General features: G+C 36.7%; 3 protein-coding genes and 2 long non-coding RNA genes across 7 annotated transcripts; 4 read left to right on the top strand and 1 right to left on the bottom strand.

The window, feature by feature from the left end:
- Positions 1–7488: 7488 nt before the first annotated feature.
- Positions 7489–11212, top strand: LOC129445949 (uncharacterized). Its single transcript, XR_012360146.1, has 3 exons — positions 7489–8170; positions 8509–8877; positions 9318–11212. It is a non-coding gene; the product is annotated as an uncharacterized lncRNA (long non-coding RNA).
- Positions 11213–16633: 5421 nt separating this feature from the next.
- Positions 16634–26654, top strand: LOC129453647 (uncharacterized). Its single transcript, XM_055217987.2, has 10 exons — positions 16634–17723; positions 17815–17858; positions 19579–19608; positions 20012–20282; positions 20361–20491; positions 20622–20901; positions 20992–21131; positions 22792–22874; positions 23874–23973; positions 25140–26654. Exons 2-10 carry the CDS (start codon positions 17825–17827, stop codon positions 25163–25165), a joined length of 1095 nt encoding a protein of 364 aa, XP_055073962.2. The 5' UTR covers positions 16634–17723; positions 17815–17824; the 3' UTR covers positions 25166–26654.
- Positions 26655–74807: 48153 nt separating this feature from the next.
- On the top strand, positions 74808–91042 carry LOC129453633 (uncharacterized). Its single transcript, XM_073858758.1, has 13 exons — positions 74808–74933; positions 76576–76617; positions 78747–78936; positions 84180–84319; positions 84431–84695; positions 84782–84918; positions 85169–85210; positions 86275–86536; positions 88512–88651; positions 89034–89298; positions 89586–89992; positions 90560–90656; positions 90764–91042. Exons 1-11 carry the CDS (start codon positions 74900–74902, stop codon positions 89758–89760), a joined length of 1692 nt encoding a protein of 563 aa, XP_073714859.1. The 5' UTR covers positions 74808–74899; the 3' UTR covers positions 89761–89992; positions 90560–90656; positions 90764–91042.
- Positions 91043–93744: 2702 nt separating this feature from the next.
- On the bottom strand, positions 93745–121406 carry LOC129433523 (uncharacterized). Of its 3 annotated transcripts, XM_073859614.1 has the most exons (15): positions 120903–121406; positions 120219–120306; positions 115101–115129; positions 110276–110353; positions 110011–110121; positions 108791–108919; positions 107117–107170; positions 106973–107041; positions 106831–106872; positions 106586–106690; positions 104413–104460; positions 103730–103938; positions 101585–101744; positions 97563–97657; positions 93745–93943 (listed from the first exon to the last, which is right to left on the bottom strand). In XM_073859614.1, exons 9-15 carry the CDS (start codon positions 106838–106840, stop codon positions 93917–93919), a joined length of 654 nt encoding a protein of 217 aa, XP_073715715.1. In that variant the 5' UTR covers positions 106841–106872; positions 106973–107041; positions 107117–107170; positions 108791–108919; positions 110011–110121; positions 110276–110353; positions 115101–115129; positions 120219–120306; positions 120903–121406; the 3' UTR covers positions 93745–93916. The 3 variants fall into 3 exon arrangements, with proteins under 3 accessions (XP_073715715.1, XP_073715714.1, XP_073715716.1); XM_073859613.1 differs by lacking the exon at positions 120903–121406 and having other exon boundaries at positions 120219–120870; XM_073859615.1 differs by lacking the exons at positions 115101–115129; positions 120219–120306; positions 120903–121406 and having other exon boundaries at positions 110276–111844.
- An 8794-nt stretch (positions 121407–130200) lies between these two features.
- LOC129453641 (uncharacterized) lies at positions 130201–132251 on the top strand. The gene is made up of 3 exons (XR_008647506.2): positions 130201–130569; positions 131512–131576; positions 131656–132251. It is a non-coding gene; the product is annotated as an uncharacterized lncRNA (long non-coding RNA).
- Positions 132252–144179: the final 11928 nt, after the last annotated feature.

Below are 144179 nucleotides of genomic sequence, written 5' to 3'. Positions count from 1 at the left end.
TTCTAAAGGAATAACAAAAATATAATAAATATAGTTGCTGATACAAATACAACACAATTAAACACTGTTAATTATCTGAACATATATTCACGAAAGGTTTAAACTTACAGCAGTAACAATATATCCAATATAAACTGCAAGCAACAGGTTGAATACGGCAGTATTTAAGAGTAGTCTGCTGCTGCCACTACTGCAGCTTGTTAGCGGTGTCAGGTTACAAATGAGCGTCTGGCTGAGCACCGCGATGCGCCATTATAAGATTTGCAAAAATGCAGTTAAATATACATTTGAACAAATATGGCATAAACCTTTACTTAAGAGATCGACATACATATTAAATTGGAAATAAACTTTGAATTATCAAGTTGTGGATTACAGCTGCCTTTCCAACGTTATTATGAAAACTTTAATGAGGTAACTTACCCAAATAAACTAACATTCTCTCAAACATATTTACAATACTGACAGATGTCACTTACTTGAATATACATACACGCACAGCAACACCACAAAGAAAGAAACTTTACGTTTGAAATTATAGCAGGAGGAGATTCCGTGTATCTTCGTTGATGAAACTGCTGAACTGAAACCTTTGCGCATGCGCCAGACACGATCAACAGGTTGAACTTGCGCATGCGCGCGGGCATTTTGTACAGCCGCCCCACAAATTTACACTAGAAATTTGTAAGTTTGAAAATGTCCTAACTGTGCAACAGATGCTATGACTTAATCTTTAGGCATCTCAGGTAGAACAATGAGTTTGGCAACTGGACGGACATATGTATTGCCCTTAATGGATACCTCAGCCGTTCTTATTGTGCCATCGTCACTTGGCAGAACTCTGGTTATTTTACCCAAAGGCCACTTGGCTCTGGGAAGTTGAGTGTCCATAATCAATACAACCTGACCAACAGTTAGGTTTTGTGTGACATTCTGCCACTTCTGTCGAAGCTGAAGGCTGGGTAGGTAGTTCCTGAGAAATTGAGTCCAGAAATGATCGGCGATCACCTGGCTGTGTCTGTAGCGTCGACGTCCAAGTAAGTTACTGGGTCCATACACAGCTTGAGGTAGGGAAGCATCCCGCCGCCCCATAAGCAGTAAATTGGGAGTAACTGGATCCGGATCTGCTACATCAGATGACACGTAACCCAGAGGCTTTGAATTTAGTATACCTTCCACTTCAGTTAACACTGTGATAAGAACCACTTCTGATAGAATATGATCCTTTATAACAGCCTGTAGGGAAGCCTTGACAGATTTTATTTCCCTCTCCCATGCTCCACCGAAGTGAGGTGCATGTGGTGGATTGAATTTGAAGGAAATTTTTTGTTTTGCCAGTTGCTCTTGAAGGGATGGCTGCATTTCAGTAAAGGATTCGGACAGCTCACGTTCTCCACCCCTCGAAGGGTTTTCCTCTCCTAGCTATGAAGCGTCTGAGGGCCAACAAAAAGGAATCTGTATCCATGTTGCACAGCAAATCAAGATGCACACATCTTGTAGTGAGGCATTTGAATATTATTCCCCATCTCTTTTCTTGACGCCTGCCAATTTTTACCATGTAGGGGCCGAAACAATCAACCCCAGTTGACCAGAATGGAGGTTGGTTAATTCGTAGACGGGAAATAGGCAGATCTGCCATTTTGGGTATAGCAGGTTTGCCTCGCCATTTCTTACATTCAACACATTGTCTCTGATGCTTCTTAACTGCTTGGCGCCCCCTGAGAACCCAATAGGTGCGTCTTAATTCTGCAAAGACTCTCTCTGATCCTGCATGCATCAGACGGTTATCGAAATCTTGAATTAAGAGTTTTGTAATGGGGTTTTCTGGTGCCAACACAATGGGGTGAATGGTGTCCTCTGGTATTGTTAGGGCTTTGCGTAATCTACCACCAACTCTAATCAGATCAAGGTCTGGATCCCAATTTGGAGCAAGGGAACTTAATCGACTGTTTGAATGCACAGGTTTATTCACTTTGAGGGCATGCACTTCATCAGGAAAACTTTCTATTTGTGCGCGTTTGAGGACATCTATTTCAGCTTTTATTCTTTCTGCTGCAGACATAGAGTCCATTGCCGCCCCGTGCAAAGACTGGAAGGTGGCCATGACCAGATCATCCCATGTTTTGCAGTCATCGACATTAGGTGAAGATGTGTTACTGACTGAGACATTACCACAGAATGCAGATTTACGGAGTTCCTCTGCAACTTCAACTGACACTGAAGGGTGAATTGGCCAATGATCTGGAGTCTGATGCAGAAAGGCAGGGCCTAGATTCCATCTGCTTGTGTGGGACAGATCTGCGAGGGTCTTACCTCGAGTGATATCGTCAGCAGGATTTTTATCTGAATCCACATATTTCCAGTTATCATATCCAACCAGGTCTTGAATCTCAGCTACTCGCATACCTACAAACACCTTGTAGGTACATGACTCAGACTGGATCCAGTGTAATACAGTTGTTGAGTCTGACCACATGATTGTCTGTCTAATATCAAAGGTAATCTCTGTGTTCAGGGCTTTGGCAAGCTGAGCTCCAGATAGTGCGGCACAAAGTTCAAGGCGTGGTATAGATAGCTGCTTTTTTGGCGCCACCCTAGACCTAGCCATGATGAATGCAACTTGGACTTCATTACCATTCTCCACTCGCAGATAAGCTACAGAGCCGTACGCCTTTTCCGAGGCATCACAGAAAACATGCAAATCAAATATGGAGGATGGGTCATGGCACATTGGAGTGTAACATCGAGGTAGTGCTACTGTTTGTAAGTCAGGCAGTTCTCTCTCCCAGGCCAACCATTCTGTGTTGAGGTCATCTGGTATTGGCTCGTCCCAACCTTTAACCCTTTTCCATAACATTTGCACCATAATTTTGGCCCTTGTTGTGAAAGGAATGACATATCCAAGCGGATCATACTGGCTTGCCAGAATCCGATAAACATTCCTCATTGTAGTTTCACCTTCCGTTGACATTAGTCTGTGTTTATAGCCCAAAGTGTCCTTTGAACAATGCCACATTAAGCCAAGTGTTGACTCTTGTGGATCGGTTTTATTTGCTGACAGCCACAGTTCACAGCTCTCTGATTTTGCTTCTGCAGGTAGATGAGAAATCACATCTGGGACGTTGCTGGCCCACTGCCTTATTTCAAAGCCACCAGTTGCTAATAATGCTCTCATTTTGTCTATGAGCTCCTTAGCTTGTTGCTTAGACTGAAGAGACTGTACGCAATTGTCCACATAAAAGGAGTGCTGGATGGACTCAGCTACATCTTCATTGCCCTCAGTGTTGTCTCTAATGTGTCTTTGGAGGGCATATGTAGCGCAGCATGGACTACAGGTGGTCCCGAATGGTAACACTCGCCATTCATAGACATCAGGTGTGCATTCCCTTTTCATGTCTCTCCAAAGAAAGCGGAGCAGTGGTTGGTCTTCAGGCAGCAATCTGATCTGGTGAAACATGGCTCGTATGTCTCCACTTATGGCAACTGCATGCTCTCTGAATCTCAGTAAGACTCCAAGAAGTGGTGGACTTAGATTTGGGCCAGGTAGCAAATTGTCATTCAGGTTCATTTGATTGTAACTAAATGAGCAATTAAACACTACTCGAGCTTTGCCATTGTGATGCACAATGTGGTGGGGAACATACCATGACTCACAGGAACTGGCTGCTTCCTCACTGGTTAGTCTTACTGCATAACCTGCATCCTCAAGTTTGTGTATCTCCTTGTTATACACATTTGCCAGATCTGGTTTATTGATCAGGCAACGTTCTGTGGCTCTTAATAGAGACATGACAGCGTTGGGTGATGCTTGGAATTTAGATGCTCCCTTGCGTAGTAATGGGGTAGCATAGCGATTTACACCATCAACTGTAATCCGTACTGTTTTCTCTTCCAAGATTGCAAGTGCAGCCTTATCTTGTTTGGAGCGGATGACTTCTTTCTTATTTCTTTGTGGCAGTATGTCAAGCTGCCACAATCGTTCAACATGCTGATGTAACTGTTGTGTAGGAGAAAGGAAGCTGGTGTGGAGACATGTGCTTACATTTGAAGGTTGCTGAAGAAATGTTGTAGGTCCTTGAACAGTCCAGCCCAATTTTGTGTGTAAAGCTATAGGGCTGCCAAGAGGGCCTATGCGGATAGGAGAGTTTGGTGTGATAAGCTGTGGGTAATCTGATCCAATGAGTAGTAACGGCTGCATTTTGGAAAACCCTTCTAATGGAATGTCTCTTAAATGTCCAAATTTCCTTTTCAGTAGGTCCACAGGGCTAGACTGCTCAGCAAGATTGAGCTCTTCAGCCGTGAATGCATTTTGTATTTGGTGTTTGACATTTGGGTGTAACCGAGCTGATACTTCAAAGGAGACTGTGGTTCCTTTCAGCTGAACAAGATCATGCCTTATTGTTCTAAGAGTCAGTGTTTCCTCAGGTCCTTTCAAACCCAATTTTTGACTGCTGCAGGCAGTATGATTGTTCTTTCAGAACCATCATCTAGTACGGCATGTGTGTCCATGAACTTTTTACCACTGCGAAGCTTTACTGGGACAACTTTTAGCATCACTCTGCCTGAATGACTGGTCTGGTCTAAATAAACCTGAGAAGTGGTTGTGCTTACTGCGAGTATGCTTTGGTTTTCCATGGAGACAACAACTTCATGCAGAACAGGCAGGTGGAGTCCTCCACATGTAGAGCAAGTTCTCTTGAGTGTGCAGTTGTCCTGTTTGTGACCACGACCACATCTCCAGCATTTATTGTGCTCCGTAATCCAGTTTCTCTTTTGAGTGAGGCTCATATTGCAGAAGGCTGTACAAGCATTAAGATAATGTTCATGGTTGTTGCAGAATGGACAAAAGGGCTTAAAGCGGCTACGTCCTTTATCTGTGGGTGCCATTTTAGCATCAGCCGATGAGCTAGAATGTAGAGTGGTGGCTTTAGGCTGTTCACTGCTTGTGAGTATTGTGGCTGCATTGGCTTTAAAATGGAAAAGAGGTTTCTGCTCTTTTCGAGGAAACTCTGCTTGTACTGCCCCTGTTACACATCTAGATATTTGAATTGCCTGAGATTTCCTCTCCAACCATTCAGCAAACTCTGGCAATGTGTACGTTCTGGAACTGCCACTTACAATGATGTGTTGGTTGAGACAATGCTCAATGAATGAGTCTCTTAAACTGACAGGCAATTTGGTAAGTAATGTGTCAACATGAGAACCACATTGCAATTCATATCTAGAAGGCCCATCCATAGTGTTCAACATGCCTACAAGTGTGTTAACAGCTGCAGCAAAGTCCTCAAATCCTTGAGCATCGCCTGGTCGAATGACTGGTGCATTCAGAATAGCTCTCAGCTCGCTTTGAATTAACTGTCTTGGTTGACCATATCTCTGCTCCAGAGCCAGCATTGCTCGGGTGTATGGAGATGGGCTGTTGACATACCTCTTAGCAACCTGATAAGCAGCAGGTAACTGTAAATGATCCAAAAGCACCTGGTACTTATAATCCTCAGTTAAATGTCTGTGAGGGCCAAGCATGCTATCGAGTCCTTTCTTAAGCATAAGAAAATCACTTTCCTTTCCTGAGGAAAAGACTGCCAGCTTTGGTTTGGGTATACCATAGGATGAAGCAATGGCCATTTCCATTAATCCAGATACCATAGGATTAGTAGGATAATACTGTGGCTTAGGAGGTGGATACAGAGGTTGTGGCTGATAAGGACGTTGAGGTTGCAGCGGTGGTAATGGCTGATAAGGACGTTGAGGTTGCAGCGGTGGTAATGGCTGATAAGGACGTTGAGGTTGCAGCACTGGCTGAGCTGGTACAGGTTGAATGGGAGCTGGTATGGGTGGTTGATACGGTGGCTGCAATGGGAGAGGTGCAGGCTGCAGCGGAATAGGCTGAAGTTGTGGTTGCGCCTGATGGCGGGTCGAGTCGACAGCGACTGGTCGAAACTGTGGCCATGAGCCTGATCTTGGGAGTTCAGCAGACTGTCTTTGAGGCTGCGCCCTAGGAACAGAAGCTGGACGTGCTACATAAGATGAATGCAGTGTTGGCAACACACTTGGTTGTGACTGCTGTGGAATAGAAGGCTCATGTTCAAATGTCTCTTCATAATGTGAAGACGATGCTACAGTCCCGGGGGGCTCTACTTCAGGATTACCGACTGTATTATGGGAAAGTCTCTGGTCGTAATGCCTGTAAATAGGAGACCTAGTTTGAGGGGTCTGTCTAACACTGTCCATTCTAATTTGAAGCTCTCTCATCTCACTGCTTAAATCTCTCCATCGCGCCTCCAAATGATGTAGCTCATCCCCTGGTACAGGAGAGCTATACCCCCTATAAGGTTCCTGGCTCATGTGGGTTCCTACAGCGACATCTGCTGGTAAAGAATGGAATTGATGTGGAGGTGGATATTCAAGCACATAATCCTCCAAGTAGGTGGGCACCCGCCGGGTGCGACTTGGACGAGGATCTGCCCTTTGTTCTCCCTCATAGAAATCTCTGGATGTAGCCATAGCGCAGATGATGCTCCTATCCGGCTCGAAGGACCAATTTGTTAAATGTTCTGTGCGTTATTGGGATGGTGGAACATCAACTGGCCTATTTCTTCTATTAGAAAGAACTGAAGCTAGTCCAGAGAGAAATTGAATTCCAATCTTTATTTTGATGCACTGTATTACGCTGTGTTATGCTGTGGTTTCTAAAGGAATAACAAAAATATAATAAATATAGTTGCTGATACAAATACAACACAATTAAACACTGTTAGTTATCTGAACATATATTCACGAAAGGTTTAAACTTACAGCAGTAACAATATATCAAATATAAACTGCAAGCAACAGGTTGAATACGGCAGTATTTAAGAGTAGTCTGCTGCTGCCACTACTGCAGCTTGTTAGCGGTGTCAGGTTACAAATGAGCGTCTGGCTGAGCACCGCGATGCGCCATTATAAGATTTGCAAAAATGCAGTTAAATATACATTTGAACAAATATGGCATAAACATTTACTTAAGAGATCGACATACATATTAAATTGGAAATAAACCTTTGAATTATCAAGTTGTGGATTACAGCTGCCTTTCCAACGTTATTATGAAAACTTTAATGAGGTAACTTACCCAAATAAACTAACATTCTCTCAAACATATTTACAATACTGACAGATGTCACTTACTTGAATATACATACACGCACAGCAACACCACAAAGAAAGAAACTTTACGTTTGAACTTATAGCAGGATGAGATTCCGTGTATCTTCGTTGATGAAACTGCTGAACTGAAACCTTTGCGCATGCGCCAGACAAGATCAACAGGTTGAACTTGCGCATGCGCGCGGGCATTTTGTACAGTTATAAAAGTTATAAAATAACTCTTAGAGTGTCACTGAACCACTTCCTTGACCAGGCCAGCAGAAAAACCCTTTGCATTGAGCCCTGTCCCACAAAGATTTAATATTAGAGTTAGATCTAGGAGAAATCACAATGACATATGGGGTCAGATTTGTTTCGTATTTCTGAATAAATATACTATGATCCACAAATAAATATAGAGAGTTTCATAAATATTTTTTAAATCCACAAATGCACAATAAGCGAACCATAAATATATGTTAGACATTTCATAAAAATGAAGGAAATTCACAAATAAATAAAATGGGATTTGCAAATGAAAAAATATTTATAAATATATATATTTATTTTATTTATATGTGAATGGCTTCCTGCGCATTTGTGGATCGCTTTCTGTGCATTTGTGAATCGCTGAACACATTTGTGGATCGCTTTCTGTGCATTTGTGAATTGCTGCACTCATTTGTGGATCGCGTTCTGTGCATTTGTGGATTTGAAACATTTCTAACGTCAAGACGTGCACAAGAATCCACAAATAGGTGGACTCCGCCCACCGTCTACTCCAGCCAATCAGACAACAAGCACACTGTGCTGACCAATCGTGGCACGATCTCCCTTCAACCAATCACAGAGTCTTTTCTTGAAACATTGTGCAAAAGACCCAGACGGAGGAGGACTTTTATTATGACAGCGAGTATCGCTCACTCAAAGCAATGGCGGAAGAGCGCTAGTTTTGTAAGTGTCTCGCTGTGTGAGGCATGAATCGTGTTGTTGTGGAGACAATAGCACCAGATTGTTACGCGGTGTGTTCATGTACGTCATTAGAGTGAGTACAGTTAGATTTGCATGTTTTGTTTTTGTTAAAATTTTCGTTATTAATAGTGCTAACATGTTATTAGCTAAACTGTGAATCTACTACGCTGTAACGCTATATAAATCACTTTCTTTTGCTGTTCATCAATGTGTTTATCCTGTAATAATGTCAGTTATATTACATACGTTGTGTAAACACTGCTAATGGTGTAAAATGTGTCATTTGAGACACGTCTCTGTTTATGTTATTTTGATGATGTATGAGGGGAGAAGCTGTAGCTAATTTGTCAATGTTATGTATGTTTAGTAGCAATAGTGTTACTTTGGGAATCCTGTTGTTATCTGTTGCAGGGAAACCACATCTCCACCTGCCTATGATCTGGCTAAGCTCTCAAATATAGCCAGGCACTCATGCATATCCATTCACATGCTATGCAACCAAGCTCATAAATACAGCTCTGGCCTATCTCTCTTAAAGGAGCATACCCTCATCCTGTGCAGAGCTTCATTAAAGGACTACTACCAATATTCACCATTACCTTCATCAACGACGGCTCTGCTATCCAAGTTGTGCCTCTCATTCAGAGTTCTGTGCGGTGTGTGCTACCTCATAAATACTGAATGCTGGCTCTCTCCCATCTAATGTATGTTCTCTTGTGTGCCTAATAAACAGCTCAAGTTGGTTCAACGCTCTCTATTGTGACACCCAAGACACCCTTGGTACACTGCTATATTCATTCGTAACTAGCCCCCTACACTTCAGAGTAGTCTTCGCTACCATTATAGTTATGTAGTGACATTTGCTTACAGATAGTTTGTATCTAACCTGGTACATTTTATTATGACATGACAAAACAAATGTGTTTTACCTCGTCTCCTACTACAGAACTGATCATTTAATTACACATTATGCATTATGGTATCTTTTAAATGAACAAGAAATTCCTGTGGTGTCTACATCTTAATGTCAAGCAGGTTTAATATGTCAAAGCTGTTAGATAGTCTTACAGTGTTGTTTTTATTTTCCCTTCATGCTCTGAACAAGCTTATGCTCTTACTGTCATTAACAGTAAACTTCATAGACGTAAGATGGATTTTTACACTAGTATGCAATCAAACAACTGGTATGTTATTTGTTTTTTATTGTGTGTGTTTTTTAGGAGTGGGGGTGCATTCAGCTGATGTAGATGTTTGCCTAAAAGGGATATGACAGAGGCTACATATCATTTCATGTGATTTTTATATGTTTTACGACTTGCATCTTTACTTGACCAGGTGTTACAGATGATCAACAAAATGCCCTCTGGAAGGTCCTGAGTGGGGAATTCTCTGAAGTAAAGGATGAATTTGTGTTCATATTTCAAGTTCAAGAGGATATTGAATTTTTTTGTCATACTGTGTTAATGAACAAGGCCTGAAGGTCAATGCCATGTTTCTCAATCAGCAATTGCAGTAGACAGGAGTGAATGAATGAAATGTGTAATGAACTCATTTATTTATGAATCAATAATTTGAAGGAATAAATAAATAAGCTAATTCTTTGTGTAAGCTTAGATGCAGACATTTGTTAGAGTGTGCTGAAATAAGTAGTACAGATTTATATAGAACACAATATCTTAAGTAAATTAAATATTATATGTAAACAAACAAACACACACACACACACACACACACATCTGTAATTTCTAAATGGGGTGTAAATTAAATTTTAAGTTAAGCCAAGCCAGATTTATTTATATAGTGTTTTTTTTTACAAAGTTGCATTGCTTCAAAACAGCTTTACAAGAAAGAAGAAAAACCAGGGAAATTACTAAATTAATAGTAAATATAATGGGTTATATAGTATTATTCCAAACTATAGATTATAATCTAATAAAACAGTATTTTGTTCTTCAACTATTGATAATTTAGTCAAATAATATAAATAATCAGGAACAGACCAAACTATACAAGCCTTTCCAATTTCCACCTCACATTGAAATGGAACCTTAAAAGGATTAAAATTACCTGAGAACAGGAGTTTGATATTACATAAGGGATTAGCAAAATTGAAACCAAGACGTCTTTAAGATTGTAGCCGGATTATTTCAAGAAAGGCTATATGCTATATTAACAGAATTTACAAAATGCTAAACTTAGTTACTGTGAGCCAGGAAACAAACCAACACGGCAACAGAAGGAATCAAAAAGCCACGTGTGGAGTAAACTACTGCTAAAAACCGGTTTTAATCAATTTAATTTGACAAATATTAACCTTGACATACCTTACCACAAAGTGTATTAAGAGAATCCCTAGTAAAGAATTATTGACAACTGTCAACAGTGCCCGTTCCTCGATCGGAAGGCTGCAGCCTGCATAAGTCATCACGTCTGGTTAATTTAAGTTAACTGAGCATTACATCCGCAAATCATAAGCATTTTACAACAATTAACGACTAACTGAGAATAATAGTCAACTTTATAATAGTTAATTTTCTAAAATAAGACAGTCTTGATGATGTATGCAGCCTACAAAAGATTGCCTGATGAAATTCAACTGTGTTCCCGACCTAACAGTAAAACAAAATGTGATTGGTTGGAGGGAAATCTTGTCACGATTGGTCAGCACAGTGTGCTTGTTGTCTGATTGGCTGGAGTAGACGGTGGGCGGAGTCCACCTATTTGTGGATTCTTGTGCACGTCTTGACGTTAGAAATGTTTCAAATCCACAAATGCACAGAACGCGATCCACAAATGAGTGCAGCAATTCACAAATGCACAGAAAGCAATCCACAAATGTGTGCAGCGATTCACAAATGCACAGAAAGCAATCCACAAATGCGCAGGAAGCCATTCACATATAAATAAAATAAAAATATATATTTATAAATATTTTTTCATTTGCAAATCCCATTTTATTTATTTGTGAATTTCCTTCCTTTTTATGAAATGTCTAACATATATTTATGGTTCGCTTATTGTGCATTTGTGGATTTAAAAAATATTTATGAAACTCTCTATATTTATTTGTGGATCATAGTATATTTATTCAGAAATACGAAACAAATCTGACCCCATAATGACAATTCACTGAAAATAATAAATACAGAATTGCAGTGCTACCACTGGGGCCCCATGGGCTGGCCCTGGCTGCATGTTAAGTTATTTTCAGAGGACAGTAAATCTATACTTCTATACAAGCAGCAAACCAATTTACACATTTCACAGAATAGATCCATCATAGCATTGTGATTTGGTTGCATTCCTTTTGAGAGAGAAACAAATGCAAAGTTTGAGCATACTCGTGACTCGAAGCATTACTCACAGAGACAGTGAATCATCATGCAGCCCCGATGCTTTGACAGAGTATTAGAATCATTTGCACTGCGCATGTGTCGAACTCTGCTATCCGCTTGTATGCACGGTTAAGTTTGAAAGCTGTATTATCGATATAATAATATTACAGATCCTTTCACATGCTCTGCACACCAGAGGAGCGCTCCCTTTCTGTTCTGCTGTGCAGACAGTCAAGCAGTGCTGTTATCCATTTAAAGGCAGGGTCCATGATCTCTGAAAGCCAATGTTGATATTTGAAATCACCTAAACAGACACGCCCCTACCCCTACAGAATCGGGACCTTCTTTAGATAGACCCGCCCCACACATACGCAACTCAGACAACGATGTAGGTTAGTAGAATTGCCCCTTACTGCTGATTGGCTACCAGTGTGTTTTGGTAGTCGGCCAAACTCTCTTTACCAAAGCGTTTTTCAGATATTGTGCACTGTGCCTTTAAGTTGCAGCTTATGTAAATAGTCTCTTGTGTTATTTGCTGTAACACTTTGAAAGGTGTTTCTACATTCCTTAATAATGCAATGGCCTCTTGGCCTGTTGATTTTTAGTTTTCTTTTTTCATCTGTCCTCTTGCTGTCTGTTTTTTCCGTCTCTTTACCATATCTGTCAATGGCAGTGCCCTATATATATATAAATTACTGTGCAAAAGGCCACCATGCTACCATTAGATTTGTTGTTTTTGCAATTGTATAGTGATCATATATAATTCATTCTCTTTATTCTCTTTATCTCTTTAGTATTAAAAACAGTATTAAAGTATGAGCTGAAGTGTCAAGTATTTAGGGTAAGCTCCCCTTCCACTTGAGCAAAATCTAAATTAAATCCTAATTTCTAATTCTAATCAAATGACTTCAGGACTTCAGTCTCCTCAAAAAAGCTCAAGATATGTTTCGTGCCAAGAGAGTTCACTTTAAATACTGACTGAGCCCTGAAGAAAACATTTAGTTAAATTGGTTTGTTTTTAATTTTGTGTACATATTTCCTGTATTTTCTGTTTGTATCTTAAAAAAGAGTAAAAAAATATGGATGGACATTAAAACTTTTATATATTATTATTATTATTATTATTATTATTATTATTATTATTATTATTATTATTATTATTGTTATTATTATTAGAGTGTAAGTTCATTTACTAAAAATATTTTCTTTTCTGACTGCTTAATTTTCTCTTTAAGGTCAATTGGACACACCTGTAGTAAAATATAAAGTAAAAGTTCTTACAAAACCTGTGAGACGTGACAGCAGTTTGTCTTTTCCACACAATTTGCATGTCTTTAATTTGAATTGCTTACCTCACTTACAGCATCAAGGGCAAAAGTACAATTTCTACATTGTCTTAACAAAGAATAAGTATTATTGTCCTAATAAATTGACATGCTGCCAACTTTTGTCTTATTTACATGCTAAATGTTTACTTACTAACGTAAGCGCACAAACCAGGGATGCCAGTTTAAAGACTTTTTAGAAAAAAACAATAGCAACACCTCTAATGACACTTTGAATAAATTTTCCTTCAGGATTTTGATAGCACTGCCTTGCCAGAGCACAAGTGACGAAGTTCAAAACAGCATTTCCAGCCTCAGTATATCGTTTTTCTTCTCATTTGTTTGAAATGTTAACAATTTATTTGACTGTGTGGATATATAACCCGAAGCAGAGTACATGAATTTTACATGTATTTTCATATCAATATGTAGACCAGAAAAGTTCAACTACAATATAATCCAAGTACTGCCTACAGTAGTACCCTAGTTTTCCAAAGATCATACAATATTTTTTATGTTAAAATAAATACTGTGAAATATTATTACAATTTAAAGGTCCCATTCTTTGTGTGTTTGTGTTTACCTACTGAACTCAGTAGGTATTCAAGATGGCGGCAGGCAACTGGAATGCCGTAAAAGGTCACATGACTGATTTTAATGAAAAGCTGGTATACTTGTGAAATTAATAGGGATGTAACGGTATTATAAATTTCGTGGTATTGCGGTAGAAAATTTTCCCGGTACCACCGTGGTCACATGATCGGTAAAACGTTAGGTCTTCCGGGCAACACGTGTAGTTTTTTTCTGGCCAAGTGGAGCAAGTGGAGGGACGCGGGAACTACAATTCCCATAATCCCATGCGTGCTACTCTGACGCCTCTCTACAAGTGGAGCGGCAATGGCGGAAGCAAAAGAAACGCGAGTTTTAAATCTGATGTGTCGAAAAAGTTCTCGTTCGCTGTGAGTGACAAGAAACGAGAAAGGACAAAATGTGATGGACATTCAAAAAACGAGTGAGTAAACCCGTGAATGAGGAGAGTGTGTATGCCGTTTCTCAATTAGAAGGTTGCAGCCTCCTTAGGTCGCTTATGCAGGCTGCATCCGTCTTTACACGCCTGGTGTATTTAAGTTAACTTAGTATTACATTCGCAAGCGTGTTACAATAATATACGATTAAATAAGAATAATAGTCAACTTGAAAAATTTTAATATTTTGAAATAAGACGGTCTTCATTACGTATGCAGCCTACAAATGCGACCCATAGAGGCTGCAGACTTCCGATTGGGAAACGCGCCCCTGTATTAAGTGAGCTGACCTCAGCTCTTTGTCCAGCTACAATAAGTAAGCTATTTTCATTTTCTACTGGGTTGTTTTTGTTTTCAGGAATTGACCCATCTTAAAACCCATCATCTTTTCTTGATTCTACAATCACAATTGTTGCTTTCATAGGAGTACCAAGCATTAGCATTATTATTAATAATATTAATAATAAAAACTAGGTCAATTGAGGGAGTCACTCAATTCTTAAAACCTGACTGATTGGGAGTTGTTTAAAGTTGACAAACTAAACTGAAACTTAATATTTTTGTCCTTTTTATGAAAATTGTAAACACTTCACTACACTTTGTACATTGTAATGTTCAGTCTTGTTTAATAAACACTTATGGCAGTTTTTCCAAGTCTTCATTTGTTTTTTCCTTCCTGCAAATGGTTCAATAATTAGCGTACCGTGGGCATCATACCGAAATACTACCGTACCGTGAATTTTTGATACCGTTACATCCCTAGAAATTAAAAAAAGAATAGTTCAATAGAAATATAAATATTTCTATTTTCGCGTCTAGAGATACCAGCACACATACGCAAGTAAATAAGGATTTAGGGGCCAGTCACACCAAAAGCGCTTTAAACGCTTGCAAACGCAAGGCGTGACGCACTGCCTTTTTTAAAAAAAAGAGCAGTGCGGCAAAGCTTTTCATATCGCTAAGCAACTACCGAGTCAGCTGTCTTGTCAATCAAATATTGAAGCGTGAGCGCTCTTTTGCTGTTAACTGTCATATTAGCAGAAACTTTAAAAAGAGGGCGCTTGCTCCGACCTTGTTTGAGGGTGAGAGGTGCACAAACACACAGGAGAGAGTGAGCGAGTGGAGTCCGGTTCTTCAAAGCAACTGTAAACTTCCCTCATATTTATTGTACAAGTTCTCAAATTCACATCTTCGTGCCCTCGAGTTTTGCTAATCTTTTACCTTCATATCTCCCTCACATATAACCAGGATGACCACTCCAACCGCCAATCAGACCTCTGGAAAATGGTTAGGCATATTTGTTGACTTGTCTCTAAAGTCCAATGTGTTCAAGGTCCAAAAAACTAATTGTGCCGCATGAATCTGCATTTATAGTTTGCTATTCAAATACAACCATAATACAATGATGTGAGATTGTTTCTTCTTGTGCAATATAAGTGTTTTATGAGCTACTTAAATAAAGAAAACCTTCACAGAATCCACCTCAGAAACAGGACAAAGCCAAAAACATAAACAAGATATTGACTACTATGTCAGCATTTATACTATATTCTTTGACATTTATATAGGTCTTATAATGGCATCATGTGTTTCATCTGTGCAACCCAGGATTTTTTTCACGTGAACAGTTATTTATGTTTTTTACAAAGTTTATTATACAACAATATATAATATATATATGCACACACACACACACACACACACACACACACACACACACACACACACACACACACACACACACACCTACACACACAAGAAATACACACACACACACACACACACACACACACACACACACACACACACACACACACACACCTACTTATTTACCAAGTGAGGACGTATGAGTTTTCAATAAAAGCCTTCTTTCCAGACCTGACATTTTGCCTTCACTTTGAGGACAGTATTTTTTATGTCCAATTTGTGGACAAACACAAACTCTGATGTAGTCAAATTTTGAGGTATATAGGGTAGATCAATCAGGTTTTATTATGTAAGCAAATATACAGGGAGACCTCAGTGTGATGTATGTGTGTGAAATCTGTATCTATCTGTAAAAATACAATTAAAGTAAGGTGGAAACTGTGTGTTAGGCCATAGGTTAGGCCCATAGAGTGTAAAAAAATGGACAACGCCCGTTCACTCCCTTCCATTGGTGAAATGTGAAGCCGTCAGTGTCCCGATATGGCGCTGACATCTTGGGTCTTGAGTAGCGATTTCGGGACCAGTCCTGCACAGAAGTGAGCAGGAAGTAAAACCGCGAAAGCAAGGCCCCTCCCTCGCTCTCGCAGACTGCGCATATATCAGCTGTCAATCATGACGTGACACCACCGTTTTTATAGCATTTCTTTCCAGACCTGCATTTTTATAGCATTAATCCATAAGCTTTCCATTCTCAATTTGTCTCTAAGAGACCAGTGTGAATCTGATTTCAAGCCATGAATTAGTAAATGTTGCACCAAGTGTCTACGTTTATCCACTTTGTGGATAATATTGTGTATGTGCTGATAAACTCTAGTGTTCATTTGATTCTTTGTTTGTCCAACATACTGTTTGTGGCACTTGTGGGAGGACAGAGACTGTCGTAGCTCAAAAATTTGTTTAGTAGTCCTGTTACGTATCCAACATCTGCGAAACAAAGTATTTAGGTTCCTGCTCTGTTCTTTATGAGAGTTTCAGAAACTTTACTGTGTGCACATTTACTGTATCTAATAGGTTTTTATTTCTGCAGTAGGTCACAATAGGTTTGTGTTGGGGTCTAAGGGGAAGTTTTGACATGCACTGACATTTGTGCTTTTTTCAGTTGCTTAAAAACATATTAATGGCAAAAGTCTCATAACACTGCGTTCAGCACAAACTGGGCTACAATATTATATAATCAACATGTATTTACATGTTTGTATTTTTGAGGTAAAAATGTTTATGCATGGTTTTTGAAAAAGCTAAATAGATAAGTCACTGATAGAAGTCCACAAAACCCATACTAAACATGTTTTCCCAAGACTTTTCAAAACAAGATCTAGTAGTCTGTGAAAATCATTCAGCCTGCTCATTCACATAAAACAATATATTGATTTACAAATTCTACGACACTTTTGCCTGGGAAAGGCTGTATGCGTGGAGGCGGGAAAGCTCCTGAATATGTATAACACACACATGATCACTGAACTATGAGTTAACAATACATAAAATTTCCTGAGTTTAACCATTAAGTTTAAGAAAGAAAATAGGAAAAAGTGTCCTGAATACTAAACAAAGGATCTGATTCAGACACACCCAAATCCTTAAGAGAAACCAGACTCAGCTGGGCCAGAGCATCCTCCTTTAGCTTTACAATCAATATCACATGCCAAACATATTAGGGCGGTTTCCCGGACAGGGATTAGACTAGTCCTAGACTAAAATAAAGTAAGAGTTGTCCAAACTGAAAACAACTTGCACTCACAAATCTTTAAATACATCAGTGCCATTTGTTTTGCCTCAAAATGCACACAAGTAATGTTTTTAGTAAGGCATGTTTGTTAAAACTAGTTATATTTCCTAATTAAACTAAGGCCTAGTCCTGGTTTAATCTAATCCCTGTACGGAAAACCACCCCATTTTGATAACAGTAAAATGAAGTTGATGAGTTTTTAGTAAAATGAAACATACACAAAGCCAAACCTATGTCTGGTACTAACACAGGTAAAGAACTGATTTTCATTGGCAGATTTGCTTATAACCTCATTTGTTTTGTAAACTCAAGTAGACTCAACGTGACACCTGAAGGTGCTGGGGAAAGTTTTCTGGAGGTCAAATGATGTGAAATAAACTCATGAAATTATCAGTGAGGTTGTGAGGAGGGAGGAGACTGAAATCCAAGCAGACAGTGATGGACTGGATTCAATTCAGAGTAAAAAAGGAGTAAGGAGAAAGACTTCATATCTATCTCCACACAGGTATGTTATCATCATTATAACCCATACGATAAAGATCTCTCTCATATTTCTTCTGTTCAGTCATCTCTGTCATCTGTTTAATGATCTTTAGACAATCAGAGATGGAAAAACTCATTCATCTGATTTTACTTTTTGGTAAGTAAAGCTGACACACATGATGATGAAAACACACAAAGACGATAATTTTAAACACTACACTAAGAGTGGGTTGCACCAACAAGGATTAAACAAAGGATTAAGCAGAGTTTAGAGCTGATCTGTGGTTTGTTGATCTCAGTAAAATTTTAATTTGAGTTTTGTTGCACAAAACTTTAACCTACTTTAAACCCTTTATCTGCGATTTATTTTGTCTACCATGATGAATTTGCCAGGGTAATTAAACAGCAACAATGTTGACGTTGTGATTAAAAAAAGGAAATAAACAGTTTATGTAGGCAAAGGAAATGTAATTTTTGTATTATGTCACTACCTACATACATCGGTAATCTAAAGGTCTGATTCAAAATAAAAACATTTGGCGATCTTTTAAAACAATCTATTAAATTGATTAATGGAGCAATGTGGCAGGAAATATTGCGATATAATGAACAAGACGCATTTGTCATGAATCGCAGCCGTGTGTATGTTTATTCACGGCCCTCTTTAGTTCCTGACTGGAGCGCATGACAGAGAAAAAGCGCAGTATACGAAGACCGGTCCCTGGTGCTGTTAATATTCTTTTTAAGCGATCTTGAGTGATCTCTATCCATTGTATTTAAGAAATATTTCTTTGCATGTACTGTAGTATAGGGATGCTATCCCGGACTTCACACTTCAAAGCCAACAAAACATACTGAGTCGCCGGGGGCGGTTCTAGTATTTTATTCTTAGGGGGGCTTAGCCCTTTATGATGATGACAACAACCTCCACTGATTCCAAATATGACTGTTATAATTAAGTTCCTTTATTTCCTGATTGTAAAATTAAAAGCTGTTGTTTTAAAACAACATAAGGGTGAGTAAGTAATGGAATGATGTTTATTTTAGGGGCTAATATAACCTTTATCATGACTACGAAACTGCTACAATCACTTTATTGATCATGTCTTACATGTCTCTGACACCTTCAGAACTCTTTCTCCACCCGTTTGCTCTCCTTTCCAACATCTATAAAAGCAATGATGTTGTTTATAGTCTATCTGATTTGTGTGTTTCATATAAAATGTATTTGAAAATTTATAACATAAACACCAAAATCATATTTTGATTGTGCCTTTGCTGCGTCTGTGTTGGTTGGGAACTACGCTCTGTTTCAGTCACACTTGATTCTGAGGAACTACTTTGTTCGGCGGAAGAGTAATATTTGTACGAATATAATTACAACTTATTTGGGTTTTATTTTATAAAATCCCGCTAACGTTATGCATATGAAGTAACCGTTTTATAAACGCAATAAACCCCTCGAAGCGTTGGGTTACCAGTGCATTTTATAACAGCTAAGGGGTTTTTTACAAAAAAATGTAAAACTGTTTGTGAACCGTTTTGTTCATTCAGCCACACATTTAATTGTATATTTTTTATTTAAACCTTCTCAAATGCAAGTTTAAAATTAATACCTAACTGATTTTTTTTTTTTATTTAAGGTAATGGTTTGTTGTAAACTTTAAACCTGGATCAAAATGACAGTTTAAATGTTACCCTGATTATTTTTAAACAAGATTTAAAGTTTGGTGCAACAGAATTATTAAATAAGCTTTGATTTAAACCAGATTTAGGACTAATACTTGTTGGTGTAACCCACCCTAAATTAAGAGTGAAAGACCTTTGTAATTATTTTCAATTATCATTGTTAAAATGATTTATTTTTGTTTCAACAGTTCTTATTTCCATTCCGGGTAGTTTTGAAGGTAACCTTCTATTGATATTTGACACACAAATGATCTAAAATGAGGCGCATCTGAATTTAAACTGAACTTTGATATTAAGTTTTTAAATAATCATCCATTATTGAGTTCAGTCATTTAAGAAAACATTTAATGAATATATTCATATTTTTGTGAATACTGATATCTTTATTATTTGCCTTATTTTAAAAGATTGATTTCTTGAAACTTTATTGAATCTTTCAAAAACATTCATGATTTGAATCGTCATCCAAATTTGCTCTTCTGTATGTTAAAAACTTTATTCATATGTCATGAACTATTAGACTCCAAGAAGATCATGAGGGTTGATGAGATTCAGATTATTACAGATGTGTTTATATCTCCACACTGACTGTTCAATTATCTTTGATGATTTATTTTCTAGTGAATTTAGCACGTAAAGGAACAGCGACACAGTCATCCACAACATATGCGGCTCAAAACGCTATAGATGGTGTAAGATATGGGGCTACTGCATCATCCTGCTCCATTACTGGAAATGAATGGAGTCCATGGTGGAGGTTGGATCTCTTGGATTATTATGAGATTAGTACAGTAGTCATCACTACTAGATCCGATTGTTGTCTTTGGGAAACCAATGGAGCAGAGATTCGTATTGGAAACTCCACTGAAAACGATGGAAACGACAATCCCATGTAAAGTTATTCATGACATCAGTTTATAGATATCATTTTAAACACTTCTAGAGATTAACTGATTATCTCTCATTCTAGATGTGCTGTAACTTCAGGTGGTCAAACTATCAGTTACTCGTGTGGTGTAATGGTGGGACGTTATATAAATGTGGTCATGACTGGACGTACATCTACTCTCTCTCTCTGTGAGGTTGAGGTTTATGATACAGGTGAGATCTGACCCTTTATTCTGTACTATAGGATAACACTGTATAATTACATTTTTTAGACAAAATAGATTTTTGAATCTATTGAATTTAATGAAACTGACTGATCCGCTGTCTTTGATCACATTTGTAGAAAACGTGGCTTTCAGTGGAATAGCTACACTGTCATCCACATATTACATCTTTGTAGCTCAAAATGCCATAGATGGTGTAAAATATGGACCAGGTGAAGGTGCATTCTGCGCCTCTACAGAATATCAATATTACCCATGGTGGAGGTTGGATCTTCAGTATAAATATGAGATTAGTACAGTAGTCATCACTGCTAGATCAGACGGTTCTGCTTATCAAACCAATGGAGCAGAGATACGTATTGGAAACTCACTGGACAACAATGGAAACAACAATCCCAGGTAATGTAACTTATAAAATCAGTTTAACAAAGTTGATTTAAACACAATGATGTAGAGACGGATTGATTGATTGATTTTCTCTTTTTCTAGATGTGATGTAACTTCTGGATTTCAAGCTGGTCAAACTATCAGTTACTCGTGTAATGGGATGGAGGGACGCTATGTGAATCTGGTCATGACTGGATACTGGTCTTATCTCTCTTTTTGTGAAGTGGAGATCTATGGAAAACGTAATTTCTTAAATCAAATTTGATATATTTTGTTAGAGATGGGAAATTTCAGATTGTGTAAATTGCTGATTGAATACATGTGATGATGACTCCAAAGCTTTAAAATTAAGATTCATGTGCGGTTTATTATTATTAATTATTATTAATTATTAAAAGATTAGGTGGCTCAACAAAAAGTAAGTTACCTAATTGCCTCAAAATTTTAAGTTAATTCAACTTAACTCAAAAAAGTTGTGTAAAACTAACATTTCAACATGATCTCACAAAGTTCCGTGGCATAGTCACGGAATTTTGTGCTCATTTTTCCGTGGCATTCTCACGGATCTCCGCATTTTTCCGTGGCCCTGCTACGGACTGTCTTTTTCCGTGGCATTCTCACGGATTGGTTACTCAACTGCTTTTTCCTATTTTCAAACCATTTTCGCTTCGGTTTAGGGTTAGATTTGGTGTTTGCGTTAGTATGTCACTTTAAATATTGGTTTATACTATTTCTTCTGATTAATTCTTTTATATTTTCTAAACTTTAAATAATTGTTGCCTGGCGTTGGGGTTAGAGTTGGGTTTGGGTAGGGGTGTCATTTCATGTAAATCTAACCCTAAACCGAAGCGAAAATGGTAAGAAAATAGGACAAAACAGTTGAGTAACCAATCCGTGAGAATGCCACGAAAAAAGACAGTCCGTAGCAGGGCCACGGAAAAATGCGTAGATCCGTGAGAATGCCATGGAAAAATTAGCACAAAATTCCGTGACTATGCCACGGAAATTCATGAGATCAGGTTGAACATTTTTAATGCGGACGTTTTTCCTGTGTTTTATGAGCTTTGATTGTGTTTAAGGCATCTTAGCTTAGATTGTCAGAGCCGTTTGAGCTTAGATGGCGACTTCCGTATTCCTGTGGGCGGTGGTTACACTGCAAAAAATTATTTAAAAAAATATTTTTGTCTTGTTTTCAGTACAAATATCTAAAAATTCTTAAATTAAGATGTATTAAGATGTATGAGCAAAACGACCCAAGAAAACAAGTCCAGTTTTTAGACCAAAAATATCAAATTTAAGTGATTCTGTGCATAAAACAAGCAAAAAAATCTGCAATGGGGTTAAAAAATCTTGAACATTTTTTCTTAAACACTTAATTCATGAAGAATTCAAATTTGCTTGTTTTATGCACAAAATCACTCATTTTCTCGGGTCATTTTGCTCATCAAGAAAAAGCATCTTAATTTAAGAATATTTAGATTGTATTTTTGTCTTGTTTTCAGTAAAAATAAGACGTTTTTTCTCGAAAATCATTTTTTTGCAGCGTAGTCAGAAACTCTTCTTATATATCCAGGAAGTAGAGAGATGTAGTCCAAACCGGCCATTCTTTGTAGTAACTTATAAAGAAAAAATATCACTTGGCTTGAACTTTGAGTGTTATACTTTTGCAGCAACTATTTTTGCTTTAGCAGCAAAATTACACACTAATTAAAGTTTGAAAAATGTGATCATGAAAAACATCCGCTTACACATTATTAGTTTAGTCTTCAGGAATGCTCATTATTGGACTAAACTTTATTTCTGCTTTGATTTTTGTTGATTTTGACCACTTGTAATATTTTCCTCAAATATCAGTGTTTTTGTTTGTATATGATTGTTGAGTTTGTGTTTTCTGTGTTTCAGGACATATTAAAAAAAAACTTTTGAGACTGAAATTTCTCTCCAGTGTTGATGCAGCGGCTGTGAGTGATCAAATCCTCAACCAGGTTAGAAAAAGAAATAAATGTTATTTAAAGGGGTAATGAACTAAATAATTTTTTATTTTAAAATGTTCCCTAAAGTGTACTTATAATATTATCAATGTTTCCCACACATTGACTTTACTTGGGCGGGTCGCCCAGGTATTTTAACAATCACCCAAGTATGTCTGGCATTCAAATCAACAAACACACACACAAAACTCCTTCTATCGCAGATAAACAAACTATATCAATTGTTCCTATAATGTTGGGTTCTTTGTGCAGCTGTTTTAAATTGTAAAACTTGCAGGATGTATTCATGATATCAAGATTTTTTTTCCAAAGTGTTTTTCAAAAATCATGCACCCCGCCTTTAACTCTTTCACAGCCAGCATTTTTTAAAAAAGTTGCCAGCCAGCGCCAGCGTTTTTCATGATTTTCACAAAAGTTTAATGCCTTCCAAAAAATGTTCTTCTTCAAATATATAAACATACAATATACCAAATGAAAGAACAGACCATCTGCTTTCAAACAAAAAAAAAAACTTTTATCCTACCTTGAGTAGTTCTTTTGTAATCAGCTTTTGAATATGGGTAGGTTTCTGCAAAAACACCACATTTGGAGCAAAAAGCAGAGATAATAACATTTTTGTGACGGACTTTTCATAGAGATCCCATTCAGAGCGATCTTTAAAACAGACACGGACATGCAGCAGCTTGCCTTAGGGCAATACTTCTGGGTTTAAAAAGTTGGTGAATAATAGCGGTATTGCGGAGAGACGGAAATACTCGTCATTGGCGGGGAAGCGTTTTCTCTTGATTGACAAGATATCTCATCAATGGCGGGGAAAGAGTTAAAAGATCAAGGCAAATTTGATTCCTTAGTTCATGACCCCTTTAAGAAAGAAGCCATATATGGCAGTGTTTCATTTTGTGCATTTACATCTCTGTAAATAATTTATAAATCTGATGACATCAGTAATAAGAGAATGACTGTATGTTGTATTTGTGTATTGATGAATTTTAGCTGCAGTCTGCTCTGTCATCATTGCACATCTCTGATTTTACACTGTCCTGGACACGACGCCCTTATAAAGAGAAAGTGACACAGCATCAGAAAATTACAGGCAAGTACACAAAACTTTAAAACATGTTTTATTGTTTCACAGTTTTGAATTACAGTGAGAACAAACAAATATCCCACAGGAGTATTGACAGAACCACAGCTGTATTTTTATAAAAGTTTATTATTTGAGTATTTTTAAGTCTTGCCAATTTTCATATTCAAGCACAAGAAGGTGCAAAACTACTCAATGTGGTACTCACGTTCTGTTTGAGAAGTTTTACTTTACATTTGATTATTCAGTTTTTCCACCTGAAAGGCAGACCAACCAAAAGTCTTCTTTTGTATTAACTTGTGATTTTGCTTGTTAGGATTTATTACTGTTTACTTAAACACTTAAAATGTATGTATCTGATAAAGGCTAATAGTTTTTGGTGTCATTACTTTATTTATTGAGTTTACATGGTTCCGAGATAATATAAATAATAATTAGACATATTTTATATTATACATGTATTACTTTTTGCCTGGGTAAACAATACAGTATATGGCCAAATGGGCTAGTGGAAAAAATACACAAAATTGAGGATAAGCCTACACCGAAGAAAGTGAAAAGTTGGATCAACTTAAAAATACTTTTTAAAAATTATTCTGCCAACTACCGACAACATTTCTGCCAAATTCTTAATAAAATGAATGCTTTTATTTGCATCTATTTAAAATAAGGAAAAATAATAATAAAAAATCTGATCTTTTTCAGTTTTGCAGTACTGCAGAGAAAACAAGTTCAAAATAATTTCTCAACAACTAAGTACTAATGATTTTACATGTATTTTGGGGAAAAAAATATAATGTCAACAAGAAAGTATATATATAAAAAAAGTTAACATTAGTAAACTACATTAATTAACATGAACTAATAATGAACTGCACTTATACTGTACAGCATTTAATAATCTTTGTTAATATTAATTTCAACAATTACTAATACTTTATTAAAATCTTGTTAACGTTAGTTAATGCACTGTGAACTAACATGAACAAACAATTAACAGCTTTTTTTCTATTAACAAACAATAACAAAGATTCATTAATACTGTAACAAATGTATTGCTCATGGTTTGTTCATGTTAGTTAATACATTAACTAATGTTAACTAATGAACCTTATTGTAAAGGGTTACCAAAAATGCATACTATAATTGACTAAATCCTTATATTTCATCCCCAGGTTCTTGTGCTAAAATACCTACCTGAGAGATACAGAAGATAAAGAAGACATTATTGTTCTTGCTGTATGTTTCATTTAAAGTCTCGCTGAAATTTATTGTACAACATTTTTCAAATTTGACTGTAAATATGACTGTGTATAGGTGTATAGGTTTAAATCACATGCAACATGCACTTTATTTACTAGGATGGATTAAATTACACAATATATTATATCATAAAATTACTTTATATAATAGACACAATTAGTCTATTATCAGTTGTGAACAGTCAAACAGATCAACAGTCAAACCTACTCTGGTACTTTTATACATTTAGCAAACCAGCCGTCATCCTTACATTTTTCAGATATCATTTCAGCTGTTAAAGTACAGGACACATAACTAATAATCATTATAGATTTCATTTAGATGTATTTATTTTCTCTCTAATCTCCATGTCATTTAATTTTTCAATTTCTTCATTTTGTTGTCTTTTCTATTATATATCAATACAACACACGACTTAAAATCCTATAATTCAATGCTGTTCAGCTTTATGTGACAGATACTGGAGTGCCGTGAATGTCAGTGTATACTTTCTCAACTAATCATCAACCTCTGTGGTTTATTTGTAAATTGTCATTTAATACATTTTAAGCTACTTTGTGTTTAGTTCAACTTCTATATAAATAAAGCCAAATCACTGTATGGTTTGTATAAAACTAAAAAATAGTCTGACAGAAATTACATGATTTTACACTATCAGCTTCATACTGTCAGAAACAAATGGTCAAAACACCCCATCACTTTCCAAAAGCATAGATTTATTAATCCTATAAGAAATCATTCAAAGATTATAGTTTCATGTGTGACATCGCTTGAAATACTTTAAACACTTCATTCAAACTATAAAGAAACTTAAGGGCATAAAGTTTGTGTTGAGAATAAAAACTACAAAACAAGAAGTCAGACAGCAAGCGACTTCACCGCCTACTGTATCATTTCTGTCAATATACAGTAAACTCACTACAGTACTGTAAAGTAAAGCCTATATCAGGAATATCGAAAAAGACACTTGACAGTCATACATTACCTGCATCACTGAATCATTATTTTTATAATCATTATTAGATTACTAATATATTTTTGGAAAATGAATATGTTTCTAAATATGATGACTTGTATTGCACATTATGTAAATGAATCATTATTACAATCATTGTTTTTGGAATTGTGTTCCTACTGGATATGATTTGTTTCTGTCTCTCTTTTTTTGCTCTTCTTCTGTGTCACTTTCTTCCTCCAGTATATCATTTTTGCATGCCCCTGTCCCTCTATTGTATCATCATTTCTGTTAAAAACCTTTTCTACATCTCCCCCTGCTCTTTTATTATGTAAAGATAAAGATTAGTTAATGTTTAATGTTCATTTAACTTTAAACAAACTGTTGTCAGTAAATAACATCAATTTAAATCTACAGTAAGTTACTGCCAAACATCTGTCAGTAATACTGTCATTCCACAGACATTTTTAACAGTGTGTTCTCCTCTGCATACTTAATTTTTTTTAAAGAAATGACTCTCTATGTCTCTCTTCCTCTTTATATGAACTTTTTCACCACACAGCATAATAAACAGCAACATTCAAACGCATAGGCTTCAGTATGTACACATAAATGGTGTAAATTCTAAATTGCAGAGAATAAGTTGTGGAGTTCCGCAAGGCTCTGTGTTGGGACCTAAGTTATTTTTGCTTTATATTAATGACATATGTAAGGTGTCTGATGTACTCAGTTATGGTTTGTTGGCTGATGACACCAGTGTTTACTGTTCAGGTCAAAATTCGGAAGAGTTGGTAATGGTACTGGAGAGTGAAATATACAAATTAAAGAGCTGGTTTAACTCAAATAAATTATCTTTGAATTTATCTAAAACAAAATTCATGGTATTTAATAATAAATTGATAGAAACTATTAAAATTGAAATAATATGTTAGAAATAGTACATTATGGGGCAGTTTCCCGGACAGGGATTAGACTAGTCCTAGACTTAAACACTTTTAAGAGCTCTCCAAACTGAAAACAACTTGCACTTACATATCTTAAAATACATCAGGGCCCTTTGTTTTACCTCAAAATGCACACAGGTAATCTTTTTAGTAAGGCATGTTTGTTAAAACTAGTTATATTTCCTAATTAAACTAAGGCCTAGTCCTGGATTAAGCTAATCCTGGTCCGGGAAACCGCCCCAAAATTAAGTTTTTAGGAGTAATTATAGATCATAAAATGGCATGGACATGTCAAAATGTTCAAAAGAAAATATCAAAAACAACTGTAAATATAGCTGCAAGCAGCAATACCAGGGTCAAGCCGAAAAGGGCACAAAAGGATGTAAAATTGAGATCGGATAAGCAGATTGAAGAACCTAGGTAAACCTAATAATTTTAGATGAAAAAACAAAAAAGTTATCAAAAAAATAATCTAAGTTCTTGTTTACTGCAATCGTCCTTCTGTTATTGACAATCGTGGAACATTAGAGCACTGAAGGACATGTGAGTGGTGTTTGCAGTGGCAAAATATGGGTCACATCATGTTATAAAAAGTTTAATTAGTCAAAAGAGACCATCCCCGTGTCTCTACGATGTTCTGATGCAGAGATATAGCTCTTGCAAAAACGGTTAATAAGGTATTCTCAATGGTTGCTCGGGAGTGAATTGGCAACCACCAGTGATTATAGTCAAAGCCATCAAAGAAATAATCCATGATGACTCAGGGTTTTAGATGTGTTGTTGCAGTAGTTTTAGCCAAAAATACCATATTCTCTCTCAAAACCAGTAGGTGGTGCAATAAAAAAATTGTGCATGCAACATCAGGTCATGATTGTGTTACATCTAGCTGGTTTTATGTCTATACACTTTAGTTTATTGAAGAAACAGTTGTATGGCCATAAGGCTGGCTTGTTATCAAAGGTTTTGTTCAATTATAAGGCCCTCTAGTGATGCAAGCCTACATTTTTTTTGTGTAGCCTCAGACTGTGGTCATACATCAGCGTATCAAATCTGGTGAAAAAATATATTTTCGTTATGAAGTTACAACCATTTATGTGTAAAAAACACAAAATTTGAAGGTAATTTTTCATTTTTTGCAATTTTCGGCCATTTCTGATGAAAATTGTAATATAACGCCAATAGAACTTTTTGTTCAGAAGGTAAGTTTCTTTCTATGGTGTTTTCGAGTCGATCGGAAAAACACTCGTGGAGATATTCACGCATGTTTTTTAAGCGCTATTTTGCTGCACAGGGTTAACCGTAAGGCGAATTCTGGCATGTTTGGTATCGTTGGACTCGGCAACTATTCAGAACTCCAAAGAAACAAGTCCCGTGAAAAAACGTCAATCGCAGCCAAAGTTATAGGCGTGTAAATCATAAGTCTGACCACTAGGTGGCGCTGTGACGAAACTCTGCATGCACCGGTAGTTTCTGACTGGCATTACATGTACCAAGTATCGTGTCAATAGGCTTAAGTTTGCCGAAGATACAGCCTCAAATCCGTTTTTTTGCGCTCTACGTAAAATTCGTTGACACGGTTTACGGAAACGGATTGACGAATTCACATGTATTCCATAACTTTTTGCTGTGAGGGTCTGTAGATGCTACACAACGATCTTCGTTGAAATCGGGCATAAGCTCTGGGACGAGTTCGCAAAAGTAGGTTTTACGAATAATTCAAAATTTTGTTTCTAGGACTTACGATCAGAAATTATAACATAAGTGCAACTTTGGACTGTCGCTAGCGAGTTTGAGATAGAGACTCCAAATTTGCTGGGAAAATTCTTTGAACTGTCCTCTACCAGTGTGCCAAATTTCATAACTTTCCTACATACGATTCTATAACTTTCCTACGTACGGTTCTATGTGCTGCCATAGACCGCAATGGCGGAGGAATAATAATAATAATTAAAACGAGAACTAACAGATACAATAGGGCATTCTGGGCTTGGCCCCTAATTTTATATAGATTGCCATATATTTTGAATAAAAGTGCATTATATATTGTACAGTTCTCTCATCACTCCATATTTACTATATGGAATAGAAATTTGGGGAAATACATAAAAAGCTAGAACTACTCAAAAAGGTCATCAGAATTACACATTCTCCATAATACCCCAACGAACCCTTTGTTTATCCAGTTGAAAACATTTAAATTCTATGATTTGGTAGATCTGTATACAACTAAATGTGTGATTAAGGCAATACAATATAACCTCCCTCAGTCCTTGCAAGCTATGTTTAGCCTGAGAGACAGTAAATATGACCTTAGGAGGTATATATGTTTAATATACCATATTGTAGAACCAACTTAAAAAGAAACTATCCATCAAATAAAGGTGTTTAGCTTTGGAATAGCTTTCCTGATGAGTTAAAAAATCTCATTAACACAGTTTAAAAAACTTTATAAACAATTGGTAATGAAAAGATCTACAGAATAGTGATGATAAGTTAGTAGTAGTAGTAGTATTGATAATAAAAACAATAATAATAATAAATGCATGTTCTTCTTAATATATATTGAGAATATCCTATATTGTTATATTAAATTAATGTCAATTAGTGCTGCTTGTGTGGAGTAAATCGTAGGCATAATATGCTTTTGCTTCAGCCTACACCTATTTGGTCAATAACATTTTTTTTAAGATATTTTTTTTCTTTTGAATAATTTTGTTATTATTTTGTTTTGTAAGGTTATGTATGTGTATATGCATGTGCATAATTGTATGTTTGTACATGTAGGTTGCATGCTTTCATGTGCAAAATGGAATTTTGTTTGTTGACCAAAAAAATAACCAAATAAAATCAATGACTAGTAAATGTACTAGCATAAATGTACATTTATATATCTTAAAAATGTTTAGCATATTCAGCCAAACAATAATCCAGCAAAGTGTACTGTGACATTTCTCATTTAAATACTATTTTGGAACCGGTAATGACCCGTTCATCTGTGAGTTTTGAAACAGGAGTTTGATCATTATAGTGACTGGTGGCTAAAAATATTACAATACCTGACACTACTTTGCTTTCACAATGATGGTTGCTTTGAACACAACAAATATTAGATGAAGTAAGTCGTACTGTTTTTATCCTCTCCTCTTACACTCTGAGGCTATTTTGGGAATTTTCGTCTGGATTTGGCCTACCCAATTTCAAAAGCTTCTCATACCCACAAGCAGAGGTGCACATACAAAAGTTTGGGATCATTTTACAGGAAACCCTTTGAAATTACATAAAACACTGTTAAAAGTGCTTAACATGATTGTATGTGTTGTCAGTCCTCTAATAAACACAAAAATAAATAGGCGCTTTTTGATGTTTTTTTTCTAAAGTCTGTATTTAAAAGTGTATAACTCTGGCCCTGAGTGGTAACGAAGCCTGCAGACAGTTTTGTTTGATTCCAGCAATTGCCAGCTTACAGAGCAAAAAGGACTTTTTTCTCTATCATAATAAATGCAAAACTTATTTTACTCCAACTGATGGGAGGAATAATACGCTTTTGGTATACAATTTCTGCCAAAAAACATTTGAAGTGCTCTCATAACCACATACAGTGGAATAAATGCAATATCTTTATATCATTTTGCAGAAAACCCTTTGAAGTTACATAAAAAGCTGCTGTTTGTGACAAATATTGTTATTTAGGGTGTTTTTCATATGATAAAAGACCAAATTTTCTTTTTTTATGTTGTAAATACTGTCTTTTATAGGGGCGGTTTCCCGGACAGGGATTAGACTAGTCCTAGACTAAAATAAATGTAAGGGCTGTCCAAACTGAAAACAACTTGCGCTGACATATCTTATAATACATCAGCGCCCTTTGTTTGCCTCGAAATGGACACAGGTAATGTTTTTAGTAAGGCTTGTTTGTTAAAACTAGTTAATTTCCTAATTAAACTAAGGCCTAGTCCTGGTTTAAGATAATCCCTGTCCGGGAAACCACCCCATAGTGTATAACTCTGGTTCTGTGTGCTCTACCAGACTGCAAACAGTTCTGGTTGTTACCAGCAGCAGACAGTAAACACCCAAAAAAAGAATGAACTCTTTAGCATGTCGCATTCAAAAGTTATTCTCATTTTACTGAAGTGTGCGAAAATACATTTTTCATATAAATATTAATTTTTAGTTTTGCACATATAATAAATAGCAAGGGATTATTCATGCACACAACCAAAGAAAATGCTGTGAATGGACTCATTTTTTAGAGTAGGACCTAAGAGAAAAGATGGTGTATCATTTGTGGCTATCTGTGCTATCTGAGGCAGTCCACACTCAATTATCCCATATGTTTACAAAAGACGATTTTTTACATCATTATTCATTCAACTATTGTTGGATATGTGTTAATAATAGGACAAAAATAACGCTGCAGCCTTATTCCTGAGAGTGAGAGCTTTCATTTGATATAAGACTTGCCCATTTTTGTCATACTTGAAAAATATGAAATATGTGAATATTAAATGATATTAAAAAATATGGGGGGGGGGTGATAGTGTAAATTAAGTGTAACTAACTTTCTTACAGTAAAACATACCTCAAAGTGTATCATATGTGGTACTGGGTCCATGACAGACCATTCAAAATTAACGGAATATTTTATATTAAGTCAAAATAAGATAATTCTGGACCCGGTACAGGGTCCACAGAATTAACTTTAATATTTGGTTTGTCCAATTTTTGCATCAATAACAGCAGATCATCTCTCTGGTGCAGTGTCAATATATTTCCTCAAGACTTTATTAGTACTGTTATATCATGCCTTCTGCAACTCACGCCAAAGGTTTTCCTTTGAATGTACAAGTGCAGGTTATTTTACATTAAGAGATGGAGGTCTGAGGGGGCCAACAAGGAAAATGACGTAAATCTCCTTATGATGGCCACCACTGTATTTACAAAGTCATCATAATGCTCTATAATCCATAAAATAGAGCCATCATAGGGAGATATTTAGGTTGTTTTCCTTATTAGTCTTCTCAGACACCAGCCCTCATCCCCAAAAAAAGGTCAATATATTCAGATTTGTTAGGTGTTGTACTAATTTTGGCTACCACTGTATTCATACATGAGCACGTGTGTTAGAAACACACAGGTATTGTATTAATAATCTGTCACTGTTTAGATTGCAAACAATTCAAACCATTTTAGCAAAGGGATAAAAAAACATATTGTAAAAAGGTAATAAATCACCTAATTTTGTAAGTTGTTGGGCACCTAAAACTTCAGTAATCTTATAATCACACCTCATAGGTCAAATCCATCAGCTGTAGTGTCCACGTCCTCCAACAGAGGGCACTCCCTTCTTGCTCATTGACAATATCACAATCCTGAAATACACTTCCCATAACCCATGGATTCACTCATTGTAAAGTCTTGGTAGTTGTCACTGCATTCATGTGTCTGAGACCTACAGGTTAAGCTACACGGAAGCAAGCTCATTTTATTTTATTTATAAAGTGCTTTAAAGAAGGTTGTGTGTCAGATGACCCCTCCCTCCTCTACTTCAGGGCACCAGCTAAAGAATTTCACTATAGAAAAATCTAAATAGATCATTCAACAAAGATGAAAATGTGTAAATTATAGAGAGTTGGTCATCTAATTTACACTGTTACACTTAACTGTACCTGTACTGAGTAATGACAATAAAATTGAACCTTGAACCTTAACTGTAATTTCTACAGTTACTTACCACAAAATGTAAAAATACCACCATTTTCTTTTCCAGTTCATTACTGTAATATGCATTGCATTATGGTCCTAACATAAAATTTACAGTGATTTGCTGTATGTTTTGAATTTGCAGTAGACTGCTGTAAAACAAAAGCAGTAGTGCTACTGTAGTTGAATAAAATAGTGTTATAAAAGCATATAAAATGGAAAAATAAAATATATCTATGAAATGAAATACATTTTATTTGTTATGCTTTTAGCAGTGAAGCAAACAATAGGAGTAAAAAGCAGCACACAAGTCTGGTTCGCCCACAGAGCAAAAATCCATGGCAAGCCTTAATATTAGTTACTGGATCTGAAATGTTACGACCATTAGTATTCTTTAGATAGTACATCTGTTTCTGGTGTCCTCTTTTGTGCTCCAAGCTAAAGAAGTAAGATGTTGGGGTGTCCATGTCCTAGAAAACGACTTCTTATAGAGCTCCTTCAACTTTTTCTTTAAAACATTGCCTAGTTGGTTCATTGTATTAGTCCACACATCTTTGATGTGTTATTGATGTCGTTATTCACAGATTCTTTCAATGTTAATGATTTTTTTCCTAAATCCTCTAAAGTCTTTTTCAGAACCAAAGTATAATTTGTTACTCAAAAGCACCACATCTGAACAAGACATACAGAGAATATATAAAAAAGCATCAAGCTGACTTATCACAGGTTGAGTGCACCCATAGCTCACCATAATCCTGTGAGTGACTTTCACCTTTAGTTCAGAGATGTCTTGCCTTTAAAAATATGAGAGGAGGGCAAAAGAAAAGCGACAAAACTTGCTGTCAAGTCAGCAGACTAAACTCCAGAAATGTGTGCATGTCAGAGCCAGAGTACGGATTACAGAGTCACCATCTTTTAGAGGTCTGTTGATGCTTCAGCTAATCCACATTTTTGCTGAGTTATACTCCTCACACAATAGCAGCAGTGTTAATAACAGCTTTTGGAACATTCACCATGACATCTCTACATTTTGTACCCTACAAACAAAGAGAAATACAGGTCCACAAAATACTCGTACTTTATGTGATGTGAGAACAGGTAATCTTGAGTGAATCCTCTCTTATCCTCTTATGCCTGCCCTTTTACGAACATTAACCATGGTTTTATTACAGTTAAAACCAAAAAAACATGGTTATGGTAGTAAAGCCATGGTTTTGCTGATAGTAATTTTACCATTTTAACTATGCTTTTACACTTTCATTTTCCTAGGGGGCTTGTACATCTGCCCCTGTGGAGCACATGTTCTTGTTAATAAATGCTTCATGGATGGATGAAAAATCTGTATGCTGGCAAAAATTGGTTCCAATGAAAAAAAAATAATAACAACAGTGAATGATGCTTTTGCACAATCTTGTTCCCACTGATCTGCAATTTTATGTTAGACTACATTTTTTTTACATAGCTAACAATATTATCAAGTGTTAATGTTTTTGTGTGCAGTGAGAGTTAAAGTCTGTGGGTCCTGTGTCTGCCCCAAATTTTCACCAATGACTGTCGACATGAAAACCCAGGTTCGCTGCCCGACTGGACTCATCATGTACATTGCAGTCAGTGTTGGGTAAGTTACTCAAAAAAAGTAATTAATTACTAGTTACTAATTACATCTTCAATCATGTAATTAGATTACTTTACAAATTACTCTCTCCTAGTACATGATACAAGGATAGGCTTGAAATGGCTCGAATAAATAATATATAAAAGTACATCAATTATTCTGGTCGCACTTTAGGGTACAATTCTCTCTATTAACTAACTATTAACTACTTTTGCCTCAATATACTCCAACTACTAATACTAAAGAAGTTATAAATTTTAAGTATTGGTAGTAATGGGGAGGGTTAAGGATGTAGAATAAGGTTTTGCAGAATCAGGCATTAATATGTGCTATTAAGTATTAATAAACAGCCAGCATCTCATTAATATTAATGCTAATAATCACGAGTTAATAGTGAGAATTGTAAACTTAAACCATGTTAAATACACTATTGTATTATAGTATATATAATCGTTTAGAGTCCATACACAGTATTTAGTTACATCAGAAGTAACTGTAATTAGATTACAAGAAAAATAAGAGTAATCCCTTACTTTACTTTTTCAAAGGAAAAGTAATTTAATTACAGTAACTAGTAACACCCAACACTGATTGCAGTTAATTAATTGTATTTGTGTCTAAAGTTGTGTGAATGTTTTGTATGTCAAACCTGTGGTCTGAAAAATGCAAAAAGTATGTTAATAAAAGTAAAAGATTCTGTTCAAATTTAATTATTTTATGATATATGATATGGTATATGTATGCAACATATATTACACATATATGTGAAGTCATGTATGTAACATAAATAATGATATAGATCAGTGGTTCAAAACTCCAGTCCTCACCCCCCCAGAACATTTTAGATGTCTCCATATATAAAACACCTGATTCAGTTCATCAGCTAAGTGTGTTAATTAAGGAAAAGTTTCAAACATTCTGGAAGGAGCCTAATGAGTGGAATCAGGTCTTTCAGATTTCAGCAGCAACAACATAAACAAGCGGCTGTCGCGGTCCGCATGAACTTCTGGTAAACTCCACTAAGAATAAATAACAACAAAGTACTTTAAATGTAGTTTAATTATATAACAAGCAAAAAAACAACACATAGATTATCTAGGAAACCAAAACATTTGTTATTTTCGACGAGGCATTTGTTCAAGAGATCAGTTTAGCAACTAGTCAGACCATTAAAAAAAACGAAACCGGAAGTAAGGTTCGGATCCAGACGTGCGTCCGATGAAACCGTCTATATGGAGACATCTAAAAAAGATTCTGGGAGGGGGGGCGAGAACTGGAGTTGAGAACCACTGAAATAGATGATATACATGTCTATGTTTTTATACATACATAGACATATACTGTATATTTTGCATGGGATAGTCTGTTTGCGCTTACCGTTAATGCCTTCCCGTATCTCTTGCACTCGCCTATAAGACAGAGTAGTTTGATAAATTATTCTGATGCATGAATGCTGGTGGCATTCCCAAAGTGTCCTTTCATGATGTTGTATTGACATTACCTCGAAAGGGAACATGTGAACCGTGACAGCTGTATGTCTTTCCTACACATTTTGCATGTATTTTATTTGAATTGCACACCTCACTTACAGCATCAAGGGCAAAACTATTATTTCAACAATTTAAAAAAAAAATGGTCCTAATAAGTTGACCGGCTGCCAACTTTTGTTTTGTGAACTTGCTAAAGGTTTACTCATTTACGGGTGCGCACAAACCAGGGATTAAAAACTTTTCCAGAAAAACCCATAGCAACATCTCTAGTGACACTTTAACCTTAGCTTTTCCTTCAGGATTTTGTTGGCACTGCCCCACCAGACCTCAGGTCATTTCTGAAAACTTCAAACAGCGTTCCAGTCTCAGTATGTCGTTTTGCTCTTCATTTATGTTAAATGTTAACAATTTATTTTAATTTTTGGATATCAACATGAACACAGTAAATTTATTCTTGTATCAGTATGTAGACAAACAAGTTAAATTACAATATAATCCAAGTATTGCCTAGAACCCTAGATTTCCAAAGATCATACAGTGCCAGTTTTTCTACTCATCAATTTGCCTTTATTTGATCAAATACATACTTTGAAATATTATTACAATTTAAAATAATGATCTTTAATTTTAACATCATGTTAGGTGTCATTATTCCTGTTATTGTCACGACAGGGTTGGAGAGACAGGACGCAAATGCAAGGTTCTAAATAAATAACATTTAATAATAAAAACACGAGGGCAGACATGGTGAAGGCAGGAACACAGGAACATGAACACAGGAACATTAACACAGGAACAGACAGGGTATCAATGACAATGATCCAGCCGTGAGCAAACAGAAGACAGAGGTATATACACACAGACTAAATGACTAACAGGTGTGATGAGGCAGGTAATTAATCAATGAATGTCCAGGTGTTAACAATCGGAACAGAGACAAGACATGACACGGATTAACCGTGACAGTTATGGCAACGATGCTATTGCTCCAGTCCTCAGTAATCCTTCAGAAATCATTTAGCAGCAGAACTCTTTCCAGCCTTGATTAATATTGTATGTTTTGTATAAAGCAACTTTGTTGTTGAAACAAGATTTGAGTATCACATTTTTTTGAATGAGCCATGAAATTGCTTGACTGGGACTGGTGACAAAATACTTCAGACTTGACTTCCGATAAAAGACTTGATCTCATGAGCAAAACAACATGAGCGCTGACCGCCCGCTGCTTTTGAAACTCCCATCTCTGAATACATCTAAGCAAATAGGTGCTATTTTTACTAAAAGTTTATATATTCTTGCATAAACTAACCTTAAAATAACATGTTTTGACACAGAAACAGATATATTGAGAGGCTAATACGTCTCCCGAGTTTGCTCGCGTGATTTTGGTTTAAAAACATTGCTAAAATGTTGGTTGGAAGGTTTGAAAAGGTCATGTGAAGGGTAAGGGAACTAAGGGGCAGTGATGGGTTTTTTGGCATTATGAGATTTTTTTAGGTAATGAACATTCAGTGCATTCAAACAAATGCACATTTCAATAAATCAAAACCACATTGCAAAGTAAATGATTTGTTCTCATCATTCATTTAAGTGCGTTGTCAGGGATTCAGTAACCTTGCGCAGTGTCGCTAGTGTCAGCTGGATTCGCACTTGGCACTAAATTTCAAGTTCAGATAGTATTCTCTAATTAAATAAACTCACTCTGAAACTTATTTAAAATGAGTTTATGAATCACTATTATGCAAAGGCTTCGTTTTAATGAACAAAGTTAAAAATTAATAATAATAAAAAGAGCGAGTAGTAGGGGTTTACCGCCTGTTGTCCCAGGGTCACACAGTATGCACCAAAATATTTTTAACACTCTTAAATAGATTGCTAAAGCTTCAAACCTCATCTGTTACAAATCTGACCGTTGTCTCTACACAAAAATGTGTCATTGTCATTTCTTTTATTAAGCTCATTAAAGTTTAATTGGTCCATTCTTGTTGCCTAATTAACTTAATCATCCGGCTTGCGGTATTGATGATGTTGATTTCTTGTTCTCTTTGTCTTTTTCCTTTTGCAGACCTTGTTTAACCAGATCACTTAAATTAATTGTATTTTTTAATCTGTGGTTGACTAGAATAGTGCACTTTATTTTTGAGTCATACATTAAATCTGACACAACAAGCTTTACAATCAATATCACATGCCAAACATGTTATTTAAATAAAAATAAAATGACATATACAAAACCAAACCTATGTACAGGTAAAGAACTCATTTTCATTGCCAGATTTGCGTATGTACCTAATTTGATTTGTAAAACACTTCAAATGACATCTCAAGGTGCTGTGTAACGTTTTTCTGGAGGTCAAATTATGTACATTTAACTCAAGAAACTATCAGTGAGGGTGTGAGGAGGGAGGAGACTCAGATTTAACCAGACTGAGTGATAGATTGGATTGATTTCAGAGTAAAGAAGAGAGTAAAGAGAGAGAAAGACATCATATCATAACTCCACACAGGTATGTTATCATCATAATAACAACATAATAAGAAACTTATAGTCTATCAGAAGATCAATGCTAAATATCTCTTATATACTTTCATCTGTTTAATGATTTTTATAGAGTCAGAGATGGAGAAACTCATTCATCTGATTTTAGTTTGTGGTGAGTACAGCAGCTGACACACATCATGATGGTAACATACAAGATCTTAACATTATATATGATTATTTCAAACCAGAGGTGGGTAGTAACAAATTACATTTACTTCAGTAAATGTTTAGGGTAACTAGTACTTTTTTCCGGGGTTTCCCGGACAGGGGTTAGACTAGTCCTAGACTAAAATAGATTTTTAGAGGTGTCCAAACTTAAAACAACTTGCACTGACATATCTTAAAATACATCAGTGCCTTTGTTTTGATTCAAAATGCACACAAGTAATGCTTTTAGTAAGGCATGTTTGTTAAAACTAGTTATATTTGATAATTAAACTAAGGTCCTAGCTTAAGCTATTCCCTGTCCGTGAAACCATCCCTTAAAGTATATTTAAAAGAATAATCCACCCAAAATATCTTCCTTTGTGTTCACCGGAACAAAGAAATTTATTTTAACAACATGAGAGTGAGTAAATGATAACAAAATTAAAATTTTTGGGTGAACTATTCATTTAAGGATGGATACTTTTACTTTTACTCAAGTACATTTCTAGTGAAAAAAACTCGGTGACGTTACTCCACTACTGTCAAATGGTAATAATTAATATATATTTATGGGCCATTCTACCGAATTCGTGCAAATTGCTGTCCCGGAACCAAAAAACGAATTTAAAAAGCATTAATGTAGGAAAATGTTTGATAATAAAAAAATATAAGCAAATACCAATCAAAACCCAAAGTAATATTTGAGGTAGCGGCAGGCTTTATATATAAAATATCATAATTTATATGGTGCTTTCAATTGAGAGGTGGTTGTCCCAAACCCCAAGGTCTGAATTTCACCATAGGAAAAGAAATATGAAATAATTTTTGTAATTTTTTTTAACATTGTTTTAAGAAGTATCATTTTGAATACTTTTGTTAATTAAAACCAAAAATATATTTATTGGATATTTTCAGTAAAAATCATGTAAAACCATGTAAAAAAACACTGTCCCGCATTTTCACGTCACTACCGAAACATTGCATAGTTTGGTCAATAATATAATAATGCTTTAAGCCACTCCCCTCCATTTTGAACCAGAAACTTTGTCTGTGCCTCTCTCCCTTGTGGTGACATGGTGATTAGATCAGTCTCATGGTTTTGAAGTAAATGTGATCAAAAGTTTGGAAATATGTATGTGACATTTATGAATGTCACTACCGATCACACGTTTTCAATGATTAATTAAGTTTTTTTGATTTTTCTATTGGTCATTTAGGTTTTACTCATGTTTCAATGTTGAGAACTGTGCTAGCTAACTACGTACTGATTAGCATCTTAGCCGTAGGATCAAAGTTAGCTTAAATCGTCACTACCGAAACAGTCACAACCGAAACATTTGTTGACATTTCGGTTGTGACGTGATTGTTTCGGTAGTGACAAAATGACACTTATTTCTTTATTTTAATAAATAAATAGAAACTTTCAAGTGCACATATATTCTTTTTCAGTACAAATAATTTGTCATATTTCTGTAATGTTGTACGCAATTTGACTAGGACTACAAACTAAGATGAACTAGGCCAGATAAATTTAATTAATTCTTATAGTAGTAGCTTGACTCATTATTGATATAAATGAAGGCTATATGATTCTACCTCTGGTCTCTAGGAAAACTTTCTGCGCTAATTTAGCGGGACTTTGACTGATTGCTTTATATAAAAGACATCAGTGGCGTGTTTACCATTTTGGGGGCCCTAAGCAAAGTCCAAGAACCGGGCCCCCCATGCCCCAGCATTGCCCAAGGTTTTTCATTTGAATTGCACAACAATAATATTCAATATATAGAATTAAGTGATATATATATATATATATAAAGCGGATTTATTTAGTTTTACACTGCTTAAAATAACACTAAATTGTTACAGTTTGGTATGACAAAAATTCTTGGTTTAAAAAAATGTTTCACGCCCCTCTCAGATATATTTTTTGCTCGCAAATATCTTACAGGATGTATTTCAAACAATGTAATTAATACTGCAACTTCAGTGTCTGACCTCTTACTAAAAAAACTAAATGAGGAAAAAGACGAAGCTTTAGATTATGATTCAGACTGATCTAACAAGCTGAACTAACAAACACCAGCAAACAACATTGTAAGTTGGTTATTGCTTGAATTTAGGGATGGGAATCACATAACTCTCATGTTCATATTGTAAAACCAAACTTACTGTGAGATACAACAAGCATATAGACTAGACAAACATTAGAGATGAGATTTGATGACAATAATGAGATACAGAATATGATTTATCTATTTTCGACATGATTAAAACCCCTGCGTGGTGTCTTTATCATGTTTATACCTGTACGAGCGTGGAACAAAAAATGCGTGTCACCAATCACAGGTGTGAAGCCCAAAGTCTTTAAAGTAAACTTGACCATAGAGTGAATGTTGTGCAGTTACGAGAGCAGAGTGAGTCGAGGGAGCGCTCATTCCAGCACTTGTGTGGCTGCATTTGTGAGCGCTGAGCAGAGGTGAGTTTTCCCGTAGAGTTTCGCTCATGAAGTAGCCTCTATGTGCCCTCACAAGGATGCGCGCATATATTATTCTGCGTACAGACTCGCACATATCTTGCTCGTGCATGCTTTATCCGTACCTTAGATTTGGGTCTGAATAAACGTAACATACTTTCGCACACCTTGTGGCCAGTAGGGGGCCCCCCAAGCCCGTGGGGCCCCATGCAATTGCGTGGTTTGCGTGGTGGGTAAACACGCCACTGAAAGACATAACAGATAGCACTTATCAGTATCATTGTAAATTGACATGTCATTGTTAAGTGTAGACATGGCAGGGTCACACTAATAATGTAAATGTAAATGTAAATATATTTGGTTAATTTGTAGAGATAGCTACAGAGAGAGAGGAATCACCAACATGCATAGACGGAAAGATGAAAGTATAGCGGACAGACTGAGAGAGCCTATTTTCTTGAGCCGATACTTCTTTTGCTCACTCAGTTTACTTTTAAAATTTGGCATCATCGTGTCATTTTTTTAAGTCTCAATTTAAAAAAAGTAACATTAATTGAACTTAAAAAACTATATTTCTGTCTGTAAATAATGCCGGAAAAACTCGGTGAACACAGCAGCCACAAATCGGCCAATGCAATACACATAAAGCTCGCAAAAATCGGCCGATATATCGGTCTATCACTAGTTCTTTTATATGAAAATTGATTCAACCTACCTCAAATCAAATAAAAAATGAAGTTTACTTCAAACTCAAAAAAGTCAAACTCAGCAACAAGAGAATCAGTTAAGGAGGTTTAGAGAAGTTAGAATGTGTAATGGAAAAACAGGCACACATGTGTACACCAACATTACAGATGGACATGGGTGCACACACACCAAATTCTGTAGTTTATACTGTGGGCTTGAAGTTTTATATGGACATACATTGTCATCTTTTTTTCAAGAGATGTGAAAATCAAAACAGCATCTTGCATCCCTTCAAGAACTATCCGCCATCTCTTCAGCGTAATTTCAGTGCAAAGTGCTTTTATGTGGTATTGCGTTAGATATTCTTTGTGCTGTATGTTTTGACATAATGCCAACCATTTTGACTAACTAATTACTTTTTTTTACACAAAATATGGACAATCCAATATGGTCATCACTACCGAACATTTGATGTCACGACCGAAACAAATAATGTTCTGGAAAAATAAAATAGGTTTTGTTATCAGAAAAGATGACATAATTTTATTTAGTTAGATAAAAATTTTAACTAATGAAACCTTGAATTTGAAAACTGTATCAGTGCATGTATGGCAATTACAGAGAAATATTGCTTTCAAGTGCATTTAATTTGATGAACCACTCTTATAGTTTTGTTAAAATAATATTTCTAATCAATATAACCATGACACTGTCTTTAAAAAAATGTAAAAAATAAATTTAGAAGGTTAATGTAAAGAAAATCAGAATAGGCTATTAAAAACCAAATTTTTATATCAAATGTTGTTGTGTTTCGGTAGTGACAAATTTTCTGAGAGAGAAAACATTTCGAAACTGTATAAATACATGCTAGGAAACTAAAGTGTCCAATCAGTAGATTAGTGTTCCTTAGATGTTCTACTATGTTTAACCCTATAACTGTCACCGCCCCTTTTGAGTGGGGGGGTGAAAAGGTGATCTGCACGTTAAAATTACTATAACTCTGGCATTCTTTGGTTTAGAAGCAAAATCTTGGTCTCTTTTTTAAGAAGACAATTTATAGTTTTACACTGAGGTGTTTGAAGGTGTAAATATTAAAAGACAAAAAAGTTAAACCTGTTTAAATTTATTTTAAACAATAAAAATAATGCAATAAAGTATATACTCTCTAATCAAATGTATATAAAAATTAAAATGTTTTACTCTGAAAATAACAAAAAATGAAGTTTCTGTCACACTTTTAGTGGTTTTACCAACCAAGGCCACTAGGTGTCAACGGTTAGTTGCAATATCTTGTCACAAGTTAATAAATTACTGTCTCTGCATTGTGTTTAATGCAAAAAGGTTTTGAAATATGAAAACTACATTCTTAGAGCTTTCCAACGATATATAGTTTGTCAAGATTTTTGAAGATTCATATATTCATTTTGAAGAATATTAGAATTATGAATATATACGAATTCATATGGACTCCTACAGGGTCAGTGACAAATAACAAAATGACTGTCATACATATATACATACATATATACATACATACATATATATATATATATATATATATATATATATATATATATATATATATATATACATATATATATATATATATATATATATATATATATATATATATATACATATATATATATATATATATATATATATATATATATATATATATATATATATATATATATATATACATACATATATATATATATATATGTATGTATGTATATATGTATGTATATATGTATGACAGTCATTTTGTTATTTGTCACTGACCCTGTAGGAGTCCATATGAATTCGTATATATTCATAATTCTAATATTCTTAGAATTTATATATATATATATATACATACATATATATACATATATATACATATATATATATATATATATATATATATTTATTTATTTAAAAAAAGTTTATATGGCTTGTTTGAAAGTCTTTCGAGACATTGGCGAGGCTGCATTGCACGAGGTGGTTTCACAGCACCCTTTAGCACGCATAAATGAAAGGAGTTGGCCGAAGTAAGGCAGATAATGCAAGGCCGGAAGTTCGGTCTATGTTTTTACTTCAAGAGGTCAAAAAGACCAAATTTTAGAATGTGTATACTTATAAAATAAAGTATGGTAATAAATGAACATTTATTATATATTATAATAAATGTAGAGTTGATTTATTTTATTCAAAAATAAGCATTTTTATCAAGCTCCTATTTTTATAACCTACTCATATAAAAACATGATAACAAACAGACACACTTTAAACAAAAACTGATGTCAGAAGGGAATATTACCGCCCCTTAATCTGCACTATTCAACCAGGACACTGCCATTTAGTGCAAATATCAGCTCATTTTCATGTTAAAGGACACACCCAAAAACACCACATTTTGCACAAACCTACAAAGTGACAATTTTAACATGTTATTATAAATCATCTATATATTATTTTGAGCTAAAATGTACATATGTACTTTGGGGACACCAAAGATTTATTTGACATTTTGACAATTTATTTTGCATCTCAAGCAGAACAATTAAACTTTTTATGAAAGCCCTCCAAGTAGTCGTAGTCTGAAATTCAGTGTTTTTACGCTTCTTCTCTATCAGATTGGAAGAAACTAGACAACTTTTTTCATCTAATACTTTTTTACTCATGCTACTTTTTCAAGTTACTTTTACTTAAAGGAACAGTATGTAAGAAATGTATATCAATGAATCATAAAATGGCCCTGATATGTCGCTAGACATTAAGAAATCATTTTCATTTCAAACACTTATAACACTGACAACAGTGGTATGGCCAGGATATTGTCATTTAAAAAGTGGAGTTGCAGCCCTCAACTGATGTTTACGTTGTCATGTTGTGTATTGGCCACCAGTTGTGTGATTGCAGTACCAGTTTTAGCCACAAGTTTTGTGATTGCAATACCAGTTTTGGCCACAATCCTACATACTGTTCCTTTAAGTAAATTTTTGTAAGTCTTGAGTACAGATTTTGGGTACTCTTAGGGGCCAGTCACACCAAAAGCGCTTTAAACGCTTGCAAACACAAGGCGCGACGCACTGCCTTTTTTAAAAAAAGAGCAGTGCGACGCGCCTTTTCATATTGCTAAGCAACCACCGAGTCAGCTGTCTTGTCAATCAAATATTGAGGCTTGAGCGCTCTTTTGCTGTTAACTGTCATATTAGCAGAAACTTTAAAAAGAGGAGGCTTGCTCTGACCTTGTTTGAGGGTGAGAGGTGCACAAACACGCAGGAGAGAGTGAGCGAGTGGAGTCCGGTTCTTCAAAGCAACTGTAAACTTCCCTCACCACAACGTAAGACCCGCCTCTCCCCTCATTCGATTGGACAATGCAAAGAAGCGAATGACGTCGGGCGCTTCTCTGCTCTCAGCGCTCCTTCAAAAACGCGTGCGCGGTAGGCGGCAAAAAACCGCAAGGCGCTCGGCGCGCATAAACAGCGCGCAAACGCGCCCTGCCCATAGAATATCATTCAAAAAAGGCGCCTGCAACTGCCATAAACGCTTTTGGTGTGACTGGACCCTTACCCACCTCCAGGGTCCGAAATTAACACCCGCCAAGCGCCAAATGCGGGTAGATTTTTCGTTTGGCGACTAAATTCAAAAGGATACCCGCCACAATGGCGGGTGATTTTCATACCAAAATATTAATGCAATATAATGTGTTTGCCAGTAACTAATCTGGGAACGAGGTGAGCTAGCCACAGAACGTCTCTACGCTCAAAGTCTCGCACTAGAGACGGCCTGTTTCTAGCTAGTACTGCAGGCTTGCGGTCAGCAGTTATCTGCTGCATATTAGCTATCAAAATGCATCCCCGCCCTCCCCGTCGGGCTATCTTGACTGATATGGAGGACAAAATACATTTAAATGCTTATGCAGTCTTTCACAGATTTGGATGTGTAGTAATGGTGTATGAAATTCAGGCATTGGGTATTTAAATTACGTTTGAGCCCCCGCTCGAGTTTTACTTCCACTTTCGCGATCGCGCGAAAAGAAGCAGTACAGGAAGCAATCCGTAATGATTTTTTGGGCAAATCCTCCAACTTCGTCCTGTCAGTCATTACTATCCTCACGTAAGAAAATTAAATCTCTCGCAGCAAGGTTTAAAGTGATATAGATTGTACGGGCAGTGAAGAGAGTGACTCTGTGCACACTCGCTCTTAACGCGACAGTAGCCCCTGTTTTTCTCATCGAAAAAATGATCCAATCTGTAACTGGATGATCCAAACTGTAAGTTTTGTGACCCAATAAACCCCTTTTAAATGGTGAGTATATCTGGTGTGGGGATGAGCAGGAAAAGTTGGTTTACATGGAAATCCGTCTTTTTGTTTATTTAAAAACAACAGCATCAAAACAACAACAAGAATAGCAGATTAAACATTGTGGTTAGAGGCCTTATTGTATTGGCAAAATTTGGCCAGTGGTAAAACTAATTGAATAGGCCTGTGCTATGCCCACAAAGTCAAGTGGCATTTTCTTATCTGTGACTTCAGTTAATATTTCAGAATCTGATGTATAGATATTTCACTTTGGTTAGAAGAAAAATTTAACTGATGATTGATATGTACTGAAAATTTATATGTCTTATTTGTGTTTTGATAGATGTTTTGTCTTAATATTCTACATTAAAAGTAATGTATTTTTTTTTTCGGGCTACTTGCATTCATTTCGGGCTACCAAAAACTGAAGAGTGCCTGCCCGAAGGGCTACCAGGGATTTAGAAATTTTGCGAGCCCTGCCATGAATACAGCAAATAAAAACAATGTACATGTGACAAAAAAAGGCTGTTTATTATTCTGGCCGGTAAAAAATATGCTTGGCTGGTGGATTTTTTCATCTACCAGTCCCCGTGGCAGGTGAGCCAAAAAGTTAATTTCGGACCCTGCCCACCTCTGTTTCAAACACTACCAAGTTAAGAATTTTATTTACTTTTGTGTTAATGTAAATTTAAATTACTTTCAAATATCATTGTTGAAATGGTTTATTTTTGTTTCAACAGTTCTTGTTTCCATTCCTGGTAGTTTTGAAGGTAACCCCCTATTGATATTTGATACACAAATTACTTAAAATGAGTCACAACGTAATTTGAACTGAATTTTTCTTATTCTGTTTGTTTTACACTCTAAAAATACTGTGGATATTTTAACACATTGTTGGGTCAAATATAAAAAAAAATTGGGTTAACTATAGCCCAGCTGCTAGGCTCGTCCTTTTTTGACCCTTTTAGAGTGTGTGTTTTAAATAATCATCTATTATTGTGTTTACTCATTTAAGAAAACATTCACTGAGAGTTTAATGAATATATTTATATTTTCTGAACACTGATGTTTTTATTATTTTAAAATATTGATTTCTTAAAACTTTAATGAATAATTCAAAGGATTCATGATTTGAATCATCATTCAAAACTTCTGTGTTAAAAACTTGAAATATTTTTAGAAGAATTTCATACATTTTTTATGATAATTTCATATTAAACTTTTGCCATTATGATCATCATGTTTGACATGAAGTATCAGACTCAAACTAGATAATGAAGGTTGATGAGTTTCAGATGTTATTAGTAGTTTATCACAGATGTGTTTATATCTTCACACTGACTGATCAACTGTCTTGGATGATTTATTTTCTAGATAATTTAGCACTTGGAGGAAAAGTTACACAGTCATCCACATATTCCACCTTTGTAGCTCAAAATGCCATAGATGGTTTAAGATATGGACCAGGTGAAGCTGCATTCTGTGCCGCTACTGGAAATCAGTTAAGTCCATGGTGGAGGTTGGATCTCTTGGATTATTATGAGATTAGTACAGTCGTCATCACTGCTAGATCAGATTGTTGTTATTGGCAAACCAACGGAGCAGAGATTCGTATTGGAAACTCCACTGAAAACAATGGAAACAACAATACCATGTAAAGTTTTTCATGACATCAGTTTATAGATATCATTTTAAACACGTCTAGAGATTAACTGATTATCTCTCATTCTAGATGTGCTGTAACTTCAGGTTTTCAACTTGGTCAAACTATCAGTTACTCATGTGGTGGAATGGTGGGACGTTATATAAATCTGGTCACGAATGGACTTGTAGGTATTTTCGCTCTCTGTGAGGTTGAGGTCTATGAAACAGGTGAGATCTGATACTTTATTCTGTCCTGTTGGATAGCACTGGGGTATTACATTTGGTAACACTTGTTTGATGTTGTGACAACTTGACATAAACCAAGACTATATATATATATATATATATATATATATATATATATATATATATATATATATATATATATATTAGGGCCGGGACTCGATTAAAAAAATTAATCTAATTAATTAGAGGCTTTGTAATTAATTAATCTAAATGAATCGCATTTTAATCGCATATAAACATTTGACCTGAGAACATTAAGAAGTAATTTTTTACATGGATTTTTAGTATAGACTCTTAGAAAGGATATGTTAATTTTTTACACATCATTGTGCGTTAAGCTTTTAACACATTATGTGTCATTTTGTGTTCAAGTATAACACATGTTGTGTTAAAAGTAATACAAAATGTGTTGTTTCAATAATAACACAGAGATGGGTGGATTCCAGGACGACGCAGTTAGTGTGTTGTCCCAGAATCAACACTAATGTGTTGTTTTTAACACATGCGTTCTAAGAGTGTAACATGAATAATGACTGAATACATAAGCTTAAGCAACAAAATATTGTTTATTTTTGTTCAACCAAGTCGTTGTACTTGGAGTCGGGCTAATGTCCACGCTAGCTGCTGTATGTTTTGCATTGAGATGATACTTGTGGCTCGATGTGCTGCGGTGATATGTGAATTCCTTGTTGCATAGCTTACACACAACCATGCCCTTATCGACGCTTACATCCGTTCGTTTTTATTAAAAAAAATTCCCATCCACGGGGCCAACCAAAGCAATCTCATCAGCCTCTTCGTTCATGTTCACTGTGGTTTGTTGTGGTCTGAAGTCATGAAAGCTAGTTGGTGCTCCAGTATAATCGGTCCGCCGAAACTCATGAGAAATGTTCCGCGGTGCAAAAATAAAAAAATGTTTAACGCATTATTTTTGTGTAATTAATTAATCTTAATTAAAGGGTTAAAGTCCCAGCCCTAATATATATATATATATATATATATATATATATATATATATATATATATATATATATATATATATATAATATAAAACTGGTGTTTTCCTTTAACATGAAGTGTAACAAACAACAGTTCTCTTAAATATTGCATATCATGTCATAACACATGCAGCAAGGCATAATCTGATATAGATTTCACAAAGGAATAATAGTGTAAGTTGAACAACTGATTCTCAGAGGTTCTCATTGTTTGTGCAGAAGTCTATAGTGATATTGCCCTTCTTTTAGTCTCTCTTATTTTCCATCTTTTCTCTCTCATATATGTTTATATGTTTATTGTTTGTTTGTATGTGTAGTTAGTATAGTGTGTTTTTCGTAGTGTAATGTTAGTTTATTAAACAGGTTTTGCTTTTCACAATTGCATTGTTTCTGTGTTCATTGGTCATGAAATTAAAGTCAATGTATCTGCCTTCTGATCTTGCTATAAGCTTTGAGATAATATATAACAGTAAAAAGTCATTTTCTAAAGGCCACGGAATTACCTTCTTAATATACAGTTATGAGAATATTCGCTGGACCTTGGCAATAGTTAATTGGTATTATTAATTCTGCTAAATCAATCTTATAAATTTGTATAATTAATTACAGTTAATTGTACTTATATTCCCGTTGAGCTAAACTTGGGGACATTCCTTTAAATTAAAGTAGTGTTTCGGTCAGAGGTTCATAGTGTTTTAAATAACATTATTCCCTTCGTCCGTCTGAATCGCTATACACATTTTCAATCCGCTTGTCCCATGTAGGGTTACAGGGCCCCAGATCATGCGTCAAGAGCTCATTATTATTCGACTGAAGCGCGCAGCCGAATAACACTCGCTGCATAGACTTTGTAGCACGGCCAGAGTCGCAATGCTCGTTCCCGTTATTTCAGGGAACCGGGGTTACGTTAGTAACCTAAGCATTCCCTTTCAATACGGTTCACTTCGCATTGCGTCAGTTGCTGACACTATGCGGGAACGTAATCCCATCCCGCCGTGCATACACAACGGACCAACATGATCTCACAAAGTTCCGTGGGATAGTAACAGAGTTTTGTGCTCATTTTTCCATGGCTTTCTCACGGATCTCCGCATTTTTCCGTGGCCCTGCTACGGACTGTCTTTTTCCGTGGCATTCTAACGGATTGGTTACTCAACTGCTTTTTCCTACTTTCAAACCATTTTCGCTTCGGTTTAGAGTTAGATTTGGTGTTTGCATTAGTATGTCACTTTAAATATTGGTTAGTACTATTTTTTCAGATTTATTCTTTTATATTTTCTAAACTTTAACCTGTTAGCCCTCATTCCATTTTCCGAACCCCCCCACAAAAACTGTCATAGCCAAACTAAAATAGATACAGTTTATAAAGTCTTTGCACTAAAAGCATAAGTTTGGTCTCAATTGAAAGCAGACACTTGGAAGTTTATTAAGAGGTGAACATTAGTTACTTTCATAATGAAAAAAGTTGTTATAGAGACGTTAAATTTTACTTTTTTATAAACTCCACCAAACATGTATGAAATATTGTTATGAAAATCTAAATGAAATTGGCCTTGGAGCAATCTAGAAATGCTCTGCAGTTAAAGCCACAGGTCTGACCATGTTCTGTTTTAAATCTGAAGATGATACCTCTAAAACTCTGTATTTTATGAAATGTTTTTTAGACCCATGTCATGTAAATTTATTTAGAGAAAACAGCAAAAATGCTAAGCTAATGTTTGTTTATTTATATCTCACAACATCCTTTCAGTTTATTGTCCTATTGCTCCGTGTTTTAAACAGACTCATTAAATAAGCATCCGGATGAGTCATTAACAACTTTTAATCCGGGATATGGCTGTCTAAATGTTTATTTTATTATTATAAACAATATAATAATTGCTCATAATTTCTATTTAGTGTTTTATTTCCTCCTTTTGTCTCAATTCACTTTCTTTTTATTAAAGTCCTTTCTTACAAAAAGAAACTTACCTTAAAGAAGCTTTACCAGTCAAAATTATTCCTAGAAACACATATCTCATATCTCCAGACAGCAGATGTTTATAGAACAGCTAGTACGTTAGCTTAGCATACCATCAAAACACTACAAATAAAAGCATTTATAATAAAACTCACATTATAACATCAAAAGTCGAGTGCTTAAACAATCATGCGTGATCTGATGTGGCTTTGGATCATAAAATAAGACCGAAAATAAACAATTTTATGTTATTTATGCTGTTAGCTTAGCATAGCATTATAATATACAGTACTGTTATGAAAATAACAGACATAGCGTTAAAAATACAGACAAACCATATATAATCTTAATCGTGTTTATTGTCTCCATGGTTTTAAAACATCAAAACATCTTTATTTGCATGTTATTATAAAAACAGCGAATGCTCGTTGCAGGTCACTGTTCAAGTTCACGTCTGACTGACAGCTGAGCTGAGCTCTGACGTCTTATTCTTTCTATGAAAGTTTATGAAAGAGTTTCAGACTTTAGCGCCCTCCGGCTTCACGTATGAATGAAACAAACTGAGTGTGAATGACATGCAGACTCAAACTTGCTCATATCGCCATATTTGGAATAAATATGGGTGAAATATTACCCCCACTGCAGAAATTTGAAGTAAACATATAAAATTTAAGTAATATTTCTCCAAATATGCATACTTTGAATTAAAAGCCCCGATAGATGTTGTTTTATCGAGTGCTTTCATGACGATCACGGAGGAGTATTTTTATCAATGAGTGCGGCTGAGGGTTATATTTCAAATTAAAGGTATGTACCGTTTTTCATTTTCATAACGCCTGACAAAAATGAAGAAATTACTGTTACTAGGATTCTCAGATTAAAATAAAGGTCAAAAACTAAATCTTAAATCAAAACACTTTTTAATGATGTATAGTTGTTTAATGTAAGTACATTTAAACTAACAGTAATTTAAATTATGTAAATAAATAGCTCTTCAGTACATCCACGTCCTCGCGCAGGTTATCAGGTTTTAAACAATTGTTGCCTGGCGTTGGGGTTAGAGTTGGGTTTGGGTAGGGTTGTCATTTCATGTAAATCTTACCCTAAACCGAAGCGAAAATGGTAAGAAAATAGGACAAAACAGTTTTGGCGTGACGATTACCATTCAAAGACCAAACGTGTAGATTCCATAGCTCCGGCTGTGGATGCCATATCGTCCATCCCGCCTGAGAGAGGAGGTCCTTTCTCAGCGGTACTGGCCATGGTGCTGATGTTTTCAGCTGCCATAGGTCGGGGAGCCACGGTTGATTGTGCCAAAACGGGGCGATCAGAATTATCGAGCATTTCGTCTCTCTTATCCTCTGAAGGACCTGTGGTAACAGAGCCACCGGAGGAAAAGCGTATAGGAGACAAACCGGCCATGTTTGCGACAGGGCATCGTGGTGTCTCAAGAAGAAAATCGGGCAATGCGCGTTCTTGTCTGATGCAAACAGATCGATCTCCGCTTGGCCGAAGACGGTCCATATTTTCTCAACCGTCTGAGGATGCAGCCTTCATTCTCCAGGTGGCGGACCGTTGCGCGAGAGAATGTCTGCACTCTTATTGGCTACACCTGGTACGTGAGTCACTTTCAATGAACGTACGTTCACGTGAGCCCATAATAAAAGCCGTTTCGCCAGCCTGGATAGGGAGCGAGATTTCAGCCCTCCTTGGTGGTTTATGAATGAGACCACCGTCATACTGTCCGACCGCACTAGAACGTGTTGATGTTGGAGTTTCGGTCGAAAGTGTCATAGTGCTAGGATAACCGCCCATATCTTGAGGTGGTTGATATGTAGCTGAGACAATTGGTTGTTCCACATACCGAAGGCAGGTTCACCGTCACAGTGGGAGCAGTGCTTAAAATGAGGCACAACGTAATTTGAACTGAATTTTTCTTATTCTGTTTGTTTTACACTCAGATGTTTGATGCCTGAAGAAGATCGAAAGATCGAAACATTGCAATAAATTTTTTCTATTTTTGCAAGTGGATAGTGTGCGGGACCTCTCTTTTTCTGTTTGTTTTACACTCTAAAAATGCTGTGGATATTTTAACACATTGTTGGATCAAATGTAAAAAAATTGGGTTAACTATAGCCCAGCTGCTAGGCTCGTCCCTTTTCTACCCCTTTTAGAGTGTGTGTTTTAAATAATGATCTATTACATTCACTGAGAGTTTAATGAATATATTTATATTTTTGTGAACACTGATGTTTATATTATTTTAAAATATTGATTTCTTAAAACTTTAATGAATAATTCAAAGGATTCATGATTTGAATCATCATTCAAAACTTCTGTGTTAAAAACTTGAAATATTTTTAGAAGAATTTCATACATTATTTATGATAATTTCATATTAAACTTTTGCCATTAGGATCATCATGTTCGACATGAAGTATCAGACTCAAACTAGATAATGAAGGTTGATGAGTTTCAGATGTTATTAGTAGTTTATCACAGATGTGTTTATATCTTCACACTGACTGATCAACTGTCTTGGATGATTTATTTTCTAGATAATTTAGCACTTGGAGGAAAAGTTACACAGTCATCCACATATTCCACCTTTGTAGCTCAAAATGCTATAGATGGTGTAAGATATGGACCAGGTGAAGCTGCATACTGCTCTATTACTGGAATTGAATGGAGTCCATGGTGGAGATTGGATCTCTTGGATTATTATGGGATTAATACAGTTATCATCACTACTAGATCAGATTGTTGTTATTGGCAAACCAATGGAGTAGAGATTCGTATTGGAAACTCCACTGAAAACAACGGGAACAACAATACCATGTAAAGTTATTCATGACATCAGTTTATAGATATCATTTTAAACACTTCTAGAGATTAACTGATTATCTCTCATTCTAGATGTGCTGTAACTTCAGGTTTTTTAACTGGTCAAACTATCAGTTACTCATGTGGTGTAATGGTGGGACGTTATATAAATGTGGTCATGACTGGACGTACATATGCTCTCACTCTCTGTGAGGTTGAGGTCTATGAAACAGGTGAGATCTGACACTTTTTTCGGTCCTGTTGGATAGCACTGGGGTATTACATTTGGTAACACTTGTTTGATGTTGTGACAACTTGACATAAACCAAGACTATATATATAGTGTAAGTTGAACAACTGATTCTCAGAGGTTCTCATTGTTTGTGCAGAAGTCTATAGTGATATTGCCCTTCTTTTAGTCTCTCTTATTTTCCATCTTTTCTCTCTCATATATGTTTATATGTTTATTGTTTGTTTGTATGTGTAGTTAGTATTGTGTGTTTTTCATAGTGTAATGTTAGTTTATTAAACAGGTTTTGCGTTTCACAATTGAATTGTTTCTGTGTTGATTGGTCATGAAATCAAAGTCAATGTATCTGCCTTTGATCTTGCTATAAGCTTTAAGATAATATATAACAGTAAAAAGTCATTTTCTAAAGGCAACGGAATTACCTTCTTAATATACAGTTATGAGAATATTCGCTGGACCTAGGCAATAATTAATTGGTATTATTAATTCTGCTAAATCAGTCTTATAAATTTGTATAATTAATTACAGTTAAATGGACTTATATTCCCGTTGAGCTAAACTTGGGGACATTCCCTTAAATTAAAGTAGTGTTTCGGTCAGAGGTTCATGGTGTTGTAAATAAAGTTTTTCCCTTCCTCCCGCTGAATCGCTACACACATTTTCAATCCGCTTGTCCCATGTAGGGTTACAGGGCCCCAGATCATGCGTGAAGAGCTCATTATTGTTCGACTGAAGCGCGCAGCCAAATAACACTCGCTGCATAGACTTTGTAGCACGGCCAGAGTCGCAATGCTCGTTCCCGTTATTTCAGGGAACCAGGGTTACGTCAGTAACCTAAGCATTCCCTTTCAATACGGTTCACTTCGCATTGCGTCAGTTGCTGACAGTTGCTTTTTAAAGTCAAAATATGTCCCCTAGATGTCAGTGGGGGAGCACCCTTTAACAAAGGTAATTATATAGACCATTACAGATATGTAAACATTTAGTACCAATATGTACCTTTGAGATCCAAATATGTATTTTTGAGGTACTAATAAGCTCTCTTCGGTCCCAGTATGTACCTCTGATGTACTAAAATAAAATCCTTTGGTGCAAAGCTGTACGTATTGAAAGGGTGCAGCCCCAGTGACAGAAAAGATACAGTTTTGTACCTTTATTTCTGGCAGTGTATGCAGGGCTTGACATTAACTTTTTTGCTCACCAGCAAAGTGGCTAGTTGTTTTCCAAAGTTAATAGCCACTTAGCATTTTACTGGCCATAATTTTGTTGTAAGTAAAATACATTTTATGATTAAACTTGGCATCCTAAAATGACTTTAATTAAGAGTAGATGTACTTGATTTAGCTAGATTAGATTTTAAACCCTTAAAATGCAGATTGACCACCCAAATTAAGACAACATTTATTAGCTGGTATATCAGTATAGATCAAATCAAATGTATTTAGCTGAATATTTATGCATTTTACTGTCAACTTGTTTATGCAGATTGTATTTTATAAGCTTGATCATTGTTTCTATTAAAACAAAGTGATTAAAGGCTTCAAGGCTGTTAAGATTTTTAATGACAAATGTCGAGAGGTCATTATTGTTGCACAACGTATCCTACTGTAAATTAATTATGTGCAAACCTCTCTGCTCGCGGGTTTCCTCGGACAAAACTGGGACGTGTGCATTCAGGTATGCGCTATGAATTTCTCTCCACTCTTTCTCCAGAGAGTGTGCACACAATTTAAATCACTTCAGTCACACTTTCCCAAAGTGTGTATGCGCTCAGACTGCGTCCCGGGCATTAGCAAAATCTTCTTTATGATAAATGAAAGCAGCGCTGGCGCGTGCATGCATGAGATAAGCGCAGAAAAAACTCAACCCATACTGTAGGCCTGCCTACGTTGCGTTGGATGCAGGGAGTGCTCATTGTTGTAGTGTTGTAGTTTCCCAGTGTCGTATTACGCATTGTTTGGCATTTTGCATAACTTTTAAGAAAACTACAATAAAAAATTCAACCTGCCAAAGTGGCTAGTCGAAAAGCCATCCTGAAAAGGACGCTGATCTCCAGATATCCGAGAGAGTGTCTGTCTTTAACAAGACCAGTGGCGGATTTAGCAAATTGGGGGCCCAAGGCGAAGGTACGTATGGCCCCCCCATCCGATCTATAAAAGTATTTTTTTACTCCAAAATGAAGATGGAAAGCAGAGGTCACACAAATTGCAGCACTACACAAACCAATAGAGAAAAAGTCAATGGGGCAAAAACAGCCACGAACAGTAAATGAGGGAGAAATAATTCAAATCTGATGCTGCACAAAAACTTGTAATGCATCAAAGTCAATGTTGTTACTAATCTTTCACATGCCCAAGACTGTGATAAAAGGTAAACAAATCCAGTCTACAATCACTTACACATAAATAGTTTAGTCTTCAGTTATTCTTCTTGTGCTCACAATAGGCTTTATGCCCAGCTGCACTACTTCCTGAACTTCAGCCAGCTCCTTGTTTCCTGTCTGCCATTATTGGACAAACTGATTAATCCATAGGCAGGGAAAATACTCGCAAAATGCGACTATTTACTCGCAGTCTGGAGCCCTGTAGGGTTACATTAGTTTTTTTTCTGTAGTAACATTATTTACATCACCACAAAATAATTTTTATCAATGTAGGGCAATTACTAGCCGGTTGACTTACCAAAGCCCCATTTTCGCGTTTATATTTGTCTTTAAGTCTCTGTTCGTGTACTTTCCCAGTCCCCGTGTCACTCTGTGTTTATCTTTCGCGCCACAGCGCGCACCGTTATGGACTAGTCCATTTCATTGTGAAAGAAGGGGGTGTAAGTGTTTAGTGACAGAACATGAACTAGACATTTTAACTACTATTTCAAATTTTCAACGTATTTCTTAAGAATATTAATACAATTTACAATGCTTTTGAAGTGTTAGGGATGATAAGGGTTTTATTTATTTATGTAGGCTATTTATTATATTAGCTAATTTGACCGCTGGTGGGGGGCCCCCCAAGCGGCCGCCCACCTATACCTCTATGGTAAGACCGCCTCTGAACAAGACACAAAGCTCTCCGTATTAAGGGCAATTTATAGTCGTGCGTAGGTTCTACGCCGTAGCTACGTAGCGTAGGCTATCCGTAGCCTGTGCGTAGCTCTGCGTAGCCTGATGCACACCTCGCAAAATTTTAAATAGCGTGTCAGATCTACGCGGACCGCAAGCGCTGTGATTGGTCCATCAGAACCCCTCCCGTCATGTAAAAAAAATTGCGTCATAGGTATTTCCGTTTGTGACGGTGAAAACAAAGATGAGCCAAGTTGAGGAGTTATTTAACTCAAACTGCATCAAAAGTCACTGTTTATTTACTTCCATCATTGCTGGTCTTCTCAAATTATACACAACAAGTTGCTGTTTCTTCTTCGTTTGTGGGTTAACTTGCTAAGCTGCCTCTTCTCTGACGGTCGCGCTGCTACTGTGGTTACATGCGTGGTTACTGCCTCGTCCGCGTCGACATGCAAAAGTATAAATGAAAACAGACGCAGAACCTACGACCTCGGGAGCTAGGGAACGAATTGAGACACACGGAAAAAAAAAACTTTTTTCTCCAGACTGACTAATCTGCTGTCTTTGATCACATTCGTAGAGAACGTGGCTCTAAGTGCAACAGCTATACAGTCATCCACATATTCCACATTTGTGGCTCAAAACGCCATAGATGGTATAAAATATGGACCGGGTGAAGCTGCCGTTACTGCATATCAAAGTGACCCATGGTGGAGTTTGGATCTTCAGTATAAATATGAGATTAGTACAGTAATCATCACTGCTAGATCAGACTGGAATATTGATCAAACCAATGGAGCAGAGATTCGTATTGGAAACTCCCTGGAAAACAATGGAAACAACAATCCCATGTAAAGTTATTCATAACTTCAATTTATATATATAATTTTAAACACTTCTAGAGATTAACTGATTCTCTCTCATTCTAGATGTGCTGTAACTTCAGGTTTTCAACTTGGTCAAGCTATCAGTTACTCATGTAATGGGATGAAGGGACGCTATGTGAATGTGGTCATGACTGGAATTACATCTACTCTCGCTCTCTGTGAGGTTGAGGTCTATGGAAAACGTAAATTCTTAAACCAAATTTGATATATTGCGAAATTTGAGATTTTGTAAACTGCTGATTGAATATGTGTGATAGAAAAGGATTTGTGTGATGATGACTCCAAGGCTTTAAAATTAAGACTTGTGCAGTTTATTAGACTGTAAAAAAGATTTGTTACATTGTTTCGTCAAATTTGAGTTAATTCAACTTAAAAATATTAGTTAACTTAAAACAGTTGAATTAACTAATATTTTTACATTTTGTCTAACACAATATTGTGGTTACAATATTGACATGACTGATACGGTTAATGAGATTTGACTCTTCAAAGGGGTTATTGATTTATAAAACCTAAAGAATATGATCTATTTGCTTTCTCATTTCATTCTTGGCTGCACAAATTATCATCAATTATAAGATCACTTACACATAAATAGTTTAGTCTTTAGTTATTCTTCTTGTGCTCACAATAGGCTTTATGCCCAGCTGCACTACATCCTGAACTTCAGCCAGCTCCTTGTTTCCTGTCTGCCATTATTGGACAAACTGATTAATCCAGGTGTGTCTGATTATTGTTGTTGTGACTACTGAGGTCAGACACACCTGGATTAATCAGTTTGTCCAATAATGGCAGACAGGAAACAAGGAGCTGGCTGAAGTTCAGGAAGTAGTGCAGTTGGGCATAAAGCCTATTGGAATGAACTCTTTCTGCTTTGATTTTTGATCATTTTGACCATTTATAATATTTTCCTCAAACATCAGTGCTTTTGTTTGTATATGATTATTGAGTTCTTGTTTTCTGTGTTTCAGGTCCTATTAGGAAAAACCTTTTGAGACTGAAATTTCTCTCCAGTATTAATGCAACGGCTATGAGTGATCAAATTCTCAACCAGGTTAGAAAAAGATCCTTAAAAAAAATAAATTGTATTTAAAGGGGTAATGAACTCTGTGGTTTCATTTCATGTTATAATTTCCCTGAGGTGTACGTGTTTCCCACACATGGAATTTACCTTACAGGTATTATCAACTACCCAAGTATATATGACATCAGATGTTTTTTTTTTGTTCTTCCGTGATAATGACACTCTTTAATATTGACATTTTGCGAGCGAGCATGTTTTGTCTTTTTTACCTATGAGTTCGGTGTGTGTTTACGTGCTGCAATGTTTATCATTAATATACTATACATATTATTGTATTCAAAGTGTTTTGCGGTGCTTTGTTGATTCCTCATATAAAAAAGCTGTCGAGTGCAGTGACGTCCGTGACTTTCTTCTCGAAGGAAGCATAATAAGCGTTTTCGCTCCCACTCTGATTGACGTGTGGGCGTGCTTTTCTGGAGGAAGTGCCCATAAAAGAAATATGGGGTCACTGATTTGTGAGTGAGTGATACTCTGTCACACGCTCAACAGCTTTCTTTTGAAACTACTATGTTTTATGTTTAGCATGAGGATTACAACTCTTTAACTAATAAGTCAAATTGCATGAAATAGCTTTAACCCCCCCCACCCCCTTATTGATATCAAGATCTGTGATATGTCAAAAGATCAACGCAAGATTGATGCCCCAATTCATGACTCATTTAACACTATTACATGTCTGCAAATCATTTATAAATCTGATGACATCAATGATGAGAGAATGACAGTACGTTGTATTGATGAATTTAAGCTGGAGTCTGCTCTGTCTCTACACATCTCTGATTTTAAACTGTCTTGGAAACAACTCCCTTATAAACAGAAAATGAAACAGAAGAACACAGGTAAGTACATAAAACTTCGAAACATGTTTTGTTGTTTCACAGTTTTGAATTACATTGAGAACAAATGTTGTCCCACAGTTGACCACAGCTGCATTTACATTAAAGGTGCAAAACAGAATTCAATACAGAGTTGTTTTACTTTACATTTGAAAATTACTGGTAGACCAACCAAAAGACCATCTTCAATTGTATTTACTTTTGCTTGTAATTTGATTAGATTTTATTACCAACTGTTTACTTTTAAAGCATCATGAAATACTAACCAACACATTTTTTAGATATTAACAGAGTTAGTTTTGAAAATTTTAGTATCTGATCATTTGAAAATTAGGAGAAAACTAGTTAATTTTTAGCTTTTTTGTGATATTTTTGTCTTCCGGGTTTAAACTCCATATCGGGTAAACGTCACGGGCTGTGACATAGCAAAGCACTGTAGTACATTTTGACCGTCAGTGTCTCATTATTATTTATAAGATAGCGTGTTCTTATCCAATGCGAAGACGTTTTGCTTTTGTGTGTATAATCGCACATGGACACGGTTCTGTATAGTAAAGTAAATGTGACTGCGCCATGACGCACACTCTATAGATATGTTGGATGATTTTTCCCACAATGCTGTCAGGACTAGACTCGCCATCAACTGAATTTGCTTGGGAAAGCTATGGGAGGCAGGTGGACTTTGATCTGTTCTGATGTATCATGTCCTGAGGTCTTTTCCTTATCTTCAAACATGCTATTATTTCAACTATAATAATTAAATATAATATTCTGTTTATTTATTTCTGTAATCCTGCTATTCTTAGTAAATCTTAGCTTATATCAGTTGCCCCGCCCACTCATTGCCGTTCTTCTCACAGAAAAAAAGTTTTATTTGCATTTATTTACAAAAAATTTAAATGGAAAAAAAACATGATCAAAATAACAAAAAAGATGCATGCTATAATTTACTGAATCTTTATATTTCATCACCAGGTTCTTGTGTTAAAAAACCTATCTGAGAGATACAGAAGATGTCTTTTTTATTTACTTATTTACATCATTGTTCTTGCTGTATGTTTAATTTAAAGTAAGTATCTAATTGACATTTATTGTACAACATTTTAAAACTTTAATTTTCTGGATTTTACACAAACCAGTTGTTTGTCTAAAAATATGAGTGGATTGGTGGATAGGTTTTAATCACATACAATTACATAGAGATGAAGGCATTTTTGGACCGTAGAGGAAGCACACTTTATTTAATAGGATGAATTAAATGATAAAAATGATTTTATATAATAGACACAATCAGTATGTAATCAGATGTGAACTATATATTTGGTGGTGGGGGGAGCAGTTTATTTTTTTAGTTTGCTCAGATTATCTACACTGCAATTAAAAAAAATTAAAAAGGAAAGTTATTGTCCTAAGAAAAGTAGTGTGTAGAAGTAATGTGAACTAAAACAAAAGCACATTTAACTTAACATTTCCAGTAATTTCCAAATTAATTTAGCAAGCTCAATGAACTTAATTTTAAAGGTGACATAGAATGATTGACAGAGTATTTATCCTTGTTCTGTGATGTGACGTGTAGACAAAAAAACATTTGTTTGGGTCTGTAATGCCTTAGAAGCTTCCTAAAAACCTCTCTCAAATAGCTCTATTAGGGTGATGATTTTAAACAAGTGGTTTTGCATCTATTTGGCTCCCCCTACTGGCTTAACTTGCAATCTCATTACTGATTGGCTGACTTTGCTGCCACTCAAAAAATGTAGCCAATTATTTTAAAGTGGAGGGGAATTGAGATGCCTGTGATGTCATAAGCATCAGTTTTTCAGATTGGGCTGTTTTCTGGCTGACATTTCTAAAAGAGGAATTTCTATGAGACTGAGATGTTTAACATGTTTAGCACTTTTTGTATGTTTGTGAATGTGGGTAGACTACCATTATTCAACAAAGACAAGGTAAAATGTTTTTTCATTCTCTGTCCCCTTTAAGTTGATTTAACTTTAAATAATTGTAATATCAATTGCTTTGCCAACATCTTTCATAATTAATGAGTAAAATAAACTTGATTCTTCACATAAACACACACAAAACTGTGTTTTTGACACGCATTGTCAGTACTGTGGAGAGAAATACAATAAAATGTTCTGAGCAGGGTTCATGTAAGGAAACACTGATCACCTTAACAGTGACTTCACAAAATTATCACTTACAACAAAACAACATCAATGATATAAAAGCTTTTTATGAACAAATATGTAAAGTTCTTCTCAGTTCTTATTCTGTGAAAAAGAATGAATAATCCAAATATTCAGGCACAAAAGATTATGGGTAATACTTACAACATGTACTGCTGATAAGTTAATTTCACTTGAATGTTTTAGTTTAATGGATTGTACATGCATAAAAGTTAAACAAATTTAAGATTTTTCATATGTGGAAAATCCAAAATTTTGATGTTTACTTTATTGGTTAAGTAAATACAATATCTGGGAAAACCGTGTATGCAGACTGTCATGACTCTGTTCTGTGTTCCCCTGTCATGTGCTCTTAGTTTGAAGTTATGTTTCTGTTTGCCATGTTTGTAGTTCTGTGTAGTTCTTTTGTTCATTGGTCTGTGTGCTGATTGTTCCCCAGGTCTGTCTTGTTATCCCTTCAGTGTATATAAGCCCAGTTTTTCAGTTGTCCTGTATCAGTCGTTAAATGCATGTGGATTATCAGGTCTAGGTTTGTTTTTACTTATGTTTTATATTACAAATCTTATTGTTTTTGTTTCACTTTATGTTATCATTAAAAGTCACTCGCGTGTGGATCCTCTGCCTGCCTTTATACACAACTGTTACGCAGAGACGTGTTCATCAAATTTAATTTAATTGATCATAAAAAGTCACTAATCAAAAATGTAAAGATAAACATTAAACCATCATGTACATCCTGTAAAGTACACATAACTAATAATCATTAAATGTATTTATTTTCACTCTAATCTCCATGTCATTTAGTTTTTTTAACTACTTCATTTTGTTCTCTCTTCTATTATATATCAATACAACACAAGAACACAATCCTATAATCCCACAATCCTATAATTCAATGTTGTTCAGCTTTATATGACAGATATTGATGTGCCATGAATGTCAGTGTATACTTTCTCAACTAATCATTAACTTGTGTTTTATGGACAATAAAACAGCCTCTGTGTTGTTTATCTGTAAACCGTCATTTCGTTTACTTTAAATACATTTTAACTTCTATATAAATGTTTGTTAAATCTATTTATAATTCCTAATTAAACCACCCCAAATAGTTTATAATAGTACCACATGTCTACATATCCGTGAGAGAGAGAGAGAGAGAGAGAGAGAGAGAGAATTTGAATTTAAAAGGCCTATTTATTACTGCGACCTCATATTATTTAACCATTACTTCAAAACATAACGGATAACATTACATCACACATCACAAAAAGAAAAATAACAAAAACACAACCAAACCAAAATACTAAATTACATCACATTTGTAAAAACCAGCTTATCATCGATTACAGAACATAAAGCACCATTACTACACCATATCAACTCGAAAGTTAGAAGATCTTTTGTGGACTTATAATAACAGAAATCAATTAAAACTCTTGCCTTTACTAGATTAAAAAATGTTAACACCACATTATCACTTGCCAACTTTTCAATTCTGTTTTTTCTACTAATATAAATGGCCAGCTTTGCCTGACCAATGACAAAATTTAAAAGCTGACAAGTATACCTTCTGCTTCATGAAAACTTAAAACCAAAAATGAAAACTAACATTGAAAACACCTCTCTAAAGGAAGAAAAAACACCTTCCAGAATTACGAAAAGAGGTTTCAGTCTGTCACAATCCATAAAAGCATGAAATACGGTTTCTCTCTTTGAACAAAAAGGACATTTCTCAGTAACTTCCGGGTTAAGAACAGAAATAAAAGCATTGACTGCAATAGCACAGTGAAGCAATCTCCACTGCAAGTCTCCAGCCCTTTTAGATAACGGTGGCTTATACAAAGATCCCCACTCAGACTCTACATTTTCATTCACACCCAGGACTCTACGCCACGGTGTGTCAACTCTGTTGTTTAAAACCTTTTTGTTAAAAACTTTAACACACTTTTTATAAAACTCTTTACCAGTAGCTGTGTATAACTCAACACTCATGGGTTTATCATTATTTAAAATCGAAACACTGCAAATGTCTAGTTTAGGGACAATGGTAAGGTTTAGAAAGACATCCATTAAATTGGACTCATTAACATCCCCAATACTGTCCAAAAGTAACAACCTCTCCTCATTGCTGATCAGGGCCCTCCATTTTTTCAACATTTGTTCGACAGTTCGCAAAGATCTGATTTTCAAACAAGAGGCCACCTCTTCTGTTCTGTCAAAGTCCAATCCAGCCTTATGAATTAAACGTCCAAGTGTTACTGTGTGTGAATTTTGTAACAATGTGCCAAGTCCAAGAAAAGCGCAATTGTCCTTTGTTATATCAAGACGGGCTCCATTTATTATTGGCTCCTCCAGTAGCCAATAAAGAGAGGATACTGTACAATCTCTCTGCAAAGAAAAAAGACCCCAAACCTTAAAAAGGTTAATATAAAAAACAGGCAGTCCCTTCAAATTCAGTTTAATTGAGTCCATTAAGAACAGGGTTTTATCTAGCCCCAGTCCTTCAACTCTTTTCAAAATGGAACCGACTATAGCCCGCCATCCACTTACTGAAGAACCATAAAGGAAACGTTGTATCAACTGCAGTCGAAAAGCTGCTATCCTGCTTTTTAAATGTATAAAACCATGCCCACTTTCTTCCTTAGGTAAAACAACACACTTTGTGGGATCCAATGTAATTTATTCCAGAAAAAATCTACTAATATACCTTGAAGTTTTTCTATAAGTTTCACAGGGGGATCCAAACATGCTAGCTTATGCCAAAGGCAAGAAGCCACTAAATTGTTCACAATTAAAGTCCTCCCTTTGTATGAAAGCTTTGGTAATAGCCACCTCCACTTATCAAGTTTACTTTTCACTTTTTCCTCAACCCCATCCCAATTTTTCTGCATGAACATTTCATCACCCAAAAACACTCCTAAATACTTAAAACCTTCTGTCCCCCAATGTAAACCATCAGGAAGGTCTGGTTTGCCTCTCATCCAATTTCCAACTAAAATGGCCTCACTCTTATTCCAGTTCACCCTTGCTGACGATAAACATTTAAAATCTTCTAAAATTCTCATTAAAAACTGTACATCGTTTTGACCACTAATTAAAACCGCCACATCATCAGCATATGCAGATAATGAGATGTTGTTGTTACATACATGCAAATTCAATCCACAAATATGTTCCCTTAATTTCTGTAACAGGGGTTCTATTGCTAACGTGTATAACATCCCAGACAGGGAACAACCCTGTCTAACACCTCTACCAACTTTAAAAGGGGAACATAAGCCACCGTTTATCTTGAGTACACTCTCAGCGTCACCATAGAGCACTTTCACCTTTTTGATAAAGTCTACAGAGATACCAAAAGCTTCTAAAGTTGTCCACAAATATGAATGCTCAACTCTATCAAACGCTTTTTCTTGATCTAGGGATATAATGCCAATATCAATATTCAGCAACTTGGAGACTTCAAAAATATCTCGAATGAGAGTAATGTTGTCAAAAATTGATCTTTCAGGCACACAATATGTCTGATCTGGATGTACTACACAACCTATTACCTTCGCTAGTCTACTAGCTAAGACCTTCGAAAGTAATTTGTAGTCGGAGCAGAGAAGTGAAACAGGGCGCCAGTTCTTAATTTCTAATAAATCACCTTTTTTGGGGAGAAGAGTGATGACCGCTCTACAACTACTCACTGGTAGTCTACCAGAATCCAAACTATCATTGAGTACTCCCAAAAGGTCATCCCCTATCTCCACCCAAAAAAACTTGTAAAACTCGACTGGAAGGCCATCAATTCCAGGCACTTTTCCAGAGTCCATTTTTTGGAGAGCTTCATACAATTCCTCTAGGCTTAAACTGCCCGAGAGTTTTTTATTAGCATCCTTTGACATTTGTGGTAAGCCTTTAAAAAAAACACTTTCAGAATTACAATCAGTTACCAGCTCTGTTTTATATAGCTCTTCATAGAATCCACAAGCTCTGGTTCGTATATCAGCGTGATCACATAAAACTACTCCATCCTCAGAGCGTAAAGCGTGTATAAAACGCTTCTGTCAATTTTTCCTTTCTAAACTAAAAAAATATTTAGATGGTGCATCCATATGTTCCATACTTAAAAAACGGGAACGAACTAGAGCTCCTTGTGTCTTTAAACCTAATAAATCTTCTAACTGGGTTTTCTTAGCGGACACCAGCTCTGTGTAATTTTGATTGCCTGTTGAATCAACTAAATTTTGTAATTGTATTATCTCAGCCTCCAAGACTTTCATACATCTATTTGACTCACTGGTAACACTTCGAGTGTACTGTTGACATTATTGTTTAATTTGGGCTTTTCCAAAATCCCACCACTGCTGTAGATTTTGAAAAGTGTCTTTTGTATTTTTAAAATCCTTCCAAAAAAAAGTAAAAACATCTTTAAAATCCTTATTACACAATAAACTTGTATTGAAATGCCAGTATGCACTTTGAGGCTTAATTTGATTCAAAAAGAAAGATACTAAAACCATATGATGATCAGAAAAACAGACTGGTATGATGTCACAACTTTTAAAAATACTCAAATGGTGCTTAAAACCATAAAAACGATCTAGTCTGGCAAAAGACACAACATTATCACGAGCATGCGCCCCATGTATACTGTCTTTGTCCATCATGAAAATGTCTCCAAATGTCACTTAAATCATTCACATGTATTAACTTGGTGAGACGCACACGTGAAGGCATGTGCGGCTCAATGTGGTTTCTGTCAATAACATTTTCTGTGCAATTAAAGTCTCCCCCTACAAATAAATACTGTTCTGTACAACACTTTTGTAACATAGAATTAAGTGTGTCTAAAAAAACAATTCTTTCAATTGCCGATGTTGGAGCATACACACATACAAAACAAAGACATATTCTTAAAAATCGCCCTTATTTTTAAAAGTCTTCATTTAACAATCTCATCTACATTATATGAGATTGGACAAAAACTCCCAGAAAATAAAATACCAACACCACCACTCAGTGAGGTGTTATGGCTAAATACAGAAATGCCATCCCACTCCTGCATCCAGTCAGCAGCGTTTTTCGAATCACTGTGTGTCTCTTGTAAAAATATAACATCTATTCTTTTTTGACTAATTACTTCAAACAATTCAGCTCTTTTCTTAACATTTCTCGCACCATTCACATTTAGTGATGCAAAACACACTTCAGTCATAATAAAAAAATAAAAAAATAAAAACAAAATCTTACTATAACCCATATGCATTATATTAAGCTTTTTGACTGCCCTCATTCAAATCAAGATTGAGTTTTCGTACTATTTTCTTAAGACGGTACACTTCTTTATTTGAAAAACAACCATCAGCCATAAAGGCCTTAGTTTTTTCTACAAATTGTTCAATATCTGGAAAGTACTCGCCAACTAAAACTCCTCTCTTATTCTTCGTAGCCTTAAGGAACAGCTTGATATCATCTACACCATAATCACGACTGGATGTCTCAATTTGCGACAAACCAACACTCGTATCAGAAAGATCGCTATCACTCTCAGAATCTATCCGATCAGCAATGTCACAAAGCTCAAGTTTTTTAGGTTGTCTATGATCAACTTTATCAAACTTCTTCCTTTTCAAAGGCATTTTAAAAATGGTCTGCTCTGAACCACTTTCACTAGGCCCACTGTCCCTCTCCAGAATCGCCTCTATGCCCGTTTCTTTACTAGTTATACCGCTTGACTCACCTTTGTCTTCCTCGTTATCAGCATTTATAGTTTCCTCCTGCACTGAAACCAAAAACTCCTCCTCAGGTCCAGCGCTTTGAATTTCACCGTGTCCGTTCACCTGCACCGCTGTTGGATCCGCTCTGACTGAGGCTTCAGCAACCTCATCACCCGGCGGAGCGGCCGGTTGCACCGTACCATCAGCTGCGCCACCCGCAACAGCTTCACGGTTCTCCTCTTCCAGTCTGTTGGGGCAAGCCCGGACCAAATGTCCAACATTGCCACAGCCGAAACATTTAATCTTATCTGTGGTTACAAACACCACATACTCGTAGTCATCCACACGGAAATTCAGTGCGACGTTTAGATCATCGTCGTTGTTCACAACCATAAAGGCTGAACGTCTAAAAGAAACGACATGTTTCAGTAAAGGGGAAACCCGCCCAATTGGAATTTTTTTAATCGAGGAGACTAGTTTTCCGTAGCGAGACAATGCTTGTGCTAATACAGCATCACTAATAAACGGCGGTACATTCGAGAGAGTTACTCTCTTGGACGGTAGTGAAAGTGGAAGAACTGAGGTAAAAACCCCGTCAATAACAACCCCCTTCTGAACTACCTCATTAGCTTTGTCAATTGAACTCAAAAATATAACAATGGCACTATTCATTCTTGAGGCAGACAGTATGTTCTCGTGCCCCACGACATCTCCCACAGCTAAACAACAGCTTTCAACATTTACTGTGGACGCCACTTTTACTCCATGTCGACGCGTGAGTGAGCTCAAAACGTGAGCCCCGGGAGCCGCCATGCTCCACGCTCACGCTAAAATAAACCACCCTCCCCGAAACAAAAACAACAAAACAAACCCCCCCAAAAAAGACAAATCAAGCCAAATCATAAAGAAATCAAATCAAAAAGAACATTTACATAAAAAAGAAAAAAAATACAAGGAAAAACAGTAAACTCAAAAAACGAGCCACCCGCTCACACCACGCTCTAACCACTCCCGAGAGAGAGAGAGAGAGAGAGAGAGAGAGAGAGAGAGAGAGAGAGAGAGATAGATCACAGATTATAGTTTCATGTGTGACATCTGCTCAAATTATTTTGAATTGATTAAAGAGACCACTTCAAACACTACATTCAAACTATAAAGAACCTTAAGGGCAGAAAGTTTGTGTTGTGAATAAAAACTACAATACAAGAAGTCAGACAGCAAGCAACTTCGCCGCCTACTGTATCATTTCTATATAAATGTAAACTCACTGCAGTACTGTAAACTAAAGCCTATATCAGGAATATTGAAAAAGACACTTCTTATGATGGCCACCATTGAATTTACAAAGTCATTATTATGCTTTATAAACCACAGAATAGAGCCATCATTAGGAGATTTAGATCATATTCCTCAAAACCAGTCCTCATACCCATCAATAAAAAAGGGAAAAAGATCTTCCAACTTTACCTAGAGGATTGATTTGGAAAAGAGGAGGTTTAAAATATTCATATGTCTATCTGGGAAATAAAAGCTTTATTAGGAAAAATTGCGAAAGTCTGAGAAAAATAAAGGTCTATTAAAAAAACTGAAATGGTTACTCCATCAAATGTCTTATAGAGAATGTATTCTTGTTATTAATAATCTCGTGACATCTCCTTTATGGCATAAAATTGCTTGTTTGGACCTCGAAATGGACTTCTTGCAAATATTCAAAGATTTTCATGGAATTATCATTGGACTCCTCAAAGTATTCTGTTTTTACCCAAAGAGGAAGGAGGTCAAGGATTAGTAAATCTTGCAAACAGAAGAGCCACTTACCGTCTCCAATACATACAAAAACTTTTTATGGGACCGTACTCACTTTTGTGGAGGCCATTGGCATTAAACATTATGAGAAGAGTGAGTAATATGGAAATGGACTTGTTAAAAGTGTGGGGTCTTTTTAAACATTTGTGGATGGAACCAGCTACATCTCTTAATTTGGTTGTTAGAAGAATCAGGGGTTTGGGCTTTTTTTGGAGCTCGGTTTGATGTTTCTGGGAAAGACATGTAATAAAAAGATTTTTAAGTTAAAAAACATAACAGAATCAGGATATGATCTTCAGAGTTACTACTTTTTTGGGATTCAATCAATACGGTTTCCCAAAAAGTTTCTTGATAAATTGACTATGTTTTTAACTGATGATGAGAATGAACTTTTTGAAGAGTTTGGTGTAGGAATGTTAATTTCCCCTGTTATAGATGAGTTTTGTGTTACTAGGCCCCAGTTAAAATCAGGAATTAATAAACATATAGTAGAAGGAAAAGGGCTGTATAAATGCATTGTGAAAGTTATTCATCAGTATTAAAACAGATAACAGTATTGCATTTGTTTTTTAAACTAAATCAGTTTGAAGAGCAATTAACCAACCATCATTAATAATTTAAAAAAAAAAAGATTCACAATTGTGAATTTTACATGGAGCTATTGCTGTAAGTTCTTTTGTATTTATTTTAAATCCCACTGGGATTTTATGGAAACGAGAGACCATATTTAATTGTTTTAACCCTCTTTTTGATTTGTTAAACATTGCATTTTAATTTTTTATATTTGTTTTACAAAACAATATTTTAATCTTGTTTTTATAGTCAAGCAAAATATGCTGTTTATATTACGAGGAGAAATAAAATAGAAGAGAAGTCAGGACAAGATGTTGTTTTGGTTTTTCAAAACTATGGCAAAATCAAGAATACTTACTGATTTTCATTTTCATAAATTAATGGGTAAGATAAATGCTTTTGAAATTCAGAGATGTTGTAATGTTCTTTGTTCAGTTGTCAATGCAGAAAGTTGATGTAATTTCTTTTAATTATTATTATTATTATTATTATTGTGTGTGTAGTTATTTAAATAATTGCAGAATGAGTCATTGTAAAAATCAAATGTCTCTCAATTATTTAACACAATGATGTACATGATAGTTTTAAATGATGTTATTGTAGGTAGGTTCAAATGCAAGTCATCTTAAAGTTTACAGTAAGAAACTGTAAAGGGACTTTTCCATAACTCCATGTATGACTCTTTACATTTGTTCAAGTGAATAGCAATGTTACTTTCTGTAAGTTTTGACCAGTTCTTTACACTAAAGTGCTTTGTTACATTGTTCTCTTCATGTTCATAGTCATGTGTGGGCCGTAATGTTGATTTGTCCAGTTTTGCTGTCCATTTTACCACCTGTGGTTAACTCATTATAAGGTACAAAGTAGATTTATGCTAATGGTTATATGCCAAATTCTCTGACAGTTTTTACTGAAAAACAACAAATTTCCTTGTTTTCAGGGTAAGTGTAGTTAAAGACTACAATACAATCTATTTCTTTACATCATTGTTGTGCCCGACTCTTCCTTACTTTCGATTTGAATTCCAGAAGAGCTGGCGAGAGAGGGATAATAAGTTATGCAAAGTAGCGTTGAGGTACTTTGAGATGCAAACAAGCTCGATGAAAAACTTTGAATGAAATCAATCAAATCTGTCTCGTGATGCAGCCTGGAATCGTAAACCACACCATGTTTATTCATTTGGTCAGAGTCTGGTTTCTTCCATAGTTTTTTCTTCATTTCTGTCACCTAATGGAGTTTTATGTTCCTACACTGAAAAGTATTGAATTTGCTTAGTTGGAGTTTATTAACTAAACTCTATAGAAACTAAATTAGGTGTGCCCAAACTTTTCCCACCAAGGGCCAAAAATCAGACTTGACTGAGGTCCGTGGGCCAAAAGTAAATGTTCATGTGTTATATTAAAATTGAAGTTGTCCTGATTCTTCTTTTTTATAATTTTCCAATGTTTTAAAAATAAATATGCAAGCATTACTCTGTTTACACATAACTAATGCAGTTTTATTTTCAAAGGTAAATGTAGAATATTACTTAAGACCAATACAAAGAAAGAGTTTTTAGAAATCTTGGCCAACTGAAAAGTATGAACATGAAAGGTATGAACATGTACAGCACTCAATACTTAGTTGGGGCTCCTTTTGCATCAATGCGATACAGCATGAGGTCGATCAGCACTGCTCAGGTGTTTTGAGAGTCCAGGATGCTCTGATAGTGGCCTTCAGCTCTTCTGCGTTGGGTCTGGCATGTCACATCTTCCTCTTCACAATACCCCATAGATATGGGTTAAGGTCAAGTGAGTTTGCTGGCCAATTAAGAACAGTCCATGGTCCTTAAACCAGGTACTGGTAGCTTTATCACTGTGTGCAGGTGCCAAGTCCTGTTGGAAAATAAAATCTTTAAAATCTAAAAAAATTGTTCATAGTTTGCGGCGTGCACACCATTGCGGGTCGCACTTCACCATCGTGGTGGTGCTGTGGTTATTAACACACTCACAGCCCTAACATCAATGACGTTTATCCTTTTTCCTTATCTCATGTGGCATATGGGCCAAATTAAGGTCAAATTTTGCCCGGGGGCCCTAGTTTGGGTACCTCTGACCTAAATAGAGCTGAATGATGATTCCCTGCAGAGATGCTTGATAGTTGACTAGACTTAAAAAAGGTCCAAATGAACTAATTTATAGTGGAGGATTTTCTCAAATTTTAGAAAAGATCCGCTTTCTCCACTTTTTGAAAAAATGCAATTGGGAAACACTCCTTATTGACAACTAGGAGGACCAATAGTCTTGATGATCCACCCGGAAAAAGAAAATCCTCCGCAATACCTTTAATTATTAAACAGAATTTCATCAATATTTTAAGTTATTTGAGCTGAATTATAAATATCTGTTTAAAAAGGTGGGACCATTAACTCTTTCCCCTGCTATTGACAAGTTATCTCCTCAATTAAGAGAAAACATTTTATTAAAATAAATGTGTTCCTGAATTTTTACGTTAATCTGCAATACCGCAGTTATCTACTAGATAGCTTACCCAATTTATAAAAAAACTGAATCCAAAACGTTATTTACTCATTTTAAACTCTGTGTATGTTTTGATAATTGTTCTGAATCTGAACAAAATTCCTTCATAAAAATGCAATTATTTCAGCTTTTTGGTAAAAAACTTTTTTTCCCCGTTTTGTTTGTTTGTTTATTGTTTGTTTTAAAAGCAGAGGGTCTGTTCTTTTATTTTATATATTTGTGTTTATATATTTTTAGAAGAAAATTTTCCGAAAAGGCATTTTGTGAAACTTTTGTGAAAATAACAAAAATGCTTTAAAACCACTCTTGTAACTTAAAAAAAAAGGCTGGCGGTGAATGAGTTAAATCAATCATTTGGTTATTCAAATTCATCAATGAAAAATATCAACATTCACATCAAAAATAACATTAACTGAAAAGATACAAAGTCTAATCATACCTGGCAATTAAAGACACACAGCGATGTGGGATTTTCTGAATAGAGATGCTTCCTTGAATTCTTTGCCAATCTACCCTAAATACTCACCAGAACAAGGACATCATAAAGGTCAACAAAGAAATTTAGTTTGACCCACTCCAGGTGACCTTAAAGGACACCTGGTCAAATTGCCAGAAGTCTTTTGGTGAAGCCACACCTCTATGAGAAAAACATCTCATGTCCTAAGTCAGCAGTTCCCAAACTTTTTCCCTGCGCACCCCCTTCTATGCCCCAACCAGGTTGGCGCACCCCCAATCCCCACTTCAAACAAAAAAAGAAAAACACAAAAAAGCTTTGTTTTCTCACCATAAAGATTCATGTTAATCGTGCATGTACCACACTTTGGGAATCCCTGTCCTACTTTATCTTAATACATCTCATATCCTAAGTTATAAAACTTTGGTCCACCTTATCTTAGACTTATAGAAATGAGACATTTTTTACTCATCGCACTATGACCTTTAAAATGATACACACATACATATAAAATTGCAATCTTAAAATATACATTAGATCATATATCTTCAGCAGATGCCCAGTGATGTGAGCCTAAAGGCTAAGAAGAATGTAAAAACCTTTGTGAAGATTTATATCGTATAAAGCTCTATACTTGTATACATAAAAGTGACTTGAGTTCTCTCAGAGCAAAATCTGCTATTTGGGTATACAAAACATATAAAGAAATACTCACTGAATAGCAAAGCAGCCTATTCAACTGAAATAAGCAATGAACAAATTTAAAGAGCGAAAATGAGAGTAGTTTAAAAGATTCACAGTTTAACAAAAGGCAGAAATGCTAAAAAAAAGATTCATTTAGCACTATTTAATGATATTTTACACAACAACTGCAACATAATACTAGGCTTACATTGAATTTAAATAAGGATGGACTCTCCGACTCTAATGTAAATGAATCAAGATTCAAATAAAAAACGTCACGAACAATTACACAACATTAACAATGTTGATTAAAGAAGACGCGCATTTTAATAAATTATTCTATAAATTAGATTTTTCAGGTGTGTTTAATTTTTGGTAGGAACTAAACTCTGCAGGACATTTACTCAGACAGCAGACGACTCTGGGCCGGATCAGCACCGGAGCTGTTGACTTCGGCACAGATCCGGAGCGGATCCGGCCCAGAGTCGTCTGCTGTCTGGGTATTTAATAACAATTTATTGTCAAAGTGACAAAAGCATATTTTCAATGAAAATAATCCAAAATTTAGTTTGATGACCTGTAGGAAATGTAAAAAAAGATGTTCAGAAATACATTTCTATATACCAAGATTTAAATTTAAATGAAACCCTTCCAATTAAAATTTTAATTGATGAAGAATCAATGATAATTTAGTAAGATATTTATAGCTACCTACCTACCCATCTATTTATTTTACCATTAAATGCTTTGTAGTAAAATGCTACCACAACAATCTCAAATTCTTCAAAATGAATAACATGTTTGCTTTTTGTTTTTTGTAAGGTTTGCTTGTAAAAACTACTTAAATTTCCTAATATAACTAAGGCCTAGTCCTGGATTAATCTAAACCCTGTCCTGGAAACCCTCATAATGCATACCATTTTTAAGCCAAAACCTTTTTCTTAATTCTGTCAAAGTCTATATTTTCTTTCTGACCATAAAGTAGAGGAGATACAGGTGAGAGCGATGGAGATGTAGAGGAGGAGACACCAGCACGGAGACAGAGGATGGGTCGTCATCTATCAAACTGATTTACGTCTCAGTCTTCATTGTAAAAGACAGATAGATGCAAACATGAAGTTTTGCAGCTGCCTGCTGATCTTACTGGGTAAAGTACAAACTTTGCATGTTATTTCTCAACATTGCATTGAATATTTCTAGCAGTAAATGTTTCGCAACCGTTTATTTCATGCTTTACATCATGTGCTGTATTTTAAGTATATTGGCCAAAGTAACGTTTGCGCCATTTGCTTGACATTGAATCTATTCAATCCAATTTACTGTTTTTTTTTATGATGTGCTCATATTTACTGGGGGATTTTGTTTACATTTAAGGTTTCAGACTGTTCTCTTAAGTATTTCTGATCAGACTTGCTTGATAAGCTAAATCCTATCCAAAATCAATGTTTAAACGTTTTTGGTTGTGTTAATAAATCTTTGTGAACCTGAAGAGAACTGGCTTACATTAAAAATCAAATTGACAGCTGGAATGAGAAAAGTGAAAGAACTGAAGAAGTGAAAGCTTTTATATATTTTTTTAATATGTATCTAAATTTTTCAAAAGTATTCAAATATTTTTTATAGGGGCCACTACAGGTAAATAGTTTCATACATTTTGTTTTTGAAAGGATTCAACAGGAATGGTTTCGGCTTGTTGCAAGTCTGGACATATTGATTACATTGACTCTTCTGACCTCATTGCATATGAATTGGTCAATTTGCATCAGTATTAAACGGATGTGTTTAATTTATTAGTAAATATATTAATTTATAATCACTGCTTAAATTGTGAACTAAATAAAAAAAGTGTTTCAAAGTAGCTTGCATGGTAACAAAACCCGAGCGTCAGAATCCTAGTTTAGCATGGCAGGGTTCTGACAGTACATATGTTCTATGTGGGAAATGTGTGGTTGTAGTATTGGGTTATTCTGACCACGCATTTCCCGGGTCATGTCACTTTTTCCCCGATCCCTTACTCGTGATTATTTTCCAGGTGTATGTAATTTACTTTGTCCCTATTTATTGTCCTTGTGTTTGCTGTTCTGTGCACGTTCGTCTTGTCTCATGCCCTGTCGGTTCCTGTGAGTTTTTTGATGTTTATAGTCCTGATCTGTGTAATCTGTTGAAGAGTTTATTGTTAGTTTTTGTCAAGTTTAGTATTAGTTTAGTTTCGTGTTTCCCTAGTCTTGTTTTGCCCCCTCGTGGGTTTTGTTTTCCCGTTTTTCCCCTGTTTTTATAATAAATTCCTTTGTTGTTATCGTCCGCATCTGGGTTCGTGTTTTGTGTTCGTTCTGTCAGGACTGTAACAGATCAGGACTATAAACATCAAAAAACTCACAGGAACCGACAGGGCATGAGACAAGACGAACGTGCACAGAACAGCAAACACAAGGACAATAAATAGGGACAAAGTAAATTACATACACCTGGAAAATAATCACGAGTAAGGGATCGGGGAAAAAGTGACAAGACCTTGGAAATGCGTGGTCAGAATAAACCAATACTAAAACCACACATTTCCCACATAGAACATATGTACTGTCAGAACCCTGCCATGCTAAACTAGATCTAAATACCAACAGGATCCGGCAGGATTCTGACACCGAGATGATGTAAAAAGTAATGAAATGTCAGTTTGGATTGAGTGTCACTCAATGTACTGAAAGGTTAAGTATTTGTAATTCAAATAAATTACAAATATAAACTTGCTTGTAACTCATTTGAATTTTGTGTTCACCTGTTCTTTGCAGTGTTAATATCATCAATCCTAGACATGGCAAATGGATATGCAGGTGAAACTCTTTTATTTTATTAACTACTGTACAATTAAACATTTTTACTTTCTGGGACCTTTTAGCCACTTATAGCCACCGATCAGGCCAGAATGCAGATTACATATATATATATATACACATTTTAATTATATTCCAGCAATATTATGCATGGATATGTAAGCAGTGGCGAAGCCAGAAATGTTCAAGTGTGTGGGCCTTTATAAAACAGGGTGGGCAAAGCATAGAATGTACATAAACTGGGGGCGTACACAACAAAGTGTTTACGACCGTGGCAGGCGTATGTTTTTTTTCCAATGGAAGTGCATCTTTTTTCAAAACAGCAAGCAGCTGTCCGATTTTTCTGCGCTGTGGTCAAAAAATATTCAACTTTGGGTGAAACGCTCAGCTCGTCAATGTAAGTTCTCACACGGCCATACAATCACAGTGGACGAAGGGCGGGACAAATATTACAACAACCAACCGGCTCACAGCTCAAGTATCACAGCAACCAAACTGCTTGGCTGAAAAACAGCTGGCATCCGGCGTCCTCCGGGCGTTTTCAGACGCGTTTAAAAGCTTTGGTGTGCACGCTACCTTACCATGATGCCATACAGGCAGTACAATGTTTCAAGGGGAAAATTATAAAACAATTATAAATAACCGACAGTAGCTTATCTACAGTATATGGGCAGTGCCCCACCAAATTATTAATCCACTTGAAAACACAGAACTCTAATATAAACTGAATTAGTAACGCAATTAGTTTTTACGTTAATTACGTTGCATGGATGTAGATCCGAACAATGATATGTCATTCCTCGTCAGCAAAATGGCTACGACAGATTTCGACAGGTATGGATTTTACTAAAGAACTCATTTGAGAGATTGTTATTTAATGAGAAAATGGCCGTCAAACAACATGGCACAATACAAAATTGCATGTGTTGTCATTTAGGTGTACATTTTATTCCAACAACAGTAAATCTTACAGCCTATGACACGACACAAAGTCTGCCCCCTTAAATAGTTGACTGGAGTAATACTTCTGACTATAAATTGTAAATAATAAAATGACACCACTAAAAACATTAAGAAAATGTTTAAACTCACAGTTGCATACTGTATTAGTCTGAGACGGGGCTTCTGGTTAAAGATGGAGAAAGTCTCGATCATAATAACAAAGTCCAATATCTTTGATCATAATATGTCCCTTCGCGCAAAGAAAAGCAGAAATACATTTCTCAGACGAGCATTTATCATCGATGTACATTAACGTTATATGTTTTTTATACAATATGTGGTGAAGAACAGTCTTTCAGTAGCTAGGGAACGGATTGCGACACAGGGTTTGTCACCGGAAGTGCGTACATTATGTAATTATGCAGCACTTTTCACGTCCGAATCACACTTAAAGGTGACATAGAATGATTGAACGGGCTATTTATTCTTGTTCTGTGACGTGTAGACAAACATTTTTTTGTTTTATGTCTGTAATGCCTTAGAAGCTTCCTAAAAACATCTCTCAGATAGCTCTATTAGGGTGGGGGATTTTAAACAAGTGGTTTTGCACCTCTATTTGGCTCCCCCTACTGGCTTAACTTGCAATCTCATTACTGATTGGCAGACTTTGCTGCCACTGAGCATCAGTTGTCCAGATTGGGTCGTTTTCTGGCTGACATTTCTAAAAGAGGAATTTCTACGACTGCAACGGACCAGGATTGGCTTATTTTTAATATGTATAGTATATTGTGTTTTCGTTGTTTTTATACCACGTGATGTGGCGGATCAGCGCACATAAGTACTGAAACATAAACATTCAAAACCAGAGGTCCCGGATCCTGTTTCGGCAGGCTTTGGAATTGCTCTTGTGGTTGGTGCAACAAAAACTGATTCAAAACATTATTTACCAATTTTAAACTCTGTGAATGTTTTGATAATCATTCAGAATCTGATCTCTAACAAAATTCCTTTACACATATGCAATTATTTCAGCTTTTTGCTTATTTTTATTATTTTTTTTTAAGAAAAATATCCATATTTAACAGTTTAAAAGCAGAGACAAATTTTTGAGTAAGATGAAACATTTTACCCCATTTTATTTGTTTGTTTGTTTATTGTTTGTTATTACTTTTTATTACATTTTACAGAAGTTTATTATAGCGAATGCTTAGAACCCAATACTGGGAGTGACCCATGGTGGAGACTGTATATGACTTATACATATCGTGTGAACAGAGTTGTCTTCAATAACAGACTAAACTGTGGATCAGAACAAATAACTGGAGCAGAGCTTCGCATTGGCAGTTCGGATGTCAACAACGGCAACAGCAATCCACTGTGAGTTATCCACTGATTCGGCTGCTATTGTTTTAAGAAGCACAGCTGTGCTAATGAAGATATGCAACCCTTACAACATGAAATCTGCATGTTTATGCTCATAAAACAAAAACATTTTAGGTTATTTCTGTTCAAATTATTAAAATAAACTTTAAAACTAAAGGACTGTGACTCAATTAATCTGACCATATAAATTTAAAGACAAGTGCTGCCACAAAAAGTGGGTATATATATATATATATATATAGTTATTGCATTATTAGCATTAAGGGCTCTATCTTACACCCGGCGCAATGCAGCGCAATGGGCAACGCAAGTGTCTTTTGCTAGTTTCCACCCTGCGCAATTTTAATTTTTATGTTTAGCACCACATTGTTTAAATAGCAAATGCATTTGCACACCCTTTTGCACCCATGGGCGTTCTGGTCTGAAAACAAGGTGTGTTCAGGCGTATTGTTGGTGCATTGCTATTTTGAGCCAACTAAAATAGACTATGCCATTGACCAACAAAAACCTGCTCTAAAGTCAATGACACAATATGTTTTTTTTTTGTTATTTAAAGAGCGTATTAGTAATATGCGCCTAAATGGGACGACAACACCGGTTTGCTGTTTGCTTAACACATACATGAATGTGCAGCAGCACAAAAACGGTTATGTGAAAGATTATATGATTGAATGTAAAAGATTATTATTGAGTCTCTTGGACATAAATGAGGACTAATTATGAGACGTTAGAAGGCACAATGAGCTGCTTCACCTGTAGCCTGGTAAGTAAGTAAATTCTTTGCTTTAAACAAATGCATCTGTTTTTTTTAAATGCTACCTCACGGATTTATGGATGACTCTGTACCTACGGATATGATGAGATGAGAAACATTTTTAAGTAATCCTTAAAAAACTGATGCTGTCCAAGTGCTGAACCTTGCGGTGGGCCGTCTTATAAATTTGTTTGTTACAAATAAAGTATTTTTACAGTAAACCTTTTCTTACATACTTGTAAATTATTTTTTTGATGATATTACATCAAATACATGCATATATTTATAGCAATTAAAAGCCTGCGTTTTTACTTCCATGACTAAAAGAAAACGGGTTTTAAAGGTTTTAATGAAAAAATAACAATTTCAATACAAGTGAAAAACAACACAATTATTTAACATTAATCTTAAACTAGGGATCTTCTTCCTCCGCTTAGTTTTTCAGTTTACAAAGTCCGTCATCTAAATAGGGATTAGACATAGAGCCAGCGCAATTGGCTTTTAAAGGGGATGAGAGCTGAGACTCTCATTGGTTTATTGCACATTACGCCCAACATACTCCCATTAAAGGCAGAGTCCACGATATTTGAAAAACGCTTTGGAAAATGAGACGGGCCGACTACCAAAACACACGTATACAGTAGCCAATCAAATCAAATGCCGGGTTGCGTATGTGTGGGGCAGGTCTATCAACAGAAGGTCCAGATTCTATTGGGGTAGGGGCGTGTTTGTTTAGGTGATTTCAAATATCAACATTGGCTTTCAAAAACATCATGGACTCCGCCTTTAATCATTAAAAAATAGGACCTACCCTTTTTGACCATGCGCTCGGCGCACAAACCATTTTTCCCGTCGTTAAATTAACAAAAGTGCATTTGTACATGCCCATTTAGACGTTGCGCTAAATCTTTTTTCACATCTGTAATTCGGTTCATTTGGTCCGGACCAAAAGCAAAAAATAATACATTGTAACTTTTTTAGCAGATTTGGTTCCATTTCACACCACACTGATTGCTCTGATCCGCACCAATTGAAACGAACCAAAACTCTGTCATGCGATAAGATCAGCATCACTCATTGGCCACATGTATTTGAACGTATTTCCTAAACGGCTTCACGATTGGTCAGAATCAACGTGCGGCAAATTCCAACGGAACCCCCGGAAGTAAACAAAAGAAGGATAATACAGCAGACACCATGGACAGACGGCTGCACGCTGTAATGTCTCCGTGGTTGTTATACATAGTTTGTATACAGCACTCTAGACAAACTGTTCATTTTCAGAATGAATCACGGATGCGGCTTGAAAACAACGGTTTAATGCACTACAAACGGCGAAGACAAAAAAATTTCGAGGCTCCGCCCGCACCTCCTCGCAACTCCAGCTAGGTACGATTTGTCATTGTGCTAATATTGCTAATAGAAACGGTCAACAAACACTTCCTCATCCAATAATGCACTGCGCAGTTGACTACGGCAGCTGGTTTAGTCCAAAATGCGCAGTACTTTTGCAGTAAGGTCAGTTCAATCTCGGATCGTGTTCTCACCACAAACGAACCGCTCAGAGTTCGTTTGAAAGCGTACCGAGACCACCTCTGCAAGCTGGTCTCTGTCTGGTTGTTTGGTCCGCTTTTGGTGCGCACCAGAGTTCGATTGCTGCATTCTCACCTGCCCAAACGAACTGCACCAACTGAGCAATCGAACTCTGGTACGATTCAATCAAACTAAACAACGCAGGTGTGAAAACCCCCTTAGACACCTTAATGCAGTCCCTCCTAAACTATGTTCATAATATAGTTTGGAATGGAGTACTATTTATTACATTTAACCCCATGTAACTTCATGTACTCTGTTCTAAACTATGTTTAAAAACGTCTATGCTTTTTCTTTGTTTCTATTTCATGTAAAGCTGCTTTGGAACAATGAACAAGAAAAGAGCTATATAAATAAAATTGAATTGAAGATAATACAGGCTTATCAACAGCGGGTTAGTATTATTTTGCATATCCAGTATTTGTAATATACGTCACAATTCAGGGCCGTCCACAGACATTTTGAGGGGCAGTGGCCCAAACCAAAAAGGGGGCACGGGGGGCACAATTTATATGGTTTTAACAATATGATGTGTTATAGATTAGTATCAAATAATATAAGTGATTATAATGGAAAATAGACTTTATAACAAGATTTAGAGTGTGACAAAACTTCTTAATATTCTGATTTACATGCTGAAGCTTTGAATCCATGTTTGCAATTTTGAACAGCTTTTGCAGCCTCCCTTCCAACTCTGACTTTTTTTAAAAACATTGTTTTTTATTTTTTGTCGACAAAGTGTGCCAACAACAGCAAATTTGGTGTTATATTAGATCTCATCGGGTACTCATTAGACAATCACTGTAATTCTAAAAATGTTTGCTAAGTTGTTAGCACTTTAAGAAGACAGAGAGCATCCATATTTTTATTTTTGCTGCTTGTTTTCTCATGATCTCGAGATAACAAAAGTTGTTTTCTCGCTATCCAGACATAATAATGCAAATGCCATAATGTAATTTCCTGTCCATAATATTTCATTTATTTTCAAGTGGACTGCTGATGCATATGGACTCTTCGCTGTTACCACGCATAGCTAATTGTCGATAGACTTAATAAATAAATAAAGTTTGATGTTCGTGAATTTAGGGACCATCTCTAAAGTGCACTGTACACGTTTCTATCTTCAATAGTATTTAACAGTTTATTTGAATAAACATAAAACATCTAAAAAAGTGTGCATTATAGTTGACAACCACGAACACTTTACAGTTGGTTTTGTTACTGTTTGTTGACTTTAAGTTATTCAATTTTAATGCTGTTTAAAGTAGAAACGTATATGGAGTACTTTAAAGACGGCCCCTAAATTCACCGCGCTATCAAATGGTCAATTATTGGCAAATCTGTTTCATCTTGAGCGAATCCCTGAAGTAAAATCTCATTTGTTCATCCATGCTAATTTGCTAAATATGCTTTTGCTGTCTAAAAATTATGTTCTATTGAGTACACACGTATAAGCTTAATCACATCACAAGAATACAACTTTTGTTATGTCGAGATCACGAGAAAACAGCAGCTTGTTTTCTCGTGATCTCGAGATAACAAAAGTTGTATTCTTGTGATGTGATTAAAGCTAAAAGATAACGAGAAAATTAAGTAGTGATCACAAGAACACAAGCAAGCAAAAATAAATATAGAACACGACCTCTCTCAGCTTCAAACTACCAAATTACTAATTGAGCAGCTCAACAACTGAGGTAATGTAATGAATGTACCTCTTAATACAACAAACTGTCGTCTTCGCCCTTCAAAGAGTGGACACAGAATGTGAGAGATGCTGCGGAGCGGGCGGGAAATCACAAAGGGGATTACCAGAACCAGTGGATCTTTAGACGAGCGGTAACAGAACACTTTGACTGGGGTTGGTGAGAGGGGCACCTCAGCCGATTAGGGCAGAAGGGCAGTTGCTCTAGCCACCGGGCCACCCCCCTGTGCACGGCCCTGTCTCAATTTATTCCACTCAGATCTGCTTGTTTTTATTTTAATTTTGCTCAATAAGCTCAAACACTAGCCTGCCTAACACCAGACCAGTCTCATAGAGAATGAGACGTGGTCTGGGAACCATATGCTCATTTTCTCGTATTTGAGGCGTGGTTTACGAATGCCAAGAGCTGTTTATTGGGCACTACAAATGTTTATCAAATGCGTCTGTACGTAGCTCATAGCCAATCGTTTCAATTATACCAGATGACGTATTCACAGCGACATCAATTCAAACATAAACAACTTTTATCGGGTACGTGTAGACACAGCTAAACCAGTAGCTGTATATTGATATTGAAAAGCAACACAACTTAGTGGAACTGTGCCAAGCACAGTATATAGGCTACAGGCATAATGACAATATGATATTTATAAATACCACTTTCCATTTATAACTTAAATGTACTTCGTCTACGGCGATGCCTAGCAGGTTGGTCCTATAAAACTCTGTGTCTATCATGTCTTGCCATATCCAAACATCCTTCTTGGATATGAAATTGTTTAACGCAAAAAGTTGCTCTTTTTTAAATACACTTGCGTTCAAAACTACTTTAACACTGTCTAAAAGGCTGCATTGAAAAGTAACTTCATGTCTGCTGCTGTGTTGGATAAACAAAACTGCTTCGGTGTGTCGCATAGACATAGTCATCGTCTTGCTGCCCCCTCCCCGTTCTGTGATTGGTTCCCTATTTCAGGGGCAAAATCGGTCCATAGTTTCCATGCTAGACTTGCAGTGTGAATAAATTTGGGAAACCCAAGCTCCTCAAACACAGTAAGGTTTATAATATAACAATAAAGGCGTTTTATTTATTAAATGCATTCCTTCGCTTTATTTATAAGTTAAAAACTTTGTCTTTCAAACCTCTCTCTCTCTCTCTCTCTCTCTCTCTCTCTCTCTCTCTCTCTCTAGATGTGCTATTATTGATGGTATTCCAGCCAACGAGTCCCACACCTACTATTGTAATGGATTGATGGGATATTATATCAATGTGTTCCTTCCTGGAGATAATAAGAACCTTAGTCTGTGTGAGTTGTGGGTCTATAGAGAAGGTAAGTCTGTTTATATTATCATCAGCTCATCTCTTTACACCATTACAGTATATATTACTGTATATTACTTACGTGTCAGGTTCTTACAAACATTTCTTGATGCATTTCCAGAAAATTTGGCGACTGGAGCAGCTGTTATTCAGTCATCAACATGGGATGATTTCTATGCTGAAAGAGCTATCGATGGCAGACTAGATTCACCGTGCACAGAAACTGTTGATGGGAGTGACCCATGGTGGAGACTGGATCTGCAGGCCATATATCGTATAAACAGTGTTGTCATTACAAACGTTTTGTACTGCTGTGCAGATCGAATTAACGGAGCCGAGATTCGCATTGGAAACTCTTTGGAGAACAACGGCAACAACAATCCATTGTGAGAAGCTCTTTCAGTTAAACCGATGGGTTTTTTACTAGAGATGCACCGATAGATCATCTCTCTCTCTCTCTCTCTTTCTCTAGATGTGCTGTTATAACTAGTATCGCATTAGGTCAGCCCCACACCTACAATTGTTCTGGAATGGAGGGACGTTATCTGAATGTGTTTATTCCTGGGAATGACAAGATTCTGTCTATGTGTGAGGTGGAGGTCTTTGGGGGTAAATCTGTAGTGTTGCTTCAAAATGTTAATTTATAATAAATCTCCTTATATTATCATTTATTTCATCATGCAGATGTGGTTCATTTATTAGTGAATAAATTAGGATTTTTTTAAACGTGAATGAAAGGAAAACAAAGGTGTTTGAAGGTAACTCACATGATAACAACATTCAACATGGAGTTCCAAGAAGTGTGATGTCATTTTGGATGTGTTTTGTATTTGTAATTCAAATGAATCTTTTTTTGCAGAGTTATCACCATCAAATCATGAAATGGAAAATGGATATCCAAGTAAGACTCTTTAATAAACTGCAGTTCATTTTTGGGGCAATAGTAGTCTGTGGTTAGAGAGTCGTAGTTCCAATCTCATGGCTGGCGGGTTGCTGCCCTTGAGCAAGGCACCTTACCCTAATTGCTCCCCGGGCACTGGGATAGCTGCCCACTGTGTTCACTTCTCAGTGGGATGGATTAAATGCAGAGGTCACGTTTCGAGAATGCGTTGCAAACTTGACAAGCTTGTCACTTTCATTTTTACTTTTCATCTGTTGTGTTTGATGGAACTGGCAACTAACCAGGGGCGTAGCCTCATTTACATGTCCGGCCCCCTCAGATTTCCAATTGCTTAAAATAAAATAAAAAAATGTTTATTTCTTAGTCTGATTGATAGATTGACCAATCAAAATGCTGCGCGGTAAAATGCGGCTATTTTCAAACTTGGTTGGATTAGCTCATGTCACGCGTTGTTGTGCGTAACTTACGCTGTCATCTTCGCATGAGAGTTCATTAATATTTGGTGACAATGTGCCATCTACATCATATATAAAGTTAAGTTGCCCCCTCATTTTAGGATAGGACCCCCCCCAAAAAAATAAAATTCTGGCTACGCCCCTGCAACTAACTACAGTAAATTGCAACAATGCTTAGGGATCATTGCACTCCAAAATCTGCTGGGTTATTTTCAAGACAGTGTAAGGTTGTAATTTAACCTATGCTGGGTATAAAAATTTTCTGGCAGGCATAAAACTTTTGTGAAAAACATAAAAAATGGCAGCGCTAGCTGGCATCTTAAAAAAAACAAAGGAAACGGTTAAACTATTTGGGGAGGTTTTCCGGACAGGTTTTGGATTAATCCAGTGCTGAGACTAGTTATATTAGGACATTTAAGTAGTTTTTAACAAACATACCCTTAAAAAATAAAACAATACTGATGTGCATATGACCAGATATTTCAGTGCAAGTTATGCAAGCTCAAACATGCACTTTAGTCTGGGACAAGCATAAGACCTGTCCAGGAAACCACCCCTTAACATTTTAAACATTCACCATATTACACACCTTGATATTGAAATTTCCAGAAAATTTGGCATCAGGAGGAGGTGTTATACAGTCATCCACATCTTCCAGTGGATCTGCTGACAAGGCTATTGATGGCAAACTAGATACGTTCACAGAAAGCCTTTCTGAGAGTGACCCATGGTGGAGAGTGGATCTGGGTTATACGTACCGCGTGGACAGTGTTGTCATTAGTAACAGACTAGACTGCTGCTCAGACCAAATCAATGGAGCAGAGATTCACATCGGAAACTCTTTGGACAACAATGGCAACAACAATCCACTGTGAGTATACAGTGGCAAGTAGACCCACAAAAACCAGTAAGATTCAAAGTTATCACCTTTGTGCCATAACACTTAGATCTGCTAATTTTCATTTTAAATCATAAACTATAAAAAAAAATAATGATGACGTCACCGATTTGTGAAGATCTTTTTAGAAGGCAATAGTTGGCGGAGCCTGCCGTCTTGACATCGTGTCACTGCGCATCATTCACGAATAACCAAAAATGGGTAAAAAGGCAGAATGTGGGTGAAGCTGAAGTGGTTGGTTGCTGAAACCACGCCTGCCTAGTTCAACAGTAAAGTAACAGCAATGACACCCGTCACTCAAGTGGCCCTGCCCCTAATTATTCAAAACTTTAATGTTTAACAGATGAGTTTAATATATATATTATACAAAAAAGCTTCACTCCTCCTCAAAGTTGTCATGAAGGGCAAAATTAGCTATAAAGACAAAAATAGCTTTTTGCACCTGGCTGTAAACAAATACTTTTCTGCTGTAAAGTTGGGCATATATGAAGAACTTGGTTCCAAAACGAAATAAATCCATTGTGACAAATTTCTGTAAAAACTAGTTTTCTATACCAAGAAAGTGACAAGATGAAAACCATATCACACTTTTACATTACATATCATACTTTCCCATAGCATCTTTAGGTTATAAAAACATAAAATATTCAAATCCATAATTTGATTTTCAAAGATTTATTATAAAACATTTTTTTTTCCAAATGCTATAAATCTATTGAATCAAAATATAAATGTGCATTAATCTTTACAATGTTATATTCATTTAGTTGACTAGTGGTATACAAATATTAATGGATAAAAAACAAATATTAATGGAATTTATCAAAACACTTTGTCGTATTAAAAACACTGTCATTACTGCGGTTATACTTGGGTCGCTGAACTTTTTTGACCGCGATCAGCTCTAAAATGTTTTGGTCCTGCTCGGTTTACGTTGGCTTCGCGTAAAATAAAAGTTTGTATAAGATCCCCTGGGGTCAATGTGTTAGCACGAGAGAGCTTGATACTGTCGGGGGAACAAGCAAGCGGCTTTTTCCGTCTCCCGAGTGCTTCTCACGTAAATTATTAGATGTTGATGGCTTATGTTTCTCGTCACAGAAAACCACACCACAGGTTTATCAATGCCATTAAAGTATTATTTTGTTTTTGTTTGTTTGTTTGTTAATCATGAAGTACAAGATGAGGAAAACTAGGATTCCGTGTTCTCAACGCACCGCCATTGTTTCTTTACATTGCGTGGAATGGTGCGCTGCAATTTGTGGAGCAGATTTATTGCATTCTGTAGAAAAGGAGGAGTGGCGTTTGTCACGTTTTGGGAAAAAATGGAGAAAAGATGACAGAATAACACGGCGCATATTGTATTTTGCGTAACAGTAAGAATTTACATTTAAATATATATATATATGGCAGCTGGAATTGGATCTGTTGGAAAACAAAATTCTATTAGCGTAGGGGTCGCTCGCACGTATTGCAAGTGTCACCTAATGTTGTGAATATCTGCTCAGCTCTGGACAGGCTAACTATTGCGGCATAAGTATATTACCCAGACGAGTTGTGTCAATGCTTTGTTAAAGAGAAATATTTTTAGTTTACAATTAAAGTCATCGACTTTGTCTGATTCTCGAACATTGTTTGGTAAATCATTTCAGAGCTTAGGGGCTAAGTAGGAAAATGATCCACCACCTTTAGACACTTTTGATACTCTAGGGATAGTTAAGAGACCAGAAGTTTGCGACAGCAGTGGATGGATTGTATTCTGATAGTAATGTATTATATTACATTAATGTCAAGAGATCCTTCTAAAAGTTAAACAAAGCACTTTTAAATATTATTTGTTTGTACTTGTTTTATTTTCATATTTAAAATAAAACTCTAATAATTTGACAAGCAATGTTTGCATTTTTATTGACTATTATTTGTGCATATTTTATATTCTCTCTCTCTTTAGATGTGCTGTTATTTCTGGTATTCCTGCAGGTCAGTCCTACATCTACTCATGTGGTGGGATGGTGGGACGATACGTCAATGTGTTTCTTCCTGGGGCTGGGAAGATTCTTAATCTATGTGAGGTGGAGGTTTATAAGGAAGGTAGGTTAAAGTCTGTTTATAATATCAGAGCAATAGTACAAATCATTCGTTTCAGGGCAAATAAAAGTAGTTTTCCCAACTAACGGACATCAGCCAATTGTTTAAAAACAGCCAGTGATGAGGCGATTATATCCAGGAAATCTAAATGGGTCAGAACTTGTGCCATGTGTGTGAAGAAAGTATATTTTGTGTGGACTTGGTTTGCATCAGCTAACATTGACAAGAGAACTGCAGTTTATAGGATTTCTTTACATAATTCAAAGCATCTGATGTCATTCTAATAAATGAATATTGGTATCACAACAGAATCTTTGTTTTAGTGCAATCCTGCATTTGACTTCCAGATTCAGGTTCTTACAAACTTTTCCTAATGCGTTTCCAGAAAATTTGGCACAAGGAGCAGCTGTACTACAGTCATCAACATGGTTTGTTAACTATGCTGAAAAAGCTATTGATGGCAAACTAGATTCAACATGTACACAAACTATATACGGGAGTAACCCATGGTGGAGGTTGGATCTGGGTGCTGTGCACTGTATAGACCGGGTTGTCATTACGAACAACGTTGATTGCTGTCCACAACAGATAGTGGGAGCAGAGATTCGCATTGGAAAATCTTTGGAAAACAACGGAAATAACAATCCACTGTGAGAAGCTCTTTCAGTTATTACTGATGAGTTTTTAAATGTTGTTGTCAACAGTCCATGTGGATTGTTTTAAGTAGATGCAGGCACAACAGTCTCTGATTAATATTTATTAAAATTTTTTTATACTAGGGTAAAAAGATTAAAAGTCAAAAGATTAATTGCATACATAATAAAACGTTGTGTTTGCCTAATATATTTGTGTGTGTAATTATTATATTATATATATATATATATATATATATATATATATATATATATATATATATATATAATCTCTTTCTCTCTAGATGTGCTGTTATTTCTGGTATTCCAGCAGGTGAGTCCTACACCTACAGTTGTTCTCTAATGGAGGGACGTTATGTGAATGTGTTTCTTCCTGGAGATGAGAAGATCATTGCTATGTGTGAGGTTGCGGTCTTTGCAGGTAAGTCTGTAGTATTGCTTTATAGCATTAACCAATAATAATTATGTCCTTACATTATCACATATTTTTGTCAGAACTCTAAGAAACATGTATTTTTGCAAACGTGTTTCTGAATTTTGTGCATTAGTGTTTTTTATGTTTTAGAAATTGTGTGTTTTTGTATCTGCATGGATGTTAGGTGTCTGTGTTAAAAGGTCTATGGTACAGATGAAGTTTAGCTCAAGTGCTGATTTGACTGACACTACAGTGAAAAACAATCTACTGAAAGAGGTGAGAGAAAGAAATCAACAGTGATTATTTCTCATTAAAGTTCATTTTTATAAGATTCACAACTACACAAATTTATACAAAATCGCTGCTTTATAAAATAGCATTACAGATATTTCTGTATGTCTGATATCTGATTATCAGTGTTTCTGTAGCTCAAAAAGTACATTGCATTAGTAAGGTCTGTAATTGATTATGCAAATATACCAGTCAACATTTGAAGTGGATCAAAACCTTTCATAAAAGTTGTCTGTAGTTTTGAACAATACCCGTTCTTGTTGTAGGACAACTTTGATGAACATTTTTGATCTACTTCAAATGCTGCCACATGCAGCGCCAGCTGTGCAGGCATAAAGTCAGGCGTCTCTGCTCCACGCAGCGTTAGCTAGGCAATCATAAAGTCAGGTGCCTCTGCTCCATGCAGTGTCATTTGTCAACTTTGCTGACTTAACTTAACTTTAACATTGATTTCAAACAGATTCCAACAAATCATACATTATTTTGAAGGTTTTTTTTTACCAGAGAATGTAAAAATAACTCATTTTTAAAAAGTATAATTATTTGTTTTAGTTGGAAACTGCTCTGGATAACAGCGGATTAAAAAATGTGACGGTGCAGTGGTCTCAAGACCCTGTGAAGGAAATTATCATGGTGAAAGATGAAATACGTGAGTATGTTCTCACAAACGCATTCAATAACATCATTTCTGTTTGTGTATGCATATTTACTTTGAGAAACAGTGTGATATCATTACCAAAAATTATTCTTTTACAGCTTGCAGAGACGAAAATTAATCTGGGGAATTTATGCTGATCTTGAAAAGTTAAATGCTAATTTAATTGACATTACATAAGATTTCTTTTGTCTCTTTAAATAAAAATCATAATGTACTGTAGATTTTAAAGACTTTTAAAGATCTCTGCTTACTTTATTCTGTAATATCTAGATAAAACTTTCAGCTATTTATAATGTCAACATATCATTAGTTGGTTAAATTAGGTATTAAAAATGGTTTAATAGTAATAATTAATCAATGTATTTATTTATTATAAAATCATTTCACTCTTTATTTACTGTGGCAGCTTCTCTTCATTGTGTCTAAAAGTTTTTTTTGAAGATAATTTCAAGAGAAAAGTTTAATTCAGTAGTCAATAGGGCTTTTCACACCTGAAATTGTTAACCCTGGGTTATTCTAAAACCAGGGTTAACGGAATCCTGGGTTATTTTTTTCATGTTTCACACTGTTCACACTTAACCAGGGGTTAAGAGATAACCCTGGGTAGTCATAATTTGACGTTTCACACTGTGCATTCCTAAACCCTGGGTCAGAAGTCTCCAACCCAGTTTCAACACACCTGTCTGTAATTATCAAGCCTTGATTAGCTACTTCAGCTGTGTTTAATTAGGGTCATAACATTCTAACCCTGCTTCGTTTCACACTGCATGCTTTTGGCACCACAATGCGGGGTTAACACCACAAATGCGGTGCTAACCCTGCTCCAGAGCAGGGTTTCATAACCCTGGTAAAAAGCGGTGCTAACACCGCTTTCAAATTACAGGTGTGAAACGCTCCTTAACACTCTGGGGTCGGCTGCGGCGCGGGCGACGCAAACTATTTATTTTTCAATCACTCCGCAAAGAGACTTAGATAACTCTGCTGATTTTTGACATACAGATATGATTTATACATCATTTAAAACGTTAAAGTGTTAAAGTGTTTTTTTTCTGTCCACTCCCAATAAAAACAGAATGTTGTGCTTATCACAAAATTAAGAAAATAAACATGATGCGCGTTTTGTTCCCTCTCCCTCAGGGAAGTCCTTTCTCAAACGCGTCAGAAAAATAAACTGTAACTTAGCGAATACATGTCTCAGAAACAAAAGATAAATGTCTACAAAATGCTTGGAATGTCAGCTTTTAAATGATGTAAGTGAGATCGAAAACATATATTGTCATTCAGTGTAAACTGTATGAGAAGTAGGAGAGAGACCGTGTCTCTAATGTTACCTGATTATCTATAATGAGATGAGATCGCCACACCCCTGCGCCATTGAAGTGAATGAGCAGAGACATCCATATGCATAACTTGTGCCTCCTGCAGTCAATGGATACGCAATCCACAATCCAGTCTCTCCATTCCTTGGATCCGATTGCACCAAAATCCGATTGCACCAAAACATGACATCTAAATCCTTATTTACTTGCGTATGTGTGTCAATATCTCCAGACGCAAGTGTTTCTTTGTTCTTCCATCAAACATTTCACGTGTGGGGAAACGCACATACACAAACACACGAGTCAGGAAATCGACGCGGTTTTTGGTATTCGTATAAAATACGCGATTGCAAACAGTACAATCCTTATTTAGTTGCGTCTAAGGTTATATCTCCGCACAGCAAGTTTATTAAACACAGGATCACTCGCATTACTGCTTTCATGATCAACACGTGAGGGAGTAATGGCGGCGGCGGATGTAAACAAACAAGTTTGTCACACTTGTCCCTTGTTGTGTTTGTTTCTACTATAATGATTACCTAAACACAAATAAGAGTCCAGACAAGGATAGGCAGTTCTTCATTAGAGTTGTTTACTGCACAAAAGTAAACCTCTCGCTGGCCAACCAAATACTAACCCTGTGTTAATTTTTACGATGGCCAAACAGTACAGAACTAACATGAACAAACAATGAACAGATTTATTTCTATTAACTAACATTAACAAAGATGAATAAATAATGTAACAAATGTATTGCTCATGGTCTGTTCATGTTAGTTAATACATTAACTAATGTTAAATCATGAACATTATAATAAAGTGTTACCAGTAAACCTTATCATGGTAACAGTACCTTTACTATGATTACTATGGTTTTAGGTATACTTGTGAAATTAGAAAATATTTCTATATATACACACATTTTATATATATATATATATATATATATATATATATATATATATATATATATATATATATATATATATATATATATATATATATATATATAATAAAATCCCAAGTACACCTTATCATGGTTTTACTACAGGGAAAGTTACATTCCTGTTGAACATTCCTACAAGGCTCATTATGTGGCTCATTATGCGGCTCATTATGCGACTGTTTTGTTCCTGAGCTGTCAATCACTGATTATTCAGGAGCATTCCCAGCTAACAAATTTATGTTCCGAGAACGTTTTCCTAACGTTCTGTTTTGGTTGTGGGAACGTTATTTGGAATGTTCTAAAAACGTGAAAATGTCCAGTTTGCTTAACGTTGCTAGAACGTTATTTTATGGTTAGCATAACGTTCCTACAACGTTCTTGCCACCTAAATTTCACAAAAAATATAACGTTCTACAAACGTTTATTTGTAACGTTCTAAGAACGTTAAAATGTCCAGTTTGCTAAACGTTGCTAGAACGTTATTTTATGGTTAGCATAACGTTCCTACAACGTTCTTGCCACCTAAATTTCACAAAAAATATAACGTTCTACAAACGTTTATTTGTAACGTTCTAAGAATGTTAAAATGTCCAGTTTGCTTAACGTTGCTGGGACGTTACTTTATGTATAGTATAATGTTCCCGTAACGTTCTTGCCACCAACATTTTATAAAAACACATTCTGAGAACATACTTTTTTAGAACATTACAAAGTTTATTTTAGATTAATAAAATGTTATTTTGACCTTAGCAGTGATGCAACATTCTCTTTCAACATCATTTTTTTTTTAAATAATAACATTCCGGTACAACATAACAACTTAACTCATTAACAGATAAAATTATATAAAATGTAACAAAGTTTAAAATGTAGGTTAACACTAATGAAAAATAATTATAATTTGACAGGAAATGTAAGTACTTTAATTAAAACATACAATCAGTAAGAACTTAAATAAATGTGGATGTCTGTGTGGGTGCTGAAAACTAGTCCGTCTGCTGTTCATGCTCCATCTGTAAAAGTAAATAGAATAAAATTGATTAGATCCTGTGCAGTAAGTACAAATATTAAATATGAATAGTCAAAACTGCTATTATAAACTACAAACTATAAGCTAATCCTTTAAAGTTTTCTGGTATTCAGAAACAAGATATTTTGGAAATGTAGCTATACAATTGTAATACAAAGTTTTGAATTTACATAATTTCAACTTAAAATAGTTTTCTACAGCAATCATTATAAATGACAAATAAACATCTCTTCCAAAATGAATTTACGTAAAACAAGAAAAAAAACGTACATCTGTCATTAATCACAAATGCAAGTGTTTTCATTTTATGATGATTATGTAAGCAAGGTTTTATAGTTAGCTCCTGGTTCCAGTATCCTTGTTAAAGGAACACGCTGACATTTTGGGATCTTAGCTTTTTCACCGTATCCCCCAAAGTAAGATAAGTCCATACATACCTTTCTCATCTCCGTGCATGCTGTAACTCTGTCTGACGTACCCACCGCTAGCTTATCTTAGCACAAAGTCTGGAATTGAATGGCTCCAGCTAGCATACAGCTCCCAATAAATGACAAAATAATGCCAACATTTTCCTATTTCTGTGTTGTGATTTATATAGTCACACCGTGTACAAATAACAAGGTCATATGAGACACAGCTATCTTTTAACAGTATACATACTGGGAACTATATTCTCAGAAGACGAAGCACTGCTACTTGTGTGGAGTGATTAGCACAACTTTGACCAAACTCTCTGCTCCTCACCAGGGGGCTTCTCGGGTGCTGCGAGCAAATCACTCCACCCAAGTAGCAGTGCTTCACCTTCTAAGAATATAGTTCCAAGTATGTATACTCTTAAAAGATGGTTGTGTCTCATAGGACCTTGTTATTTGTACACGGTGTGACGATACAAATCACAACACATAAATAGGAAAATGTTATTGGGAGCAGTATGCTAGCTGGAGCCATTCACTTCCAGTCCTTGTGCTAAGCTAAGCTAGAGGGGGCTGCGTCAGACAGAGTTACGGAATTCACAGAGATGAAAAAGGTATGTATGGACTTATCTAACTCTGGGGAATACGGTGAATAAGCTAAAATCTCAAAATGTTGGTGTGTTCCTTTAAGCATAATTTATCACATGCACAAAAAATGTGTTGGTCAGCGTGGTAAGTTGGTGCTCACACTAACCAACACAGAATGTACAACTGATCGTTAAACATGTGTGACTGCAATGCGTTCTATGATTAATAAACTGTAATGTCAATACTATAACTGATATTATGTTTATGTGAGGCTCCAGCGCGTTCACTAATTTTGACGTTATAACAGCAGAGACTACTTAAAATCAGTGGCGGCCGGTGATTTCTTTTTCAAGGGCGCACAATATGTCACAACATGCATTTAGCCCGTCATGTGTGTGGTTCATCATTTTAAAATATGTGTTCTGTGCGTCATGTGAACCATGCAGTGATGGAGTACTCGAGTCCTGGACTCGGACTCGAGTCCGACTCGAGTCACTATTCTTTGGACTCGAGTCCGACTCGAGAATCCATTCTCTGGACTTGTGACTCGACTTGGACTCGCGGACTGATGACTCGTACTTGGACTCGGACTTGAGGATATATACAATCGGACTTGAGCATTCATCACTTTGTTTTTGACTAAATATGTTATAAAAAATTATATAATGTGTTACACTTTTCCTGTTTCGTGCCCAAGACCGGTCACGATCTCCCTTCACAGACACTGCTACCTCTCGCTCTCTTTGCTTGACAACACACTCACTGACGTCACTCACTTTTACGCTCGTGCAATGCATGATGCATGATTCGCGGGCTAAATGTTCACATTTGTAAAATGCAGAAAGACGTGCCCCGGATCGTGAAGTTCGCCTACGCGAATTTTGCTTCTAATGCTGGAAAGAGCAGCGCTAAATGTTGTGTGTGTAGGTAAAAGACTGGGACAACAACCTCAAACTTTAACAGACACCTGTCACGGATGCACCCAGAAAAGTAAGTAAAATGCTTTCCAGTGCCTAACGTTAGCTTTTTTCAAAAAATATTACTGACTAATGCATATATAACTAACAGAAGAAGCTAGGGTTAATGTATGTCTGGTTCAGATTACAGCATTTTTTGTCTGTTGATAACTTCAAAAGAGTAACTAAACCCTAATCCAAGTTTTTTTTAGTTACTGATCTGTAAGAATGATGGTTTATTAGTGCTGTTCATTGATTTTGATGTACGTTTTTTGACATTTGGATATAAAGTGTTTTAATACTACAATATATGGTGTAAAAACGTCTGAGTGCTGCCCTCTTCAGGTTGAACGGTGGCTACTGCAGTTGAATTTTCCTATTTGATGTTGGGTCCAAAAAATGACTCCTACTATGGAAAATAATTTTTTTTTTTTTAAAGAAAATCATTTCAGGATGTTTTCTTAATAGACTTCAATGCCAACTCAGTTGTTTGTTCTTATTTCCTCAAAAAACAAAATGCAGCATAATTACACATTAAATTTGTAAATTTTCTACGCTAGTTCTCAATCACAAGTTAAAACAATGGAAGTATACACATGCTTTTGATGGCTTTGTAAAGTTACAAAGTGTGTTGCAAAGTGTATGTGTCAAATCAGTAAATAAACTCCCTTTGCAATCGTGACAGTGGTGTCATTTTTGTTTAATGTAGAACCTCTTTAATACATTTTATCAGTTTTTTGAAGGTCCCAAAGTGGAGACATGTAGGCACTCTCAGACTCGAATACAGGACTTGAGACTCGACTCGGACTCGAACACTGGGGACTTGAGACTCGACTCGGACTCGAACTCTGGTAATGGTGACTCGACTTGGACTCGACTCGGACTCTTCTTTGGTGACTCGGACTTGGACTCGGACTCGAACACTGGAACTCGAGACTCGACTCAGACTCGAACTCTGGTAATGGTGACTCGACTTGGACTCGACTCGGACTCTTCTTTGGTGACTCGGACTTGGACTCGGACTCGAACACTGGGACTCGAGACTCGACTCGGACTCGACAGTTGGTGACTCGACTACAACACTGAAACCATGTGCATCATGCTTCTTGTCAAAATAATTGCCTGCTGTACACAAGTCTGAAGGGTTTATGAAAATGATAAAAGATATAATTTGCCAGATACTCCCTTAATCTTATGTGTAATCATAGTTTAGTTTTAGTGACTTGGGAATATTTTGTGAACGTGAGTGTCTTTTGACGCGTGTGCATGAGGCATTTATTTTGACAGGACGCATGATGCACATGGTTCACATGATGCAACAAACACATATTTTGGAATGACGAGCAACACACATGACACTCCAATACACACATTTTGATTTTCGGTCCCCTCGGAAGAGAAGTCAACGGCCGCCACTGTTTGAAATACAAATTATTAGTCACACGGATAGGAGTAAGATATCCAACACTGTGTACACTCACTATAAAAAAAAACACATTGTGCCTTTGCAAAATAATGAATATACACCTTCAGACATCTCGTTTTTGTAAACTTGAGGCATGGTTGCAGAAATGAAATAAAATTGTGTATTTTTGTCTTGCAGTTTTGTTTCTTTTTTGTCTGTCATAATTCTGGGGTGACTCACCCTTGACTCACGATGGGGAGCATATTTTAAAGTGTCTGCAATGCAGTCCTCTAACACCTTAGCTGGCACTTTTGGGTGGATCTTTTGGCAGGCTTCTAAAAAGGTTTGCATAAGATAATTAACATTTAAGTAACAAGCATAAAAAACTAGCATTTTTAACAATCACATTATTTTGCGAAAACTTAAAATTTTAGGCAACATTTATGTGAACTGTAACAAAATATTTGTCATATGACCCCTTTAAAGAACCATTTCTTAAAAGAATAGATTAGATTAAACTTTATTGTCATTGCACATGTAAAGTACAGGGCAACAAAATGCAGAATAGGTGATGCTAAGTGCAACCCAGTCTCACTCGTGATACGTACCTCTGCCTACATTTCTGCATAACCATTACTCCTGGTACAAATCGTTGAAGCTTTCGATGGAATGTCCACTAGAGGCGTACAGGACCATAGTGGTGACTAACAAAAGGGACGGTATTGAATGTTTCACATGCATCTGTCTGTTTTGGTCAGCTGTGTTTCATTAAAATTAAACCACAAGGACTGTGTAAGTTGCTATGCATCTCGCACATTTGCATGCATACGATTCTAAACAGGTACCAAACAGCAAAAATCTACTTAACAAAGAGGAGTGGATGTTAATTTCTGTATGTGTCTGCTTTGTAACTTTTACAAATCCCCCATCAAAATGAACAGAAACAAAATGCCTCTTGTGAACATTCCATTGAAAGCTGCAACGATTTGTACCAGGAGTAATGCATTTCAGGATATGTAGAATTGTAGGCAGAGGTACATATCGCAAGTGAGCCTGGGTTGGATATGATCACTGAAAATGCATCTTACAGACCTGCCAACCTTGGAATTTTTTTTGAGTACAGTAGGATCGGCCGAAAGGACAGAACACGGGTGTTTAACATATCATTTAACACATGCACGCGCAGACACACACACGCACACACACACACACACACCTCTTGGTAACTTTCAAGGTAACATACTGCACATTGCACTCACTTTTTTCCCATCCAGCCATAATCTGCTTTAAAAATAATTATAAATGTGAATAAAATCATGTTTAACAAAATTTGCCATACATGGTGATTAATAACATTATTAATGTTAAGTACTGTATTCTCCAAAGTTTAGCATGTCTGCACAAACACTGTTAAAGTGATATTTCTGTTAAATAGTGGGTGATAGTTCACCCATAAATGACATTCTGTTATCATTTACTCATATTGTTCCAAACGGTCATGATTTCGTTCTTGAGTGAAACAAAAAAATGTTTTTCCCTGACTAGCAAAAAATACAATGGAGAGCAGTGGGAACCAGACACTGTTTGGTTACCAACATTTTTTTAAAATAACTTGTGTTCCACACAATAAAGAATCTCAAAGGTTTGGACGGTCTGTACTGTTATGTAAACTATGACTGAATTACATTTTTTAAGTTAACTACCCCTTTAAAGTGCTTGTTGCAGGTTAACCACCACTGTCGATTAATGGGTACATAAATCACTCAAGATATGTGTATAATTATTAAAATGTCTCAAAAATGGTCTTAAAGACCACTTTTTTTTACGTTTTTGGTATTAACGGTTTTTTAACGCAATTCTGTGATGACGTCACGTTGGGGAGAAGTGGAGAAAGACTCAGCCAGAGCCATAGAGATAGATGAGACATTTATTGCTGTTTAATACTTACGTATATAATTTGGAAATCATATATACATCGTAGGAAATATATAATGTGTTATACTGCAAAGTTGCCTTGCTAATTATTATTTATGATATATGTGGAGATAAATAAAACTTCGCAAATCTGCTGATTTGATCCATTCATGTCCTGACCACCAGGCTAGAGATTTTTAAACATCCTTAATCCACACTTACTAGTCTATCAAATAATATCTCAAATATATTGTTTTGTGAAATAAAAGGATGCTTTGTTATATTGTTTATGCGATTATAACGAATCACACAATCATTTTATGCAGCAGCAGTCAGCAGCTGCAGCACACTCGGATCCGACCGCATACATACTGTAATAAACAGACGTTCCGCGGCTTTTTACATCACGACAGACTATGCCATTTGAGGAGGAACCGCTCATTGATCACCGTATTTTTACAAATCCTGTACATTTTTGGACCTGCCAAACAGGTTGAGCACTTTTATATACTTTGTTGAGCAGAAAGGCTGCTCAGTTTGACCAGCGGGCTGCGGGAACCGGCCGCACATCACCCCGCCAGATGGTGTTGCTAATATAACTCGAAATGTACAACTATTATCAGATCGGCCCACCGGGAAAGTCCCGACTCTCTCGATTGCCATTCCGCTACTGGCTGTAAGAAAGTGAGTGCGTTTGGGTCGATGGTACCCGCGAACAAACGTGACGTGCTTCACTCACCTTCAAGGATTAGAGACATGCTGCCAAAACCGTTTGTGCTGAAGATCGCATAAAGTTACACCCATTTCAGGCAGGATCATGGACCCCCTCAAGCCAGCATGCATGAGTATGTTAATTGTTTGTTTACTTTCTACACGAAGATATGCTACCTTATGCTATCTGGCTGTCTGCCTATCTCTCTATACTAGCCTATCCATCTGTCTGTCTATCTATCTATCTATTATCTGCGCTATCAGAACTGTACTTTACTCGTCTTTCTATAGTCATTCTCAAGGCGGCTTTGGTAAATTCTCTCCCCAGCGTGACGTCATACAGTGCGTTGTGGGGGAAAGGAGAATCATTGCAAACCGCTGTACTTTTTCATACTTTTTCGGGTTTTGTGATACCCAACAACATAAAATACAATGGATAACAGTTTACATGTTTATTATCAACAAGCAAATTGCACAAATTCGTTGAAAAATTTTACCTGCAAAACGCCCTTTAAAGGCGGAGTCCACGATGTTTGAAAAACGCGTTGGAAAAGGAGACGGGCCGACTACCAAAACACACTTATAGCCAATCAAATCAAATCAAATGCCGGGTTGCGTATGTGTGGGGCGGGTCTATCAACAGAAGGTCCAGATTCTATTGGGGTAGGGGCGTGTTTGTTTAGGTGATTTCAAATATCAACATTGGCTTTCAAACATCATGGACTCCGCCTTTAAGACAGTATTTTAACACTGCTTTAAATTCAACCATAACTGTGACAGTACTGCTGTTTACTGTATGTCTGTCTTTAATTTATTGTAGCTTTATTTACAGTACAGTACGGCATGGGCACCTATCACGTGGGTGCTCGAGACACGAGATATTCTCCATGTATAAAACTTTATTTGATGTGGTTTGTATATGACGTTTTATTTTATTGACAATTATCAAGAGCGCATTATTGTAGAGCGCATTTAATCCGCTTCACTCGGATGTCAGGTGGATTCCCTTCACTGAGAGTGAATTTTCAGTTTTTATTTGACTAAAACTTGATGATCTGCCCCATGGTAAAATCATGGTACTTTTTCGTAAGTGCTCAATTATAAAATATGCTAATTTACAAATCAGAAGTAATGTTAGCGCATCTTGCGGTCAAGTGCACGTTATGAAACGGAGCCCGCGAGACCGTCGACTTCATAGGATTAAGCTAAATCATTATTTCAACTTTGCACATTCACCCTGACCAGTTAACCTTAGGGGGTCAGACGTCTTCACTCTCCGTTGAAAAAGATTGTCAGAAACAGCGGGTGGAGGACAGAGATCACACGGGATTTTAAGGTTCCGTTGATAGCAGACTCTTGTTACTGATTGGCCATACGACTTGTCAATCATCCCCACTTTCTATGTGGTGGATGAGCCCAGTGCTATGATTGGACATATTTTTTTTTTTCTGTTGCTTGTTTCGAGTACTTTGGGCGGCAGAGGCGTCATCAGGTTTTTGCGTAGTTTAGAGTGACAAATCGTACCACCGTACATTGAGGTCAAAATGAGTACCTGCTACGCAAAATGCGTACAGGTTGGCAGGTCTGATCTTATTATCAAGTGTTCCTTTTGTGAGTCTTAAGAATTTAATACTCACGAATGATCACGCTGCAAATGTTCAGCTCTCCAAATTTTTTTTTCCCCTTCCTTCCTCTCATGCTGTATTTTGACCATAGACTATTAGTTCCAATTGTACGCAAGACCCTGCGGATGGCATCGCCAGGTGTTTTGCCTCCGAGGAGGCTTAAGTAATGGACCTATAATAAAAAAAAAGAATGAATTACTTTAGAACAGATAGCTGCTTCCATTCATAATACATGTACTGTGAATAGTTAAATTAAAAATGTTGAAAAGTAACCCAGGTAAAAAAAGTATTGAATGTACCAAAAATATACTTAAATACAAGCAAGTACATTTGAAGTACATTGTTTTGTGCTAAATAAAAGTATAAATTATAACTATACTAACTGAAAGTATAATTTTACTTTACTAGTAAATCAGGGCACCTGCATAAAATATACTAAATGCTCATTCATGTATTCAATTCATGTATTCTGACATATTACCATAGTTGGACTCTCAAGCTAAAGATGGGCTGGGTAAAAAAACAGACGTATGACAGACATCTTTTCCAAATACACTTTGTCAATATTTGCACAAATCTCGGAAAGTTTTTAATGACACAGCGGATGAAAGTATGAGGAAACACCTTGTATAGGCAATTCTCATGGAAAAGAGCATGCACACATCAACTAGAGCGAGAGCAAAAGGCACGCCCATCAACGTACTTCGTTCGGGTTACAGATGTCACGAGCAGCGCTATACAGGAATTGGTCAAAACAGATTTGTTGTTCTATTTTCAGATCACAAAATCAACATCACCGGGGTTGTTGTGGTGACAGAATTTTCCCACCGGTTAATCAGCGCGTGACAAACCCGGGTGGGGACATGCGCATTTTGCTTTCACTTTTGAATTAGATGCAATTGTTTAAATGTAGCGCTTGCGTACGCTGCGTTAAATCGCATATCCATGTGCAATGCGAGTCAGGGTTCCTACAGGTTTATTCAAGTTAAATTCAAATCTTTTTAAGACCTTTTTAAGACCATTTATAATGGTTGAATAAAGGGTTTATTATTATTCTTAATAAATAACACAACAACAAAACGATCTCGCTTATATTAAACATTATATATGTATATTATAACAAAACAAGTAAGCACGTGTCTTCTGCCATTGTCTGCTCAGTCAGCTTGCCTCGCACACGCTGACAGGAATATGCTCTGTGATGTGACGTGCGTTCAGCTCCACTGAATTCAGGCAGCAGACACATTCAGTTGTTAGTGTTTGCTCTCTCTTATGAAACTAAATGATTTATTTACAAGAAAATATCAAAACTACGGTGAAAGACGGTGTTGCGGTGGGTAAGTGATCTAACCGGTGAGAGGCTGAAGCACCGTGTATCACCGGTTATACCAACTACCGCAACAAGCCTAGTCACCAAAGAAGTGTGTTTCTGTTTGTGAGGGAAATTTTGTGAGGGAGATTTTTCAGCTTCCCATAGAACCCAGCATTAAGGGAACAGTGGATACAGTTAGTTTTTCCAGGGCAACAACGCAGTTGTGCAAGTGTGTTTGTATGTTCCTGTCATTTTGGTGACAAATGTTTTATAAACAAGGCCCAGAGTTTGACGCTGAATTTGCAGATAGTTTTAAAACTGAATTATGGATGATAAAAGACCTGGTAATGAGTCGGAAAAGACAGACGGGAAGTACTGCGACTGCATCAAATGTCTGTGTTTTCTTATCAATCGGTGCAAAAGAGCATAATGTAACATCACAAACGTATAGTTAACCAAAAATTATGATGTATTGTGTTAATCATTGTCTCGTTACCTAAAAGATAATACCATTATGAACCATGTCAGCAACTCCTACTAACTGATAGGTGGGATTGAAAACAATTTTACACAGTGGGGATAGTTGTCAGACAGTATTATAATTAAGCCTCAGGTATACAATGATAATAAAATGAAAACAATGTAAATTGTAACTTTGGTACGGAACCCAAGACTACATGAAGTTCGATTGCAATGAACTATGGCACAACACATGACAATTTGTGTGCTTTGAGCATGCTTTGCTTGCTTGAAGATAACAGCATTATATACATCACAGCACATTTTAGATGATGAAAAATCACCAACTTGTATTTTGGAAAATACAGAAGATGAAATTTACTTACATTTTTTTTTCGGAAGTCATTGTCTTGCAGCTTCAGACACAAATCATCCAATTCTTGAGAGCTCTGGCAAGGATTCACCAGAAACTCACAAGAAGTGTCGCTTGTTTGGACAACAGTTCTTAAAAGAGTTTCAATGGCTGACATCTTTTGCTCCAGTTTGTCCAGCCTGACAAACATGGCTCGCTCCAGCTTCTTCAATTCAGTACTGCCTGAAATGTGCATGTTAATATGCAAAAGATAAGCAGGTCAAACATCTGCAGCACAATATTTAAATTGCTTGATAAAGACAATGGAGTGGCACATGTCTAAATTGGGATACTGGAGGTCCAGCAGCACTCAACTCAACATTTCAAAACAAAGACATAAGTGTATATAATATAATGTTATTATAATTTACATAATGATAATAAATGCTTACTTAATGGATGTAAAATGGAAAATAATGACTAAAAAGAAGCATACAGTAAGTTTGACTGTTTACAAAAGATAAACATGTAACTAGGAGTACTGTAAAGATGCTGAAAGAGATGTTTATCCATAAACAAAAATGTATCTGTATTCATTTGTAATAAATATATTATTATTATTATGCACTAAACACGTTTGTATGTAGTTGGAAGTCCCAGTGCCACCCCTCTTAAATTTTAGTGTACATCCCAGTCTACTAAGAAGTTTGGACTTACACAAATTGGTTTGCCCAGCTGATGAAGGAACATCTTGGGACACATCAGCTGAAAATGAGAAAAACAATGTCTAGCTAACAAACAAGATAAGGACACTGAATAGCTTTGCTTATGTAAATGTAATGTTACAGGACAATGTTCAAAGCTCAGCATGCTTTGAAATATCACAAAAGCTTTGCTGATGTGTACTGTGGGACAATATTTCAGCATGTTTATTTAAACACTGTTGTGTAAAAAGGTTTCTTTTTAGATGCCGAGTTTTTACAGAAGTCATTGCTGAATTTTTCAGTGCAACTTTGTTTTGGAAGGATGAAAGTTATTTTCAGTTATTTTCATATCACAAAATTTTTACAGATTTCTGCTTATTCGAATCACAGACAGATAACGTAGCATTAAGATTGCATTTATTCAAATACATTAAGTTATTGTGTATGTTAATCAGTCTGTTTCATGCTGAAAACATGCTTTCAGTATCCAGCTACAACAACTATAACTTCCCTATCGTCGTCAAAACCATCAGGGGCATCATGGACCAATTTTTTTAAGGGGGCACAGTGTGCACAGTTCACAGAAATTTGTGCATACACAGACATTAAACAAAATATTATAGAGCTTTCAGACTAACTTTTATATAAAATACTATTCAATCGGAACAATGACATATTGGCATCATATTTACATCTGAAACGGCATGTTTTATTTATGTGAGTTTTAATAAATTAAATTAACATTTAAAATTAAATTTAAATTAATAAATTGTGTCATTAGTGCATTTTGCACAACAAATGCATGTCATTTTAAATAAAAAAGTATACAAACAACGAAAATGACATAAGCTATAGCCACGTGATTGATTTTAATGTTCAATAATGATTTTATAAAATATGTTTAGATAAAACTATTAGAGGAATGGATTTTTGCATTCAATTTTACCTCATATGTGAGCATGTGTGATTCTGCGCCCCCGTGAACTCTGGCGAACTTTGGCGTAGTACCAAGACGACGAATCTAGAAATCTCTACTAATATAACGTTGAGACGGTCACATTTTAAACGATACATTTTCTACACAGAGGATGTTAACTGCACATTACCGTACTGGGGTTTGTTGTGAGTGTTTCTTACATGTTTTAATTCCTCAGATAGCCAAATGAAGCAGCAACAGTAAAGAGCTAGTGAGCGCGCTCAGACGCTAATGACATCTGCGACTGCGCTGACTGCAGCGCCTGCCGCCAGAATATGTAATGTAACATGATAAAAACACTATCAAAACGGCAAACATCTCTGAAAAGTGACAAGGACGCAGCACAGAATTGATACCGTAATATTGTGCATATTAAACCGATTAAAAGACAAGTAACAGAGGGCGCTTCTTTGATTTTGAGCACAGAATTGATACCGTAATATTGTGCATATTAAACCGATTAAAAGACAAGTAACAGAGGGCGCTTCTTTGATTTTGAGCACAGAATTGATACCGTAATATTGTGCATATTAAACCGATTAAAAGACAAGTAACAGAGGGCGCTTCTTTGATTTTGAGGTTGCATGAAAATTCCATTTGGCTCCAAAAAAACCAAGGGGGCACGTGCCCCCTCAGTTTGAATGGGCATGACGCCTCTGTTAACCATCACATTCTTTCTGATTTGAGTCATTGATTTATATCAAACTAGCTTTATAAATGTAACATTTGAATGCGTTGGCATAAATTTTACTCATGATAGTGAAGCGCTTATGGAGCAAGTAAGACCTTAACCTTCTGACTCATGAATAATTATGGGAGACGATAAACTGATGAACTGTCAATGTACATCAACCATCCATGTTAGTCATTGCTCTGATGTTAGCTTTAAACCCACAAGATGAAAATTAACCATTCTCTCCTAAAATTAAAATGAACAGATGCTACCATTATCTTCTATGATCAGCAACACAAATCTGTAAAAAGGGTATTTAAAATTAAAATCATAATTTTTTCTAACCCTTCTGCAAAAGATGCACATATGACTCTTCAGAACAACACTAAGATAAAAAAGGAGATTCATGACCATTAAATGGTTAAGAATGATTATAATGTAAAGGAATAAACCAACTATTTTTAGATAACTATCCAAATTGTGACACATTAATACACACAAAAAAACGAATATAATAATTTAAATATAATTTCCTACCTTCGAATAGAAGTTCCCTGTCAGACTCAGGTTCTTGACGAATTAAAAGCCCTGAAGAACAAGGTTCGGAAAATGTGTTTCTTGGCAACGTTTCAGGAATGCTTTCTGTTATAAAAAATAAATAATGGTTTAATGTCAGCAATCATTTTAGTTAAGTTGTTTTATACTATTTATTTACAAGCTAATTAAAAATGACAAAAACATAACAATTAAAAATGTGTATATACCAAAACAAAGAAACTCACTCTTTGACATTCGTTCACCAAAAAATTATCTCCTTGGGGTGACTAAAACGAAATTAATTAAATATAAATTAAAATTAATGAAACACTAAACATATAATATATATATATATATATATATATATATATATACACACACACTCACACGTTGGTGTGCTCATTATGTTGTCTTTGTTAATGGGTCTTTTTGATGATGGTTGATCTTCCTCATGACCTAGCATGTAAAAAGAGCGCTTAAGGAAATGTTTGTTATGCAGGGATAATCAAGCTTGTTAAAACAATAACTTACATCTGGATGTATTTACAGTGCGTGACATCTTTGGTGCTGGCATGTCCTCTTCATCTAGAAATATAATTCCAATTATACAACATAACTGTATAAGTCAACTACACATGAACAGGGTTTCTGCAGGTTTTACAAAGTCAAATGTAACTTTTTACAACTATTATGAATGAAATTTAAAATCTCAATGAAGTCCAATTTTATAGACCAGTGTGCATGTGTTCATTAATTTTTTAAGACCTTTTATCTTTCATGACAAAAAACAAGATCAAAACGAGACACAGGATTGGGTTCACGAGAATAAGAGACAAGACTTTTACACTTCAAGAGGACGTTTTAAGAAATCCTTAATAATAAAATACATGAATAGAAAACAGCCATTTATTTAACGGAACTCACAATTATTTTGGTAATTGATGATTATCAAGTAATCTGATATTTTTGGTAATAAAATAGACATAAGTGGGCAAAACCATTTAAAATGACAATAATGATGAGACGAAACTTAATAGGGATGTGCAGTCCGATGCAATACGCATATCGATATTATGTATGGTATTGCATAGCCTACAACACCATACATAAAGATACATATGAAGCAGCTACCGATGCGATGCACAGAGCAAATCTGGGAATCTTACTATCCCTAAATCTAAATAAATACATTGTTTTTGTTAATAACAATGTTAAAAAATATAGGGGTGATTTCCCGGACAGGGTTTAGATTATTCCAGGACTATGTCTTGTTTATATTAGGACATTTTAGGAGTTTCTTAGGAACACACCTTATAAAATACAATACTGGTGTGCATCTTGAGACAAAACAATAGAAGTGACATATTTTATGGCAAAAATAGAAATAATTCAATTGAGAAGAGACATTGGCGTCTTATGCACAGGACACGCAAGCAGTGGGCTTTAATGCATGGCAGAGTGAGAGACTGCACCAATGAAATCTTATATATCATTTAATTCATAATTATAAATCATATATGATATTTTCTGCAAACGGGAAATGCTTTATGTAGTTAATGTGCAGGTTTGTGTTTGATGGGTCTGCATGTGACACAAGCATTTTGAGGGAGAGCGCACTGGCAAACTGTCATGTCATCACCTATTAGCTGGCAGCAGTAAATTTAAGTTTATAATAATGATAATCCAAATGGCTTTTCAACTATCACTGCGGTTAAAGGCATACGCGGGGATGAGCGAAAGAAATTATCAAAAAAAAAAAAATAATTATTCTAACATGCTGGCAGAGCATTACAACCAGCATTAGAGGCGTTGCATTTTGATTTTGAAATTAAGACCCCACAGGAACCCTGATAAATGTAACAAAATATTTACATTTAAAGCTAGGGTAGGTAAAGTTTTACAATGGGTAACAGGTATCTTCACAACCTGATAGCAATCATGATCAAAGTAATCTGATTTAAACAAACATGTCTTCTATGGAAGTTTTAAGACCAACAAATGTTAACCAACTGCATGTATTACACACTACACAAACCCTGCTTGCACAAGCCAAAGCACATTTGAATCTGCCAGTTATGAACATTCTACATTCATACATTCTAAAATCTTATATGTGGGACCGTACTCCCAAAAGTGGCAATTTAACTGCAACATTTGAATAACAAATATATATTCTCCTCTGCCAATTTTTTAAACAGTATTTACCACTATCCTCCAGTGGTCTTCTGTATCTGGCTGGCCGCCGTACTGGTCTTCGGGAAGGTTCTTCATCACTCTCCAGGTTTGAAGTAACGGTTGCCTGGTTTGACTTGAGTCTGGCTTCCTCATAGTTTTCTGTAAAGAACATGGCAGCTTGTTTTGACCAGAATGACTATTAAATAAAGATGCACCGATTGCAATTTTCTTGGCAGATTCCGTTTTTTTTCTGTAGGTGTGGCCTGCCGATACTGATTTTTTGCCAATTCCAATTTTCTTTCTAAGAACTACACTTTTCTGTCATAAAAATATTTTTTTATGATGGTCTTCTTTCATTTGAAAAAATCTCAAAATAAAGTGCTCTCAAACTTTGTCAAGCTTACTGACATTATGTTAGATGTCCAAATATCAGTTGGTCAGCTGTGGTTAGAAGCATAGTTCCTAGTTAGTATGACGTTTTGAAAAAAAAAAAAACAAGCAAGTGTTGTAAACCTTTTTAGCGAAGACCAGGAGACTTGGATTTCCTCGAGCAGTAGTCTTTATTGCAGAAAGCGATCTTCCAATCAGAGCATAGAGCTCGGGGCGCTGCAGTCACCAAGTCTTCGCTAAAAAGGTTTACAACACAAGCGACATGCAGTGCATTCTATATCGGTTAATCTAAACATATTTCAAATGTACATTATTTACAGCAACATTAAATCGATCTGAACAGATTAATTAGTAGGCTACTCCACCTCCTATTTGTCTGGAGATCATCAACTATATTGTTGAATCAACATGGTTCAAACAACAGATGTGCAGCACAGTTACTATATTTTCAGGAAACAGTCGTGACAAGCTAGTTAGTTTCTCCCAACACTATACATTGTACTATAGTAGTTCAGCAGCGAGTTATGTTGTTGTTCTGGAAACGAATCCCCAGCAGAGTGCTGCACACGAGCAAGTGAACTGGTGGAAAAATATCAACGTGTCCTTTGCGGATGTGGGCCAAGAACCAATATAGGGATGGGCAGACTGTACAGGAGTTCGGGTTACGTCTTTATGTAAAACAGATCACATTTACTGGTACCGAATGAACTTAATGCAGCTGTTGGATAACGAGTCAAGAGCTCAAAATTGGAATGTCGTGAGAACGGTGTCTGCCAATTTCGGTCTCTGGAAGGTCGATCGGTGCATCTCCAGTATTAAACATCTAAGTGATAATGTAAAAAAAATCAAATCATAAATACCTGCATAAACCAGAACAGATGCCAAGTGTTTTGACCACATGGCAGGATCTGGAACGTCTCTGCGCTTAACTTTGGCTGTAAAGTTTTTTGAGGCCAATAGCAATATATACCCTGTTAAAAAAGATTTTCATGTCAACAGGCATTAGCTTACAATGTTGATTTAGTGAAGATTATTCACACAACACTATTCACATTTGCAATCAGAGATGAATTGATCAAGTAATCAGACATCAATAAATATCACCAAATTTTCTATAAAAAATACCTCATTTGTTGTTTCAAGCCAGTTGGAAGGAACAACATCAACTGTATTGTCTTGGGGGAACTTAATTACTGCATATCTCTAAAAGAGAAAACAACTGAGGATTTGGAGCCAAAGGAAAACAAGTTATTTGCACTTGTCACAAACGTGACTAACCCTGTTGGCTCCAATCCTTGATCAGGTGAGATTAATATGTACAAGCATATATTTACACTATATACACACACACACAAAGTAATGCAGTTTAATGATATCAAAAGCACAGGTATGGGTTCAAAGTAATTTCTTAATTCAAGGGATAATTTACCCAAAATGAAAACTTAATCCTTATTTACTCACCCTTTTGTGTTGCTTTAATGCTGTATATATTTCTTTCTTTTCCAGACCACAACATGAAATAAAAAAAAAGTCCTGCATGTGCTTGTGCACATAATTGCAGTGTATGGTGAGCAGCACTTGTAAAAAGATACAAAATTATCACATAGTGGTCCTTTGGTAAAAATAATGTATATTCCAAATGTTCTGGGGCTATATGACAGCGTTTGGTTACATTATTTATTATTTAAAGAATATCCTGACTTGACAGTTGGACTCTATTAGCGGGGCAGGTTGCATCGACTTGCCCAGCTAAAGCACACAAGTTGTAAAAAAAGATTAATAAAAATGAAACCATTCAGTGAAAACCCTTGACATTACCTAACCTTAATCTCTAACACCACAAGCTCACCACAACCCGACCATACACGCCAACCCGTTTGACTAAGGCCCGAAGCCCCACTGTCGTCGTTAATGCAGGTTCAGTGGCAAACGGTTCTGTATGGCATACTATCTACCGCAATACACAACAACACCGGATCACAAGAAAACGGCAAAATCTCACCTGGACCCGACTATATGTGCCAACCCGTTTGACTAAGGCCAGAGGCCCCACTGTCGTCGTTAATGCAGGTTCAGTGGCAAACAGTGGCAAACTATTTACCGCAATTACCCAGCAACTCCGGACAACTGGACTTGATGTTGCTACTTCCCTGAGGCACCATTGAGACTCCCTGGGATGGTCAAATGAGTGATGGCACCCCTTTGGATTGTCAAGTGGGCACGATATATTTACCTCTGAGAAGAAAGTACATGGATTGTATTTCATGTCACGTTTTTATTAATCTTTATTTAATTTATTAAATGCATTCACTTTGGTTTGCCTCTGACCAAACCCTAATGTATACCAGCAGAATAATTGGAAATATATGCCACGTGCCACATGGGACCATTCTGATACTTTTGAATGTTTTTTAAAAGCTTGATGCTGATCGCTATATACTGTTATTATTTATAAATTAAAAGGTTCCATCATATAAGACCCCTTATTGAATTTCTTCTGTGTGACATAAATGTAAATTTTGAGAAATATTCTGACTGCTATTTTCCACAAAATGAAAGTAGATAGTAACACCATAAAGGAGAAAATGTACTATAAAAACACCATAACACATTTTCTGAAACCATCTGATTTTTGTTCAAGCAACAAGCCAAAAATAATAAAAAGCAAACCAAGGCTAAGTGTTTCTTCAGCGATTTTAAAGGGATACTTCACCGATTTAGCATTCAGCTTTGTATCTGTAGAAACCCGGCAGTATTACTGAATGACCATGTTTCCCTCCATCATTTCCCCCTGAGAGGAGAGATATCTGCATTTTGGTTCTGCAAAAAGTCCTCCGATGATGCAAAAATCGTCATATTACATCATCGGAGGACTTTTTTGCAGAACCAAAATGCAGATATCTCTCCTCTCAGGGGGAAATGAGGGAGGGAAACATGGTCATTCAGTAATACTGCCGGGTTTCTACAGATACAAAGCTGAATGCTAAATTGGTGAAGTATCCCTTTAATGGAAAACACTGAAAAGAATCCAAATTTTGTATACCCCTCTTATAAGCTAAAATATAAACCTAGCTATCACGGATCAAGGCCTTCTGGGGCCAAATGTAATGTACTACATTAGAATTAGAATAAACGTGAATAAGAGTTGAGAGGAATGGTAAATGATGAGTTTTAAGTGAGAAATTGCTTAAACTGTAGTTTGTTTCTTTACACAAACCCTTTAATGCTTTGGATGATTTACAATATAAAACACATCACAGAGTATGTTGCCCAACCTTAGTCTTATAGCTTATGCCAATTCTCTTTGATTTTATGGAAATAGCAGTATGAACATTGTCCAAAGAGTGTCCTTTTATGTCCTACAGTTAAAAAAGTCATACAGGTTCAAACTAGGGCTGTCAAACAAAATGAAAGTTTGTGTTTGCATAATATGTGTGTGTACTGTGTGTAATTATTATGTATAAACAAATACAAACATCCTTGTATAAATTTAACACATACACACACATTAGTTGATATGCAATATATAAACACATAAATTAATACACTAGTCAACATTTGAGGTGGATCAAAAAGTTTGTCAAAGTTGTCCCAAGACAAAAATGCATATTGTTGAATATTTCAAGTCAACTTTTGTGAAAGGTTTTGATCCACTTAAAATGTTGACTAGTATATATACGTATGTTTTTTAAACAAATACATGAATGTGTGTGTGTTTATATATTAATACTAATTACACAGCACACAAACATATATTTTATGCAAACACAAACGCTTACTTTGAATATGATTATTCGGCAATAGTTACAGCCCTAGTTTGAACCATCACAAAGGGTGTTTCAATGATTTAAAACAATAAAAAAAAAAAAAATCCTGAACAATTCTGTAAGTTTAAAAAAAAAGTTATTTTCTGATGCTAAATTTAAAAACAGCATTCAAATGTATTTTTCCACATGAAGAGGGTGATAAAACAGAGATTTGAGATAACTACTCAAAATGAATGGAGGACTGTAAGGACAATCTGGACATCATTTTCTGCCTCAATTAAAAATGCCTTTCTGACCAATAGCTTCTGAGGCATTTTTTTCATTCTGGTGTGTGTCACATGGGCCTTGTAAACACCAATTAGCCTGGAGTCACAAGGCAGCATGAAATGCGACTCAAGGTTGTCGTAAACACGACAAAGCAGCATTCTTTCCATGTCCTCTGTAGCGTCTACTACAGAAACAACTTCACAACACTGAAAGTCACTAAGAACAAATGCATTGTTCGGTTTCCGTGCTTTCACCACAACTGTGGGTTTGTTCTGCAGTTCCTCCCTGTGCTTGTCAAGTTCACAAAGACGTTTTACAATTTGCGACAGAGGGTTTCTACCCGAGCGTACTAATGTCTTCAGCTGGTGCAGGTAATTTTCAAAAGGAAAAGCACTACACTCATCTAGCCCACCGTACGCATGCGCATCAGAAGCAAGGTGCACCATAGAGTGCACATTGTACACGAGGAACTCATCCCCATACAACTTTCTACCTTCCTCTACAAATCGAACCAGAAGATCTGCTGCAAAAGTAGCATACTGTTTCACAAGATGAGGGCATACTAGAATAGCCAATGCCACACTGAACAGCATAAAATGTTCATAGAGTTCATTAGGAAGAACACCTTTTAGCACAATTTTGCCTGTGTAAAGGGCAAACTGTCTCAGTTCGGTAGCTTTCCACCGGTCAATTTCTTGTAGGCCACGTGGCTTCCTAGCAAAAAGGTCTGGCATGAAGGGTCTTAAACCAAGAAGCCTGGCACTGATCTCCCTCACTTGGCCTGATGATAATCTGGTCCTAAGATGTCCACGCAACCACAAAACAATGAGTTTTCTCATTACTCCAAGACAGCACTGATGCATGTAGTCTGCAGGAAACTGCTGAATCATGTCTATTTCGAGCATGCAAAAAGGAGACACACCTAATTGGTGGTGCTCTTCCTGAAACTGCTCACGGAAAGTCACGTCTGTTCTCAAAGTAAGATTAGTCACCTCTGGGTATATAACACGCCCGCCATCCCAAAAGCCTTTCTGTGTGCACTTGTCACAACCAAAGTAGCCTGAATATTGCTTTGTGCACTTAACAAGTGCTTTTGCAGGCGCATCACAACTGATGCAGCGCAGATGAACTCGTAAAGGACCCGTGTCAGTTTCTAATCCATTTAGTAAAATGTCCTTGAGGTCATGCACTACATCTGTCAAAAAGTCAAGGTCCGTAGGCTTAGACACACCATAACAAAGAGCAAGTGGAAAGACAGTGGAAGGGGACAAATTGATTTTGCACAAAACTGGCCACAGTGACTGACTGCTACTTTTGAATAATGGTAAGCCGTCAATATTCAAAGAAATGTCCAGACAGTCTAAGTGTGTGACAACACTTTCAGGGTACATTTTCATATACTTAGACAGCTGTTCTTTGCATCCAAAGTAGAAATATTGCATCCCAGATTTGAAGTCAAAGTTCACAGTTTCACAAGTACCGAGCAATGTTCTTGCGGTTCTTGGGAGCTCTGGGTGATCCTCACAAAGAATTTTAAGAAGGCCATCAAGTGTATTATGTTTGACCTGAAATTCATTGGCCCACTGTGCAAGTCTATCTCCTAAAGGCAGCATGTCATCTAATTCTGCGTCACCAAAATTTGCATCAGAATTAGCTTGAGCCCCCTGCATTTCAACATCAGACTCAAATTCACTTTGTGTTCCCTCAAGGGACTCTGAGTGCAAAAGGGGCACACCAACACTAACACTACCACTGTTAGAGCTTGTTTGTGTCTCCATTTTGTCTACAAGAGACAAATCAGATTTCTGCTGATCTCTTTTCACTCTTTTCCAGAGTGTGTTGTATTTTTGTTTTGTAGACATTTTTAATCACCACCCTCACAACAACCTCAAATGATGAAAGAATCACCAACATACCATGTCTGATTCCATTTAGCCTTCTTTCCCTGTGGATAAGAATACAGAGAAATTATAAACATAGTGGGCCTCATTTATCATTCTAAGGTAGAAACAAGAGCAAACAGTCGCCCACATAACATTATTTTTCAATGCTCTATTCACCAAATGTATGTTAATAGACTACAGTATGAGATACAATAGCACAACTCTCTCTAAAGTTTACACATCAAGGGTTCGGGGCATCTTTGATGGGAATGATATAGTGATGACTGGAGCTGGACCGGACACATTCAACCGTGTGTGCATAAAAAACACTGCTCACTTTAGCGCCTTTTGCAGTTAAATTGTTTAAAATCACTTAAGTGTTAACATTTGCAAGCCTTTGAAACAAGTGCAAATGTTAAACTTTCCATATTTAAATTTGCGTATTATTCCGTGAATCACATGCGAGCGAACCATGGGTCGTACGGATCACAGATCAACTGTAATCTGTCAAAGCACTATTCACTTGCCTAAAATTGGAATTGCTGTTTTGGAAATGTATGTTTTAACTGGCAGTTCATATTACTTATTAAAGTCTTGCAGCCGTTTCTCACCGTAATAAATGGCACCATCAGATACTATCTCATTTATACATGCGCTGCAGCTCCCCATTGTGGTTTTTTGAAGAGATTGCAATGGTTTCAGATCATCGCGATGATTGCACATGATGTTAAACAATCGCGATGAGACGATTATTTAATCATTGTTACAGCCCTAGTTATGAATATTATGCCGTAGTTTAATTTGAGTGTCGAATTGAAATATACATCGCTGCTTGCACCGTCAATCGTTAGCATAAGAGCGGCTAAAGCTAATGCGTATAGAGGGTATGCATTGACGTCACTTTTCCACGTGACCACGCGAGAGCTCGCCCGGTTGAGTGGCAAAACGTGCAACAAAATGGCTGGTTTTCATAGGGGCTGCTGCGAAAATGCCAGTTAAACTGACTATTATCAGCTTAAATTAAATTTAGTTGGACTTGATAGCAGAGGTGGACAATACTTAGTTACATTAGTTACATTTTCCAAGCATCTGTGCTTTATTAGGATGTTTGTATTGGGAAAATGTTTTATTTCACTACATTCTAAAGCATAGAATCATAATGTGTATTCATTAATATTGCATATTAAAATTTATTTAATTCCTAATTACATTAAAATTGTGTACTTTTACTTAAGTAAAAGTACTTTAATGTACTTAAACTTCTTAACACGCACCGGCCCGGCGGCGGGCCCTAGGGGGCGTTTTTACGTGTTTTTGTACTTTGTTTAACATCAAATATTCAATCAACAATCATAAACTTTGCATTATTTGAAAGTTTAAACACTCTAAATTCATGTTCTGAGCTTATTTTTGCAATCAATACACTTGTGTGGAAAGGGTTAAATGAAATGCAGACAGAATGCATATAAAAATGGTTGTGGGTACTCACATATCTTGCCATATGGTTCTGATAATTTCTGACAATTCCCAAAAACTTCAACGTACATTGCAACATAAGGGTCCACTCTTCAAAAAGCATCCCACGTTTTAATCCAAAACAACGAAAAATAGTGAAAAATCCAGCAATATCTTCCTTTGTTTACATCCGCGCGTAGGGCTGTGCGATTTAGGGGAAAAATCTAATTGCGCCTTTTCTGCCAGGAATTGCGATTGCAATTCGATTTGCGATTAAATTTTGTAGCAGATGCAATGTGCATCTGCCTCTTTATATCATTAGATCTTACTGATACTGCTTATGGGTCTGGTGATTTAACTGTATTCTTGTTTTTTTTTTTTTTTTGTGAAAATAAGGAAACAAAAACAAAGAAATTAAGAATATAATTAAAACTTCTTGTTGTATGAAATGTAAAATGATCTTTAGCTTGGACTAACACTGTAACAGTATTTAAATAAGTGGGTTCATTATAGCTGCAACTTTAACATAACAATTTAAAATTTTTAAATGGGTGACTGAGTTTTACTGAAAAGATTTGAATGCATGTTTGTTTGTTTTTGTAAACAACTCAACTTCATAACTATCAAAATATTAAAAAGCTACATTTGGGATTTTAAAAATGAATATAAAATCCAAATGCGTTCAATGTCATGTCATTTCATTCAAGTGACATTAGCAACCCAGTTAAATGATATTTTAGTTTGTTTTAAATAAGGAGCCAGGCTTGTAAGCATTGTTGGGCGTGTGTGTGTGTAAAACACATCATCCGTTTTGAGAGACGCGGGCGTGAAGTCTTGCGATGCGGACTTGCGGAGACAGGCGTGAGTATTTAATAAGCATAGAGACACAGGCTGCGCATGTGCGTCAAGTTTAAACACCTTGTCTGTTGTGGAAGACGCACGCGCAAAGTCTTGCAATAGGGAAACGGGCACGAGTATTTAACAAGCATTGAGAGACACAGGCTGCGCGCATGCTTTAAATTGAAACCCCTCATCAGTTTTACTTGGCGCGGGCAGTGGACCAAACCACTGTGAGGCAAGGGAGGGGGAATCAAAATGTTTAAAACGTTTTTTGTTGTTGCTCCGTTTGCATTTGTATTGTTTCACTTCTTACACAACTATTTTAAGTATTAATAAAATTATTATTATTATAATTATTATAAAACGTATTATAAAATATTTTCAAAACACATATTTTAATGATATTTTAGGGGGGACAACCCTCACATAGGGGGGGTCCTGTCCCCCCCGGGATTTCCGCCCATGGTCACAGCACACCGACGTGAGTGCAACTGGAGGAGGACAGACAACTTTCCACCTTGGACAGCAGCAAATATAACCAGCATCATTGGCGCGAACTTTGAAAACGCGCTACCGGCGGAATGGATTATTTGCCAAGTCTTCCAATAACGCAAGATAAGCCATTGCACTGTGTCAAGCATTTGTCGGAGACTTAACTTATACAAATTACATGTAGAGCTTTCACAGATACATATCACAAATAAATCATTATACTTATTTGCTGTTACCATACTGACATTAATCATTTTAACACCTGCTTGTGGATAATAAATAGACACTTCTTTACTCACTGGAACAGGGTCCTGTGTAGTATCGCTATTCTACCACTAGATGCTCTGCGTACGCATACTCAGAGGTGTATATTTACACAGATTTCTACGTATAAGTGCAATTTGATAAATTCCACACTTTGCGTAAAACTGTTCCTACGCACAACTTTACGCACACTTCTGTGAGTATGCACGTTTGATAAATGAGGCCCCTGGACTTTTTTAAAATAAAAGCTCACAGAAACAACATTTTTTGGAGTATCATTCTCAAATTTGAATCACAGCATGGTCAGACATTCAGTTCACCTATATGGTGTCCTCAGGTGTCTTACATGACCATTTCATACCTTTTTTGCTAAGTGAATGTTATTTAAAGAAAAACGGAAGTCATTTAATGTATATTTTACCTGGTTTTACTCTGTTTCTTTACTACTCTGAGTTGTTATGACTATTTGGCAACAATATGTCAAGTGTCTAGTTTCAAACAAGACCAGAATTATGAATATAGACCATAGGGTTTAAGAGCTGCAGATGTTTTAGTTTGGAGTTGTCGTTTTTCAGAAAATGCTCAAAAATAGAAGTGCTAGCTAACAGGTTAAAATTAAATGTAAAACAAACACGTGTATTTATGAAATGTAATAGAATAAAAAATTATGATAATATGCTTTGGAATGTATGTTGTTTATTTAGATGCTATTCGGTTGCGGCTGGTTATTTCAATAACTGACTTGTTGCAAGCCAGCTGGTTATTGTGGGGAGTCCGAAACGTGACTCTAGACGAAACAAACTGTGATTGGTTGTTTGACATGTCGGTCAAACAACTCGTGGGCGGGCTTTGTCCAGAAAAAGCAGCGAAAAACACCAGACCTTAGCCGTTTCTCAATATGCGTTCTTGTCTGTACTTGCGTTCTTGTGAAACGTCATCAGTCGCGGCCCAAGTACTGTTCCAATTCAAAGTTCGCATCAAGCCCAAGTTCACATAAAATCCCCGGATGTGTTCTTGATCCGCCCATTTTATCGAGGATGCATCAGAGGAGACTTGTGTGGACTTATGACAGTGAAGTTTCCCATAATGCATTTCGCGTCAGGAGTTCGTTCTTCCGAGTCTGAACTTGCAAGTTCGAACTACGAAAGACACAAGTCCGAGTTTGGCGTACTTGGTATTGAGAAACGGCTCTTGAGTATTGAAGTTCTGGCTACGTGAGACTAACCTTCGGCTTACCGCAGCCTTGCGAATCACTCTCTAAGACGACTCGTAACTCCCAAGCCATATTGAAGATTTGTTCAAACTGAACGAATCGGTAATGAACAACCCATCACTAAAAAAATGACGGTGTTGTGTCGAAGTCTGTTCCCCCTATTTTTCCCTTCAGTGTAGTGTTTTTATGGCGTTTTTATCACGTTATAGGTTTTATTATTTATATATTTAAAGTTTTAATGGCTACTGAGATGTATATGTGTGCATTTATGTAATGTATCTGTATTGTTCTTAATGGTAAGTCAATTATTTTTACAGTATGAATCATATTATATGTATAATATTTATTTAATTATGTATGCAAACATTACATTTTTAAAACAACCAGTAAAGGGAAAAAAAAGGAAAAAGACAGGCTATATTTTAAAAGAAATACCCTAATAGAAAACTGTCAAATGTATGAAATATTTAATAAATTGTATTATAAAATACATGATATTATGCCTTTTTAGTATAACCAATTCAAATCTTTAATCTTTCTAAATGTAACGTGATGAAAACGCTATAAAAGCACTACACTAAAGGGAAACATAGGGGGAACTGAGTTCGACACAACAACGGCTTTGCCCGTGTTTTTCGACGTGCGGCCCACCGCAATCTAAAATCCGTCAACGTTACACACTTGTGGGCGTGCAAACTATTGGTTTTTAACGTCAAATAACAACTTTTACCTCACAACAGGTCACCCAGGCTACACCTGTTATAAATGCTCTTAGCATAAATAATCTGTGAGATACAAATTATAAGGTGACAAAATCTAAAATTTTAAATAAAAGTAATTGAGATTAGCTATCACTTGACCGTAACGTTAACTTAATGAGCACTTACCGTTTCTTGTGATGTTGTCACAGATGAAGTGTTTTCGTATCCGCTATTAACTTTCCGCTAATGACCACCAAATGCAGATTTTCTCACTCTATTATCACAATAAAAAAATGCATACGATAAATCGACTGTGTTGCAGTCATTTAGTCAAAGACATTTATTAAAATAAAATATACATTTATCAACCACCTCGAACATAACTGTTACCTGACTGAACCACCTCAAATAATCCGCACAAAATGGCGATCGGAACAAGTGTGCAGCCAAGCAAAAACTGACATGGCGTCAAAATATCGCGAGAACTATTTGAAATCAGACTTCTCGAATTGCTATCGCGCTATTGTGACGTCATTCACTTCGCAGTTCTTACAGCACCGCATGAAGTCGAAGAGTGTCACTATCAGATTTTGGGCGGGAACATTAGAAATTTGAAATGTAAAAACGGGCTTATTTAAAGATGACCAAAACCTTACAACATCATCTACCTTTTCTTAGCTTTGGGGCAATTTATCGGCGTGGAAAATTAAAGTATGTTTTTACATACCGGGTCACAAATGTTACTGTAATGAAATGCTCTAGCTAAAATAATCAGTGTGATATAAATTATAAGGTGATACAATTTAAATAATGGCAATTAACCAAGCTAACACTTCATATTCAGTAAGAAAATAAATAATTGGCACTTACCTTTTCTAGACGTGTGCTGTCTGCTCGAAGACCTTTTTGTGTCTTTGTGCGCATGCGCTAGTGATGGGTCGTTCGCGAACGAGCGGCTCTAAGAGCTGATTCTTTGTAGCGAACGAGCAGAGCCTAATCTTCAGACGCATGCAGAGGAGCCGGCTCTTCTAAGGGAGCCGAGCCAGAAGAGCCGAATCTATGAAAAGAGCCGGACTGCCATCACTAAAATGTAGAGCCAGCGCTTGAGCCGAAAGAGCCGAATCAATGGAAAGAGCCGGACTGCCCATCACTAGCATGCGCGACGCGTCCGCAAATGGCAATCAGATAAACAGCGTTGCACAGAAACATAACCAGGAGTTGACCAGTGATCAGTCTTAATATTTTAATGAGTGCTACTTTTCATATAAGATTCTTAAATTCATATAAAATCAAGACTTGTGTTTATTTAATTAATTGTTAATTAATTATTCAAATGCAATAAATATGTTTTTATTTGGTCTTTTGTAATTGTTTTAACAATAAATAAATTCACTAATTATTAACATTTACTAAACTGACTTAAATTTTCGTTGTTATAAAAGATTCAATGAGGTAATTTGGCTCCACCTACTGGAGATTGTAGTTTCGTATTGAAATATTTTTGTATCATACTTCTGTATACTTTAATATAGCAGTGGTGTTCTAAATATGTTCTAAGATGGTCTAACATTGTTCCAAGAACGGTTCCTCTCGTCATTATGAGAACATTGATCAAGTATGAATAACGTCATAAGGACGTTCCAAGAACATTGTTCTAAGAACGTTTTCTCTCATCATTGTGAGAACATTCATATGAATAACATCATAAGGACGTTCCAAGAACATTGTTCTAAGAACGTTTTCCCTCAACGTTCTAAGAACGTAAATTAATTACTAATAACGTTATGAGAACGTTCCAAAAACATTATTTAAAGAACGTTTTGTCCTAACATTTACACAACCTTAAAAGAACGTTAGCGAAAGTTGTGGGAACGTTCCCTGTTAGGTGGGTTCACGCCTCCACGTCTTAGAAATTGTAAATCAATATATTGTTTCATGTGAATGAGCAGGCCAGATGATTTTCACATCATTTTGAAGAAAAAAACTCTAGACTACTAGATCCTGTTTTGGAAAGTCTTGGGAAAACATGTTTAGAATGAGTTTTGTGGACTTGTATCAGTGACTTAAAAATGTAGCTTCTTCAAAAACCATGCATAAACATTTTTCTCTCAAAAATACAAACATGTACATACATGTTGATTAGGGGTGTCACGATTCTCCAAATCCTCGATTCGATTACATTTTTGATTCTAAGGTCACGATTCGATCCGATTCTCGATTTTTACATATCACATATTTTTTATATGGCATATAATTTAGACAAAAATGATATGCCATTATTTATTATTATTATAATTAGGGGTTAAATTGGGATTTGTTATGTGGGGGGGCTCTGCGGGGAGGGTACTTTAAGGGGTAACATGTTTAATACTGATGACAGCAAAGCCACTGGTGTGTTTTAATGACATTCTGGACCTCTGATAGGATTTGATAAGTTTCAACTTTAAATCTGTGCCAGAGATTGACCACAAATATTTTATAAAGAGTGTCTGAATTTTAAATTATGCAAATCTATGAGTTTGACACCCTATATACATTTGTTGCACATGTCATTATGCACAATTGATCAAACTTTAAATGAAGTAAAAGGAATCAACTCCTTGAATAATTCTATAAGATAGGCTACCCAAAAAGATTAAATTAACAAGAAAACGTACAACACACAGTACTGTATCATCAACATGTCTAATAAATTAGCAATAGAGATTACCTATGCTGGTCAGCAGCTAAAACAATAGTATGGTTTGATTTGTGTAATTAAAATACATAAATGTATTAAACTATACAATGAGTTATATGAAGTGTTATCCAGTTAACATACTGTAATTAGATGAGTGACATACATACTTTAGTCCTTAACACGTTCTAGTCTTCTATTAAGTTTCCTCGACGTGGGCACCATTATTACCTCTCTCTCTCTCTCTCTCTCTCTCTCTCTCTCTCTCTCTCTCTCTCTCTCTCTCTCTCTCTCTCTATCTCTCTCTCTCTCTCTCTCTCTCTCTCTTCTCTCTCTCTCTCTCTCTCCTCTCTCTCTCTCTCTCTCTCTCTATCTCTCGCTCTCTCTCTCTCTCGCTCTCTCACTTGTCTCTACAATGTCAAATGATCCTGTGTGAAAGCGCGTTCTTGAAGTTCCTGAGCTTTTTCGCCGTGCGATGCGTCTGATTGCGTCTTTGCATTGACTTTGTATGTAATCTACTCTCGCAAATCGTTGAACTTGCGTTGGTGAGTATGCCCCATAATGAATGGAAACACATTATTCCCTTCACGTCAGTGCACATGCACCAGCGCAGCGAGTACACACGCACAAGCGCAGCGGGTACACTGGCACGAGCAGAGCGAGACCAATTTAAACCCTGATTATAATACTTTAACATTAACATGCACATTGCACAACTCGCATGGGGGTTTGTGGGCTTCACTTAACGCGAGAGCTTGTAGAGAGAGGATTCCTTCTTGCACGCACATGGACTATGCGCGGTTGGCAGTTACATGGATCGGGCGGATGACGTGACGAAAAATAATATTTTAATTAAATTCGGGCGGGTGCTGGATCGACTGCTTGTTATTAGCTCTGTCCTTCTAAGCATGCGACATCTCTGTCTTTCATAGTGGCAGCCTCAGAAGTTCAAGAAGAGAACTGAAACTTTGACTGAAATGAGACGGTCTAGCCTTCTGAGGACCCAAAATTTGCGTCACCTGCTGCACACGCCCCCAGTAGCGCCCACCGCGCCTGTCAGCAGAAAACAGCGGAGACATTTCTGACTTATTAAAATAAATATGTAATCAGAAAAATATTAATTTATTTTAGAACATATGACACATTGATGTAGATTAATCTATTCAAGAGCACATCAAATAATCAACCTAGAAATATACGCAACATAAACAGAATAATATTAACACAAAACATAACTTATAATACTAAAACAGTGACAAGAAAAAGTTTTCTAATAAATACACACTTTTATTTAATAAAGCTTTTAACTGTTTGGGATATCCTCGGCTGTTAAGGATCCATTCGTTCTATCATTAACAGCGCGGAGAAATTGGGACGCATTTTGACACAGCTCTTATCAACGCTGGCGAAGGAGGAACGTGGCAAACTCAAAAAATGAGAATTAAAAACAAAGGAAATAGAATGTCAGAAAGGGTTGCCTGGAATAAGTTTTACAACGTGGTAAATCAGGAGGACACCAGTGCAGGCTATGAAATAATAAGTCCATGTGCATTAAGTCCATGTTAGAGACGCGTGTCTTGGACTCATAGCATCTGAAATAAATCCAGCATAATAAGCAGCTGCGCTTCTCTCTGTCTCACGTGCACGTGCTCGCATCTGTCCGAAGTCTGAACATAAACTAAAGTAGTAATCCTTACGTATTTGTTCAGTTTTATGCGTTTCATGCAAGCGGAGGCAAACTATCTCTTTTGTTTAAAATATAACTCGCTGCATCTTTGCGCCTCCCTCGCTATCGCGCACGTGCAGAGAGCTGCACTATGTCCAAAGTCAGATCACTGGTAATCCTGTTTATGATATGCATTTCAAGGAGTTGTAGCAATACATCTCTCGTGTTTAAAATATGATCGCGTTCCGCTGGACAGATGTTTTTAAAGGCATCTCTGAGAGTTTTTTTCCTCGCTTGGCAAGCCGACCGGACGTGAAATGGGGGCGTGGCAGCATCGACGATCCCATTTTTTAATTCGAAGTTCGAAGCTGTGACTTAATTTCGATCGATTTCGATTTAAAATCGAAATCGTGACACCCTTAATGTTGATCATATAATATTGTAGCCCAGTTTGTGCTGAAGGCAGTGTTATGAGACTTTTGCCATTAATATGTTATTAAGCAACTGAAAAAAGCACAAATGTCAGTGCATGTCAAAACACATTTTATCAAACACATTTTAATTGTATTTAAAAATGTATTTGTGAATGATATCACAGGCAAAAGCTAATACCAGCATCTGCAAATCTGTGTTATTGTAAATTCATTTCATAGATCAGGTGATGCAACCAGAAAGTCAAAGGGTGCAATTACAGTAACTGCTATGAATGAAACATTAAGCTAAATCATTTTAATAAGCTAAAAATGTAGCGAACTTGTTTAGATTATCTATAATAGTTATTATATGTTTTTTTTTTTGTAGTTTTCATATATTAGTTTTATGTTAAAACTGTACAAGTTAAGATTATTTTCAGGATTATAAATTTAAATGGCACAAATTCTAAATCAAAAATCAAAACCATTTTGAAAAAAATATTAAAATGCACTTAAATGTTGCTCAATAAACAAAACCTTGTTCCTGACTCAAAAATATGCATTGCATCCATTTTTTTAATTTTTTTTGAAAACACATTTTTAGGGGATTGTTTTGTCATACAGGTTAAGTCATGGGGTGCTAATCACAAAAGGATCTGGTCAGTTTTATTATGCAAGTTAATTTACTGAGATAAATCTGTCATGTTTGGGCTCACATAATGATGCATAATTATTACCCGAAGTGAAGCCTAAGATCTAATCACTAGCATGCCTGTTTGAAGCTATTCACAAAGTGAGCTTATGAACCAGTGTCTACTATGGTTTCAAATGACCTCGAGTCAATATTACTATTTAAGTTCATAAGCTTAAATGTGTTTATTCCTACTGATTCATGGTCAGAGCTCACCTAATGATGTTTAGTTAATTGCCGTTAATAAATGTAAATTTGCCTACACAATTGTTTAAAGTGTCAAATCGACCAGAAAACACTAAACTATATATTGGTTCTCAAATATTTAAGTTACTAAACAAAAAGAGAGAAATGTATTTTGAAATGTATTTTAAGGTCAACAAATACAAAATACATTTCTAGTTTTAAAACTGATACAGCAAAAAAAAAAAATCTGTCCAAAATATAGAAATTTATAAAGTAGGACTATGTATAAAATATAATATTATAAGTACATTTTTGCAGTTGTAAATATATTTATTTTTACCCTTTGCAAACCTTTCATTTACAGGTTTTCACATTCAATGTTTTTTCTTCCAATGCCATGTTAATATAAATGCTTTAAAATATATTTACAGTGGCAAGAAATAGTATGTGAAATTTTTGGAATTTCATGGTTTTCAGAACATGTTTTTTTCTAGACACATTATGTTTTGTCAGTACCCTTGACTTAGGGTATTTGATGATAAAGGTGATTACAGAACCCAGAAACGTTACAGAGGATACGTGAAAGGAACACTTCTCTGCCTTGACAAATAGTCGGTTCTCGCGTAAGCTTTGGAGCACTCTGTGAACATGCGGGACATGAACCTGGAGGGAGGGAGAGAAAATGTATATGTCGTCAATATAGACAAAACAAAAATGTTGAGCATATCACTAAGTACATCCTTGACGAGGGCCTGAAAGACAGAGGGTGTGTTGGCCAAACCGAAAGGGAGTACACTATGTTCAAAGTGACTGAGGGGAGTGTTAAAAGCGGTCTTCCACTCGTCTCCCTTCTTAATACAAACTAGATGGTAGGTGTTGCGAAGGTTGAGCTTGGTAAAAATCTTACTGGCTGATAGGCTGATGACATCAAAGGCAAGGGGTAGCGGTTCTTAACAGTGATGTCATTCAGCCCCCGATAATCCTGTTCGGGAGCTGACAGAGAATAGAGCCTTCCCCTTGGGGGCGTGGTCCCAGGGAGGAGATCAATGGAGCATTCGTAAGGACAATGAGGAGTAAGAGAGGTGGCCCAGCAGATCGTAATATTCCTCCGGAACGCCCAACAAATCATCCTGAAAAACAGAAACAGAAGGAGACAGGAGGGATGGCAGACACTAAACACTCAACATGACATGACACCCTCCAAGACACAACAGAACCCTTTGACCAATCTATATGAGGATCATGGTGCTTAAGTAAAGGATGACCTAGGACTATAGGCATATAAGGTGAACGAAAAATCAAAAGGAAATAGTCGGTTAGAGATTCTTTTCTCACGCTCCTTGAGAGAGATGCGGAGTCCTCCTAACGCATTGGCTCAGGCTCCACCTCGGCAGAGAAGGGGGCAATACCGTCAGACGAGGTGGGGGGAGCAGACTCCTTGCGACAGACTCTGCATTGAAGATCGAACCATTTCTCGACCCGAAAAGGCCAGTGCAATGAGGTCATCAAGGGAGGATGGAACTTCTATTTTTCAAAAATCATTACTTTTAGTTTTTATTTAGTTTTAGTATAGTTTTAGTATTTAGCATAATATCATGGTTGTGTACATACACCTTGCCAAATCTGATAATGTTGAAAATAAGATAACAATATATATATTTTTTAAATAAGTTTATTTAGTTCTGTCAATCAAAGGGCAGGACAAATACCACACCAACCAACACTCTAAATTCTGTTAGGTTATTTAAGCTGGGTATATATAATATAAATATATAAATATACATGTTTGGTTATAAATAATCATATTAAAACAACCCAGCATTGCATTGAAACAACCCAGCATATGTTTATTTATAACCTAATGTGTGTTTTGTCCAATATTTTCCCAGCATTGGGTTAAAAATAACCCAGATAATTTAGATTGAATCAGCACATCTTACTTGTACAAACTTATGTCTGTGCAGAACAACTGAAAATCAATGCAGTTTAATGTTCCGTCTATGAGTGTCCATTTCTGTACCAGAAGACATTGTTGTACTAATAATTATTTGTTGACTTAATATTAATATATAATATTATTTGTTGATTATCTGCAAAAGCTTATACAATTTCAGATAAGTTCAGCGGACATTCTTTATCAACCAAAAAGCGTCAGCTAACACTGCCAAGCAAGTGGTTGCCGTCAGCGTTTTCAGCCATGTTTAACATTTAAATGCTTTCGTGTACAGTACATTGATATAATTAAACCTTCTTCAGTTATTGTAATGGTTTGCCAGCAGAAGACAGGTTGTCTTAATAAACTAGCCATCATTCACATTACGTGACGCTGCTGTGCAGGTCAGGAGTTCAAATAGACATTCGTCTGCCACCTATTGGTCATTAATGATTCAGCAACATCTGCTGAACATTTGCTTATGATCCGGTAATATGAGTGACTCCGTGTTCAACTGCTGATCAAATAACATTTAAAAAACAAAAACGCAAGTTTTGTTTTCCAAAATTTTAGTTAGTTTTAGTTAGTTTTGCAGGTCCACATTTTAGTTATAGTTTAGTTTTAGTTTTTTTTTAGAAACCTTCGTTTTATTTTATTTCAGTTAACTAAAATGTTTTTTTACTAATAGTTTCAGTTTTCGTGATAGTTTTCATTTACTATAATAACCCCTCATGTCTGGCAGCAGTGATGTCCTCCTTGTGACGACCCGGATGGGCACCCTGAGTTCGACGGCAGACTGAAACGGGCTGCTACTTGCTGAGTCCATGTTTTGGTCAGATTGTTATGTGATGAATGAGAGAGGACTCAAAAGCAGAGATAGCAGTTAGTGAACCTTTATTGTAGCTGGCCACAGGAAAGTTAATCAGCATCATCAAAAGACAACAATAAACAGAAAGCCTCCAGACGACTGTTAAATGAGAACCCAAATGTCCTTTGTGGCAGTGCAGAACAGAAAGGGCAGCGAGGTTTACTGGGGACCCGGTGTGAGCAGGAAGGTGCAGGATACAGGCAGAGACACCACACAGGTAACAGCCACCGTTCCACTCGAGTCAAAGTTCTGTGGATGTATGATAACAGATGCAGAATAATACCAACAGCATATAATAGGTAGCGCAACTCACAGACAGGACAGGACAGGATGGTATTCGATGTAGTCAGCACAAACTCGGATTAACATGTCTGCAAGGTCTAACAATCTGACAAGTCGACAGAGACAGGGCAAGATAGATAAAGCCAAAGTTGATGAGAGAAGATGAAGGACAGTTGGAGAGAGTGAAGCAATGGGGAGAATTGAAAAAGCTGTGAAGAGGATAATGAGAGCGTGACGGTGTATGTGTGCATTGAGAGGGTGAGAGAAATAGACAGGATCATGACAATACTTTTTCTTGCCACTGTATTTTTAAAATATATTCAAAAGTGCTGCAGAATGTAAAACTGTATTTATCTAGGCATATATGAATGATAAGAGTTGTGTACATGCTAATGACATATCATGATCCTTAAACACGATGGTTTCTTTCTTCTTATGTAAACCTTGTGCATACAAAAGACCGCCGGAAAACAGACCAATCTCAACATAACACCAACTCTGACTTTACATTCATGATGTACACCACAACATTAAATTACACATTAAAGGCGGAGTCCATGATGTTTGAAAGCCAATGTTGATATTTGAAATCACCTAAACAAACACGCCCAAACCCCAATAGAATCTGGACCTTCTGTTGATAGACCCACCCACACATACGCAACCCGGCATTTGATTTCATTTGATTGGCAATAAGTGTGTTTTGGTAGTCGGCCCGTCTCCTTTTCCAAACCGTTTTTCAAACATCCTGGACTCCGCCTTTAAATTAATTACAGTGTTGTTACAATGTTAAAGACAAAGCTGTGACTGCTGAGTTAGTGCCATATGTTAGTCAATACTATATGTTAGTTAACGCTATATACTAGTTAACTCTATATGCTAGTTAATGCTATGTGCTAGTTAATGCTGCTTGCTAGCGTTTAGTCTAAAATTCTACTATTGATGTTGTAATGAACTGCTCCGAGACTTAAAGGGTTGAGGATCCAAGTGCAGGTTTTATTAAGGGGTAAATCCACAAACATAAATCCGCGAGACAGGCAAAAGGTCATACACATGTAGGCAGTGCAAAGATAAGTAAACAAAACAGACAAGGGCAAAACAAGAACAGGATAATCCAATGAACAGGCAGAGATCGAAACCAGAATGACCAGAGTAATCAGAGTGAAATGTAAATGCTCGGAATTGCAGTAAACAGCTAACAAGACTTCGCAATGAGAGAGACAGTGAACAGGAATTAAAGGAATTCTTCAGCCAATTTAAATTTGAATATATTATTAAATTGGGTCACATATGTAGTAGAAGTGTGAAGTTATTTTAGAAATTGGTGCCTTCTAGGCCAAGCCAGAAAATTTGGTTTTTTGCTTATGTGGATGAAAAACACCAAATCCCAGAATGCATTGCTTCGCTGCTCTACAAGGCCACTCCCTAGTTATGCCTACCGGTTCGAGAGGGCAGGAGGGAGGGAGATTCAACTAGGCTAAATACAACTTTTACAGACACCAGTAAACGTCTCTGCGACGATTTAGTTGATATATTATTATAAATACTACCTTGTTTTGTACCGTTGTACCGGGATGTTCGACGACCAAAACCGAGAAAGGACAAGCATTACGTTTTCATCATTTGCAGTGGTGTAAATAATGGCTGCGGGCTATCAACCACCCAAAGTTTCGAGAAGACACCAATGCGGTAAAATTGAAAAACCTGAGGGTTTGCAGTGAAACACGCTAAAGGACACTGCAATTCTGTCCATGTTTACCTTCACAGACACGACGAACAGCAGGGGCCATCTGGTATCAAACGCATTCGTCTACGTTAGAGGTAAGACTCTTGCAAATACTAGTTTCTGATCACACAGTAGCCTTTACATAGTGATACAGTTGTATGCAGTAAAGTTAGCAAAGTAATGCTAGATAGACAATGACATATAAGTTGGCTGTTCTCAAAATAAAACAACTGTTAGCTACCGAGCTACTTCTGGAGTTACGTAAGCACGAAAGCCTCCCCCAACTCTCTGCCGCGACTGTAAATAGTATAATTTGTCTATAAAATTACACATCTGCAAAACATTGTATCCTTATTAACTAGTAAAGAAAACACAAAAAAAGAAATATCAATCAACTTACAACAAAGAATAACTTTATTAACATTGTTTTTTAGTATGTAACAGTAAAGACTTAAAATGCATCAATGTGCCTGAAATAAAAAAATCAATCCTTATTTACAGTATATTTTTTGACCATTTCATACTGAAAAATTTAATTAAATATAATCAATAAATAATAATAAAAAACTCAAGCGGCTTATCAGCGTGTTTGGGGTGTAATGTCTTTAAGTGACGGTGCAAAAAAAAATCACTTCCTGAAAAGTTATTTTCCCCGGGGTCTCGCGCGCCCCCCCCTGGTGTCGCGTCGAGCCCCCCCTGGGGGTCCCGCCCCACTATTTGAGAAGCACTGCTGTAGAGTTATTCAATGGTTGAGATAACTGCAGATACATTTGCGAGATGTACATTATTAATTAAATAATATTTATGCTTGCTACACCTCAATACCATTGCATTTTATCTGTAAAATATAGTAATATGCAATTTATCATTGCATATTACTGTATTGCATATCATTTTTATAGCTTTAGTTACTTTCCATATTCATATTTAGACTTTATTGATCCGGTGGTGAAATTCAAAAACTACCTGCAAAGTCAAACTTCCGCTGCTATTTTGGTGAAAGTCATGCAAAAGTATTGTTCTGCATTTACTCACAGGTTTCCGGAAGAAGATGCAGAAGAAGGGGAAAAAAGAACAGCGAAATCCTCCTTGCATGGACCAGGTCAGTGTTTGTATGTAATGTGGGAGATTTTACATTGGTTTGCAAGGTTCAAAGTTACTAATTGTATTATCTTTTATAGGTCTTTACTAAATCATATGTGGTTTTCCTGTGCAACCAGTAAGGGGGACATGAAGAAGGATTCTGTGGCATTTCAAGAGCTGTCATCGCTGGTCCTTGACAAAAGGCTTCTGAGAGACATGGAAAAGATGGCCCTGTTCAAACATACTGTTGAGAAGTTGCGCTTGTACACTTGATTGTTTTTCCAAATCCTAATGATCATGTTTTAATTTGTTATATCCCTTCTTTCTTTCTCTTTATATAATTGCACAAAGGGCCACTGGAAGTCTTTCACAGCGCACTTTTGAAATACTTCCCCAATGAAGGGTCCTGCACTACAACGGTACCACACTGCCCATAGCTGTACATATGGTTCTTGCTGAATATGAATATTTATTCTTTTTCTGGTAACACTTTATTTCGATAGTCCACTTTAGACATTTTACTAATTATCAGTAACTTTGTAACTACTTATGAACTACCAATATTTAGATAATTACTAGACTGTCTGCTTAATATCTACTAACACTTTATTGTGATGATATCTCAACAGACATTCAACTGATCATAAGTATCTTTGCAGGTGCATGTCAACTTAATCCACTAACCCAAACCTCTTCCCTAACCATAACCCTTACAGTCTACTAATAATCTAATAACAGTTAGTTGACGTATAGTTGCAAATTATTGAAAGTTAGTTGACATGTAGTTGCAAAGTTATTTATAGTTAGTAGAATGTCTAAAGTGGACTCTCAAAATAAAGTGTAACCGTTTTTCTTATAATATATTCTGTTTATACACTGCATAAATCAATATTGTTTGTACTACTATTAGGTTACTGCTACTACATCACACATACACGCATGCTTCATATTACATATCCATATTTATTCTGCCCTTACAAGGTAACAGCTAATAAACTGCACACATTTATATTTTGTTTATATTACTCTAAACCACCTTCTGTAAACATGGTTTACAAGACTTAGGTAACTAGACACTAACCTGATACAAACGATAGCATCCCTAGCATTTCCTCCTTGGTCAGTATGTCGTTCAGCTACTCCAGCTCGCAACTCTGGCAAGGTTACCTGCACCAACTCCTGGACTAAACATCCCCATCATTAAAGAACTTGGACTTGTTCGCCGTCCTCGTTACAGTCATAGAGGCTCCGGTCGAAAATAAATCTTCCACAACCAGCCGAACTGCGCTGCTACCATCATGCCGTCTCTCTGGTCATCTGTCGCATGACTGACGCGTTATCAGAGTTCTGCTGCTATGGCTGCCATAAACCAGTGCATTCTAGTTTGGGATCCACGCACTCACGGCTGCTTACATTTCACAGACTGGATTCCAGTCAGCGCGGAGTGGATTTTAATGTTTTACATTCTATACAGAGATTTACCCCACAGTCACTGGTCAAATTTGAACTTTTTAACACACAATCTATTAACAATAAATCCATACTGATTGAAGTACATATCAGGGAAAAATGACTTGACTTCATGTGTCTGACGGAAACCTGGCACCAACCAGAGGTTTACTCTGCTTTAAATGAAGCCTGTCCTCCCGGCTACAGTTACCTGGAGGCAGCCCGCAGCACTGGCCGTGGTGGTGGCTTGGCTGTCATTCACCGACAGGACCTGGAGTTGTCCCCTATCTCGCTGCCTTCTACATCTTCTTGCGAATGTTTTGCTTTTAAATGTAAGCCCCCCTTTCCCATGACTGTTCTCCTTATCTATCGACCTCCAAAACCATATTCTGCTTTTATACCAGAAATGTCTGATCTTCTCACAACACTCTGCACCACATCTGCAAATATTATAATCCTGGGAGATATAAACATTCATGTCGACACCCCCTCATGTCGTCTAGCACCTGATTTTCTTCAGCTACTAGACTCCATCAACCTACAACATGTTGATGTCCCCACACATTGCAGGGGACACATACTTGATCTGGTTATCTCAAACTCTGCCCCCATCAGCAATATACAGGTTTACGATCTTGGTGTTTCAGATCACAAGGTCGTGTCAATGGAGCTGCCTTCCCCCCCCCCACCCACACCAAACCAAAGTGGCAGATCCATTTCAGAAAATAGAAAAACATTAATGCAGGTGCCCTGGCCCTAGACCTTCAACGTCTCCCTTCTGGCTCTACTGACTTTCCCTCCATTACTGACTTCGTGGACTACAATCAGTCCCTGAGCAATCTCCTGGACCTCCATGCCCCCTTAACATCCAGGTCAGAATCATTCTCACGCTCCGCACCCTGGTACACCTGCGAGCTGCGAAAAATGAAGGCGGCTGGGCGTGTCCTTGAGCAAGGTCTCTGTAATGGCTGTCCACAAACAGGCATACAGGGAACATAGGAGGGCATATGCAGAAGCTCTGAGGGACGCACGTTCCGAGTTCTGTTCCAACATCATCAACAATAGCCCCGGTGATTCCAAACAACTATTCTCAACCTTAAATAACCTTCTCAACCCCCCCTCACCCTCCCTCTCTGAGATTACCGCAGAGAGGTGCAATATGCATATCACATTCTTCAAGCAAAAAGTTAACACCATCCGCTCTCACCTCTTCTCCACTGTGGTCCTGCCCCCCCCCAATAGCTGACCCACTAGAGATTGCCCAGTCATTCTGTACCTTCTCTGATGTCACACAGGAGGAGATCATCAAAAAAATTAAGCCGTCCACATGTGCCCTGGACTCTTTCCCTTTAACCCTGTTGAAGGCAAACATCTCTGCTATCTCTCCGTTTATCACTAAAATCATAAACCACTTACTACAGGCCTGCCATATTCCATCTGCATTAAAAACAGCTGTCATCAGACCTAGAGTGTTCCTCAGGGCTCAGTGCTTGGTCCTACCCTCTTTTCCATCTACATGCTCCCCGTCGGCGATATCATTAGCAGACATGGCATAACATTTCATTCCTATGCGGATGACACACAGCTCTACCTTAAGATAGCCACCACCTTTTCTGCTCCCCAGCCAACAACCACACTTACCACCTGCCTGGAGGAGATAGAGGCGTGGATGAAGCTCAATTTCCTTCAGCTAAACGGCTCCAAAACAGAAGCCATCCTGGTTGGTACATCACATCAGGTTCGCTCATCCACCATCACCAATATCACTTTTTCTGGACAAACAATCTCCCTCTCCACATCTGTTACCAACTTGGGTGTTAAAATGGACCCACAACTTACATTTGACAACCATATCAAACACCTCTGTAAGACATCTTTCTACCACCTCAGGAACATCGCCAAACTCCGTCCAACCCTCACCCTAGCAGATGCAGAGAAGCTCGTCCATGCCTTTGTCTCATCCAGGCTGGACTACTGCAATGCACTCCTCATTGGGATCTCTGGCAAGAGCATTCAGAGGCTTCAATATATACAGAGTACTGCTACCAGGATCCTGATGAGGATGCGTAAGAATGACCACATCACTCCTATTCTGAAATCCCTTCACTGGCTCCCTGTCCCATTCAGAATTGAGTATAAGGTCTCCCTTCTCACTCACCAGTGTATCTACGGACATGCCTCCCTCTATTTAAAAGAACTTCTCGCCCAACGGACCTCCTTACGCACCCGGTCAGCAACCTTGAACACTCTTCAAATCCCCAGAACTAAGCTCTGCAGCATGGGTGACAGGGTCTTCTCATCGGCTGCCCCCAGGTTGTGGAACGCTCTCCCTGACCACCTGAGGGCTCCACAGACTATAAATGTTTTTTTTTAAATGTCACCTTTAAAAAAATGTTAAAAATATATTGGTGAAATACATTTTTGTAAACTTATTTCAAAATATATTTTAGCACATATATTTTTTGGCCAGTTTTGTATTTTATATCACGGGTCAAAAACAAAGAAACACAGAACAGAATGACAGGATAAGCACTCTGTATGCAGACAGTGCTAACAATACTTTGCAATGTGATTCTCTTCTTCTTCTTTCAGGTTTAATGACGGTTGGCAACTTGACTAAAAGGTGCATTACCGCCACCTACTAGACTTGAGTGTGGGCATTAGAATGACGTCAAAGGAAACAGGAGAATAATAATAATAATAATAAATAAAATAATAAAAATAAATAAATAAGTAAACCCTATAAAATTCTTTCACTTAACCCAGTATTTTTCAAAAATAAAATGTATTTTCCCAGATGTTTTCCCTAATAAATGCCATGCTGAATTGTCATGCTTTGTTTATCCATGTGTGCCTTTAATTCTGCCCTATCTTCTTCATATTTTTTTTGCAGTTTAACAGTAAATGCTTTGCTGTCTCTTGTACATTACAATAAGTGCATAATCCTGCGGGATGTTTTCTTATTCTCTACAATGTTGTGATTAAACCAGTGTGACCTATTCTAAGACGTGAGACTAACATCTCTTCCCTTGGGCTCCTGCCCTTTCTCATGCTTGTGGCTACTTGATTTTGTTTACTGTATAAATGATGTCCTGTATCCGCTGTGTTCCAATATTCCTGCCATATTTTAAGTGAATGTTGCTTTATGATGGTTTTGACCTCTGCTCTACTTATTGGTACGTGCACATCTACTGTTTCATGCTTTGTAGAGTTTTTTGCTAGCATATCTACTGTTTCATTTCCTTCCACCCCTACATGGACAGGAACCCAAAGTAAGGAGACATCAATTATTTTATTATGAAGTAAAAGAATCAGATTGTGTGATTGCAATCTGATTGAGTGTGAGTATGGTGTATATATAGTCCAGATAATGGCATACAGGTGTGGTGACGATCAAACTACTGTGAGAGATTAGGGTTAATAAAGTCCAGAGGCAGATGTATGGCTGAAACCTCTGAAGGCCAGCAGAGGGAGCCATGATGAATATCATTACATGTCCGTTCTCATGGGCAAAATTCTCTGTCCTCTGAGGACCTCAATGTATGTTAGATTTTGCACTAAATGTTTAAAAATGCTAATGGTTTTACCATTCTTTATTGGGAGAACCAGAATAAATAAATAATTTCATACTGTTCAGCTCTCAAATCACCTACAATCCTATTCACGCAGTGCCAAAAGCACACATTTTTACTGATGTAATGATGCAATGATATGCACTTGCTAGCCTGTTCCATTTATGTGTTCTCCAAATTCTAAAGAGGATCATCGCCTAGCCTCTGAAGGAAGTGACTTGAAAAGACCAGTCCTGTGTCAGTTTGTGTTGAAAAGTGGTGGGGACAAAAGATCAGATGAAAAAACATTACAGCAGGATGGGAAAAATATTGAATAATGGCACATAGCGTAGGGCAGTCAACAACACAAAAATACTCAGCATAAAACCCCAACAATGTCGACTGCACATTTAACCTGCACCAGCTCAAGCGAACAGTGCCAAAGCACCATACTGTAGAAAAGAGCAGCACGTTAAGTTAACTCATTCACCGCCATTGACGAGTTATCTCGTCATTTATGAGTTCATATTTAACTTATAAATGTGCCTTTCTGGACGAATTTCAAAGTGAAATTGTAATACCGCTTTTATCCACCAGATGGCGAATTTATCAAAAACGGAAGTTAAAACGAGTTAATGATTTATTTTAACTGCGTTTATGTTTGATAGTCATTCTGAGTCTGATCTCTAACATAAATTTCTTTACAAAAACGCAATTTTTTAAGCTTTTTGCTCAAAATGTTGTATTTTTGAAGAGAAATATCTATATTTCAGTGGTAAATTAAGTAGAAAAAGTAAATATATAATGAAACGTTTTTCCCCATTTTGTTTGTTTGTTTATTGTTTGTTTGAAAGCAGAGGGTGTGTTCTTTAATATGATATAATTTGTATGTTTATATATTTATAGAAAATAATTTTTCCTGCAAGGAATTTTGTGAAAATTTTGTTAAAATCACAGAAATGCAGGTGGGCAACTTTTCTCAAAACACACTATAAGCATACAACGCAACATATGTGACCCTGGACCACAAAACCTGTCGTAAGTCGCACAGGTATCGCTTGACTTTTCAGAACATTTTAACCAAATTCCTTTAAAAAGTGTTGGGGACAAAATCAGCCATTTCAAAAAGTGGTGGGGACATGTCCCCAGCGTCCCCAGTGTAAATGACACCTGAAGGAAGTATCCTTGACATTAGCCCTTTTCACACAGACATTCCAGAAAATACACTGAAAATGCATCCTGGATTTTTCAGGGATCATTAGATTTTTTGTTCATTCACACTGCCATGATTAGCCGGCATCTGCAAGGTCCCAGAAAGACAAGTGACCTGTTGAAAGTCCTGGCCTCTTTTCTACACAGTGTCTGAAGTTTTATTATTTATATATTTCTCATCGTGATTGTTTTTGTATGCATTTAAAACCCGCATTTTGAGGAGCTGAACGATATATCTTTTTGGGATGACGCGCAGCCACTTTAGTTTATTATAGCTCAAATGAGTGCATGATGCAATAATCTTTTATGCTGCTGAATGATCTCCGTTTCAACGCAGAAAGTAACGAGCTAACTTACCTGACTTATCTGCTTCAGTCCAGTTTGCTGACATTTCTCATCGTGAATGTTGTAAATCCCTCATTTTAAGAGTCGAACCAACTTCATGTTGCCATGACACGTGCGTCCTCACTACGGCATATGCGTCATTGTATATGCGTCTCATTTATCATTTCCTGATAAATGCTTCAGTCTAGTTTTGTCAGAATCCTGCCGGATCCTGTTGGTATTTAGATCTAGTTTAGCATGGCAGGGTTCTGACAGTACATATGTTCTATGTGGGAAATGTGTGGTTGCAGTATTGGTTTATTCCGACCACACATTTCCCGGGTCTCGTCACTTTTTCCCCGATCCCTTACTTGTAATTATTTCCAGCTGTATGTAATTTACTTTCTCCCTATTTAAGAGTCCTTGTGTTTGTTGTCCAGTGCACGTTCGTCTTGTCTCATGCCCTGTCGATTCCTGTAAGTTTTGTATATATCCAAGTCTAGATCTGTTTTGTGTTTGAGAAGTTTATTGTTAGTATTGTTAAAGTTTAGTGTAGTGTTGTTTCCCTTGTCTTCTTTTGTCCCCTCGTGGGTTTTGTTTTTCTGTTTTCCCCAGTTTTTATAATAAATTCCTTTGTTGTTATCGTCCGCATCTGGGTTCGTGTTTTGTGTTCCCCAAATCCTGACAGAACGAACGTGCCAATATAGAACCCAGCGGACTATGGCCGAGGACCCAGTTTGGTGGAATGCCCTTACCACTGAGTCACGTTGCGGGTTTGGGTTCTTTCCAGCACAGAAGGGACTTGATGTGCGGAGCTATGCCCAGAAGGTCCTGGACAGAAGGGCTTGCTTTTCTGACCGGATGGTCAATAGATACCTCCTGGCCGGCCTTGATAACCCGCCTCCTGTCTCGGAACGTGCAGGGCTCATTTCTATGCCGTTTTGGGAGATGGTGGGCCGTCTCGACCGACAGCAACGGAGGAGCAAGGAGGAGCTGACTGTCGGTCCGCAGCCATCGGGCCCCAGGGGTCTCATCACGGGGTCGATAAGGCTGGTGAGTTCAGTTCCCGCCTCTCCGACCCTGGGAGGCTCTCTCACATCTACCTCATCCACGCCTACTCCTGTTCTTTCCCCTGCACCTTCTGCACCCAGGAACAAGAAGAAGAAGAGGAGGAAAGATGTGGTGGCGTCTCCGCCACATCCTTCGTCTGTCCAGCCTCAGCTTCCTGTCCTGCCAGCCCAGCCACTTCAGCCGCCAGCGCGTCCAGAGCCGCCGGCGCAGCCGCCAGCGCGTCCAGAGCCGCCGGCGCAGCCGCCAGCGCGTCCAGAGGCGTCGACGCAGACGCCGCAGCGCCCAGAGGCGTCGACGCAGACGCCGCAGCGCCCAGAGGCGTCGACGCAGACGCCGCAGCGCCCAGAGGCGTCGACGCAGACGCCGCAGCGCCCAGAGGCGTCGACGCAGACGCCGCAGCGCCCAGAGGCGTCGACGCAGACCCCAGCGCTACCCCAGCCGTGTGTGCAGTCAGCGCTACCCCAGCCGTGTGCGCAGTCAGCGCAACCCCAGCCGTGTGCGCAGTCAGCGCAACCCCAGCCGTGTGCGCAGCCAGCGCCACCCCAGCCGTGTGCGCAGCCAGCGCCACCCCAGCCAGGTTTTGCCGATTTCGGCCAAGACTCTTGGACTCACCCTAAAGCCACCCAGACTCTTTAACCCACCCTCCCACCCTGGACCACCCCCTATGAACTCTGTTGTTCCCCCACCCCCCTCCCTTGTTTATTATTTTTGTTATCCCATCCTAACCCGTTTGTAATTCTGTCTTGTTTGCCCTTAATGTTATTTGTTATGTTTTCTTGGATGTTCTCTGTCTGTCAGTCGGTCTTGTCCCATGTTTAGTGTTCCCCCTTCGAAGGCGTCTAGTAGCCGCCTTTTGGAGGGGGGCGCACTGTCAGAATCCTGCCGGATCCTGTTGGTATTTAGATCTAGTTTAGCATGGCAGGGTTCTGACAGTACATATGTTCTATGTGGGAAATGTGTGGTTGTAGTATTGGTTTATTCCGACCACGCATTTCCCGGGTCTCGTCACTTTTTCCCCGATCCCTTACTTGTAATTATTTCCAGCTGTATGAAATTTACGTTCTCCCTATTTAAGAGTCCTTGTGTTTGTTGTCCAGTGCACATTCGTCTTGTCTCTTGCCCTGTTGATTCCTGTAAGTTTTGTATATATCCAAGTCTAGATCTGTTTTGTGTTTGAAGAAGTTTATTGTTAGTTTTGTTAAAGTTTAGTGTAGTGTTGTTTCCCTTGTCTTCTTTTGCCCCCTCGTGGGTTTTGTTTTTCTGTTTTCCCCAGTTTTTATAATAAATTCCTTTGTTGTTATTGTCCGCATCTGGGTTCGTGTTTTGTGTTCCCCAAATCCTAACAAGTTTGCAACATTTCTCGTGGTAAATGTTTATATGCATGTTATCTCTCGTTTTAAGGAGCTGAACCACAACTTTTGTTGTGATGATGCGCCGGTCCTCACTACGACACGCCCATTACGGCATTGTTTTGGCTTCTTGTTCACACAGAGGGTTTTCCGTGTATCTGACTAGGTCCTCTTTTCGGCAACGATCCCAGAAGATATACGGGACGTGTTTGTGTTCACACAGACGCTTGTTTGGAAATTTTACATGTATTTTCTGGGACCAAAGGTCTGTGTGAATAGGGTATTGAGAAACAGACACAGCACCTCTACTTGTGGGTCATTAACATATATATATATATATATATATATATATAGCCCTTCACACCTCACAGCCAGCACTCCTTACAACCAGCTGTGAGGATTCCTGGAAACTTCCACCAGGTCCTGTATACATCCACATATGTTTCTGGATGTTTCACGAGTTTACTTGAGTATTACGTTTCCAAGCACATCCGATTAACGTTAGCTGTGTCATGTCGTTCTCTGACCTGTTCTCTGTCAAAATGTAATGCTCGTATGGCTCTCTGGTATCTCCTGATATTTGATAAATCGTGACAATATCACAAAAAAGAAACAAAAAGTTACGTGACTATATCACGAAATTTAGTGAGACTGTGTAGCAATATGAGATGATAACGGCAGGTTGCCGTGTTGTGGCTTAGCGACTTGTCTGTTGTTTTATCTAACATCTAAACGCAACGTCAAACATTCTTACCTTAAAATGTAATTGTTGCTTTTCTGAAATAGGAAAACCTCGATTACCTATGCGGTTGACAAATACAACTTCCAGAAGACGCATCGAAATCCTTGCCGGGACGCATCCTACCTCATGAGCTGTTTCCATCTTGGAAAACTACTCCAATATTGACTATGGTCTTGTTGTTTTTCCTGTCAATTTGTCATTTTAAATCTCTTTTTCGCTTACTTGGCGACCTGTTTTAATGTCCTCAAGAATGGGTCTTCAACAGGCTTTCAAATCTGCCTCAAATTAAAGCATTAGATCGCAGGTTCATCACGGTGTGCGGCTGTTTTCTCAATCCGAAGGCTTTCTGCCTACGAAGGTTGAATTTTATATTATATTAATAATTGTTAATATTCTGAAATAAGACTGTCTTGATGACGTATACCGCCTACAATGCAACCTCGGGAGACTTCAGCTAGCGGCTAGCGTGAATGTAGTCTGAAAGCGTGAAAGGCGGAGCTTGAATTTCAGGAATGTCCCTTATCGGCAAATGTATTTCAAAGATGGAGGCACAACATGGATTCAGCCCGTCGAGCGACTCACCCGTATATATTTTAAATAGCAGATTCTACACTTACGAGAATACTTTGATTAGTGGGTGGAAGTAATTACACATGAATGAGCACATACTTTTAAAAGAAAACATGGGTTTTTGTTTAGAATTAACTTTAAAAAAACTACACAGTGATGCTTTAAGATTTTATAAGCAGAGAAAAAAATATAGATAGGAAGGCATTTTGTGAAACTTTTGTGAAAAATCACAAAAAATACTGGCAAAAAAAAGGCTGGTGGGGAATGAGTTACATTTACATTTAGTCATTTAGCAGATGTTTTTGTCCAAAGCGACTTACAAGTGAGGTAAACAATAGGAGCAATTATAGCAACCCAAGAACAGCAATACATAAGTGCACTGGAAATAGTCTCATCAAGTCTAACACACTATACATAGTCATGGGTTAGTTTTTTATGTAAGAACTCTAAACAATATGTTACATAATGCAGCTTTAACCCAAATGAACAGATATAGATTTTAAATGTACAACAAAAATACACACAGCTATGCTTGTCTCGACAAACGATTAAGTAGGCCTAGTAATTGGGTAAAGATGAGCCTATTCAAAAAAGCACATTCTTATATTCAATTCTTTATATTTTCATTCCACTTTTTTGTAATACCATAATTATTAAAGCCTGAAATAGTAAGTGAATTTCACTTTGCAGGGCACTTGCAGCTGATTACACCTCCAGACAAATGTTTACAGAGCTCATAGAAAGCTTTTAGGAAATTTGCAACAAGTCATGAAAGCTGTTTTCATTTCCACACAGTTTGCATGTCTTTGATTTGACTATATGCAAAGAGTACTAGTCAAGTTACCTACTCCCAACTTTTTGTTTATACCTGTTAAATTGCAACATTTTTGCATTTGTCCAATGTTAATTTTTTTTAGCTTCATGATCAGATGACAGAACACTTTTATGGGGTACCAATTTCTGTAATCAGCACAGGTATGGACCTCACTTATATGTGTATTTTTGCATTTATACCTGATTTGATTTGTAAAAGACTCAAAATGACAGCTGGAGGTGCTGGGGAAAGTCTTTCTGGAGATCCAGTGACATGTTATATACATACAGTGGGGGTGTGAGGAGGGAGGAGACTGAAATCCAAGCAGTCAAAGTGATGGATTGGATTGATTGAAGACTAAAGAAGAGAATAAATAGAGAGACTTCATATCATAACTCCACACAGGTATGTTATCATCATCATAATAACAGCATAATAAGATACTCAAAGTGTTACAGAAGATCAATGCTGAATATCTCTTATATTCTCTCGTTGTGTTTAATGATCTTTAGTCAGCCAGAGATGAGGAAACTCATTCATCTGATTTTACTTTCTGGTAAGTACAGCAGCTGAAACACGTGATGATGGGAATCAGGGGTTCAATTGGGATTTGTTATGTGGGGGGGGTGCTTTCGAGTGGTACATACTGTATGCAAAGTTTATAAAATCTTGTCAATTGACCAACTGATTGAAATTGCAAGGCTCCATATTTATTTAGATTTATTTTCATGAATGAAAACATTTTAAAAGCATAGGCTTTTGCTTGTCAAATCATGTGGCAACAAACGAGTACACTAAGAAGCAATTTCTCAGACAGGGTTTAAATTAATCTCGGTGTTAGTTATATTAGGACATTTAAGTAGTTTTTTACAAACAAAGCTTACAAAAAACAACACTGGTTTGCTTAATGTCAGTCACACGCACCGTACTTACGGTCGGTACTTACACATGGCACAGAGCAGAGTAAGACCTTTAGCCTATATGTGCCAGGGCTTATCCCCAGACGGCGCCGACCCAAGTTAACATTGTAGATACTCATTTTAAACACAGTGGTGAGGCCAGAAATTTTAAACTGAGCGGACCTCGGTAAAATACGATGGACCGCAACACTCTTAAATGACATAATTTTACAATATAGTACTGGTTGAAAGGTGCTCTAAGTGAATTCATGCGTTTTAGACCATAAAACAATTTTTGTTACATACAGCAAACATCTCCTCACTATCTGCTTGCTGCCTGACTGCTGATCAAACTATAAAAAAGGCGTTCTCTGTTTACAGCCCAGGCTTAACAAACGGCAATAACAACACAGTGGCCAAACCTACCAACACGAAGGATAACAAAGTGTTCCAGCCAATAAACGACAAGAAGGATTTGGGGGTGAGGGTTGGGCGCGTTCATGAAAGCACGGAAGGGAGGGGGAGGTGTTAGCTAATGCATAGTTTGTTTGAAAACAGTTTAAACATCAACAAAAAGTTACACAGATTCGATCAGAGTGCCTTAAATGGATTGCATTACGTTTATTGAGTCATGAAACAAA

This window comes from Misgurnus anguillicaudatus, chromosome 21, assembly GCF_027580225.2.
Source record: "Misgurnus anguillicaudatus chromosome 21, ASM2758022v2, whole genome shotgun sequence".
NCBI lineage: Eukaryota > Metazoa > Chordata > Actinopteri > Cypriniformes > Cobitidae > Misgurnus > Misgurnus anguillicaudatus.
The sequence above is the reverse complement of the archived record's forward strand: the minus strand, read 5'-3'. Positions and strand labels throughout refer to the sequence as shown.

What these genes read in the sequence shown, in the direction of transcription:
- LOC129453647 (XM_055217987.2), top strand. Translation starts at nt 17,825, where the DNA reads ATGGAAAAACTCATTCATCTGATTTTACTTTTTG. An exon ending in GATGGAAACGACAATCCCAT is followed by an intron (nt 20,283 to 20,360) that starts GTAAAGTTATTC and finishes CTCTCATTCTAG; the next exon opens with ATGTGCTGTAACTTCAGGTG. An exon ending in GGTTGAGGTTTATGATACAG is followed by an intron (nt 20,492 to 20,621) that starts GTGAGATCTGAC and finishes TCACATTTGTAG; the next exon opens with AAAACGTGGCTTTCAGTGGA.
- LOC129453633 (XM_073858758.1), top strand. Translation starts at nt 74,900, where the DNA reads ATGAAGTTTTGCAGCTGCCTGCTGATCTTACTGG. An exon ending in AACGGCAACAGCAATCCACT is followed by an intron (nt 78,937 to 84,179) that starts GTGAGTTATCCA and finishes CTCTCTCTCTAG; the next exon opens with ATGTGCTATTATTGATGGTA. An exon ending in AATGGCAACAACAATCCACT is followed by an intron (nt 86,537 to 88,511) that starts GTGAGTATACAG and finishes CTCTCTCTTTAG; the next exon opens with ATGTGCTGTTATTTCTGGTA.
- LOC129433523 (XM_073859614.1), bottom strand. An exon ending in ATGACTTCCGAAAAAAAAAT is followed by an intron (nt 101,745 to 103,729) that starts GTAAGTAAATTT and finishes TTTTTATTATAG; the next exon opens with GTCCATTACTTAAGCCTCCT. An exon ending in CTCCCCATCGTGAGTCAAGG is followed by an intron (nt 93,944 to 97,562) that starts GTGAGTCACCCC and finishes TTACTTTTACAG; the next exon opens with ATGGAGCATGAACAGCAGAC.